The sequence below is a fragment of the Mixophyes fleayi genome, chromosome 2 (assembly GCF_038048845.1).
Source record: "Mixophyes fleayi isolate aMixFle1 chromosome 2, aMixFle1.hap1, whole genome shotgun sequence".
NCBI lineage: Eukaryota > Metazoa > Chordata > Amphibia > Anura > Limnodynastidae > Mixophyes > Mixophyes fleayi.
This window is the reverse complement of record NC_134403.1, coordinates 9984593-10128771: the sequence shown is the minus strand read 5'-3', so window position 1 is coordinate 10128771 and position 144179 is coordinate 9984593. Positions and strand designations below refer to the sequence as shown.

Sequence of the window (144179 nt, the reverse complement as noted above, 5' to 3'; positions counted from 1 at the left end):
CCTGTGACCTCAAATCTGAAAGGAAGGAGAGGAACTAAATAAAGAACTGAATAATCTATCTAAGGGAACATTGACGCAGAAGATCGCTGGTGAATGGTGACAGCAATTTAATGATGGATCATTGAGTATTTCATGTCATCACATCAATTGTTCATTTTAATTAAATTTGTCCTAATTTTTTAATCAACTTGGGTGTTAATTGCTGAACATATGCTTTTTTTTCAACCTAAATATTAAGTCCAGATATTAGGTGAGATATACTACAGTTCACTGACACTGTGCTGCTCCTGCATTGTGTACAGTTAGAAATACAAAATGGACAGAAATAAGTTTGAAAAACTTTGACCTATCAAAGCGACTTACCCGTGACATATAAGGTATCAAGCAGTACACGTGAATGCTGGTACTTGTATTTCCACAGGTGTGCAAAATAAATGGTGCACCAATTACAAAATGATAAGTGTTGCCCCATCATAAATATCCATTCCCCTATTTGCATTTAAATATTATTACCCCTTAATATCCCAAGAGATTTCACACCGCACTGGGGAAAACCAATAAACCCCTCTATTTCTTCTGTTTAGTATAAAATTATTATATGTACCTAATTATGAAAATACTATAGATTGGTTGATTGATTGGTAAAGTGTGCTATACCAATCAATAGTATTTTCATAATTCTTTATTTTAATATTTCACTGGTTTAGAAAATGTGTGGGGAATTAAATTGTTGATAATTCTCCATTTTAATGTATACCAATATAGCAGAAATGCATATTTTAGATTAATTGATGTAAATAGAGTAAGCCATTATCAGTTAATAAGCCATTGAGTGCCCTGAATACACACAGTTCCCGTCTTCCTCTGTCTATTGCCCCTTAATATCATTATATTTTCATATTGCCCCATAATATAAAAAAACAATAATATTGCCCCTTACTAAATGAACTATAAAAATTCCCCCAATAAGTTAATTATAAATTAATTTTGCCTTTATAATTATTAAATAATGATTGTCACAGTGATTGCTGAATCATTATGTTATGTATGGGAAGGTAGCTCAAACAGCTTCAGAATACAGTCTTAAAATAATCTTTTCTGCCAGTTTTGACTAAATCACCGTTAGTTTTACATTCAACCCTCAAACCTCCCTTTAGTAAATATGACAGCTTGGAGCACTAAACGGGAAATTGATGGCAATGTGCGGTGGATTATAGCCACAGAACAAAGCACCGTTGATACATTTACCCCATAGTATATGAAATAACAGTTCTCACATTTGTTGTGTATTGATATAAACAGCTCCATCTAGTGGAGATTGTGGTAAATCTCGTTACTCATGGATCTAATATAGATCCAACTGTTTTTAACTAGTTTTAAATCCATTAAAATGGCCATAAATCTCCCCCAAACTTGAATTCATTGTTCATTGAAAGCTGCCTAAAAAGTGTTTTTCTTAAGAAATCAAGCAAATTGTGTCCATATTGATTGATTTCAGGCAAAAATATATATATATATTTACTATCTAATCGCAGTTTATCACGTTCATTTCAAAGGCCCATTCCATTGAGTTGTGAGCTATATGTTTGAAATGAATGGGCCAACTGAAAATTACAGAGGTCCACTGCATTGTTATTTTTCACCACAGCAAGAGAAACTGAATTAGTCTTCAGGAAAGCTCTCAACGCCAGCCAAAGACAATGGACCTTAGTACAATCCACATGTGACCGGCTGGCCGTGATTGGGGGAGTCCATGATCATTTAGCGATGGGCAGTGCAATAGTGAGTGGGTGGGTTGCATAGTTCTGGCCCCTCCACCATTGGACCACAAGACTAAAGAAAGAAGAAAAGCATTTTACTGCCATTACCTACGGAAAATCAAGAAAGAAGAGAAGAGAAAATTAATATGTTATTTTATATTTAATAAGGTGCTAAATGGGAGTTTGTGGAGTGTTTTACTCGGCCCCTCCTCTTTATAGAAGCACTAGCTGTGTGCTGACATTCATCATGACAGGGGGACTCTACGCTCTTTGAGCTTTTTTTTCATATTTATTTATGGGCAGAGCCTCTCACATTCATTTCAATGGTCCATTCATTTTAGGTCAGATTCCAGACTGTGCATGTAGAAACACCATTGAAATGAATGAGCCAAAATCTAGTGTCTGAAGTTAGCGAGTTCACTTTTGGACATTTCAATGGCTTTTTACTAAAATAATGTTTAATAGCTTCCTCCTGGTCTATACTTAACTTTGAAGAAACTGGTGACCAGTGATATCTGGTTATTTTCCTTTTGTAGATCAAGGCATTGGCAACCTCCATGTAAATGGCTATGAAAATGCAAGGGCATGTGTTACATCATATAGCATATTGATCCAGCTAGTAAGCAAAGGTAAAAGTATTGAGTGGACTGTGTGTGCAGTAATGTTGGTCAGAGGGTTGTTGTCTTGTGTTAGCTGTGTAGAGGGTGGTAATAGGGTAACCTAGGGAGATTAAGATGATGGTTGAGGAATATAATAAGCTTGTCTGTAGAGGTGGGTTTTCAGAGAACGCTTGAAGGTTTGAAGACTAGAGGAAATTTTTACTGTGCAAGGGAGGGAATTCCACAAAGTGAGTGCAGCACGAAAAAAGTCCTATAACCGAGAATGGGAGGATGTGATGAGAGTGGAGGAGAGACGTAGATCTTGTGCAGAATGGAGGTGTCGAGTAGGGAGATATTTTGAGACAAGTGAGGAAATGTATGTCGGTGCAATTTTGTTGACGGCCTTGTAGGTTAGTAGAAGAATTTTATATTGGATTTGTTGAAATACAGGAAAGCAATGTAGAGACTGACAGAGTGGCTCAGCAGAGGAAGAACGGTTTGTAAGGAAAATCAATCTAGCCGCTGCGGGCAAAATAGATTGTGAGGGTTCAAGTCTGATTTTGGGAAGACCAGTAAGGAGGGAATTGCAATAGTCGATGCGGGAGATGATGAGTGCATGAATTAAGGTTTTTGTACACTCTTGTAACTGGCTTGGTTCCTTCTCTCTGGGTCTGTGTCCTTCTTGTCACCAGTGGTATCAACAGATAGCACAGGCTTATGGCAGATCCTAAGTTGGTTTCTAATGACGATGTCACCTCCTAGGTCCCAGATGGTACGAGCCCAGATTCTTTGCTGGATAATTCTGTACCGTGATATATAATGATTGCATTTCATTACCTATTTCCTCAACTAACAATGCTTTAAAGAATACATTTAATTGTATCTTAACTGATGGATAGACAATATAGAGGGAAATGGGTCAAGTATCTGTGGGCATGGGCTGAACAATGTGTCACAGCAAACTTTGGGTAGGACCTGTTAGGAACTCCCAAGCCAGTACAGTGAAACTCGGGGTCTACTCTGAAGGCCCGGTGTTCGCTGGAGCCCCTAGTGGTGGGGACAGACTGGGCTGCGGGCCGACCGAGGGTCGAGTAACGTATACTGACTTAAAGGAGTACCCAGGAGTGGAGTGATTGGCGGGCTGTAGTTAAGAAGTATCCTAGGTCAAAGGTCACAAGCACAGATGCAATATCCAGAGACAAGCGAAGGCAGAGAAGCAAAATCCAGAATCCAGGCAAAAAGGTCGAGGTCAGAAGAGAAGGGTCACAGGTCCAAGAACAAGCAGGGGTCAAAACACGGGTAGTCAATCCAAGGTAGCAAGAACCAAACAGATAGCACAAGCAGGCAGCAGGACTGAGGACAGAACGCTATAACCGGCAGTGAGGCTAAGTCCTCACTGCCTTAAATAGTACTGATGGCCAATCAGGACACAGTCCAGAATGTGTCCTCAGCTGCAGCATAATAAAAATGAAATGCAGATCCTGCAGCCAATGGAAAAGGCAGAGTACCAGCGGCAAACTAAGTCCTTAATCAGCCCTGATTGACTGATCTACTACAGCCTTGCACGGCTGACTCAATCTCTCCCTATGCGCACGCGCCCGGCTGTTTGACAGCTGGCCGGGCGCGGCGCCAGAAGCTCCCCTGCGTCCCGGTTGTTGCCCAGGCAACCGGGACGCTGAAACCGGAAGTGACACCCCGGTTGCCGTAGCAACAGACGGGGCGTCCCCAGAGAACCCGGAAGAGTCGCGGCGGCTCCCGCGGCCGCCGTGATCCCTAACAGGACCCAGCGAAGCAGCTCTAGTATCCCAGGCTCCCTGCTATCCTATGAAAAGAGCAGGGGCCCCTTCTGAGCACGCGCCATCCGGGAGCAGCGTTATACATCTTATTGTATATTAACAGAATATTATAATAGCCACAAGCGCATGGGTGAATCGTGAGTACAATGAGAGGAGAACAGTGGTCACAGGGAGGAAATAGAGGACTCAAAGAGGAGTAGGGGTGACCTGGTAATTCTGGGGCCCTCAGCGATAAAAGTCCTCAGTGTATAAGTCCAGCACGATTCATTTTAGTTAGTTATTTTGAGCTTAATCATTATTGATAGACAAACAACATTATCTACGTCAGATATGAGGACCAGCCGAGAGGCTGCAGAAGACATTGACCTTTTTAGAGGTGGCTTATTTATTGATTCTAACAGGTTACAGTAAATAAAAATCTCAAGATGTGGCCCCCAGGGCTCTAGGACTAGACCTACAATGAATAACGATATCCAGCTGCCCGAGGCTCCATCTACCGTACAATCTGTAGAGCGTTACAGGGAAGCTACATGAGAAAGGACGGGATCATTGACCACTCCAAGTTACTTGAAGCTTCATGGGGTAGATGGGACCTTTGGGGGTTATCTTCAACGTGATGGTACAAAAATGTGATATACAGTAAAAGAGAGGCAAAATGTGTCACATAATCAAAATATATATCAATAAATAACACCCATATATTATACTATACGCTAATCTGTTACTTTGGAGAATCTCTTCTGATGACCGGCTCCACTGCAAAACTCAAATGGTGCATAACTCCACCAGATCTTCACCTATCCCCAAAGCACAGTGAAGCAGAATCTAATTGTGAACTTGCAGCAAAATCTGGCGTTAATTGGGTTCCATGCAACACCACTCCTCACCGTGGGCCTGGTTCATGCTCGGACGTTGGTCCATTTGCGTAGCGTATCTTGTGTGAAATAGGGCTGCACATGCCCAGGAATGGAGATTACGCCAACAACTGCATGCAATACATGTCTTAATGCAAATGAAATTAAGACTCCCTACGTCTTGAGTGATGGAATAGGTGAGGAAAGTACAGTTAGGACTTTCCGATACGGATGCGGCTGACTCAAGTCCTGTGTTTGTCGTACGTACGACCTTTTTCACCCACTACAGGTCAGATGTAAATGCTGACTGATATGATGACCAGAGGCAAACGCAGGATTTGTAGTGAGGGGCTACCATGCCACACCACCAGTGGGCGTGGCCAGCATGCTTCAGGGCGTGGCTATAATATTAGACAGTGCTTGGCTGCTCTCCAACTCTTCCTATTCCCATCATATACACGGGCAATGCTGCCTGCACTACTGTTAGGTGCACACAGCTCTCCCTTTTCGAGCAGAGCCGTGTGAAGCAGGACATACCTCCCAACTGTCCCTACAGTCAGGACAAAGTCCTGACTGAATGTGTCAGAACAGTCCTGCTCTCTCTTACCTGTTCTTGCTGCTTTCAATACTTGTTGGGGAGAGATGGCTGTGAACAGTGCAGACAGTAATGATCTGCACACAAGCTACAAATTGACTGGTCCTGGGACAAGGTCCGGCCAGCTCAAGCATACTGTACCCCAGGCTGGGAGGGGGATTTCCAGGCACTAGAAAACCTCCCATCGGTTTGCCCATGACGACTGACACGTCATCCTCTTTCAAAGAAAAATTACATGTATGCGTGCACTGAACAACTGTTATATACTGTACTAGAGATGGTCACTGACCCCGGTGTTTTGGTTTTGGATTCGGTTTTGGATCTGGATTACCGTCGTGTTTTGGTTTTGGTTTTGGTTTTGCAAAACTGCCATTGCGTGTTTTGGTTTTGGTTTTGGTTTTGTTTGGTTTTGTTTTGCTATTTTTTTGGAAAATCCATGTTTTTGGGCCTAAATTAACCCAATTTAGTGCTCCAACTGTTTTAGAGACAAGTAATTTAATTGTTGAGGTAATAAATCATCCAAAAAAACTGTTTAATTCTTCGTTGGTAGGCCTATTCTACACACAAAACAGATTGTCTTCCTCTCCATCTATGCATATTGGCAATGCAGCCATCGTCTTTGAATGTATATTACACCCTACACTTATAGTTAAATATGTAAAGAAATGGAAAAAGCCAGTTTGGTTTCTGTCTCTCAAGGCCCCCCTCCACTTGTATAAAATACCAAAAAATTCAGCCATTATAGACTGTACAATATTAATTGACATGGAGAAAGCCAGTTTGGTTTCTGTCTCTCTAGGCCCCCCTCCACTTGTATAAAATACTAAAAAATTCAGCCACTATAGACTGTACAATATTAATTGACATGGAGAAAGACAGTTTGGTTTCTGTCTCTCTAGGCCCCCCTCCACTTGTATAAAATACAAAAAAATCCAGCCGTTATAGACTGTACAATATTAATTGACATGGAGAAAGCCAGTTTGGTTTCTGTCTCTCTAGGCCCCCCTCCACTTGTATAAAATACTAATAAATTCAGCCGTTATATACTGTACAATATAAATTGAAATAGACAAAGGCAGTTTGGTATCTGTCTGCACCAGATCCTCTCTCCACTAGGAGTAAAATAGAAAACTATTCAGCCGTTATATAATCTAGAATATAAATAGAAATTGAGAAAGGCAATTTGGTATCTGTCTGCATCATAATCATCAACATCATCATTAGCGCCCTCGTCGCCTACACAAATCTCCCCCTCATCCTCTTCTAATTCCAAAGTGGCATCCTCAATTTGGGTATCACCGGCTACACTCGGGCTATTAAGGCACACATCAGCAGAATGCTCACGATTAGACATCCCACTGTTGGATGGACTCTCCACAGGGATTGTTGTCATTTGTGAATCAGAGCAAATATTCTCCTGTAATGCCTCACTGTTATCTTGCAGCTCGGCTTTGACGCGTAACAGTAGTTGTGCACCAATTGTAGGCTGGGTAACTTTTTGGGATCTGCCACTAATAGCCAAAGGTGAAGGCCTCATTCTCTCTTTGCCACTGCGTGTGTAGAATGGCATGCTTGCAATTTTTTTTTTATCGTCACTTAACTTTTGCTCAGTTACACTTCTTTTTCGCTTCAATACAGTAAATTTTTTTTGGGTTTTTGTTTTTTGCACTAATTTGAAAACACTCTGTTGTTTGACATCGCCTTGGCCAGATGACGTACTGGGAACACTAACATCAGGACTGGTGACAGAACCTGGTTGCTCATTCAGATCATATGTGGACTGCTTTGAATCAATTCTGAGCGCAAACCACTGGGGAGTGCTAAAAATTATTTAGTAGATACTGCTGACAGATATGACTTTTGACAGCCAGAAATATTAATGCACAATTAGGGAGGACACCCCAAAAGCACTGAGGAGTGCTCAAAATTATTTAGTAGATACTGCTGACAGATATGACTTTTGACAGCCAGAAATATTAATGCACAATTAGGGGGGACACCCCAAGAGCACTGAGGAGTGCTAAAAATTATTTAGTAGATACTGCTGACAGATATGACTTTTGACAGCCAGAAATATTTATGCACAATTATGGGGGACACCCCAAAAGCGCTGGGGAGTGCCAAATATGAAGAAAAAATAATAAACCTCTATCCTCCTCTCTGCACTAGCGATTTTGGTTAGAGCAATTGCAAGAACAATATTGTATTCTCTGTCCCTGCTCTAATTAGCCTATGACTACACCCTGCTCTCTCCCTCTGTCAAATGGCGATGGATTGCTGTGGAGGCGTGTATTTATAAAGTTGAAGTATCGCGAGAACCGAGCCCCGAGATCCGACGACGTCACAATGACGTTCGGCCTCGATTTGGATTCGGAATGGGCGGGAGAGTACCGAGCTGCTCAGCTCGGTACTCGGATACCCAAAGTTCGGGTGGGTTCGGTTCTCGGAGAACCGGACCCGCCCATCTCTATACTGTACACACATTATATATAGAGTACACAATCAGCTTTATGTTAATAATGTAAAAAAAAAGTTATTAAAAATTGATATTTCAAAATAAATATTTATATAAATGATTGTACTGTTAAGAGTTGTTTTATTTCATGGTACAATCTTGTTCTTATTCATTCTGGTGCAACCTTATAATTTACATACACTTGTGCATGTACTGCAGTCTGCTGTGTGTAACTACATACTGCAGGTAGGTGCGTACACCCAGATTGCAATCATAACTTATCTTGACATCCGCTTGGAACGACGGGCAACTACAGTCTGAACTACACACGTGATCCGAGCTCTTTCTATAAATGCAACTTACGTGTAGGTCTTGTTCAGACACGAATCAGGCCCTGTATGTGTAGATTTGTGTCTTGTGTCATTTATAGTTTATGACTAGAGCTACGATGATGGGGTCTGGTCATTCTGATGTGGGAGAGATTGGGGAACAATTAAAAAGCAAATTATGTTAGTGAAACCTGCAAAACTCCACAGCAAGATGCAGAACAAGGCAAATATTTCTCAGAAGTGCTGACTTGGACATAAACTTACCCTGTGTGTGCTCCAAATGGGTAACCGGCCGTCCCTTTTGTTCCTGTAATGGGGCCAGTAAATTTACTGACAGCTAGTAAGACAACAGTTGAAGTTAGTAATGCTCCACCCTAACAGTACAATAATACACAAAGTTTCACACCAATTACAGTCCCTGACCCCTTTTGTTGATGTTACTCAGCTTTCAGTTTTGGACACATATTAGTTTGATATAATATGTCAGTAAAATACTACAAGCTAGAAAATATTTTACAAATCAACAGTATAATATATATTTAAGCACTGGCAGCGCTGCCAGTGATGTCTGGAATTCACCAGCGTTGGTTAAACCTTTGCTGATCCTTACACATCATTATTACATATTATAAGTGCAAGCTCACAGGGCAAATCCTCAGATCTCAGGGTATTCAGATTTTGCAGATCTCATTGAAAGTCCTCAAAATCCTTATGAGAGAAAAAAACCCACATGCAGTGACCTCCCTGCTGCCCCGTTATATGGAGGATGTTATACATGGCAGTCAGTGAGCAGTGAGAATAATCAGATCTAGAAATAGTGCTGAGGAGCGGAGGGGGCGAGGGCAGTGCCAGCTGCTATTATTCTGCCTGTTTATATAACATATCACAATGTTCCACAAGCTGACACTATTCCCAGCACTGCATCTCCTGCACACTGGTTAGCAACCTCCTGCTGGGCGCCTTAACCTGATCACTGCCACTGAGCGCCTTAACCTGCTGTCAGCCACTCTACACTTAACCTGTTCACTGCCACTGAGCGCTTCAACCTGCTGTCAGTCACTCTACACTTAACCTGATCACTGCCACTGAGCGCCTCAACCTGATCCCGGTCACTCTACACCTCAACCTGCTGTCAGCCACTCTACACTTAACCTGATTACTGCCACTGAGCGCTTCAACCTGATCACTGCCACTGAGCGCCTTAACCTGTTCACTGCCACTGAGCGCTTCAACCTGCTGTTAGTCACTCTACACTTAACCTGTTCATTGCCACTGAGCGCTTCAACCTGCTGTCATTCACTCTACCCTTAACCTGTTCACTGCCACTGGGCGCCTTAACCTGTTCACTGCCACTGAGCGCCTTAACCTGTTCACTGCCACTGAGCGCTTCAACCTGCTGTCAGCCACTCTACACTTAACCTGTTCACTGCCACTGAGCACTTCAAACTGCTGTCAGTCACTCTGCATTCTAAACTGCTCACTGACACTCTATATTTAACCGATTCATTGCCGGTGAGCGCTTCAACCTGATCCCTCTCACTCTGCATCTCAACCTGCTGTCAGTCACTCTGTATTCTAACCTGTTCACTGACACTCTACACTTAACCTGTCCACTGCCACTGAGCGCCTCAACCTGCTGTCAGTCGCGCTACATCCTAACCTGTTTACTCCACTCTATGTTTAACCTGTTCATTGCCACTATGCACCTCAACCTGATCCCGGTCACCTACATTAAAACCTGTTCACTCTATACTTAACCTGTTCATTGCCACTCTGCCCCTTAACTTTGCATTCTAACCTGTTAGGTACAATCTACACTTAACCTGTTCGCTGAAGCTCTGCACTCTAACAAGCTTACTCCACTCTACACTTAACCTGATCACTGCCACTGAGCGCCTCAACCTGATCCCGGTCACTCTACACCTCAACCTGCTGTCAGCCACTCTACACTTAACCTGATTACTGCCACTGAGCACTTCAACCTGATCACTGCCACTGAGCGCCTTAACCTGTTCACTGCCACTGAGCGCTTCAACCTGCTGTCAGCCACTCCATACTTAACCTGTTCACTGCCACTGAGCGCTTCAACCTGCTGTCAGTCACTCTACACTTAACCTGATCACTGCCACTGAGCGCCTCAACCTGATTCCGGTCACTCTACACCTCAACCTGCTGTCAGTCACTCTACCCTTAACCTGATCACTGCCACTGAGCACTTCAAACTGCTGTCAGTCACTCTGCATTCTAAACTGTTCACTGACACTCTATATTTAACCTATTCATTTCCAGTGAGCGCTTCAACCTGATCCCGGTCACTCTGCATCTCAACCTGCTGTCAGTCACTCTGTATTCTAACCTGTTCACTGACACTCTACACTTAACCTGTCCACTGCCACTGAGCGCCTCAACCTGCTGTCAGTCACGCTACATCCTAACCTGTTTACTCCACTCTATGTTTAACCTGTTCATTGCCATTATGCACCTTAACCTGATCCCGGTCACCCTACATTAAAACCTGTTCACTCTACACTTAACCTGTTCATTGCCACTCTGCCCCTTAACTTTGCATTCTAACCTGTTGAGTACAATCTACACTTAACCTGTTCACTGAAGCTCTGCACTCTAACAAGCTTACTCCACTCTACACTTAACCTTTTCACTGCCAATATACACCATCACCTACTCACTGCCACTATACCCTTCACCTGTTCACTGTCACTCTACACTTAACTTCTTCAATGCCAATTAATACCTTATCTAGTTTACAGACACTTTATGCTTAACCTTTTCACTACCAATCTACCCCTTCACTTGCTCACTCCCACTTTACACTAAACCACTTTACTGTCACTCTACACCTTAACCTGCTCGCTGCCAATTAACCCCTTAACCTGTTCACTCCCATTCTGTACCTTTAACCCCTTAACTACATTCTGTATCCTAACCATTTCATTGCCATTCTGTTAATCTTTCCACTGCGTCTTGCAGATTAACCCTTTCACTGGCACTCTGCACTTTAACCCTTTCACTGCAAAGAAGAAAAAGTAGTGTAGCGGTTTCACTGCCGTCTGCGCTCTAACTGTGTCTGTGCCATTCTGCACCTTAACCTGCTCACTATCATTCTGTACATTAACCCTTTCACTGTCGCTCTAATAACTAACCCTCTCATTGCCGCTATGAACCTTAACCCTCTCAACACACCCAGAATCTTATCACTTTTTCTGCTACTCTTAACCCATTTAGTGCCACAAAGCCGCTCTGTACTTTAACCTGTTACGTGCCAGTCTGTTGCTTGGCCCTTTTACTACATATGTGACCAATTCAGTACCACTGTAAACGATACATTGTCTGTTCAAGAAGTTTCAAGATTGTGATAGAATTAGTATTTTAAACTATTTTAAAATCTTTATATAATAGAAAATAATTTTAATATTGTGTTAACTTTCAACAGTGAACAATACTGTGCTCAAAGTTACGTTTTGCATTCGCAATTTGCGTTTGAGGTTCGCTTTTCGCCAAGTTTCACCAGTTTTTTCTTCCAATCCGATGAATCGGTTCAATCGTGCGGTAGGTTGATCGTTTCTATATTTCTGTGGCACTCAACACCTTAACCCATTCACTGCTGTTCTGCAGTCTAACCCATTGAGTGCTGCTAAGCCCCTTCACAGTACCATAACTTATAAAGGGCTCACTGTGTATGTTCCCACAAACTTCACATCAACCTTAAACTTTAAACATTTGCATGCAAATAAAGACGCGTAGACCTGGATAAGTTATCAAAAAAGGGCAGAAATTTTATTGTAAGGATTTTATATTAACTATTGTGGCGGAGAAAGGGCACTGCGGAACAGCTCACGAGCTGATCACACAAGATCACTTAGTGGACTGGCGCAAACCGCCGTAAGTCCGTAAACCACGGGGAACAAATCCCTACATACTTAGCTCTGAGTTGGCGTCAGAGTGACTGCCCCTTACAACTCACACTGCCCTTCCTCACCGAGCCGGACAGGGACCCTCCTCACCGAAGGACCAAAAGGAGTTACTGATGCTTCAAAGGGGGCAGTGACCTACGACCAACTACCTGTGCGCCCATTAATCAGCCTCTGAACGCAGTGCCTTCCTACCCCACTTTGAAAACCCAAATAAATTGAGGGATGGGAGGGTGGGATCTCGTGTTGCAAGTGAAGCCAAGCAGGAAGTACAGCCTGCTATATTCTATCAAGGTCCCTCCGACGTGAGCCACCATTGGTCGGTACCCACCCCATGTTAAACCACACAAGGTAATTATTCAGCTTGTTACAAACCCTGTCGCCCTTTAAGTGCGTTTGTCCTAAAAGCTTCACTTGTCATTCTGTGTTACTCTGCACCTTACCAGGTTCAATGCCAATTAATACTGTAATTCATTTACAGCCACGCACCTGCGCATTAACCCATGCAGTGCTGTTCTACACTTGGACAATTCAATGTCACTCAGCACCAAAACATTCACTCCATAGCTGTTATGAGCCGCGGCTCGCGCTGTATCTCGGCTCGCTGCGTCCTGGCTGTCATGACAACAGCTGGGACGTCACTTCCCTCTTTTCAGTTCCGTCCATCACCAGGGCAACAGCCGGGATGCTTCTCTAATCAGCCCCGCATCCCGGCAACTGTGAGCAGCCGGACCCCATTTCCCCGTGAGACACCCCCCCCCCTGTGAGTCCCTTCACCCTGTTATCCCCCCAGCGCTTACCTCCTCCTGTCACTGTTGTCCTTCCGTGGCGAGCTGTAAGCTTCTTACTGAGGAGATCTCGTGACATTCTCACGAGATCTCCTCAGTATGGAGATTAATGAGCACCGCGGAAGGACAAACTGTGACAGGCTTAGCAGCTTTGAATGGGCCGATCAATAATGCTGCTGAGCTCTGTCAAGGACCCCCTGGATGCCTGAGGCTCCTGGGCTGTAGACCTCGGGTTAACCCGGCCCAGGTTGTGACCTTTGGCTTGATTCTCGACCCTGCTTGTGCGCTGATTGCCCTGACCTCTGCCTGTCCCCCGGTTACCCTGTTCGCTACTGACCCACAAGCTTTGCACTGTCTCTGGCATCTGTCTCCTGTCGTCCGGTTAGTCTCCATCCTGCGCTACAGTTACACTTGATAAACATTTACTACTCTAGAGTGAAATCCTGGAGGCATCTGAGTACCTCCGAACATAATCAGTTCTATGGGAAATGCGGCTGCTATAGGTAAAGAGCTTTATCCTGACCCGTTCTAAAAGTTTATCTAAGTAGCCATTAGCCCTAACAATCGCACATAATTATTATTATTATTATTATTATTATTATTATTATTATCCTTTATTAATAGAGAGCTAACACATTCCCCAGCACTTTACAATAAATGAGAAGAAAATGGAAAATGAGAGGACCCCGTTAGTTAGAGCTTACAATCTAAAGGCAATTAAGAATAATTAGACATAAGTTAGAAGTGCAGTCACATGTGATCACAGAGGGAAATAATGCTGCATGCACTGGTAGCTATTTTCTATGAAAGCACCAGCAAAATGCATTGAGAAGTAGAAACACAAGCAGGAGGGTGCAGTGTATTCTGAGTATAGGTGCAGCACAGGAGAGTTCTACAGGTGGGAGAAGAAGGTGGTGATAAGGGAGAATGACAGGCACAGGGCAGGAAGGTACAAAGGAGGTTGCACTATCTGGGTGGAATTGTATGTCCTTCCTGAGTAGATGTGAATTTACTCCTCTAATGTGCATGTGTGTGCATGTATATGAACATGCCTTGCACGAGGAAATTAGATTGTAAGTTACTGGGTCAGGAACTAATGTGTAGTGCTGCTGAATATGTTGACGCTTTATAAATAAGGAATAATAATAATAATAATAATAATAATAATAATACAGATAATATAATTAGGTTTGAAGGATACCTGGGGCTGAGATGAAGAATGTGAAGATATTTTATATTAATTTCATAGCAGAAAGCCCCCGGTGGAATTTATAAACTAAGAGATTTCAGGCCCCAAGGTGTAGCGTTGAACTCCTGGGCATCGCTTGCTCCTTAACTAATTCTCCATGTATCTCTTATTCTTATCAGGGCTCTACTCTTAACGATGTTCTCAATTATATCCTAAATTGTAGCCTGTGGTGCAGTCTAAAGATTTTACGTAATATGTAACTCGTTAAAATTATTCAAAAGTTACTTTTAAGTTAAGAAGTAACTTTCCTCTTTGGAGATAGGTGGTCATATCCGGCTCATCTGAAGGGTTAGGAAGTGAGGCTCCGAATTACACCCAGGAACACACAATACCCACATGTCTCTGGCCGAATCCTGCTTCTAAGATGGGTGATGGTATAGTTCTGCTGAAGACCCACCATACGGAGCTGGCCATGGTCCTGTATCTAGTGCTGTATTTACACTTAATAACAACAAAGTAAACTCTTGGGGCAAAAATGGGTGGGGGACAGAAACTACTGCACGGGGTCTGCGTCCCCGTCACATCAAGTGGTACAACAAACAAGCAAAAATGCAGTAGATTTACTTAGTCCTCCATAAATCAGTGAATGCAATGTGGATGCTATAGAACTTTAATAAACAATATAAAATGCATAAACTGCATAAAATACATAAAACACAAGGATATTCATAAATACATGCAGAAATAAGTTCTTAATTCAGACCAGAGAAAACTCATACATTAGGTGCACCTATGTAGAATCAATGATTCCCCAATCTATATCAATTATATATGGTCATAGACCAAAAAATTGTTCATATGGGCTCCCAAAATTTTGGTCACACTCGAGTTATAATAAACTCAGATTAGAAATGTACTGGATACACGTGGATTTCATAACGCTTTTATAGTCACACGCTTGAAATCCTCAATTAGGGTATATACCGTCCTGATCCAATCTGGTTAGTCTTCCGTGTGTTGTATGAAAAGTATAACCTCACTCAACACAGTCATTTTAATACCACAAGAAAGACAGATATCATCCGTAGTGTAGAGAACATGAGCTTACCCGATACCGAGCGAGTAATAACTCACTCAGTCAGCGCTGTCCTTGCCATTATCAGCGTATCGCTGGTGTGTTGCAATCGGAGTCCTCCCCTCGCCCTATAGACCAGGATCCTGGTTCCTACACATATACATGTAGCGGGAGTCTTCGTTCCGTTCTTTAAGAGTAGGTATGTGATCAATGATGATAGAGGTCTCTTGCGGTGTTATTGGCATAAGCAGTCCCCGCTCCAAGATCCTTAAAAAACCTTTAGTGCAGAGTTAAAATTCCAGTACTGTCTCAAAATCTAGTAAGCTCCATATGCCCGTTCTGCATGTAAATAGCGGTCACTCCAAATGCTGAGTATCTACCTTACGCGTTTCGTTGTATGAATACAACTTCCTCAGAGATAGTATTCTCATTATCCCTTCCTGTTTATATAGTCTGAGTACAGATAATTAGAAATAATTAAAAAACATTACATCACATTCACCTGACATCAATCAGTAATCCACATTGCAAAGACCAATCTCAATCCACTGTGTTTTATGTATTTTATGCAATTTATGCATTTTATATTGTTTATTAAAGTTCTAGAGCATCCACACTGTATTTACATTTGGTGCTTCCCTGGACTTTGAGAGTGAATACACTCTATTATAACACTTGTGACCCCCTATGATCATGCCCACAACCCAGCACCAATTCCTCCGAAATTATTACAGGGTTAAATAGGTTGATGCTAAAGGTCAAGAATATTAAAAAGAGGAGACATATATAACATTAATATTAACAGATTTCTGTTCTGCCCACTAACCTGTACTGCCACATACAGATTCCTATATTGCCCGTATAGTGAGTAGGTTGTATTTACTGATAGACATGTAAGGTAATGTAGGATATCAAACTAGTGTGAAATGTGTTATAATAAATGTAGCAGGAAAATAGCAATACGATTTCTCTACTGTAATTGTGCAGTTTTATTGCATATTATGATCTGGTGAATTTCCCTTGGTATTATTAATTTTTATTAATGTTTAATTATAGGGCGCCACTAGGTGTCCGTAGCGCCGTACAGGGACAAACGAAATTACAATACGAGGTGAGACAGCACAGTACAGTAAACAATAAGCACAGTAACTCAGTGAGCTCAAAGCACAGCTAGAGAGGGCGGGGGAGGGGAGAGGGGAAGGTCCGCCAACGACGGAGTCCAAGAGGGAAGGCACGGATGACAGGGAGACCCCCAAGGGGAGAGGAGGGAGCAAGAGGGGACGGGGAAGAGGGTCCTCAAGGAGGAGGGCTAAGTAGCTGGAGAGCAGAGTTAACAGTGGTGAAGACAGGAGGAGAGAATACCCTGCTCAAAGGAGCGTACAATCTAAGGGTAATACTGAGATATCAATGTAAGAACTGGAATTATTTGGGGAGGGGGTTATATTGGGCAGGCTGCGGTATGTGGCACCTAAGGGAAACATGAAGCCCTTCACGGACCACAATAACTGTGGTGTTAGTCTCCTGGTTTCCAAACATCTGAGGTCCTCAGAGAAACTCTCTGGTGATAAATGACTATAAATGATCTCCTCGCTCCTCTCAGTTTCACCACTACAGATAAAGCTAAAGTGAGATCTGAGGAGAAATCTGGTTTCTGTTTGACCCCAGCTGCCCAGAGACGGGTGAACTGTGATATTCCAGTTATTGCTATAGTACATATTGTACATACCATGATGTCCAGCTCGGGGCGACATCAGTGGTGTTGTAGTTCAGGAACAGTTTGCATTGATTGGCACTTAAGCATACTTGCCATCTATTGAATGTTGCCCTCTGGGGATGTGGGCGTGTGTGATGGAGGGGACGGGGCTCAGCGAATCGCATCATTATGACCCCACCCCCATTGATTCAATGGCGCAAACGCTTTATTTTACCCCACTCTGTGGAGGGGGCAAAATGACGTTATTTCCGGAGAATCGCATCATGGAGGCTCCAAATCCTGCCCACTTCACTAGAAGGTAGGTAGTTGCAGGAGAATGGCCTGCCCTCCGGGGAGACCTGCCCAGATTTCAGGAGTCCCCTGGATTTTCCGGTAGAGTGGGCAAGAATGCATTTAAGTGACCCTATCGTACATGGCACAGCCTGTTCCAGCCTTTCTTTATTATTACTGTTCTGCAAGATATTCACATTTGGCAGCCAAAGCATTAACAGTCCTCACCCAATCCCACCACACAGCAGAATGAATTGACCATTGCTGCCGCAGCTCTATTTATGCCAAAAATTGTGAATTTATAAATACAATCCAAAAGAGTAAAGCAAGAGAGTAACAGGACGGCTGCGAATCGGTCGTGTCTTATTATAAGATATATAAACACCAGTAACATAGGAACCATCATTTCTCAGATGTATGTTGGGTCAGACACATTTTGTCACTTTTATTTAAGTACAAGAGAGTCCCCTATAGACGAACGAAATTAAATAGTGACAGTGTTGCATTCGTGCTTGCACTTACCTGAAAGAGTTAACGTGTGGGTTGGACCTGACCAATGATGTTGAGGGGAGGGTCTTGTGGCTTTGTATAGTTAATGCATTTCCTGGTCTGAGTCACTCGGCTGGCAAAATCCCGCTCACCCACTCCATTTTTTAAGTAAGCTTTAAAGATTAATGGTTGTTTGTCACAAAAGCCTGTTACGTAGTGTTATAGGTAATGGTGGGGGAGGAAGGCACTGCGATCAGCTTCTTATATATACGGCTCTATAGTGATTGGTCGCAGGTATCTGTCCCCTTACAAGGCAATCGGTTACTCTTGTCCCTTCCGTGGGGAGGGGCCTCGCCCGGCTTAGTGAGGGAGGGGGAGTGAGTAGTGAGGTGAGTGCAGTTTACTCTGATGCCAGGTTAGGGCCGGCCAAGCAGTTGGGGTTATGAGAGAAGTGGGTGGACTTAAGGCTATATTGCCATGTCCACGCTTGGTTGGGTATCGCTGGAGCTGATCCTCAGTGCCCTTTCTCCGCCACCCGGTTTAATTAGGTTATAATAAAATACTTTAGTGCCAATTTACTCAAGTTTCTGTGTCTTTATTTTATATAAGTTGGTTATGTTATTTAAAGGTGTGGTGTAGGACGAAGGGCATACACAGTGAACTATTTACTATATTTTATTATGTTTCCTGACTACATTAACGAATACACATGTAGTCATGTCCATAACGTTACCCAGCTCAGATTATTTACTTATCCATAAATTAACAGAACCTAAACACTTCTGGTAATTGCGACTTTCAGCTAATGTGTCTGATGCCAAGTGATAATAAGTTATTAATTATAGAGTGAATCGTGAATCGGCAAATGAAGAAAACAGCAAGAAGTGATCTTACCTGAGATCATTAATAAGGGACGCTGTTTATCCCACAGGGAAATGAGCAAAGTTAATGGTTTGTTGGACAGATTGTCCCCTGCAGTGTCTGGAACCCCCCTCATCCCCAGTACCGATGTTCCACATTTCGAAGGGAGATGTGGGGTGAGTAATGAGTGAGTCTATTAAAAGATAACCACAGGACACTGTGATTGTCTACACCTCCAGTCTGTGCAGATCCCACGATGTCATCTCAGAGCATGATTAGATCATTTCAATCCTAATTAGAGAGAAGGAGAACTTAGAAAAGTACAGAATTGTGTGTCAGAAAATTATATTCTGTGGCATCAGGCAGTTATTTGGGGCATCAAGATGGCGGCATCCGTAGGGGGCGGTGCTGGGCAAAACAGAGGACTCCAACGCTTCAGTATAGTACTTTTACTCATGATGTCCCTGTGGAAAGTGCTATACTGAACCGCTGGAATGGATTAAATACACCCTTTAGATACAAACTACAATTGGTCTTAAATCTTTGAGTGCCGCCTCACCTGGAATACATATATATATATATATATATATATATATATATATATATATATATATATATGTAAAAAGGTAAATAGTTTGAAAAATGCTATTATAAGTACTAAAAAATAATACTAAATAAATATGTAAGTATTATGCCCAGAGCATACTTTTGTGATGTAAATTTCTATTTATTTCTATTAAATTTTGTATTTTTCTTATTGCTGGTGCTGGTGCTGGTCTGTTCGTTTGTTGAACAACTATGGATCCTATATACATATATAGATATATATACACCGATCAGCCACAACTTTAAAACCACCTGCCTAATATAGTGTAGGTTCCGCTCGTGCTGTTAAAGCAGCTCCGTCCCTTCAAGGCATGGACTCCACTAGACCCCTGAAGGTGTCCTGTGGTATCTGGCACTAAGACAATAGCAGCAGATCCTTTAAGTCCTGTAAGTTGTGAGGTGGGTCCTCCATGGCTCCGACTTGGTTTTCCAGCACATCCCACAGATGGTCGATCGGATTGAGATCTGGGGAATTTGGAGGCCAAGTCAACACCTTGAACTCTTTGTCATGTTCCTCAAACCATTCCTGAACATTTTTTGCAGTGTGGCAGGGTACATTATCCTGCTGAAAGAGGCCACTGCCATCAGGGAATACCGTGGCCATGAAGCGGTGTGCTTGATATGCAACAATGTTTAGGTACATGGTACGTGTCAAAATAGCATCCACATGAATGAAAGGGTCCAAGGTTTCCCTGCAGAACATTGCCCAGAGCATCACACAGCCTCCGCTGGCTTGTCTTCTTCCCATAGTGCATCCTGATGCCCCAGGTAAACGTCACACACGCATTAACCGTACACATGATGTAAAAGAAAATGTGATTCATCAGACCAGGCCACCTTCTGCCAATGATCCATGGTCCAGTTCTGGTGCTCATGTGCCCATTGTAAGGGCTTTTGGTGGTGGCCAGGGGTCAGCATGGGCACTATGACCAATCTACACCTACGCAGCGTAATACGCAGCAAAGTGCGATGTACTGTGTGTTATGACACCTTTCTATCATAACAGCGTTAGCTTTCTCAGCAATTTGTGCTAAAGCAGCTCTTATGTGGGATTGGACCAGACAGGCTAGCCTTCGCTCCCCACGCACATCATTGAGCCTTGGGCGCCAATGACCCTGATGCTGGTGCACCGGTGGCCTTTCCTTGGGCCATTTTTGGTTGATACTAACCACTGCATACCAGGAACACCCAAAAAGACCTCCCGTTTGCTGTTTTTGCAGATGCTCTGACCCAGTCGTCCAGCCATCACAATTTGGCTTTTGTCAAAGTCACTCAGATGCTTACGCTTGTCCATTTTTCCTGCTTACAACACATCAACTTCAAGAACTGACTGTTCAGTTACTTCCCAATATATCCCACCCCTTGACAAATGCAATTGTAATGAATTAATCAATGTTATATGTATAAAGAGGGAGAGAGTCTTATATTATCTGCACAATTACTACAGAACTGGACCATACGCCACAGAATGCAGCCACGTTTAGTTAAACTTCAAGCACAGGGGACACTTATGACAGCCTTCGATTTCAAGGGGGAATGGGGTGGGAAAGGGGCGTATGCACGTAGTCAATGTACAGTAAGGGCGCGCCACTCTAAAGCGTGCGCAGCAACATCCGATTCAACCTATGGGCATCTCTCACATACTTGTTTTTCAGCCTTATCACTTGCACCAGCTACAGGTTGGGTGTAAGCACCAGATGACAGTGATGACGGCTATGTATGCAGCTAGAACATGTGTTTGCATGTGTACAACCGACATTAATAACATCCTAATAAATGTATTTCACGTAAGCAATTTTACATAAAAAAAACAAAACTTTTTTTTTTATGTGACATTAATTGAATTTTCTTTTTTCTGTGTGCTCCGTTGTGACGTTATTTTCCACGTAGGTATAAGTCGTATTCTGCGGTGTCTTGTCTAGCAGAGCAGGGTGGGCCTGTACTCGTATTCATCACCACACATATCGTCAGATCCATTGTTTGCTGGATTCGGACTTGTGTATACCCAATTTACGCACATTCGGTTCAGAATGCGACCATTAATGAGCCAGGCACCCATTACACTGTCATTATTCTGTTATCTGTACATAAGTACTCATGTAAAACAATAAATAATCAACAATCCAAAATCAATACTTTGATGATTGGACATAATCACACAACACAGATTGTGAGTGCCATCTGTATGCTCAGCACTGATATATACTGCAGCAGAGCCGTCTCCGTAGTACATTGGTCACAGAGCGATCACCAGTCCTGTAATAAGATTTTTTATAAATTAGCTTTTTCCCACTCATTAATTGAATTAACTTTTATCCCAATTACACACTCCAACAATTTTCAATTAAGAATCACTGGAAATATGATAGGAAACCTCTCAATGAATCAACAAGTCATCCATATAATACTGTGTGATGGATAATCTCCGGAGGAGCTCACAGGCTCTTCATAAAATGAGATTTATATGTAACCATGCATAAACACAGCAGCCTGGCATCGCTCCTTAAGAACAACAGTGGAGACAAGTGTCATTTTATAACCTTTCACTAAATAGTCACCCTGCTCCGCGTTTAGCCACAAAATTGTGCAATTTCAACCGTGGAATTTCTGCTTCAGTATTCCCAGTTCTGTCACAACTAGATTACACAGCAGAAGGAACTGGCTATAAATTCCGCAAAATATGACATAAAAATGTCTCTGCGCCGCACGCTGAACATAAAGATTGTATCACCAGAGCTTCGCACCTCAGCTAGACAGAGAGTTACAGCGCAAAACTCAATTCACGTGAAATTTCACAGCAACATCACTCATTTCTAATCAGCAGCAATTGTCTGAATGTCCATTACAGAGGCCTGAGCCCATGTCACTTGTCCAAATACAACACTGAGCCCCACATACCAACATTGTAACCCTCTATTTATTCTACCAATTTTTCTTGTTGCTTATCCACCAGAATAATCTCTCTGGTTTATCTCTTACACAGAGTTTTCATAGTTGACAACAGTTTCAATTATTTTCCAAGAGACACTTTGCTGCTGAGCTGGTGATCTATGCAGGTGACGCATCATACATAGGTAAGGCGTCATACATAGGTAACTCGGGATACATAGGTCACACGGGATACACAGGTAACGCGGGATACACAGGTAACATGGGATACATAGGTGGCACGGGATACACAGGTAACGCGGGATACATAGGTTACACGGGATACATAGGTCACACGGGATACATAGGTAAAGCATCATACATAGATAACACGGGTTATATAGGTAAGACGTCATACATAGGTAGCACATCATACATAGGTAACATATCATAAATAGGTAATGCATTATACCTAAATAACCCATCATGCATAAATGACACATCATACATAGGTAACTCAGCCCCTTTATCACACTGCACCCCCTCCTTCATCACACTGTGCCCCCTCCTTTATCACACTATGCCCCCTCCTTCATCACACTATGCCCCCTCCTTCATCACACTGTGCCCCCTCCTTCATCACACTGTGCCCCCTCCTTTATCACACTATGCCCCCTCCTTCATCACACTGTGCCCCCTCCTTCATCACACTGTGCCCCCTCCTTTATCACACTGTGCCTCCTCCTTCATCACACCGTGCCCCCTCCTTCATCACACTATGCACCCTCATTATCATACTGTGCTTCCTCCTTCATCACACTATGCACCCTCCTTCATCACACTGCACCCCCTCCTTCATCACACTGTGCCCCCTCCTTTATCACACTGTGCCCCCTCCTTTATCACACTGTGCCCCCTCCTTTATCACACTGCACCCCCTCCTTTATCACACTGTGCCCCCTCCTTTATCACACTGTGCCTCCTCCTTCATCACACTGTGCCCCCTCCTTTATCACACTGTGCCTCCTCCTTCATCACACTATGCACCCTCATCATCATACTGTGCCCCCTCCTTCATCACATTGTGCCCCCTTCTTTATCACACTGTGCCCCCTCCTTTATCACACTGCGCCCCCTACTTTATCACACTGTGCACCCTCCTTCATCACACTGTGCCCCCTCCTTCATCAAACTATGCACCCTCCTTTATCACACTGCGCCCACTCCTTTATCACACTGTGCACCCTCCTTCATCACACTGTGCCCACTCCTTCATCACAGTGTGCCACCTCCTTTATCACACTGTGCCTCCTCCTTCATCAAACTATGCACCCTCACCATCATACTGTGCCCCTTCCTTTATCACACTGCGCCCCCTCCTTCATCCCACTGTGAACCCTCCTTCATCACACTGTGCCCCCTCCTTTATCACACTGTGCTCCCTCCTTCATCACACTATGCCCCCTCCTTCATCACACTGTGCCCCCTCCTTCATCACACTGTGCCCCCTTCTTTATCACACTGTGCCTCCTCCTTCATCAAACTATGCACCCTCATTATCATACTGTGCCTCCTCCTTCATCACACTGTGCCCCCTCCTTTATCACACTGTGCCCCCTCCTTTATCACACTGCACCCCCTCCTTTATCACACTGTGCACCATCCTTCATCACACTGTGCCCACTCCTTCATCACACTGTGCCCCCTCCTTTATCACACTGTGCCCCCTCCTTCATCACACTATGCACCCTCATCATCATCCTGTGCCCCCTCCTTCATCACACTGTGCCCCCTCCTTTATCACACTGCGCCCCCTCCTTTATCACACTGTGCACCCTCCTTCATCACACTGTGCCCCCTCCTTCATCACACTGTGCCCCCTCCTTTATCACACTGTGCCTCCTCCTTCATCACACTATGCCCCCTCCTTCATCAAACTATGCCCCCTCCTTCATCAAACTGTGCCCCCTCCTTCATCACACTGTGCACCCTCCTTCATCACACTGTGCACCCTCCTTCATCACACTGTGCCCCCTCCTTCATCACACTGTGCCCCCTCCTTCATCACACTGTGCCCCCTCCTTTATCACACTGTGCCCTCTCCTTTATCACACTGTGCCCCCTCCATCATCACACTGTGCCCCCGCCCTCCCCCACCTGGAGGAGGGGGAGGGAGCTATCACCATATACAGCACAAACTATTATTTTACAGGGCCGGTGGTGGAAGGAAGTGGGGAGAAGAAGAGACTGTATGTGATACTGGCACATACCACCCCACTTCAGTATCGCATCATACATAGGTAACACATTACACAAAGGTAACACATCATACATAGGTAACGCTTCATGATGTATTGAAGTAGAAGAAACACTGGACATTACATTAATAGGTGTAAGAGAAGGAGTGAGGTGGAAGAAGCACCTGTGTTACGTTCATGGGGAATTTCTATCAGTCAGAGTTAGTGCAGGCCTTCTCAAGGCTAACGAACTCCCTGGTCTGGAGTCAAGAGCCGCCGCAAGGCAGGATGGAATTTACTGCTGAATGTTCATAGGTTGGCCCTCTGACATGATGGATGGATGGAAGGAGACCTAGGGCTGGATCAAGGAAAGCAGACTCTGGCGGTAGAGATGTACAGCAAGGCAAGTAGGATTAATTAGCTGAAGATACAGCACAGAAGAATCCTAGGCTGTAATCAGTGGAACACTGGGTCAGATACACTGAAGAGATGCCGCACAAAGGAGAGTCTGAAATGGTAATCAAAGATACGCTGGGTCGGATACACTGGAGCATAGACAATAGAGTGGTCAGTATGGATGGCCGGGTTAGATACACAGGAGCACAAACAGCAGCATGGTCAGTATGGCTATCCAGGTCGGATACACAAGAGCACAGACAGCTGAATGGATGTCCAGACACAGAGGTCTAATAAGTAATATGTCATACACAGCGAAACACCAAAATGTAGCACAAGGGTACACAGGGAGAGCCAGACAATAAGTGGTAACTTGTTGCTCTGACACAGCTGCAGTGAGCTTTATATACTCTGCAGGTTGAATGTGCCTCCTCCCAGCGATGATCATGTGGCCTCCCAAACCAGGAGGTGCTGAGATGTACACAGAGGCAGAGGCATCAGCAGCACAGGAGTGTGGAGCAACTAAGTTTTGTGACAAACTGATATTACCTCAATAGGTTGAAGTTGTAGCTGTATGCTATATGTGTTTGATGGAAGTGACATCACTGCCATCCAGTTGCCAACCAGGAAGTGCTGGCTGACAGGAAATACCTGGCAGCTATTTTTCAGTTCTCAGTATATACTACATAGTAAAGACACGTTTTCACAGATCTCCACCCTCTTCTTCTTGATTTGAACTCAGACAGTTTTACAGAAGTCATGGAGTGATGTGGAAGGAGCACCTGACATTACGTCAGTATGTTGAAGAGATGTAATTATGTTGAAGAAGCACCTGACATTACATAAGTAGGTGTAAGTGATGGTGTGAGGTGGAAGGGGCATCTGACATTACGTAAGTAGGTGTAAGTGATGGTGTGAGGTGGAAGGAGCACCTGACATTACATAAGTAGGTGTAAGTGATGGTGTGAGGTGGAAGGAGCACCTGACATTACATAAGTAGGTGTAAGTGATGGTGTGAGGTGGAAGGGGCATCTGACATTACGTAAGTAGGTGTAAGTGATGGTGTGAGGTGGAAGGAGCACCTGACATTACATAAGTAGGTGTAAGTGATGGTGTGAGGTGGAAGGAGCACCTGACATTACATAAGTAGGTGTAAGTGATGGTGTGAGGTGGAAGGATCACCTGACATTACATAAGTACGTGTAAGTGATGGAGTGAGGTGGAAGGAGCACCTGACATTACATAAGTAGGTGTAAGTGATGGTGTGAGGTGGAAGGATCACCTGACATTACATAAGTACGTGTAAGTGATGGAGTGAGGTGGAAGGAGCACCTGACATTACATAAGTAGGTGTAAGTGATGGTGTGAGGTGGAAGGGGCATCTGACATTACGTAAGTAGGTGTAAGTGATGGAGTGAGGTGGAAGGAGCACCTGACATTACATAAGTAGGTGTAAGTGATGGTGTGAGGTGGAAGGGGCATCTGACATTACGTAAGTAGGTGTAAGTGATGGAGTGAGGTGGAAGGATCACCTGACATTACATAAGTAGGTGTAAGTGATGGTGTGAGGTGGAAGGAGCACCTGACATTACATAAGTAGGTGTAAGTGATGGAGTGAGGTGGAAGGATCACCTGACATTACATAAGTACGTGTAAGTGATGGAGTGAGGTGGAAGGAGCACCTGACATTACATAAGTAGGTGTAAGTGATGGTGTGAGGTGGAAGGGGCATCTGACATTACGTAAGTAGGTGTAAGTGATGGAGTGAGGTGGAAGGAGCACCTGACATTACATAAGTAGGTGTAAGTGATGGTGTGAGGTGGAAGGGGCATCTGACATTACATAAGTAGGTGTAAGTGATGGTGTGAGGTGGAAGGGGCATCTGACATTACGTAAGTAGGTGTAAGTGATGGTGTGAGGTGGAAGGGGCATCTGACATTACGTAAGTAGGTGTAAGTGATGGTGTGAGGTGGAAGGAGCACCTGACATTACATAAGTAGGTGTAAGTGATGGTGTGAGGTGGAAGGGGCATCTGACATTACGTAAGTACGTGTAAGTGATGGAGTGAGGTGGAAGGAGCACCTGACATTACATAAGTAGGTGTAAGTGATGGAGTGAGGTGGAAGGATCACCTGACATTACATAAGTACGTGTAAGTGATGGAGTGAGGTGGAAGGAGCACCTGACATTACATAAGTAGGTGTAAGTGATGGTGTGAGGTGGAAGGGGCATCTGACATTACGTAAGTAGGTGTAAGTGATGGAGTGAGGTGGAAGGGGCATCTGACATTACGTAAGTAGGTGTAAGTGATGGAGTGAGGTGGAAGGAGCACCTGACATTACATAAGTAGGTGTAAGTGATGGTGTGAGGTGGAAGGGGCATCTGACATTACATAAGTACGTGTAAGTGATGGAGTGAGGTGGAAGGAGCACCTGACATTACATAAGTAGGTGTAAGTGATGGTGTGAGGTGGAAGGGGCATCTGACATTACGTAAGTAGGTGTAAGTGATGGAGTGAGGTGGAAGGAGCACCTGACATTACATAAGTAGGTGTAAGTGATGGTGTGAGGTGGAAGGGGCATCTGACATTACATAAGTAGGTGTAAGTGATGGTGTGAGGTGGAAGGGGCATCTGACATTACGTAAGTAGGTGTAAGTGATGGTGTGAGGTGGAAGGGGCATCTGACATTACGTAAGTACGTGTAAGTGATGGAGTGAGGTGGAAGGGGTACCTGACCTTATGTCAGTAGGTTGAAGAATTGAGGATGAGCAATGAGCAGCCGACATTACACTCTGTGGCAATCTCTGCCTTTCAGATCCAGCTTTGTAGAGACCAAACTTCATAAAAGATCATATAAGTGGAGAGTAAGTGCATCACAGGGAAGCGACCAAACTATTCAGTGAAGGGGGCAGGAAATTCATTTTCTAATTTTTTTAACAAAGGGTATTTATCCTTTAAATTTGAAGTGACCCCCTTTAACGAGATTTCTTGGTTAGATATGAAGAGTGAGTCTTCAAACATTAAAATGGCTATTGGTTGATGTTCTCGCATAACAATAAGTTCCCTTTTTTATACCCCTTCCTACCAATCACCAACCTACCAACCAGCAAAACCTCCCCTGAGTGCTGTGCCTGTACCGAAACCAAAGCCTGACTCTTCAAAAGGAGGTAGGTTCTATCATTACATAAATAAATGTAATGTGCGCCCACCAAACAAAGACCAACCATCTGGTGTTGGCACCCAAAGCACCAGCCAAAAATCCCACAGGGTGTAAACATAGCACAATTCAGCTAAGCCAAAAGGGTAATGGAACCCAAACCCGAAACCTCTCCAACAGGGGTACTAATAAACACTGCTCTGGCATGTGTTGGCACCCAACGCACCTGCAAAGAAGCTCAAAAACTAGGGAGGGCCTAAGTGACCTGCAACATGGAGGTACCCAAGGCTTCCGCCTGCCCACTTTGAACTCCTTTAAAGAGGGGACAAATAAAGTAATGAACACACCTCAGCTTTTAAATATCCTCCAGCGTAATCATACCTCAGTTATAATAAAACACATTCCTTCATACCAATCTACTAGTAAATAAAGGACACAAAACCAGATCTTGGCAAATAAATGGAGTTTATTTAAATACAAACATTGTATGATGAAGGAGTAAACTTTAAGCAGATTGGTTAAAACCAAAGCTTCTAGTATCACAGTGAGGATAATTTACCCTCTGGATATTAATACATTTCACCCGGGCGCAACCTTATCTTTAAACTTGGGTATCCCTTATCCCAAGCATCTGAGAACCCCTTTTGGGCTGACAGAAGGCAACCAACAAACCCGCCCCTGAGAGCAGTGCCTGTACCAAAACCAAAGTCTGACTCTTGGAAGACATAAATGAATGTAATGTGCCCACCAAGCATAGGCCGCCAACTGGCTACATCAAGAACTAAGGCCTGCTACCATACCTACCAAACAAAACACGCTAGACTCCCATTAATCTGGCCAATGAACAAACCAATACCATCCCCCTTCAAGTGATCTTCATCTGACACCTGAGATGGATTACCAAAATATTGAGCACCCACATTACAACCTCCCTCGACAAGTGTGCTCTAAAACGTGCCCAGTGCATACTCTGATGACCCAACCAGGAAACAACTATAGGAGGAAATGTCCTCCGATTGGTGTAAAGCAGCCCAGTGAAAAAAAAAGTGGCCAACTACCCAGATCCACAGAGGTCTCCGATGAGTTGTAAGTCACGAGAAAAACCTTAATGTCAATCACAATGAAATGCACAGTATAGAAAACAAAACAGCTGGCAAAAGAGGCAGCAGAAAAAATAAACCATGGAAGCCAAACCAGCAAGGCCAGAGCAGAAAACAAGTAAAACAAGTAAGAAGACACTAGAAACAAAACACAAAGGAGTAGGAGAAATGCCATAAAAAATCTTGTGCAGCCAACAGCCAATCAGGCCCACTTTAGGAGAAAAATCAGGTGCAAAACCAAGCAACCCAAGCCCTATGTCACCTACAGGCAGAAAGGTTAAAAAGAAATCAGAACAGACAATTCAGGGCAACAGAGAAGGCTGCACATACCTTCATTCAACTTCCAATGCCCCAACTGATGTATGAATTGTTCTGACGCGCCATCTGCAGCCGCAGATGTGGCTGCCACAGATCCGAATTGAATGTGTGCCAAACAACCCACTGTCCAACCACATTAAGTTTAACATCTGCTTAAAAAACACCACAAAATGGTATTTTGCCATAGGAGTCCAATTTTCTCTGAGCAGACCAAATGACTTTCCCTGGGAGACAGTAACCCATCTCGCCTTGCTCAGTGGATCAGTCTTGGACTTGCACATTTTGCAGATCATGAAGGTAGCAGCAATAATAACGTGCTTGACTAAGATGTGACCTGTGGATGGAAGAGGCTATGAATTTGCTCACTCAGCAGGCATCTAAAAACAACATAACAAACGTATGAAACAACAAACATTCAAAGGTATCATGCATAACCCCCTCAACTACCACCAATATGTCCCCTAATATCGCAGGGCTCATGGGCCTCCCCTGATCAGGCTGGACCGGTTGCTCCCATCACCCACCTCTTAAGGTTATGCTGATGAAAAAGCTCTGAAACACATCAACCTTCCCGTGGAGTTTATCAAAGAAGGAGATACCTGCCAAGGAGGTGGACATTGTCTCCTTGGACTTCCCACTCTTGTAGTTAGCCCATATGAAAGGAAGCATTCACTGATGCAACCTTCTGAAACTCAACCCACTTCCATCAGGCCGATACTTTTTCAGGGTGCTAGGGGCAAGCGATAGTTCCACCAAACCTTCTATGCCGGCTTGACAATCTGCCAAACATAAGCAGGACAAGAAAAACCAATGAGGGCCCCATCAGGCGCCTGAGCCCTAAACTTATCCCACAAATAATGCATCAAGTCATTCGGCAACCCGCTATCAACACCAAGAACGTATCTGGCCTGGGAAACTAATGTCAAAAAGCAGGCAACGCAAAAGTAGCCTACTTAGCAAACATAGAGAACACGTGTTTTGTTTATAAATGGCCTGTACAACACCTAGGTCATCCCACCAGAAGATTATCTGCTTGCCCTGAAACCTAGGTGCTCACAAATCATATCAATTGTAAACAACTCGGAAAGGGAAATACGGCAACGTGCTCTGGTAAAACCCGCAGTCGCCTGTTCAAACTTACGGCAAAAAATCCTACCCATAGGGATAATCTTACAGGGAAAAAATTGAAAAGACCCAAAATAGATTACGCCTACTTCAATACAACCCTTTGGGACACCCTAATTTCCAACATTGAGTGCAGTTTACAGACCTTATCTGTGGGTAGTCGAATAATAATCAGGAAAGGGGCACAGTGTGCTTTAAATGAAGATTCGCAGGATCCTAGAAAATAACTACCAGCAATCATAGGTTGATTAGATAAATCTAAATATTTATACTCCTACAAGTGAATAAAGGACTCGATGAGGCTAATAATTGTCCTGCAAATATGAGAAAAACTTTTCACCAACTAAATACATTTTTAGTCTAAACAAAGAGAGGAGCGGGCACTGATATGAGTCATTATCTACACAATACAAATACAGAAAAGACTTCTACTACGTGCAGAAATATGCTCTTGACATATTTAATCAGATCTTCAGCACACAAGGTCGTATTTGTCATTTATATATTTATAAGTTTTAATCACAGCTATAAACATATATAAAAGTTCCCTCTCTGATCAAAGGACACATATTAAATTATTTCATTTTTATTTATTTAGACATATACAGAGCTCTACACTCCATCCAAACAACATGATCTTGGAGATTGGGGTAACAGAAACATAAATTTATGATCAGATCACAGAGATTTCTTTAGACACATTCTATGCTTACAATGATCTCATATATAATAACCTCATATACAATAACATCATATACAATAACATAATACACAATAATCTCATATACAATATATGACCTTCCTATATAACTCATGGATATATACTAAAAACATTCTCTTGTGTTTGCAGATGTCTCTGCGCTCTCTGAGCTATTCCGGCTGCTGGACAGTTCCCCGACTTTGCTCAGTTATACTGTTCTCCTAGGGGTGTATCAAGCTGAGAGTGTTCCAGGGGGGAAAAGCCAATCAGATTATAGTTATCATTTATTTAGTACATTCTACAAAATGATAGCTAGAATCTGATTGGTTGCTATAGGCAACATCTCCACTTTTCAAACATGCCAGAAACCTCTCAGCTTGATACATTTACCCTCTGATGTTCTATCATGTTCTAGCTCCACCCTCTGACTTCCTAAATAAGCCTTGCCAGTTCCTGTCTCCATGCCAGATTATTGTGCTCCTGCCCGTAATCCAGTACCTGTTGCTGCATCCTTCCTCCAATAATCCATCATTTGTGAACTGATATTGTCTATGCCTCTTCCCGAACCCTTGGCCTTGTTTGTTTCACCATGTACCAAACCCGGCAACCATTGACAATTCTTATTATAACTAACCTTAGTGCTTTCCTTCTTGCCAACGGAATCAAATCCAGTTTCTAAACCGTTACAATGGACCTCCGCAGTGTCGGACTGTGGCATAAAGGGCCCATAGGGGAATGCACTGCTGAAGACCCACCAGAGGGGGTGTGGCCAGCTACCAGAGATGTTTGACTAGTCATTAGAGGGGGCGTGGTCAGCTCATGGAGGACATACATGGCTAGCTTCATAGTGTAATATATAAGGAATGCATTGTATAAAAAGAGTTTACAGTCTGAGCCTCACCCCTACATCAGGACAAGGTCATCCAAAACTGGGATTGATCAATCAGAATCAGAACAGTTGTCAGACTGTCCTGTTCTCTTCTACCTGTTCTTGCAGTTTTCAGTACATGTTGCTGCTGGTGTTTTACACCCAGTAGCTTTTTGTCTGGTTCTTCGAATGTTGGGTCCCTGTTTGGAAAAAGGATAGGTACATGAAATTTAGAAAGTCAAGCAATGGGTGAACCCTCAAAATCAATAGCATCCACATTTAATAATATGGGCTTCCTCCCTGTAACCAGCCCAGACATTAAATTAATTCACACTTAATAAATACACCTATTTCCCCCAAACCAGCCCTGACATCAAGCTAATAGTCTTTACATTTAATAAATAGCCCTCATTTTCCCAAACTCAGACCCACATTAATTTATTAGCCCCCAAACTACTCCAGCATTAAAAAGTCCCATAACCCCACTTTAAATTAGTAGCCCCCACCAATAAATTAATATATACCACCCACTATTAAATTGTTACCCTCCACCCTCAGCATTAAGTTAACAGCCCATAGTCTCATTTTCTCATAATCTCCTCGAAAGACCCTCAGTCTTTTCCATGTGTACTAACCCTATCAATATGATTTGCCCTAGTGGCAGAATTGTCATTCAGTGCGAATATCCAAAAATTATACACCTACATTATAATACCCCTTCTCCCCACCGTCTTCCATTGTGCACTGCAGAGGCAGAGTCTTCCATTGTCTTTTGCAGCTTGCACTGTGGGACGGCGCATGTGTTATATGTAGGGATGTGCACCGGCCACTTTTGGTGTCTCGTGTTTTGTGTTTTGGATTCGGATTTGCTTGAGGTTTTGGGTTCGGATTTGTGTCGCAAAACGCCTGATGAAAGGTTTTGGCTCGGATTTAAGGTTTTGGATTCGGATTTATTTTGAAAAAAACATAAAAAGTGTTAAAATCAAGTTTTTGGGTTTAATTTCACTCCTACGCTATTATTAACCTCAATAACATTCAATAACAATCATTTCCACTAATTCCCAGTCTATTCTGAACACCTTACACCTCACAATATTGTTTTTAGTCCAAAACATTTCACCGAGGTAGCTTTCTGGACTGCATAGTGGTCCCGGTACACAATTTGGTACCGGGGCCACAATACCTCCACCTTCAAATGGTCTGAATTCCACTGCACAGCTGCCTGCTCCTACATCCTCTGCAGCATATACAGGGTGTAGTTCGAGCGTGTCAATACCTCTTGTTTTTGACGATGACAGGTCATTTTCATTAATTTATGATTTGGCAGCAACAGTCAACGTCGTTTAATATCTGATACGCCTCTATCTGGACTGCATAGTGGAGTAACCCCGGTACCCAATTTGGTACCGGGGCCACAATACCTCCTACTTTCAAGTGTAGTGTTTATAATTTATAAAAACTACAGTAGTTATAGCACGTCAATAACTCTTGTTTTAGACGACCATGGTACAGAGCATTCATCATTGAGATCCCATCAAATATGTGAAAGACAGACAGCGTCAAAGTGTTATTTGTTGACTTTGTTAACCAAAAAATTGTCCCTGTTGCAAATATTCGTGCAATGAAGAGTGACTTTTTCATTTAAAGGCTCAGGCTTTCAAGTGTAGTGTTTATAACTTATAAACACTACAGTAGTTCAAGCACGTCAATACCTCTTGTTTTTGATTATGACAGGGCATTTTACTTTTGGTTTAATTTGTTGAATTTGTTTTAATTTTGTTTTACTTTGTGCTCATGGCAAATGACTGTTGAATGGTCACATAATGGCAAAAAAAGAGTTGCAAGATGGAATTGTCCTTGGGCCCTCCCACCCACCCTTATGTTGTTGAAATAGGACATGCACACTTTAACAAACCAATCATTTCAGCGACAGGGCCTACCAAACAACTGTGGCTGAAATGATTGGTTTGTTTGGGCACCCACACCAAAAAAGCTATTCATCTCTCCCTGTACAAAATAAACAGGCTCTACTGAGGCAAGATGTCGTCCTCATCCTCAACCTCTGATTCCTCTCCCCCTTCAGTGTGTACTTCCTCATCCTCACACATTATCAATTCGTCCCCGCTGGACTCCACAACCACAGGTCCCTCTGTACTATCTGGAGGGCAGTGCTGTACTTCATTGAGGAATTGATAATTCATTTTTATGAACATCATTTTTTCAACGTTCTGAGGAAGCAACCTGCTTCGCCGCTCACTGACCAGGTTCCCCGCTGCACTAAAAACTCTTTCCGAGTACACACTGGAGGGGGGACAACTCAGGTAAAATAGAGCCAGTTTGTACAGGGGCTTCCAAACTGCCTTTTTTTCCTGCCAGTAACATAGCAGTACCACTGGACTTATACTGCTGAATCAGTGAACTTTGTAATATAGCAGTACCACTGGACTTATACTGCAGAATCAGTGAAATTTGTAATATGGCAGTAACAACAATGGACTTATACTGCAGAATGAGTGAACTTTGTAATATTGCAGTACCACTGGACTTATACTGCAGAATGAGTGAACTTTGTAATATTGCAGTACCAATGGACTTATACTGCAGAATGAGTGAACTTTGTAATATTGCAGTACCACTGGACTTATACTGCAGAATGAGTGAACTTTGTAATATTGCAGTACCAATGGACTTATACTGCAGAATGAGTGAACTTTGTAATATAGCAGTACCAATGGACTTATACTGCAAAATCAGTGAACTTTGTAATATAGCAGTACCACTAGACTTATACTGCTGAATCAGTGAACTTTGTAATATAGCAGTACCAATGGACTTATACTGCAGGATTGTTTTGGGATTTTATTTTTTTTTTATAATTACTTTTTTTGTTATTTTTTTTATAACTTTTTTTGAAATTTTTTATAATTTGGGAATAATGGGGAAATAACAATGCCCTTAGAAGGACAGAGCACAGGACACAGCACCACTGGACTGAACAGGACACAGCACAGGACCCAGCAGCACCACTGAACTCAGAAGGACAGAGCACAGTACACAGCACCACTGGACTGAACAGGACACAGCACAGGACCCAGCAGCACCACTGAACTCAGAAGGACAGAGCACAGGACACAGCACCACTGGACTGAACAGGACACAGCACAGGACCCAGCAGCACCACTGAACTCAGAAGAACAGAGCACAGGACACAGCACCACTGGACTGAGCAGAACACAGAGCACAGCACAGCACAGAACTGAACAGCACGAGATATAGCAGGACAGAGGACCACCTAACACACCCTCCCTCTACCCTGATCAATGCCCGAGTGAAGATGGCGGCGACTAGCGGGGAATTTATAGGATCCGAGTATCGCAAGATCCGACAGCGGGATTATGACTCAGAGCCTCGGTTTCAGTTTTGCAATTGGCGGGAATACCCGGATCTGTCTCGGATCCGGCTCGGATCCGCAATGTTCGGGTGGGCTCGGATTTCAGAAATCCAAGTGCACTCATCTCTAGTTATATGGCGTTAGGAACAGATCATTATGACTCACAGCTGCAAATGATAGGACCTGGTCCCAGGGGAGGGACCCACCTGTTAATCAACCCTAAGGTAGTGGACGGGGCCATCAGTCAGTGGGGCCCACCTGGGATTTTGTCCTGCAAAACTAAACCCAGCATTTACATGTGGACACAAAATGGGTTCTCAAATGTACACAGCGCACATTTCTCAAGAAACGCTGCAAACCACCAAGCTTCTCCCATTAGGTAATCTAAAATTACAGCACTGGGAATTGAAAACACCACTATCCTCAAATGAATCTGTGAAACTATATAAAGTGGACAACAAACTTTTATGACAAGTGAGGCTTTTAGGATGAACGCACTTAAAGGGTGACTGTGTTTGTAGCAAGCTGAACACTTACCTGAAGGGGTTAACATGGGGCTGGGCCCGACCAATCCTAGCTCCTGTGGGAGGGACCTTGATTGAATATAGAAGGCTGTACTTCCTGGTTTGCCTCACTCTGCTGCACGAGATCCCACCCACCCACTCCTCAGCTTATGTACTTGATGGGTTAACGTTTACGGTAGGAAGGCCCTGCGTTCAGCGGCTGATTAGTGGGCGCACAGGTAGTTGGCCGCAGGTCACTGTCCCCTTACTGGCACCAGTAACTCCTTTTCGGTCCTTCGGTGAGGAGGGTCCCTGTCCGGCTCGGTGAGGGAGGGCAGCGTGAGTTTGTAAGGGGCAGTCACTCTGACGCCAATTCAGCGCAAGTTATGATGGGATTTGTTCCCCCCCTTGGTTTGTGGACTTACGGCGGTTTGCGCCAGTCCCCATGTGATATTGTGTTATTAGCTTCAGAGCTGTTTCGTAGTGCCCTTTCTCCGCCACCATAGGTTTAGCTTAATATATAAAATCATAATAAAAGTTCTGCCATTCTTTAATAACTTATTCATGTCTCTGTGTGTTTATTTGCATGCAATGTTTAGAGTTTTTAAGGTGATGTGACGTTTATGGGAACATACACGGTGAGCCCTTTATTGCACAAATTTATAAAACATAACAAGCGCTACAAAAAACAGATGGACATAACCTCTTCTCAGTGCACTGATCTAGACACTACTAACCCTGTTTAAATATTGTTGCAATAAATAAAATATATAAATATATAAAAAAAATATTTGGTAAGATTCAATTTATGACTGAGGAATAATGCTTTTCAAGTCCCACAATATTTGTATTTTTGCCCTCCTCAAAATTTGAGAAATTATGTCATAAAAAATTACTGCATCATCTATCCAATGTAATGATCATTCCATCGTGTTGTAATGCACTCTTGAATGCATATGATGATGCTTATGTGCAATCATCCTACTGGGTATTTAGCCGAAACACAACTGCACTAAATGTTTGATCGCATATGTATATTGTTATTTTCACAGCAGACTGTCAGCGTGTATTTGGGACACAGTGATAAATATACATTAATAATAAAATTGATTTACATTTTAATTAGTTACACATGGTGTAGTCATCAATGGGAAACTCTCCCTAGCTGTACACTCGGTCCCTTTAGACACTGACTAACAAAGAATATATAGAAGACACCTCATCTACCATTTACTAGTCAGTGAGCGTAGGGACTATTACTAGTCAGTGAGCGTAGGGACTATTACTAGTCAGTGAGCGTAGGGACTATTACTAGTCAGTGAGCGTAGGGACTATTGCTAGTCAGTGAGCGTAGGGACTATTACTAGTCAGTGAGCGTAGGGACTATTACTAGTCAGTGAGCGTAGGGACTATTACTAGTCAGTGAGCGTAGGGACTATTACTAGTCAGTGAGCGTAGGGACTATTACTAGTCAGTGAGCGTAGGGACTATTACTAGTCAGTGAGCGTAGGGACTATTACTAGTCAGTGAACGTAGGGACTATTCCAGAAGGTCACAAACTGTTAAAATCACCATTTTCATTGCCTGGAGAAGTGCATTGTGTCCAGTGAAAAGATGATAATCTGTATTGGTGCATGCTGTGCATTTTATAGTAATAATCTCTACAACTCTTTACAATTTGTGTTTGATAAAAGGTATAAATGTTATTTTAATGTCTCCTCCTGGGAGCCTGACCCCGGGGTGCTGGGGGCACTTTCTCTGGCACTGACGCCATGTTTCACAGTTACTGGAGCACCAGAGGGAACCTGATCTATGTAAACAGGAGTGTGTCACAATATACTGGTCAGTGTACATGTGTGCACTATTACCATAATCATACATCCTGTAACCCTATAGACTGCTCATACATAATACAATGTGTCCTAACGTGTAAACAGCGTGTAATCCCTGACTGTAAAGCAGAGAAAAGATCATACAGTCATTTTCCAGGCAGAGATTTCCATATTGAGCATTTAAAAATTTTAAAACTGATAAACAAAAAGAGAGCAAATAAGAATAACGCAGCGACCACTGAAGAACGGAGCGACGGCATTAACCCCTGTGCTACGTGTGTGCAGGATTTCACAGCTTGCTGTATCATTGTTCTTTATTATCCATTAATATTCCCCAATTATGCACCAACTGTGTGTTATATAAGACTGAGCCCTGTGATACTCCAACTGACAAAGGAAGCTGAGTGGAGGTTGTTCCAGAGAAATTAACACTGAAAGAGCGATTAGATAGGTAGGATGAGAACCAGGATAGGACAGTGTCCTGAAGACCTAGGGACTGTCGCGTCTGTATGAGGAGAGTGGTCAACAGTGTCAAATGCTGCAGAGAGATCCAGGAGAATTATAAGAGAGTAATCACCTTTAGTTATAGCTGTGATCAGATCATTGACAACCTTGGTCAGCGCAGTCTCTGTGGAGTGTTGAGAGCGAAAGTCTGATTGAAGAGGATCTAATAGGTTATTTGCAGAAAGGTTACATGTGAGGCGAGTGTAGGCAATTCGCTCAAGATCTTTGGAGGGGCACCTGAGCTAAGAGATGGGGCGGTAATTTGAGAGAAATCTTGGGTCAGAATTTTGTTTTTTTTAGAATAGGCTTAATCACTGCAAGTTTGAATAGTGATGAAAAGATACCAGTAGAGAGCAAGAGATTACAGATATCATTAGAGGTATAATCCGATCTGGAGACACTGATTCACCAATTTGGACAGTATATGGACTACCGCTGACCAGAGGGTAATGTCAGTAGGACAAGACCAAAAGATGTGGTGATAGCGTAGCACAGCAACCCCTCACCGCAGTACTTGGGTGAAGTTGGTGTAGATTTCGTGTGGGTGGTCAAGTGTAAAAGAACACTTGGACAGCAGCCTATAGAGGGATTTGAGGTGAGTAGCATCATAAGAGAATGGCCACAACTGAGCATACAGGCTTGGCCAGACCTCTGTGCTAAAACTGTATTCCATATCCAGGTCATGTTTTTTATAAAGAAAACAGCAGAAAATAAATAATTGCCCCCACTGCTGCCCCTAGAATATATTGTCTAAGGGCCCCTACTAAGTATCAAAGTAAGTTTGGTATTTTCTTTGTAGAAGAAAAGATGAAGGTGCTTTTTGTTTCCCCAAACAGTCTCAGTCTCTTCAACGCATCTCTTTGTGCCAGAGACTCCCCAGTCCGTCTCCTTTTCCCAGTATCTAAAGTGGTCCAGTCAGTATTCCTATCCTAACTTCCTCTCAGTGCTGGTGTCTAACAGATATTTTCCCTGTCCCAGCCTCCTCAGTGCTCTTAGACTCAGGATACCTGTGATTACTAATTAGATCTCCCCGTCTAGACATTCTCAGTGTTTCTCTCTCTGTCCATGCCTCCTCAACCAGTCTCCCTGACACAGACTAATCATTGCTCCTCTCTGTGCCAGAGCCTTACCAGGTCTTCCTTCCCCAACATCTAAAGTCCATCTATCTTTTCTAGTCCTCCCAGACAGGGTCCTTTGACAGCCCCAACATTGGTCACTTTCACATCCCACGATGCGACTAGTGACGGATGGAGAATGGATCCTGATAACTTTTCCAGTGCAGGCTGAGAGAGGAAATGACGCTGCAGGACATTGTGTTCCCCCTTGTGGAAAGGCATATTGTGACGAAAAGAGTTTGATAATACTGTAATCATCCTGTCCCTCGTTTCTCACAAAATGTGGATTATGACATGCACTTTTATAGCCCTTGTTTTTGTTCCCCAGCTAAACAGAGTACAACTGCAGTGTCTAATTACATGTGGATAAGTGGACATTGTAACCATGCATGGATCAGAGAATTCCATGTTACCCATTGTAAAAACATATTGGTTGTTAATTCAGTGATGCTGTTATACATTGTTCTCAAATTGAAGCCAGGTCGGTTATGGCTAAAGATCAGGTGGTGTCCAGAATACAGGTGAGGGGGCTGGAGCTGCATTAATTCCCCCCCCCCATCCTTTCTCTACAGGGAGCATGAAACAACTGGGGACCATGTAACATTACAAAGTAGTGTAAGGGGTTCATTTTAGGAGGGGCTGACTGCTACCCTAACTTTGGAAGTGGGGGAGGCCAATTAATATCCATTGTTCTCCATAGGACTAGTCCAAATGTTTTGTCTGGATCCCAGCAGGGGGCTTCTATGAAGCACAACTTATCTCCACTCCCCTCTCCATCCTCTCCAATCTTCCAAGTTCAGCACTCACTAATGGTTAAGATGGAGAGACCCAGGGGTTTGCCCAGGAAGGGGATAAGACTGTGAAAAATTGATCTTAGATATAAGGAGCCACTCCAGGGGAAGAAGTGATATTCATTCAGGGATTTGATTCATGGAAGGTGCAGTGTAGCTGGTTTTGAGATTTTGTTCACTACCAATGGACTACAGCTGCAGATAAGAGAAGAACTCCATGGGCCTTTAAATCAGGACATCCAGGTGACTGTAGCTCCTTAAGCTAGTGAGGTAAGGGACAGATAATGTGGTAAACCTGCCTGACATTTATTTACTGTGTGTACATAACAATCTAGTGATTGTTTCTATTGCAATAAATGTATTGCTTTACTTTCTAACTGCATTTGCCTGAGTGACTGATAAGAACCTTAGAGGGTACTGGGTAGGCTTCCCTGGCCTAGGAAGAATTGGGCCAGAAAACCCAGTATCTTCACACATATGAAGATTGCCCGTGTTCCCTCGCTCTGAATGTACTAATCACCACTTGTTTCTGGAGCCTTATTGTTTTCCTGCTTTTTGGGTAATTTTTTATTTCTATATATATAACATTTTTCTACTGTTGTCTACGTCCATTGCCTTGATACCTCCTAAAATCCACTGTATTTTGATAGCAAATTTTAAATACCTGCCCAGCGGACTGACTAAAGTAACAGTTATTCTGCTTCTGCTTTTCACTCTTGTTGTCCAACTGCAGTCACCTGAGTCAAATTAAATATCTGCTTTTAAGGGCATTTTTTTTTAACATCAATTAACACATTTAACTCAGGTTTGGCATTGGAAATTAGTATACAAAGCAGAAACATAGTAAACACGAGTCATGTGTCAGGTATGCTTATATACAGATAGAGCGTGTGGGAGGGGTGTCGCTGGTGTCTGTGGTTAGGGTATGCACATTCTTCCTAAGTGGCGGAAGAGCCCCGATTTGAAACAAACAAGAACATATGAATACTCTGTTAATGTTCCCAGTTCACCCAATGTTATTGGGCAGAGTCTTAGACTTGCTGGTAAGTAATGTATAGAGTGCCAATGTAATTAATGCAGAATGTTTATTTTCCTAGAGTCATCAACATCAACATTTATTTATATAGCGTCACCAAATTCCGTACAGCTTTACAATTGGGAACAAACATTAATAAAACAATACTGAGTAATACATACAGAGAGGTGAGAGAACCCTGCTCGCAAGCTTACCATCTATGGGACAATGGGAGTTTGAAACACAAGGGCACATGCTACATCATATTGCACAATGGACGAGCTAGAATGCAAAGGTAAAAAGTATTGAGTGGGCTGTGTGATCAGTCACACAGCAATGGGGTCACATAGTTGTTGTCTTATGTTAGCTGTGTAGAGGGTGGTAATAGGGTAACCTAGGGAGATTAAGATGGTGGTTGAGGAATATCATAAGCTTGCCTGAAGAGGTTGGTTTTCAGAGCACGCTTGAAGGTTTGAAGACTAGAGGAAAGTCTTACTGTGCGAGGGAGGGAATTCCACAAAGTGGGTGCAGCCGGAAAAAGTCCTGTAACCGGGAATGGGAGTATGTGATGCGAGTGGAAGAGAGGCGCAGGTCTTGTGCAGTACGGAGGTGTCAGAGTATCATCTGTATTAGTGGTAATTACTTAATATAATTACTGCATGTAGCACCTAAAAAGAGGGATGGGGCAGCTTTTATGCACTGAGTGAACCTCATGGATGTCTCAGATTTTTGATTCACAATTATGAGATTTCTAAGTAACTGTCAACCACTTGCATCTTGTATAAAATTGACGGCCATGGGCACTAGGTTGGCCCCGACATTAGCTAATCTATATATAGTCCTATTTGAGTTTATTTGAAACGGTCCTTACGGGGCACACCTAGTGGTGTATGGCCGATATATAGATGACCTTTTTATTGTTTGGGATGGGAATTTACATTCAGCTTAGAATTTTGTTTTATTTTTGAACAACAATGATTATAATTTGAAGTTTACTTACAAATGTATTAATTTTGGTGTTAATTTTCTGGACCTCACTCTCTCAGTTTAGAGCACTGAGCTAACCTCTAAAAATTATAAAAAAAACAGTGGATAACTGGGATTATCTCCACTTTAAAAGCAGCCGACATAGACCGTGGAAACATCATATTCCAAAAGGACAATTTAATCGCCTTAAAAGAAACCGTACTAAAGATTCAGATTTCCTAGACCAGTTGAATATGATTCTCTTCTTGATGAAGCTTTAATCTTAGCTAGTAATATGAAAAGAGATGATTTGCTTATGCCCAAATTAAAGGATCCCTCGATCTCTGATGGACATAGTAGTAATATAACTAAGGGAAATAGTTGGGTCCCCTTTATATAAAAATTTAATGGGTTGGTTACAGTATGGTGAGCAGCTGAGCATTTAAACAAAAAAACTGTTACATAGTTTATGGTGAACATATGACTTCTATTTCGTTAAAACACAAAGTATTGGTGTTATAAAGAAAAATGTCTCTATTTTCGGTGGTGTAGAGACTGATTGCATCAGGAAGAAGACCACTCACAGTTTAGGATTACAATCTGATTGTGCAACCAAAGATTCTATCCCAAGCAGATTCGGATTTAGCACTCATGGGGCCCTAGGCAGGATACTGGTTTGGGGCCCCCTCCCTGAAACAATCCATAGCACTACATTTTTTGTAACATACCATATACCCCTATAGTTAAGCAGATGTGAAAGTATGTGCCACTGCGCGCGACGGTACGCCGCCAAAGGAGTTGTGGCCATGACATTGGGGGCATTAACATGTGAAAAGATCTAGGCCACCCTCCTACAGAAAAAGGCACCCCTAAATAATTACCGAGCTGTCCTGTTTTTTAAGTAGTTGGGTCAAAGCAACTTAATTAATATTTAAGTCAGGGCAGAAATACTTATTAAGTTGTTTGCAAAAATAATGCGCATAAATCTAAGTATGTGCTCTTGTCACTTTTGTGCCTCTATCATCACACTGTGCCCCTTCATTGCCACTTTTGCCCCTTCACAATATCACATGTGCCCCATCACATCACCTCTGTGCCCCTTCACATTACCTCTGTGCCCATTTACATCACCTCTGTTCCCCTTCATCATCACCTCTGTGCCCCTTCATCATCACTTCTGTGCCCCTTCATCATCACCTCTGTGCCTCCGTTGTTTTACTTACCTTTCTATTGACTTTTTCTCTTTTGTATTCCTCTTTTCTGGTCTTCTTGTCTTCCTGTCTTCTTTTCTTCTCCGGCGCGCTGCTCCTCTCTGCTCCTCGGTTAGTCCTCACTGTGGCCGGAAACAGATAAAAAAAACAGTTACGTGATCGCGCGGCTCCCGGCAGTCTCTCCTCCTCTCTGTTACCAGTGGTAGCAGAGAGGAGGAGAGACTGCAGGGGGTCGCCACGCGATCACGTGATTGTTTGTTTTTTTTCTTTTTTTGTTTTAATCTGTTCCCGGCCACAATTTGTTTTATTATGCCGGAGGACAGAGGGGGATGGCAGGCGTGCCTTGCCTACCCCGCTCTCCGCCGGCCCTGGGAGGGCCCTCTGGGCCCTAAGCAGTTGCCTGGGTTGCATAGCGGTAAATCCAGCCCTGATCCCAAGTCTTGGGTAATTGAAAAAGAACTATTGGTGTGTAGTTAGAACCTTTCTCCTATGAGCGCAGTTTATGATTTTTTTTTTATACAGAGATATTTAGAGAGGATTTAGTAGAAGTGAATGAAAATGTTAATTGATTATTAATGTGTTTTAGATATTGTTTTTATGTAGTTATGTTTCTATTATGCTTTTGTATATGATTTTTATATTAAGCATTATATGTTACTATATGTGTTGTTTTCTGCCCTCTGTGTTTTATTAGACTTGTGAGAGTGCTGTTTTGATTTGTTTTGTAGTTCTAAAACTGACAGTCTTCATAGTACATCTGAAGATGGTTGTATCTGAAGAGATACGTGGTGTTTACAATTTCCTTCTCTGCACATCCAACATCAAAGTTTCCAAAATAATACGCTACCAATGTGCTTATACAAATGCAATAAAGTGACCTCACAGAAACCAGAATACCCCAAATCTGTGTCCAGGGACCTGCTTGTTTGTTTACTTTGTGCTTGTTATTCAGTGAGTCCGACATCTGTGGACCATCTGTCTCCTGCTCTCGTCTTCTGAATACAGATCACCAGCTCAGTCGAGTCAGGAGAAGACATTTGATGCAGTTCACTGATGACAACAACACTCATACAGAACATCCATGTTTAATAGACATTTACCTTGTTTTGTTCATATTGTTCTGTTCTACCCTTAAACACAACATGTTTCATGCCCAAAATGGTTAATATCAATAATCATCACATATTGGATGTCATTGTATCCATTCATTCATGAAGAGTTCATGTATAATCATTCATCCGTGATAATATATAGCTCTAACCAATCTGACGTACATGGAAACTCCACTTAAATGTTGTTTTGTTATTAGCTCTCCTGCCCTAGCTCGTAGAACTACAGGTCATCCATTGACTCCTGCTACTTGGGAGATGACACCTCCAACCCTTCTGCCCGAGGTTTCTTCATTGCTAGTTGTTAGGAGAATGTTTAGTGTCAACAAGGTGAGCAGTGGAAGGTTGTCACTGCGGCTGATTGGACACTCAAATAAGTCATCCAATCAGATGTAGCGAATACCGTCCACTGCTCTAATGTAAAATTTGTCTCTATTTCCGCTCCTATATTCTAGGCCTCCATAACCTGCTCTAGTGGAACACTAGTCTCTGTTCTGGATCCTATACTCTGGGACTCTATCACCTGTTCTCTGGTTAATAAGCTCTAGCATAACACTGGTCTCTATTCTGGCTTATACACTCTGGGACTCTATAACCTGCCCTATGGTTAATGAGCTCTAGTATAACACTAGTCTCTATTACTTCTCATACACTCTAGGACTTTGTCACCTGTTCTCTGGTTAATATGCTCTAGTATAACACTAGTCTCTATTCTGGCTCATACACGCTGGGACTCTATAACCTACACTATGGCTAGCGTAACAATAGTCTCTATTCTGGCTTCTGCACTCTGGTACCTGTGACTATATTTCACTCTATGGAAAAACAGCTTGCTATAGGTGAATACCTAATTATTTTTCCAGTTCTGGTTCTAGGGATTCATCCAGTGTCATAACACTAAGCCTCTAAACCTGAGCTATGGTTAATAGGCTCTCACTAGATTTGAGTCCTGCTTTTATAATATAGGCCTGTAGCCTGTTCTCTGGCTAGTGTACAGTATGTCTCCAGGCTCCAGGCTCCAGGCATGTACTGCCTAACTCAGAATACAGCACACACTACTGTAGTATGTGCCTGGCATTTTGATATCATCAGTAACACAGCTGCAGAAGTGTATAGCACCTACCTAGAACTCTAAGCTACGACTCCTATCTCAGGACCCCAGCCTCAGTATCTTCTGTGCCAAAACACAGATGGCCCATCAACCAATCATTATCTGATTAACTACCTCTATGTACAGGGTATGAAAAAGAATCAAGGGTGATATCATTAGACATACAATCTATGTCATATGACGGTCTCTCTTCATCATACATGACCAAGAACTGCATTGCATGAACAGAGCTAAAGGCTATGACACTGGCGGGAACAACACTATGAGGTGTGTGGATGGCATCACTTGATATACTGGATATTCTATTTAGTAAGATGTGGAACTGGTTTGTGGTCTTCAATAATGGATCTGAGGTCCAACATATAGGGGTAGATTTAGCAAACTTTCTAATTGTTTGGAAGTGACATCTGTGCCTTTGGTGCATTTGTTTCTCACTATGATTATTACTTCCTTATGTTTTTTGTATTTGATAACTGGTTAAGAAGAACACCTGGGGGTAAATGTATCAAGCTGCGTGTCTCCGGACGGCTTGAAAAGTGGAGATTAAACTAATGAGAGATGGTCCAGTTGGAACCCAGACAAATTTTAAGGGGTTAAGGACCCAGTCGGACCCTTTGTTTATGAATACTGGCCAGAACTTTGACCCATGGAGCCTGTTCTGAGCCTTCCACTCGATGGATATGGACAAATATTCCAAAAGACTTTTAACATTGGATCCCAGAAGATATACTAGGAGGTGCAGGTCTCAGTCGGACCACCCGTTGGGGTACGCTGGCCAGAACTTTGACCCATGGAGCCTGTTCTGGGCCTTCCACTGGATGTTTACCCTCATTAAACCTCGCTGTTTGTATTTTCTTTATTGTCCTCCATTTGTGATTGGCCACATATGTGATTACAGTTCATCATTCTAGTTTAATTCATTCAGTTTAGAAATGTTCTCATCGTATGGAACGAGCTACTCCCACATGGTTGATAACATACTGTAATAATCAGTCATATGCATAGATGTCTTTATAGTGTCTACTTTATATTTTTATTTCTATTCACTGTTTAGCTGAACAATTTATAGAAGTTATTTCATATATTTAAATGTTAAATTCTGATCCAGATGTCAGCACACTTATGATGGTAATGATGGTAGATCACTAAAAAAGAAGTGCAAATAATTAGTTTCATGTCACCTCCACTAGTCAAACCTGAATAGCTTTGATTGGACATTATCTCTTTAAATATCTTATGACTGATGACTCTCTAACACCTCTGATGAAACTTCTAACCCTATCGGAGAAACGTGTAAGGAAACTATAAGTCATCTAAGAAATCATTAGAGCAATTATTTGGAATTAGAACATAATGGTAAACTGTTCTTCTACCATTTATATATGACCCGGATCTCTCTGCAATGGAACTAAACAGCACATATCCAACTAACCGGGGTGTAAATACTTTTTTGTTTATGTGTGATCAATAAAGCGCTTATAATTTCAACCAGAGGGATCGCTAAATACTAACTCCTAGAGGTAAAAACTAAAGTCTTTTATGTGCCATTACCACAGCACAATGGTCAAAAGGATCCTTTTTCTTGAATCTGCCTAGCTTAGCGCCACCTACGGGAAGGTGCAGAGTCTAACGAGATGAAAGGTGTTCACCAGGGACCACCGCAAGGGGATATGGACTTAGCCGCCCTCGTCTCGCAGGTTGCAGTTCTCCCAGCCGGTACTAAGCAAGATCCAGGGGAAAGAGAGAGGTAGAGATAGAGACAGGGTGCGATGGTCTGCGGCTGATAGTTGCTGAGGTCCCGACGTGCTGACGGCAGAGGAACTGAATGAGGATATAGCTATGACAGCGGCAGTCCTAGTAGTGCTTGGAGGCACAGTAACAGGAGAGTCATGGTGGTCTGCGGATAATTATTGCTGAGGTCCACAAGCGCTGTCAGCAGAAGGACTGGATGAGAGAATAGCAGCAGGCAATGCAGGGAGTCAGGAAATCATGTCTGCACAAGTTGAGAGTCACAAGAGAACTGACAATCCAATGAATGTATTGACTGCTTTAAATACTGTGGCCACTAGAGGGCGCCGACCAATGACAGGGAATAAGAGATACGCAGACCCGAATCCAACATGGTGCCGGGGACAGCGGCGCACGGAGGATTGTCGGGGGGGGGGGGTTTCCCCCCGCCAACCCAAAAAAAAAAAGCAGCTCCTTTTCGCCAGCGCTGTGCTATACAGCAGCCGCGGCGCTGTCTAAGAAGCGTCTGCGGCGGTGCTGTATACAATACAGCACTGCCGCGGACGCTTCTTTGACAGCGCCGCGGCTGCTGTATAGGACAGTGGCCACTTAGTTAGCGCAGGGGGGGGGGCGGTTTCTAGAGACTCAGAAACCCCCCCTGCGTGCGCCACTGGGGGAGCAGCGGTGAAGTGGAAACAGGTAAGCCGGGACCCAACCATAAGGACGGCGGGCCCGTTGTGTGATAGTCATAGACTGCTTTGGAATAAATATAACCTCTGAAAGATATATATTGGACATTTACACAGAATTTTTTTTTCATTTGAATTAATCTAAGTTCCAAATTGAGTCTTTAGGAGTGACATCTGTGCCTTAGGAGCGTTTATCTCACACCATGATTATTACTTGTTTCTGGTTTTTGGATTTGATAAACTGATAAACTCCTGGGGGTATATTTACAAAACTGTGGGTTTGAAAAAGTGGAGATGTTGCCTATAGCAACCAATCAGATTCTAGCTATCATTTGTTTAGTACATTCTACAAAATAACAGCTAGAATCAAATTGGTCGCTATAGGCAACATCTCCACTTTTTCAAACCCGCAGTTTAGTAAATCTACCCCCTGGAATCTACGGGTTCTACGCAAACAACACAGAACAGTTATTTTATATGTGAAGTTACATTTGTGAATGCTCTAGGTCTTATCATTCCTATGCTAGTTGTTTAGTAATTATTTTTTTTTCAGGTGGCCCAATTTTATGTGTTTGTTTTTTAGAGTGGTATTTATTAAATAATTATTTTATATGTTGACGTGGTGACATTTGGATGTTTAATAAGTTAAATCTTGAGAGGATAAGCGCTCCTACACCTTTTTTTCTTATTTTATATACTGTATGTATATAAGTGGTTTACACGGTATCCCCAATTAGAAGTTGGTTTCATGTTTTTCCATTAGAGTTCCTATTTTTAAGGACAAAATGTGTGTTTGTGTCTAGTTGAGCGTATCAGTGTTTTTATTTTAGTTGGTGTTATATAATTAAATAGTAAACAAAAATATGACAACAGCGCACCAGCCCCGTAGCCAACAGCCGACTGGTGTGCCGCTAATAGTGGAGAATCCCAACCTCCTAGGAATCACATAACAATTGTTGTTGTTATATAACTAAATAGCCTACTGTTTCAGCAAATGTGCTGGCATTTGTTTGTGAACAGTATTAGAGCACCAATCCCACATAAAATATTTACTTTTCTTTTACTAGTAAGTTAACTTCCCTAACATACACACACAGACACAGAGCGAGAGATAGAGAGATGTTCCCCGTGACTGTGGTTGCCATGGTATTTCAGAATCATAAATCATCAATAGCAGCCTGTTTTTTTAACACCATAATTCGTGTTAAAAAAAATCCACCTGATTTTTTTCTTAGGAACAGCACAAACTGAACTTACACTGAAATTCTTAGAATTTCTCACCTTCAGAAATAATGAGTCTCCAAAGAGTGATCCAAGTGCTACTGTTTAACGTCAGCAAACACCGGAACAAGATTACATTGGATAACCATGTCTCATGTAAATTGTTCCAACATTCCTTACAAGGTCAACGTTCCCTGGAATGTTGTAACTAAAAACTACGTAAACCGATATGGTCACTGCTAAACCTGACGTTATCTCCAGATGACTAATCTGGCCCACATCCACAAGTGCCGAAGAAGCATTCACAAGGACCTTTTCACACAAAACATCCTAGAACATTGGTTACTCTACACATATAGTCACCATTACTGTCAAATACTCCTTGATCAGCTGACATAAGCATCTGACCTCACCATAACCGTCTGGTGTAACCATCTAATGTCACCATCTAGCATAACCATCTGACGTCACCATCTAATGTCACCAGCTAACATAACCATCTGACGTCACCATCTAATGTCACCTGCTAACATAACCAACTAACATCACTATCTAATATCACCATCTAACATAACCATCTAATGTTACTATCTGACGTCACCATCTGACGTCACCATCTAACATAACCATCTGACGTCACCATCTAATGTCAACATCTAACATAACCATCTGGTGTAACCATCTAACATAACCATCTGACGTCACCATCTGACCTCACTATCTAACATAACCATTTGACGTCACCATCTAATGTCACCATCTAACATAACCATCTGACGTCACCATCTAATGTCAACATCTAACATAACCATCTGACGTCACCATCTAATATCACCATCTAACATAACCATCTGGTGTTACTATCTGATGTCACCATCTAACGTAACCAACTGACATCACCATCTAATGTCACCATCTAACATAACCATCTGGTGTAACCATCTGAACTCACCATCTAACATAACCATCTGACGTCACCATCTAATGTCACCATCTAACATAACCATCTGACGTCACCATCTAATGTCAACATCTAACATAACCATCTGACGTCACCATCTAGTGTCACCATCTAGCATAACCATCTGAGGTCACCATCTAATGTCACCAGCTAACATAACCATCTGACGTCACCATTTAATGTCACCAGCTAACATAACCATCTGACGTCACCATCTAAAGTCAACATCTAACATAACCATCTGACGTCACCATCTAATGTCACCAGCTAACATAACCATCTGACGTCACCATCTAATATCACCATCTAACATAACCATCTTGTGTTACTATCTGATGTCACCATCTAACGTAACCAACTGACATCACCATCTAATGTCACCATCTAACATAACCATCTGGTGTAACCATCTGACCTCACTATCTAACATAACCATCTGACGTCACCATCTAATGTCACCATCTAACATAACCATCTGACGTCACCATCTAATGTCAACATCTAACATAACCATCTGACGTCACCATCTAGTGTCACCATCTAGCATAACCATCTGAGGTCACCATCTAATGTCACCAGCTAACATAACCATCTGACGTCACCATTTAATGTCACCAGCTAACATAACCATCTGACGTCACCATCTAATGTCAACATCTAACATAACCATCTGGTGTAACCATCTAACATAACCATCTGACGTCACCATCTGACCTCACTATCTAACATAACCATTTGACGTCACCATCTAATGTCACCATCTAACATAACCATCTGATGTCACCATCTAATGTCAACATCTAACATAACCATCTGACGTCACCATCTAATATCACCATCTAACATAACCATCTGGTGTTACTATCTGATGTCACCATCTAACGTAACCAACTGACATCACCATCTAATGTCACCATCTAACATAACCATCTGGTGTAACCATCTGAACTCACCATCTAACATAACCATCTGACGTCACCATCTAATGTCACCATCTAACATAACCATCTGACGTCACCATCTAATGTCAACATCTAACATAACCATCTGACGTCACCATCTAGTGTCACCATCTAGCATAACCATCTGAGGTCACCATCTAATGTCACCAGCTAACATAACCATCTGACGTCACCATCTAATGTCACCATCTAACATAACCATCTGGTGTAACCATCTGACCTCACTATCTAACATAACCATCTGACGTCACCATCTAATGTCACCATTTAAAATAACCATCTGACGTCACCATTTAATGTCAACATCTAACATAACCATCTGACGTCACCATCTAGTGTCACCATCTAGCATAACCATCTGAGGTCACCATCTAGTGTCACCATCTAGCATAACCATCTGAGGTCACCATCTAATGTCACCAGCTAACATAACCATCTGACGTCACCATTTAATGTCACCAGCTAACATAACCATCTGACGTCACCATCTAAAGTCAACATCTAACATAACCATCTGACGTCACCATCTAATGTCACCAGCTAACATAACCATCTGACGTCACCATCTAATATCACCATCTAACATAATCATCTTGTGTTACTATCTGATGTCACCATCTAACGTAACCAACTGACATCACCATCTAATGTCACCATCTAACATAACCATCTGGTGTAACCATCTGACCTCACTATCTAACATAACCATCTGACGTCACCATCTAATGTCACCATTTAAAATAACCATCTGACGTCACCATCTAATGTCAACATCTAACATAACCATCTGACGTCACCATCTAGTGTCACCATCTAGCATAACCATCTGAGGTCACCATCTAATGTCACCAGCTAACATAACCATCTGACGTCACCATTTAATGTCACCAGCTAACATAACCATCTGACGTCACCATCTAATGTCAACATCTAACATAACCATCTGACGTCACCATCTAACATAACCATCTGACGTCACCATCTAATGTCACCATCTAACATAACCATCTGACGTCACCATCTAATGTCACCAGCTAACATAACCAACTGACATCACCATCTAACATAACCATCTGACGTCACCGTCTAACATAACCATCTGACGTCACCATCTAATGTCACCATCTAACATAACCAACTGACATCACCATCTAATGTCACCATCTAACATAACCATCTGGTGTAACCATCTAATGTCACCATCTAACATAGCCATCTGTCGTCACCATCTAGTGTCACCAGCTAACATAACCATCTGACGTCACCATCTAGAGTCACCAGCTAACATAACCATCTGACGTCACCATCTAATGTCACCATCTAACATAACCATGTGGTGTAACCATCTAATGTCACCATCTAACATAACCATCTGGTGTTACTATCTGATGTCACCATCTAACGTAACCAACTGACATCACCATCTAATGTCACCATCTAACATAACCATCTGGTGTAACCATCTGAACTCACCATCTAACATAACCATCTGACGTCACCATCTAATGTCACCATCTAACATAACCATCTGACGTCACCATCTAATGTCAACATCTAACATAACCATCTGACGTCACCATCTAGTGTCACCATCTAGCATAACCATCTGAGGTCACCATCTAATGTCACCAGCTAACATAACCATCTGACGTCACCATTTAATGTCACCAGCTAACATAACCATCTGACGTCACCATCTAAAGTCAACATCTAACATAACCATCTGACGTCACCATCTAATGTCACCAGCTAACATAACCATCTGACGTCACCATCTAATATCACCATCTAACATAACCATCTTGTGTTACTATCTGATGTCACCATCTAACGTAACCAACTGACATCACCATCTAATGTCACCATCTAACATAACCATCTGGTGTTACTATCTGATGTCACCATCTAACGTAACCAACTGACATCACCATCTAATGTCACCATCTAACATAACCATCTGGTGTAACCATCTGAACTCACCATCTAACATAACCATCTGACGTCACCATCTAATGTCACCATCTAACATAACCATCTGACGTCACCATCTAATGTCAACATCTAACATAACCATCTGACGTCACCATCTAGTGTCACCATCTAGCATAACCATCTGAGGTCACCATCTAATGTCACCAGCTAACATAACCATCTGACGTCACCATTTAATGTCACCAGCTAACATAACCATCTGACGTCACCATCTAAAGTCAACATCTAACATAACCATCTGACGTCACCATCTAATGTCACCAGCTAACATAACCATCTGACGTCACCATCTAATATCACCATCTAACATAACCATCTTGTGTTACTATCTGATGTCACCATCTAACGTAACCAACTGACATCACCATCTAATGTCACCATCTAACATAACCATCTGGTGTAACCATCTGACCTCACTATCTAACATAACCATCTGACGTCACCATCTAATGTCACCATCTAACATAACCATCTGACGTCACCATCTAATGTCAACATCTAACATAACCATCTGACGTCACCATCTAGTGTCACCATCTAGCATAACCATCTGAGGTCACCATCTAATGTCACCAGCTAACATAACCATCTGACGTCACCATTTAATGTCACCAGCTAACATAACCATCTGACGTCACCATCTAAAGTCAACATCTAACATAACCATCTGACGTCACCATCTAATGTCACCAGCTAACATAACCATCTGACGTCACCATCTAATATCACCATCTAACATAACCATCTTGTGTTACTATCTGATGTCACCATCTAACGTAACCAACTGACATCACCATCTAATGTCACCATCTAACATAACCATCTGGTGTTACTATCTGATGTCACCATCTAACGTAACCAACTGACATCACCATCTAATGTCACCATCTAACATAACCATCTGGTGTAACCATCTGAACTCACCATCTAACATAACCATCTGACGTCACCATCTAATGTCACCATCTAACATAACCATCTGACGTCACCATCTAATGTCAACATCTAACATAACCATCTGACGTCACCATCTAGTGTCACCATCTAGCATAACCATCTGAGGTCACCATCTAATGTCACCAGCTAACATAACCATCTGACGTCACCATTTAATGTCACCAGCTAACATAACCATCTGACGTCACCATCTAAAGTCAACATCTAACATAACCATCTGACGTCACCATCTAATGTCACCAGCTAACATAACCATCTGACGTCACCATCTAATATCACCATCTAACATAACCATCTTGTGTTACTATCTGATGTCACCATCTAACGTAACCAACTGACATCACCATCTAATGTCACCATCTAACATAACCATCTGGTGTAACCATCTGACCTCACTATCTAACATAACCATCTGACGTCACCATCTAATGTCACCATCTAACATAACCATCTGACGTCACCATCTAATGTCAACATCTAACATAACCATCTGACGTCACCATCTAGTGTCACCATCTAGCATAACCATCTGAGGTCACCATCTAATGTCACCAGCTAACATAACCATCTGACGTCACCATTTAATGTCACCAGCTAACATAACCATCTGACGTCACCATCTAATGTCAACATCTAACATAACCATCTGACGTCACCATCTAACATAACCATCTGACGTCACCATCTAATGTCACCATCTAACATAACCATCTGACGTCACCATCTAATGTCACCAGCTAACATAACCAACTGACATCACCATCTAACATAACCATCTGACGTCACCGTCTAACATAACCATCTGACGTCACCATCTAATGTCACCATCTAACATAACCAACTGACATCACCATCTAATGTCACCATCTAACATAACCATCTGGTGTAACCATCTAATGTCACCATCTAACATAGCCATCTGACGTCACCATCTAGTGTCACCAGCTAACATAACCATCTGACGTCACCATCTAGAGTCACCAGCTAACATAACCATCTGACGTCACCATCTAATGTCACCATCTAACATAACCATGTGGTGTAACCATCTAATGTCACCATCTAACATAACCATCTGACGTCACCATTTAATGTCACCATCTAACATAACCATCTGATGTCACCATGTAACATAACCATCTGACGTCACCATCTAACATAACCATCTGATGTCACCATGTAACATAACCATCTGACGTCACCATCTAATGTCACCATCTAACATAACCATCTGACGTCACCATCTAATGTCACCATCTAACATAACCATCTGACGTCACCATCTAATGTCACCATCTAACATAACCATCTGACGTCACCATCTAATGTCACCATCTAACATAACCATCTGACGTCACAATCTAATGTCACCATCTAACATAACCATCTGACGTCACCATGTAACATAATCATACGGATGTAGGTACGCTCTGCTTATATGGCCCTGGCCGTATTGAGACACACACAACACAGTGCAGGATACAATACATATGTGCAATATAAATTCCCAGTAGAAGGCACAGATAATAATAATAATTTTTTCTGTGCCTTCTGCTAGGAATTTATATTGCACATATGTATTGTATCCTGCACTGTGTTGTGTGTGTCTTAATACGGCCAGGGCCGTATAAGCAGAGCGTACCTACATCCGTATTGCCCAAGAGATGTTTCTTCAGATCCGCTTATAGCTGAATACGGACATTACATTCGTTTTGCACGCCTTCAAGAATCAGGTCTTTTATGAGAAAAATATAAATGTGTATGGAGTGGGAATCAAGTGGAAGGAGGTGGACTTTCATGGGATTTACCCTTTGGCACAGTGCAAATCTAAAGATCCTCCCCAAAGATCTAGACGCATTTCTAGATTGCAAAGGTGCCTCCCAAGAGTGCAGAGCAGACGTGCTCCTTTATGCTTTCAAGGTTGATTATCTGGCAGCATTAGTGAAGAAACCAAGTCATTGCGTATTGCGCAACAAATGTGTGTCCTATATTAGCTCCACAGAGAATTTCGTCTTTCATTGCAAAGACCTTTACTTTCTGGCATCAACACTTCTACAAACTTTACACATCTGTCTATGATGGGACATAGTCATCAGTGAGGCACATGTCAGATAAAATCCCCATGTTTATAGACAATCAACATCCCCTAAAAAAGTAGGCAGAGCCAGCAGAAGACCTGTGCATGTGACCTGTCATCGGATTGTGGCGCCCACCACTGCAGGTTCTTACCTTAGCAGGCGGGAGATGAGGGCAGCATCTTCTGCTCCTCAGACGAGGAGTTTAGCACTGGGCTGTGGCATAATTGCCCAGCATCACACTCCTAACATGATATTGAGGAGCAGCAGCCGACAGCTCAACAGGTAAGAAGTTGCCGGCTGCAGGGGATGAGTGATATTATGTCACCCGCTATGTGTTTTAGGTGCCCCGTATCCATTGACGATGTGGACATCCACTTAGGTTTGCCTAATGGCAGAACCAGCCCTGCACCCAAGTAGACCACCTGTCGTTTGTAGGAGAAAGCTGAACTAATTGAAGCATGATAAGGAATACATTTCAGTGTTTTTAATTATTTTTCATAATGGCACATTCATCAATGGATTAGAATTGCTTTAATGACACGAAAATCAAATTTGAAAAGAGGCCTTTGAGAATGACCGTGATTACTGTTCAAATGAACAAATGTTTAACTAATATATCGACTGTCTGGTTATATCTCATTTATTGTTTCATTCACAGAGGTGAGAAATAAAATAACTCCAGCTGCTGGGGCCAGTTGTGTCCCCCGGTATCTTAGCTGACGCGCGAGCAGAGACGACAGACGAGACAGCAAGCCTGTTGTACGCTCCCCACTGATTCTTGCAATCATCAGCCAAACGCACGCTTAGTAAACACATTTACGGGCCTAATGGACAAATTGGCACCTGCTACAGCTCCGTAATCCCAGCTCTTATCTTTCTCATTATGGTCTCTAGCTGGGACTACAAAAGCTTTTTATTTAATCATTCCAGCCTCAGTGATTTGTGTGTGCCGCTCCCCGGCTGTGCGAAGACCCTCTCACCCCCCGTTGATGACACACTCTCTTGGTTGGAATAGATTGTCCTGCCAATTGATTTTTGATAAGGAATTAGCAAGTCCTTTATCTGCAATTACCCATGAAATTGATAGACTCTGAGTATCTGAGAGCGATTGCTCCCTTCTTACCAGACGACAAGTCCTCCGATTCCTGAGCCAGTTTCGCTATGACGAAACATCAGCTGCGCGCGTACGTCCAGGGGATTTATACTATACTGTTCTCGGCTGAATGTAATCAGACATTCCACTTGTTGTTGGATAAAAGTTCTGCAGAAATCCCTAAAGATACAGGGACTCATTCATTAACGTGATTTTTTTTAAAAAAACGCAGATAAATCAGGTAGACACACACCCAAAGCAAGTAAAGTAACGCTCCTTGGCGAATACGGTAGTAAAGTCACTTATATTACATAAAAAACGTCGCACATAACAATGCGTATTTCTTTGACCCTTTAGCTAATTCACAGCAGACGTACGTGTGAGAACAATAAGCATTTGTATTGCTGGTTGGTAATGTTAGTAAACCTTACACTCACGTCTTATCATAGTAGTTATTATCATAAATTCATACTAGCCCTGCTCATTAACCACTTCTATGATGCTGTATGTATGTGCCTGGTATGACACTGCATGAACTGAAAAATCATATATGATGACAGTGATATATGTATAATATATATTAATATCTATCTATCTATCTATCTATCTATATGTTTGTATATGTGTATGTATATGTAAATACATATATGTATATATATATATATATATATATATATATATATATATATATATATATATATATGTCAGATAATGTGTAGATAAGTGAACTATTATCATGCAGACAAGCAGCCTCTTGTTTGTCACACTACTAGGGGATAAGTCACTATACTTTTATCCCAAATGTGCTATAGTTAACACCCAGTCAGGAGCGATGCATGTACATGACTACACATGTCCCTTACCCATGAAAACACACACACACCAATATGTTTTAAACTAATAACTTTTTTGTAAATTAAATGTTGCCGAAATATATAAGCACAAATAAATATAAACATTTAAATATAAATTTAAATTAATATTTTTTTAACAGTTATATATATATATTTTTAATTTGTTAATTTGCTTTCCTTAGATTTTTGTATTTTTGGGGAATAAAACAGACGGGGGGTTATAGCAATGTGGGCGGTGTCAAGGAGAAGATAGTAACCTGCATGGTTGCAAGTGAATGGGACTTTTCAACATTCTCATCACTGATTGGTTCTCAGGCCATGTATGGGCGTAGGTATATCAGTCACGGATCTGAGCTGTCAATTTATCATAATAATCATCAGTGTTCAGGAAATTAGGGCCGTGACATCTCCTCGCCATTCAAACACTGGCAATTGCAGAAGCATATCCTATGTATAAGCTGGAGTGGCAATCATTCAGACCTGCCATTCTGTGAGTTAGCACTTCAGCGTACAGATGAGCTAAATTATTGGCAGTGATTTTCATCCACGACTTGGATTTCTTCTTGTGTTATATTGGTGAGTACAAGGTCATATGTGAGACAGCTAGCTGAGCCATAAACACACTACTATCCCCCCAAACCACACCAGTATCCCCCTAACCACACAACTAGTCCACCTAACCACACAACTATCCCCCTAACCACACCACTATCCCCCTCTAACCACACCACTATCCCCCTCTAACCACACCACTATCCCCCCCTAACCACACCCCTATCCCAACCATAAACACACCACTATCCCCCCTAACCACACCACTATACCCCTAACCACACAACTAGTCCCCCTAACCACACCACTATACCCTCTAACCACACCACTATACCCCTAACCCCACAACTAGTCCCCTTAACCACACCACTATACCCTCTAACCACACCACTACCCCCCCCTAATCACACCCCTATCCCAACCATAAACACACCACTATCCCCCCTAACCACACCAGTATCCCCCTATCCACACAACTATCCCCTCTAACCACACCACTATACCCCTAACCACACCACTATACCCTCTAACCACACAACTATCCCCCCTAACCACACAACTATCCCCTCTAACCACACCACCAGTCCCCCTAACCACACCACTATACCCCCCATAACCACACCACTATCTCCCAACTAACCACACCACTACCCCCCTAACCACACCACTACCCCTCCCATAACCACATCACTACCCTCCCTAACCACACCCCTAACCACACCATTATCCCACTCCTGATAACAAACCACTATTCCGCCCTAACCACATCACTATTCCCCCCCATAAACACACCACTATCTCCCCCCTAATCCACACCACTATCCCCAAAAGGTACATTTCAGATCACAATACATGCGTAAAAATTACTAAAAACTAATATTTTGTTTACAGAAATCAGAACGCACCCAACAACAAAGGCTGTGAAGCACAAATCGACAATTCATATTTTAGTACTTACCAATTTGAATGCTAATAAAACTCCTAATTCCTCGACACTTATGCTGCAACCTAGACAGCCTATGGTAGAATCTGCCCATGGTCTTCAAGATTACTGAGTATTTTCAGAGATCACTTAGAGATTTCGAAAGGATGCCTATGTAACATTCCACTCAAGACACAAATATGATGATAGTTCAATTTATACGTTACCAGACTTTTATTTTTCATTCTTTTAAAAAAGATGACCCCCCCATATCCACAAAGATTTACATTTAAACAAAATCAAAATAAAAAATGTTATAAAATGTACTAATATGATACAAAATCGTGGATGTTAGTGAGTCCAACATTGATGTTTATATTTCCTTTTTTCCTCTTACGCTATGTTAGGTGATGATGTAGATATAGAGGAAGGTGACCCGTGATGTGTAAGAGCCTTAGATGGAAGCCGAAGCAGGTGGCAGTGGGCAGTCTTTACACATACCCCCTAACCCACATCCTTCACACTCTCCAAAATAGTGACACTACCCTGACCCATATTCTTCACCCATTTTCAAACATATTGACCCATCTCACCGACCTCTCTGCAAAATATGTCACCATTAACCCTCCTGCCCCAATGCAATATGTTTCTCCTCCTGCCCCTATGCCATATGCTGCCATTCTGTCCCCTTTAACACATGTTTCCTCTCCTTTCCCTCGGCAAACAAATTTCCCTTCTTATCCCTCCATGTTTACCCTCCTTATCTTACCCAATATTATCCCATTGTCCCACTGGTTTTTGGTTAGCCTACTGCCATCTAAAGCCCCACTGCTCTCTGTTGCCCCACTGCCCTCTGCTGCCCTACTGCCATATTTAGCCCCACCACCCTCTGCTACCCCACTGTCACCTCCAGCCCCACTGCCCTCTGCCGCCCCACTGTCCTTTGTTGCATCTCTACCTTCTGCTGCCTGCTGTCTTCTGCTTCTGCCGCACTGTTGCCAACCACATCCCAAGTAACCAGAAGTCAGGTCAAGCCCAAAACCACGTCTAATGATGGTCCAGGTGGCAAACGGGCCCAGAAAAAGTAGTGCAATATTTATTATTATTATTTGCTCTCATGGTTTGGATTTACAAATGTTGCTGTGTAATACACAATTTTGAACAAAAAAAAGGTTTTGTCCATTTACTTTAAGAACTATATTTGAAGCAACGCACAAAAGGTTCTTACATGTAAAGTATGAAGATCTCCCATATTCTTTATAGCCGGCATAGTCTTGGGAATCCTATAAAGAGAAACGAGAAAGAAAAAATGTAATTATTAGTAATTAGTAACTAAACATAGCAACAATTAGGGAGATCACTTAACATGATGTGGTGCTATTGTAGTGGTACAATATTTGACAATTGATTCTACAAGTACAACATGATGGACAGAGTGTTAATATTTTGCCATGGTGATAGACCAAGCGTTTATGAGTACAGTGCATACCAATGTATTTAAGATAAGAAAGGGTTACTTCTAAATAATGATCTGATTTAAAATAGCACCTAACAGCCACGTGTCACCATGTGGCCTGGCACCTCCTCTGTTACATTATACAATATATACATACCGACAACTAGCATAGACCTATTCATGCTCATCCCCAAATTTCTGAAAAATAGTCCAAAAGAATAATAAGCAACCAGGACATGACATATGACAATTCAAATAAATTATTACAAAAAAAAAATGTACTACGTAGGCATACATAGCACACTCTGGCAGTCTTGATGAGCATGTGCAGATGCATTCTCCAATTAGATGACGAGGTTGTGAAGCTATGATCTGTCATCACTATCACTTAGACGTGACAACGAGCAGGTGCAATACTTACATCTAAAAAGCATCGCACTTCTGCCTGCGTAGGGGTTTTAATCAGCTGCATCTTGCGGGGAAGCCTTAACTGTACAAGCTCACTCCTAGTTATCAAACGTACGTCCTGGCCAAGTGCACCAGGAAAGGGTCTACATTATAGAGGGTTTCATAGTTCAGTGACTGGAAAAATACATTAACCTAGTTTACAGAGAGCCTTAGTTAGCGACAGGAATTATACGCAGAGAGCTGATAGTAATAGACTTGATTGAAAAAATTGATACATTCTGTACTGCAAAGGGCCTAAGGTTCATGTCCGTGTTAAAGCATCTGTTCGTTAGCGGTAAGAAATATTTTGAAGAAACTCTGGAATAAGATTAGGAACATTTGTCCTTTTAAAAAGTGATTTATGCAGCCAAATTGAAAGCAAGATATATCTTAAAAAAAATATAGAGACTATCCCGCAAATTATTAGAGGAATTAATAGTGGCAACACAAGTAACAGTTCGCCTCTTTTCATAATGCAATTCTTGTAGGAAAACATCAAAACTCAGGGTGAATTGGTTGTTGCATGAAACTACATATGCAATAATACTACGCAGTATCTGTGTTACCCTACGACACCAACGTCAAGTCATCTGTAGCGTGGGTAGAAAAGCTCACGTTTGAGACCTAAAACGAAATAGCAATGCCTGTCACCCTGTATCTTCTAAACTAAAGACCATATTGGCCATATTTCTTTAGCTAATATCTATGTTTGGGTCTAATAAATATAATTGAACGAACTTGTCTAAAGTGGAAATGTCTTTTACGTTGACTTTTTTGTCCTTTTGAGCAGTAAACCATTCAGCAGTCAGTCTGCGCCCAGAGATCTGTCAGCCTCCATCTTTCCACATCTATTTCTCTTTGTGTTCTCCAAAATAACGAAAGCCCCAGTCATCCATTTCTATCCACTTAAAAGATAACTGCCGGCTCCATCGCACGTTCTTATTCCCGCTGGACGGAGCTGACACTACAAAGATGTCTACTCCAGGGACCTCCATTCCTGGCCGTGTGGCTGGAACAGTTCCCAAGGGATTTCACACAGCCCTGGAGTCTTGTCATTTATTTTGAACATTCACTTCGAAAATAGTTTGATACAAAGTCAAAAAAATGATCTTGCCAATTCCCATAGAAAGACATAATTCCTACCAGCTATAAACAGAGCTAACATACAGCTGTTTTTCTCTTTTCATCTTTAGAATGTCTGTAATTATTTCTGTAATTACAGAATATATCGGAATGAGTCTTCCATCATCTGATTTGTTCCGTCTCTTCCTGGGAATTTACGGAGGTCACAACTTGGATACGTTTTGTATGAGTAGCTATTAAAGTGTTTGCATTTTATAATCTAATTTCTTTTTTTAAATGCAACATTGGCATCAATGATGGAGAAAGTTTCAAAACTACAGAGCGAAGTGATCATCTCACCCTGAAATTAGGAGAAGCATAATCAACAGAAGGTGTTGAGTCTTCGATCTGGACCTGACTCACCCACCAGCGTTATCTGTAGTCTAATAGTCCAGTTTCTGACAGGCCAGAAGTGAAAATTACAGTTCTTTGAGGGAATTTCTGATATATGGGGCCCTTATGAGAAGAAAACCCCAAGCAGCAAAGAACAAAGGTTTCAAGATCAGCAGAATGGACAGTGACTAAAGGAATATAGGAGCCAATTTATCAAAGGCCAAAAAGTCCTATTGTTACTGAAAACAGGTGATTTCACCCTATATATTAAGAGGGTTATCAATGGTGATAGCCCCACAGGTATTAAGTATCACCGGCTCTTGCTTTTTGTACAGGTAGCTTATTTTTCTATTATTCTGCCACAATCACTGCTCTGTTAAGTGCACTGTCAGGATGAACAATGACAAATTACAAATCTATTAAATTAACTGTTTTTTCAGTGCTGATCTATTAAATATGGTTAGGGCTATTGTCCTGCCCCCAGACCATGCATTGCAGACCAGTCAGAGTGCACATGCTGACCCCTGTCCACTGTCGAAAGTGCCCTCAATGGGCACATGACTGTCAGAACTGGACCATGGAGCAACATAAGAAAGTGGCCTGGTCTAATGAATCACATTTTGTTTTACATCCTGAGGATGGCCAGGTGCATGTGCGCCATTTACCTGTGGAAAAGATGGTACCAAGATGCACTATGGGAAGAAGGCAGCTGGCGGAGGCAGTTTGATGCCCTGGGCAATGTTCTGCTGGGAAGTCTTTGGTCCTGGTAATCATGTGGATGTTTCTTTGACATGTACAACCTACCTAAACATTGCTACAGACCAATTACACCCCTTCATGGCAGCGGAATTTCCTGATGGCAGTGGCCTCTTTCAGCAGGATAATGCGCCCTGACACACTGCAAAAAATGTTCAGGAATGGTTTCAGGACCATGACAAAGATCAAGGTGTTGACTTGGCCTCCAAATTCCCCAGATCTCTATCAATGGAGCATCTGTGGGATGTGCTGGAAAAACAAGTTTGAGTCATGGAGGCCCCACCTCACTACTTACAGGACTTAAAGGATCTGCTGCTAACATCTTGAGGCCAGATACCACAGGACACCTTCAGGGGTTTTATGGAGTCCATACCTTGACGGTTCAGGGCTGTTTTGGCGGCACAAGGGGGACCTACACAATATTAGGCAGGTGGTTTTATTGTTGTGGCTGATGGGATGTCTACCATTAACAGTGTTTTTTATGTATCAGCCTCCTGCTCCCCAGACAGCCAGCTCCCTCCTTCTATCACTTCCCTGCATCTCCCAAGTGGTTCCTTTGCTGATCCTCAGTCCTGGCTCACGTGAAGGGAAATCACAGACCATGATCTTCTCAGGATAAATGCTAGATGTAGCTGCATCTGGAGATGTCATCAGGGCAGGTCCTAGATCAGGGTTCAGTCTGATACACTTTCATTAACCTCATATGCAGAGAGTGGACAACATGTGACATTGTGGTAGAATCAGTACAGCAGTTGTATTTCTGTACCTGAACATTATTAAGGTACAAATAGGAAATTGTACTGTTAATATACAACATGATACACAATCAACCCTCCTCTTTGTATAAGTCCACTGAGATCCACAAGGCTCCTGCTGGCCTTATGTCTAACGATCTGTAAATATAAAATAGAATTTCTGTAATTGCTTGCCAGTCTAGGATGTCCCTTTTGCAACTAACAAAGAGGCACATTATAGTGCTAGAAATAGAGCTGGAAATGGGCATCGTTGGGCCCAATAGCAATGTTTGGTTAGGGGCCCGGTGATGCCACTTTGTCATCCTGGGCTCCTCTGCTCAAAGCAGAGCTGTAGCTCCAGGGTTGATGTTGTGGGCCCAGGGGTGCAGGGACCTTGGAGGCATGGGGCACTGGCATTGCTGACCCCCTTCTACTCCGTAGCTCCAGGGTTGATGTGGGGGCCCAGGGGTGCAGGGACCTTGGAGGCATGGGGCACTGGCATTGCTAGCCTCCCTCTATTCCGCAGCTTCAGGGTTGATGTGGGAGCCCAAAGGTGCAGGGACCTTGTAGGCATGGGGCAGTGGCATTGCTGACCTCCCTCTACTCTGTAGCTCCAGGGTTGATGTGGGGGCCCAGGGGTGCAGGGACCTTGGAGGCATGGGGCACTGGCATTGCTGGCCTCCCTCTACTCTGTAGCTTCAGGGTTGATGTGGGAGCCCAAAGGTGCAGGGACCTTGTAGGCATGGGGCACTGGCATTGCTGGCCTCCCTCTACTCCGTAGCTCCAGGGTTGATGTGGGGGCCCAGGGGTGCAGGGACCTTGTAGGCATGGGGCACTGGCATTGCTGGCCTCCCTCTACTCCGGGACTCATAGCGGGCGCACCCCATGCAATCTGCCACTGGCTAGACTTACCATGTTACTATTGAGGAGTGAAGCCATCGTTACCAGTAGGAGGATAGATGGGGCATTGTAAGAAGACTGTAACTGATAGTTGTCCTCTCATCTCTAGGAAGAGTATTCCAGGAGAAACTTCAGGACTGTGTAATATTGATATTCCTCCTAGGCATGGCCTAAAGTTACAACTGATGGGTGTCCTTAGTAACGTGGGTCCTTGTCACTGTTTATGTAGTTTATTAATGAGATATATACATATTGGATGTTCTAGTAAAGTCTGCCACTAAAGCTGCTGTTTTATTATATTCTGTTGGCTGTGATTACTCTTATGAACATGTATTGTTGTTCCACTTTGGAAAGCTTTATGAGGTAGAGGTGTGAGGTGCAACAGATTAGCCTGAGCTCTGATCTAACATGAACTGGTGACTCATGGCTTGTTATGCAGATGAAGGTCCACCCCTGACTCTCACATACACAGTGAGGCACTAACAGTCCAAACCAATGAGCATTGACAAATATCACAGGTACGTCTCCTAATTGCAGCTATAACGATAATTCTTATTTTTTTTGTATTGCCAAAAAATCAGTTATTTAACAAAGAAATATTGCCAGGACAACAGCCCCGGTGATCTTGGACCAGAGCGGTAAAGGTTAACTTACCACTTTGCCGGCCAATCTTCGTGGATGTGCACATGCGTGAGGCCACTTTACTTTAATGTTTGAAATATCGGGTGAAGCAAATAACAGATCCTGTCACTTTTGGCCTTTGGATAAATTTGCTTCATAGATGCTTATTCAATAAGGACTGGAGATCGCGTTTATGCTCCGTCGAAGGTACAAGGTGATACATAGGGTTGTAACGGGAAATTCACTTTGTTGCGGTACCATAATACCTTACGTAATACGCATCCGCTGCGCAACCTCAGACCTTATTGAATATGCCCCTATGGGCTATTGTGCGGTGGCTTCGCATTACATAAAGTAGTAAGGTACCGCAAAAACGCGTATTTACCTTCGCAACCCTATGGGGGAGAAGGGAAATTGGCATTGTTGAGGTGCTGCGCGGTACCTTCGTTGGCCATTCCGGAGCATATCCGCCATCTCCAGACCTAACTGAATATGCCCCATAGTGTTTTATCTGCATTGTGGCTCGAACCATAGAAATTTGCATGGTAGTTCAATGATTACCGACGATGAGGGAATTGTTTTTCCCTGTGTAGCGTATGCTTCGAGTAAATTATCTGTGTATATGTTCTCAGTAGCTCCGGCCAGCATTTGCACATCGGAAAGTTTTTCCTATCGGAACATGAGATCTCAGAGATTGGGCAGAGAACAGTGCTTGCGAGATGAGAGAGATCTGGTGCCTGAAGATATCATAACAACTCTACCCGGCTGCCCTTATATGTAAACAAAATCCACAATGAAATGTACAGTGCACTCCAGATCAGTTTCAGCACAGAATATACATTGGAATCCATCACTGACCATTGCGGGTTTAACTACAGTCAATTTACTTTTTCCACTCTCCTGGTTAGCCAGAGACGTTCTTAATGAGCCAGAGCCATAAATCAGCATTTCAAAGGTCACAGATTTAAAAGTAACAAATAACACTAGTTACTTGTTTGGCTACAAGGACTGGAGCCCTATATGATCAATTCTCAGCCTTTTGGTTATCAAAGCACTAAAATGTTATTTTAATTAAAAATCAAAAATGCAAAAGTATTCTAAACAACACAAAGTAATGCAGAAAGCAAAGCAGTATATTCTGCACAGCAATGAATTTATATAACTTACTGGCAGCATAAAATACAAATCACAATTAAATAAAGCAAAGATGACTCTACGGACTAGAGCTCAATTAAGTGACCAACATACAATACAAAGCCCATTCTAGTAATTAATTATTATTATTATTATTAGTACCATTTATTTATCTAGCGCCACTAATTCCTATACAATACAAAGCCCATTCTAGTGACTGATATACAATACAAAGCCCATTCTAGTCCATTTTAGGGGTATAGATGCAAGGGAAGACAGTGTCATTTTGCCACTGTATAAACCATTGGTAAGAGCTGTCAAGGACTTTGCCCGGGCTGCTTCCCTGCTGTTGAATGATCTTCCACGTTCCATAAGGTTAGCATCTACTCTCAAAGGCTACAAGCGTGCCCTTAAGACTCACTTCCTTATTCAAGTCTATCAGTCCTCCAAACTCCCTTGTCCCGGCTCTCTCCCCCAGTTAGTACCACCCTATTTGTGTCTCCCCCTTTCCTTTAGGATGTAAGCTCTCAGGAGCAGGTCCCTCTTTCCTTGTGTGCTCCTTCTACTATTCCATCACCCTCTGTACCTCTTGGCCGGCTTCCCTAGCCCTGTTTTCTATAACTTTGGCCTACTTCTCGCTGATTTCTACCATCATTTTCACTAACTGTCCCAGAAATAATTTGATTTGCACCCTGTCACCTGTGTTTGTATACATTTTTGTTCTTATTGTATCATGTTGTGTCTTGGGTCTCTGTTTTATGTATATGTAATGTACGGTGCTGCAGACCCTTTGTGGCGCCTTATAAGTTAAAGATAATAATAATAATAATAATAACTAGAAAGGGTTCATAGAAGGGTGAGAAAATTGATAAAGTGTATGTATGGAGTCATTAAGTTATAATAAATCGTTAGCCAGTTTAGGCATGTTCACTTTAGAAGCGTCTAAGAGGAGATATGATTATTATTACAAATACATTAAGGGTCAATACAGAGAACTTTCATGGGAACTTTTTACTCCAAGAACTATACACAGGACACACGGTCACCCCCTAAGGTTAGAGGAGATGAAGTTTCACATCCAGCAAAGGAAGGGGTTCTTTACAGTAAGGGCAGTTCAAGATGTGGGTATTTAACTTATGTGCAAAATAATAATAAACAAATTTGCACCCCTTGTATTGTAACATGGTTTGTCCTGGAGAACATTTACTCCTTTTTTTTGCCTTATTTTCCTTAATGACTCAGGCCCATGGAATTCACTGCCTGGGAAGGTTGCGATGGCAGATTCAATTGATTGATGTTTAAGAAAGGGTTAAACAAATTTTTAGCGGAAAAGGGTGGGGTTACGATCGTTAATTAAAGTGAAGAACAGTAATGGATCCAGGGGGAAATAGAACTGCAATATTGGGTGAAGAGGGATTTTACCTGAGAGAATCTTTATTTGGATCAACTTCAAATATGAGAGGGATCACAGGAGATCCAAAATAGGTTGATCATGATGGACTGGTGTCTTTTTTCAACCTTATCAACATTGTTACTATGTTACTAATCTAGTGATTAATATACAATACAAAGCCCATTCTAGTGATTCATGTACAGAGCTCACTATATTGATCAATATTCACCGCAGTTTCCATTTTGGTGCCCAATATATGATGAAAGCTTTATTCTTATCACTTACATATAATATAGACTTCCACGCTTATAGCCATTAACTTCAGAACCCTTTCTTCTAATTTTCTGCATTACTTGCTTATCCTCTAGGTGACTCCAAATGGAATTCAGGGAAGATCTTCTCTTTATCTATGAACCTGTTTCTGTCTTAACTCATCTCTTCTAATCTTCTTCCATTCCATCGACTTCATTTACGAACTGTGCTTTCCCCTCCTCTCTCCCAGAGATGTAAACCTTGAAATCATTTCATTGTTCGTCAAGTTCTAACCTATAGTCAAAAATGTAGTTTTGACATGAATCCATTAATCAAAAAATATACAGTAGATCTGTCTCAAGTTTCAATTGTACATCAAGTATCCTGAATTCAATCCTTGCCCAATTGTTATAGAGTAAGTGTAAATCTGTAGCTCTGTAGTTCTGATCATACATTTAAATTCTCGAAAAATGCATAGTACCCAAAAAAGGTCAATTTTTCTATGGTGACGCTAGTGTCGTAAGGTCGTCAAACCCTGGTCTACATCTGCGAATGACTTGGAAAATCATTACATTCAGCAGGAACTTAGCAAAGGCTTCTTGTCACCTTCGGGTGATGGAGTTGGTATATTCACATGGACACAAGCAGTTTTCTTTTAGGATTAATTTTATTCTGCCACAATGGACACATTATCAGTTAAATATCACATTATCGACATTATCATTTCCTCTCATTTACAATTCTGCCAGGGCCTGGTGACATATTAATCCAGTATTTATTCTTAGAGCAATTGGTGTATGACCAACACCTCTACCAATATCAATATCTCATTACTTGTTCAATTGATTGCTTTGGAAGTGTGGTCGAAGCAAGATTTTAAATTAGCACAGAAAATAGAATGTACAGTATTTAATTTTAACAATATATTTGTCAGTAGCAAATTAGTATTTGTGACCTCCAGTGCTTAGTGTAATAAAAATAAAGTTTTAGTGAGAATGGCACAGTCACATTACATATATCAGTCATGTCCTCGTGGAGAACGAGATGACGTCCTTCTTCGCTGTCGCTGGTTGGTTAGGAATTGTAACATTCTAATAATATAAAATATTCAAAGAGGGAGCCTAATACTGTAATATTGTCAAAAAACACCAGCATATGTAAGAGTATAGAAGGTGATACTAAATACAGAACATTCATAAAGATGATCTTGTAAACACTCAAATAAATCCACATTTAGTGCAGTAAAACCTGCGTTAAACCATATATGACTTTCTTAGAACCAGATAGATCCTGTCAGGCGCCGTCCCACGGTCTCTCCGGGACGGCTGCCTGTACTGTCCCTTGGCACTTCCGGCTGCCCGGCCCGGCCGTCCACACACGCGCCTGTTGCTAGGCAACGGGAACCTACTCTTAATTCTCGGCGGCAGCTGATGACACCGCCGCTGCCCACTACCTCCCCATTGGCTGCACCAGCTTTATAAGGCACTTTCTGGCTACCCCTCAGTGCCAGAGTATCAGGTCCACTTACCTGCCTCCAGCGTTCCTGTATCCAGTATTCTTGCCTTGTATTTGACTCTTCTACCTGCCTGTGACCCTTTGACCCTGACCGTTTGACCACCACTTTTAGATTTCCCTGCTGTACTGCATCACCAGAATATTACCGACCCGGCTTGTCTCAGTATCCCTCTGAATACTCCTTGTGTACTTCTATTGCCAGCACCGTTACCGACCTGGCTTGTCTGATCATTCTTCTCTCGTGCCTCGATATCCGACTTGGGGAAGGACCGCGACCTGCATGTCTCCTGCGGCGGAGTCCATACCTCCTTGCGGGGGTCCCTGGTGAATACCAGGGGCACATTAGATTCCGCACCTTCCTCCAAGTAGTGCCAATGCTAGCAGGTACGCAACATATAGTTGTGACAGATCCTTGCAATAGTCCTAAAATAAACCCAACACATTTCATCTCTTATGTAGACTTTGTCAGGGGGTTCGGTAGGATATTCTCTTGATCCTAATGTTTAAAAGCTCTGGTTTTACTGCACTATATAGCATTTTTTTCTCTCCACTGATCCATGTGTGTTTACTATCCATGTTTCCACTCAAAAAGAAGGAGGTGACCAAAGTGAATGGACCGGGAGTATTAGGAGAACATCTTTATGAATACTCTATATTTGGGATGCACCTGCTCTACTCTTGCACATTTTGGTGTTTTTTTTAGGAACATATTACACTATTAGGCGCCATCTTTGCATATTATTTCTTTTTATACATTTATCAGCGCTATAGGTGCAATGATGTACCCGGGCCGCCTTTAAATAATGGTCTCTCCACCTCACCAGTGAAAGCCAACTTAAGCATTACTTTTGCGCTTTTTATGACAAAAAGAAACCCATCTCATTAATTACCAAATAATCAGATGGATCGTATTGATAAATAATGGATTGTAATCATGTAATACCATTTGTCCATGTTGGAGAAATTGTGGGCTAATACAGTACATTAGAATACTACAACCACTGGCATTAGATGCTTGGCAGGAGTATCATACGCAATGAGCAGATGCTAAATAGCAATGGATGAGAATAGAATGTCGCCTGGCGTAATAAGATGCATTTTTCAGGAAGATGTGAAAGTCTATAATAAATAAGCTTCTGCGCAGATTATTCTCAACAGTTTCATCTTCATTTTAACTTGAACAGTGTTTTGTTTTAAAAAAGACAAATATACAGAACCCGGATGGTACGTCTCATAGTCTAGCTGAGACTGTATGGTACGTCTCATAGTCCACCTGAGACTGTATGGTACGTCTCATAGTCCAGCTGAGACTGTATGGTACGTCTCATAGTCCAGCTGAGACTGTATGGTACGTCTCATAGTACAGCTGAGACTGTATGGTATGTCTCAAAGTACAGCTGAGACTGTATGGTATGTCTCATAGTACAGCTGAGACTGTATGGTATGTCTCAAAGTACAGCTGAGACTGTATGGTATGTCTCAAAGTACAGCTGAGACTGTATGGTACAGCTAGCCCTGGAGCAGTCACAAGACATCCTATGTGATTGTTGTTCATGGATGGTGCAGGAGAAGGTGATGTGACTGGATATTGCCATTGATTACTGTGTATTTTGATTAGGGGGTAATAGTCTCAACCTCAACTAATTAGAGATTCAGATCGATAGAGAACATTTAATGATGTGGCCCCATAAAAGTGCACAACTTAGGGCCAATTGAGTATTAATCTTTGCTATTTTAGTTCACTAAACTGCATGGGAGAGGAGAAAGTGGAAACATTCATATAAGGACCCCTTTAATGGTAAAAACTTTTGGCTATTTATGCGGTATCTACACATCTAGGAAGCAGATAGCTGACTGATATATTGGCTCCTAAAATATGCTTGGTTTGGTCCATAGGTTACCATATAGACTAATGTAAGACGACACATTATGAGGTGCAGTGAGAGCGCATTAAATAGAAATCATCATTCCCAACCATAACCCCCAGCTCCCAATCCCCACCAGCAAATCTCCATCTTTCATCACTGCTATCATATCCCCAACTCTCATTCCCCACCAGCACCCCCAGCTCTCATTCCCTACTTAACCCCCAGCTCTCATTCCCTACACAAACCCCAGTTCTCATTCCTCACCAGCACCCCCAGCTCTCATTCCCTACACAACCCCCAGCTCTCATTCCCTACACAACCCCCAGCTCTCATTCCCTACACAATCCCCAACTCTCATTCCCTACACAACCCCAGCTTTCATTCCCCACCAGCACCCCCAGCTCTCATTCCCTACACAACTCCCAGCTCTCATTCCCTACACAACCCCAGCTCTCATTCCTTACACAACTCACAACTCTCATTGCCTACACAACCCAAGCTCTCGTTCCTCACCAGCACCCCCATCTCTCATTCCTTACACAACCCCCAGCTATCATTCCCCCATCAGCACCCCCAGCACTAACTCCCTACACAACCCCCAGCTCTCATTCCCCACCAGCACCCCCATCTCTCATTCCATATACATCCCTCAGCTCTCATTCCTCACCAGCACCACCAGCTCTCATTCCCTATACATCCCTATACATCCCCCAGCTCTCATTCTCCCATCAGCACCCCCAGCTCTCATTCCCCCATCAGCACACCCAGCACTCACTTCCTAACATAACTCCCAGCTTTCATTCCCTATCATAACACATCAGCTTCCCCAGCTCTCATTTATTACACATCTCCTAGCTTTCATTCTCCCATCAGCACCCCCAGCACTCACATCCTACCATAACTCCCTGCTCTCACTCCCTACACAACACCAAGCTCTCATTCCCTACCAGCTTTCCTCAGTTCTCATTACTGCTACATATTCCCAGCTCTGATTCCCCACCATCAACCCCGGCTCTCATTCTCCATCATTACACCCAGCTCTCACTCCCTACCAGCATCCACCCAACTCCCATTCCTTAGCTCTCATTCCCCACCACCAAATCTCATGCTGTCATCAATGCTTCCCATTCCTCCAAAATCAATCCCAAGCTCTCATCCCCCACTTCACTTCTACCATATCCCCAATTCTCATTCCCATTTTTTCTCCTGCATTAATACCCTTCCAGCATTCACCCATCTCCAATTCACCACCACCATATCCCCATAGTAAATCATATCATACCCACTATCTCCCAAGCTCATTCTCCACCATGACCCCCAGCTCCCATTCCCTACCAGCTTTCCTTAGCTCTCATGCTCCATAACCCAAATCCCAAGTTCTCTTGACTGCTACCATATTCCCAAATCTCATTCCTCATCAACCCCTGCTCTCATTCCTTACCAGTATTGACCCGTCTTCCATTCCTTACCAGTATTGACCCGTCTTCCATTCCTTACCAGCATTTCCCAGATTTCATTTCCCACCACCAAATTCCAAGCTGTCCTCACTTCTTACATATCCCCAGTTCTCATTTCCATTATTTCCCCAGCTCGCATGCTACAGCTCTCCTGCCCCCTCCCAAATCCCCAGCTCTCATTCCACTTTATCTCCCCAGCTCTCATTCCCCACATCACAGCAGCCTCATTTCCTACCAGCATTCACCAGCTCTCATTCCACCACCACCATACCCCCAGCTCACATTCCCCACATCACAGCAGCCTCATTTCCTACCAGCATTCACCAGCTCCCATTCCACCACCACCACCATACCCCCAGCTCACATTCCCCATCAAGCTCAGCTATCATCACTGCTACCATATCTCCAGCTCTCATTATTTCCCCAGATCCCCAGATCTTATTCTCATTCACTCCCAGGTCTCATTTCCTACCATCATCCACACATCTCCCATTCCCCACCACCATATCCCCATCTTACATCACTGCTACTATATCTCTAGCCCTTATCCCTCATTATATCCCCATTATCTTCCCAGTTCTGATTCCCCACCAGGTCAACTTCCCAACACACCACATGGACATAAAGCTATTTACTTTAAATATTGTGGTCAGTTTTACAACTCTAATGCAAGTGTACTGTCATTAGGGCGCTCGTTGTGCGGTGAAGGCCTTTTGGCTGTGTTCCAGGAGGGGGCATGTGGGGGGGGGAGGGGGGAGCTTATTAATATCCAGCAGCCCCAGTAAAGATAAGAGAGATAAACAGCCTTATTTAAATGACTTCCTAATTCACAATTAGTTGATTTACAAACATTTTATTCATTACTCTGTTGCATATAACATTTACACTCATCTGCTCCCCTGTAGCACTAAGGGTTAACTGCTTTAAAGAGAGCGACAATATTTTTACAATAATGTAACAAAACAGTAACAGTCTGAGCTGGCCCCCAACTTTTATCTAATGATCAGGGAGGGGGGCTCAGACTATTGTCTTCACACATGTTGGCTGAAACAAGTAGATAGATTAGAAATAATTGTAATATAACCTTATACATAACATTGAAGAAAGAATTTACAATTCTGTGTTATTAAAATTAAGTATATACAGAGTATGTATAGCATTGGAGGAGACGGTATATTCCTGTGTTAGTGCTGCAGTTTGACTAGTAAATGTTCTGTGAATATCGGTCTTTTCCATTGTGTCCGTTCTGCTGTATCCTGGAATAAAGAGAGTGTAAGAGGAGCCTTTCCTGCAAGGTCACAGCACACAGGACATATCCAGTAAGACCTCGGAGCGCGCCGTGGGTGTTATAGAACCATGTGGAGCCGGGATATCAGCAACCTCAGTGTTTAATCTATTCGCTGCCTGATTAACAAGGACGACTTGGGGCAGCGGCAATCTCTGCTTCAGTCTGATGTGGATTCATTTGGACAGATACACAACATACATTTTCCCAGAAAAGTCAATATTATATTTAGGTAGCGCCTGACGTTTATTTATTCTTACTGTACTCACGATTCTAGTATCCCACAATCCAAACATTTCTCCCTTCAATCTCTACCTTCTCAGCAAATGCTTGAGAGCAAAAATAAAGTGATTTTAACCACATGTAAAATATCAATACACAAAATGTGAGAAGAACTAGACAAACACTTGTCTAAAACAATGATTGGAATTACATTTTACAGGCACATAGGTAACAGGACAATCCGTAACATTCCATCCTGCTACAGCTCAGGAAAACACCACCATCCCCCACCAGAGGGCTCCACTACACAGGATGCTCATGGACCTCTCGCTGCTGACACCCTGCTGCTTTTATCCGACTCATCACACTGGGCACTGTCACAAACAGACAAATGGTCCCTAAGGACAGCAACGCATTTCAGCTGGAATCCACCCATTGTCTTTCACGTACAAATATCCTAGTCACTAATTTGTAGACTCCTCTGTGTAACCACACCTACTGCAAAATATAGATCATTGCAATCCCCTCATATGGGGCCAGTCGTGTGGGGCTGATTTAGGTCGGTCATTACCTTAGAGGGCTTTATACCCATTTTATTTTTGACCGGGGTTGGTTGTTGGTGGAAAACTACTAGTGATAGCTGTAAATGGGGCATTCAAGTGTCGTCAGCCACTGTAGTTACTCTGTGCAGGATTGTCTTTGCGATTTCCCAGGCAGACTATTGGATGCGTCACATGCTGTATTTCCACCATAGTGACCAGGACAAGTGTAGTGCACTACAGACAGCAAACACAGGTGTGAACCTTGTGTCACTTAGAAGAGCGTTTTCACCACAATCTGCCTGTATCATTCTGACAAGGGCCTCATATCGCTGCTCCGAGCTGTTCCTACCTGCAGAGTACAAACCTATTCAATTCTCCTACCAGCTGTTAACAAGACTTCTCTCCTGTGCTTCGTTTTCCATAAATGCACAAAGTAGCTGCTGTAATCCTCGTTAACAGCAACCAAACATCAGAAACTATTTAAATATTTGGTCTAATATTAACCCTTCAGTAATAACAAAATAAATCATTACCCCAAATCATGTCTCAATGTGCAATTAATTTGTAAGAGCTAACCTTTATCAAGCTGGGAGAACCCTTAGAGTGTAAGCTCTCTGGATCACTGACACACACACACGTGGCTGTACGCAATGTTACATGTGTCTCCCGCTTGCATATTATTAAGAGACTCCTCTAAAACCACTGTGAAAAGAATTAATGTATTTGTAGATCTATCTAGTCAGGCGTGTGACACGTCTCAGTTCCTGCCCAGAATTCTGATATCAGGGGGATATTGTTAGTATAAAATATGAGCATATTCAGTGATAAATAATTCATTACGGCTATTGAAATATTTATTGCTGATGTTAGCGGTGAATAAGGAATAACCCAGAATTCAGGTCTTTGGCTACAGACGCTCAGTGAACCAAACTCTCACTAACAGAACAGGACAAAGAGTCAATAATCCAACCACAAAACTGTATAAACACAACACTTAATACACAGCTTCTATACAGCTGACAGCGGCACATTAACTCCTATTAGTCAGCGACTGATTCCAGACGCACCTGTCAGAATTGCGCTGATCGATGGCATTTTACTTCCTATTGGATTAGTCAAAAGTAACGTTTAAAGGACCAAAGGAAAAGAGCAGAACACACAATAACATGGGCAATATACTGCAGACCCAGGCACAGTTTTGTTTGTCCTATGGAAATGGAATTGATTCTTTTTATATATTTATAAAAAGGCTCCCTACATTTCCCAGACGAGGCCTGATTTTTACATGGTTCTCAGGTAAGTCTGTAATTTAACTTCCTATTTTCCCATAATTCAAATTCCTGATGTACCCAGATGTATACTTAAAGCTTGCTATAAATAATTAACTGAATTTGGCACCCAAGGAAGAGAGGGACGTATTATATTTTAGAATTGCGCTATATCCTGTTTCATATCCTATGGCTGTGTCTCCAGTGTCTATATAACATTATATTACAACATTGAGAGGTATCGAAGTAACTGATTTAGAGATGTGTTGAATCCTTAGTGATTGTCGCTGACTCTGCTGTGATTTTAGGTGGTGAAACCTGGCCCCAATGGAACAGAATGAACATTTCATCAATCAGTGCTGCTCTATAAGGCTTTCAGTGCACTCTGAGTTATGGAGATATGTTTTTATGGTCCACAAAGCTCTGAAAGCCAAACAAGGTGTCCTATAACTCAATAATTCAAAGTCTCCATGATGACACCACAAAGGCCGAATCTGTTCATATAGTTTGTCAGTCCTTAGCGCAGATGCACAGTCCCTTCATTTTAGAGCAATACTCAGGGGGGACCTAAGCTGCTGACCGTAGTGTAGCTGAATTTGGAAAGAGAAGCTCCAGTAGCCCCTATATCCTCCTCTGGCTCACGAAAACGCCGACAAGGCTTGATGCAAAAGGCAAAGGTTCCCAGAAATGCTTTGCGGAAACGCTTGTTCATGAAGCAATAGATAATAGGGTTGACACAAGCAGATGTGTAAGACAGCAGGTGAATAAAGGAAATTGGGGCTCCCGACAGAATGTTGTAGGCGGACACCTCATCAAAGGCCTTCCAGGTGTTAGCGACGTAGACAGGCATCCAACAAATGAAGAACATGGCCACGATGACGATGAGCATGCGAATGACTCGTTTTTTGGCCATGAGCTTGGTTTCTGAGTTGTTGATGCGTGCGCGGTCGATCTTGCTGCAACCGCCGGGGGTCAGTGTAGACATCTCCATGGTGTTACGTCGTTTATTGACTTGAATATAGCAGCCGTCACCCTCATCGCAGTTGGAGGTAGGCATGGTTGCATTCACTCCATTTTTATGAGCTGTAGGAGACAAACGATAATGGATAATGATTATTTGTCTTATTTTCTACTCATGTGTACAACTAAGGAATGGGGGCGGTAGAAGAGGCAGCTGCTTTGGGTGCAGGAGTACAGGGCGGAACAAACTCAACATTAAAGATGTCTCCTGGTCCTCTCAAATTCCTTTACAGACTGGTAAAATGGGGATACACAACATTCGTACTCAGCCATACCATACTGGGGGAAAGCAGAAGCATAACACATTTCAACTGGATATGAGGAGCATTGCCTAAGCACTAAAAACAGGGAGCCCCATTTGCTTATTTCTATTCACACATATTTGCAGATTTTCTATAACTCAAAATTTCTATATAAAACAAAATATGTACTTTGAAGCAGCTGCTAAAAATGAACAGGAAAAATGGACATGAAAGACCAAGAACCTTCTCCTCTAGGTATCCCAGAGCTGCCGGACAACTGTTCAAGCAGGAGATGGAAGAGCAGCCATGGCTGTATCTAACCAATAGGCAAACTAGGTTTGTCCCTCGGACACGGGAACTGCATCAGAATGGTTTTATATTAAACTGGATTTGCTTTTTTACCTTTTTAATTTCTTCTTTTTGCTACGAGGCCTTTACCAACCATCCAGGAAAGATAGCAAAGTGCCTATCGGCTGCAACCTGTCCATTCAAATATGTATTTCCAGGCATAAATTAACATTAACATAATTATTTCTAGTATCAAACTATGCACCAGACAGACGAGTAGTATGGACCTGTCCCTCAATATCTGACTTCTAAGGTCATCTATGTCTAAAACAACTGATATAACTCACTTTATAACGTATAATAGTCCGCCCTGTACATTTACATTTATTTGAATACCTTTTGCTTCTTTGTTTAAGTCCATTTCGAACTGAATCCCCCGGTAGAGCTCATGGGAGATCAGTCCATAGGCCACAATCATCACCACCCCAGGAATGAAGAAGAGCATGGTAAGGAGGATGACGTACCTGGACATTGGAGAGAGACAGAAGTACATACGGCCATTGTTTTATTCTGCAGGAGCGCTAACTAACACTATAAGATACATATGTGAACAGACACCGTCAATGTTACATTTTTCACAGTTATAACTGTACAGATAAAATATAACAGCTGGAATATGAGGCAAGAAATCTGGCATGGGGGGTAAATAGGAAGCACAGGATAAAGAGAGGTCGCTCATCCTAAAAGGTTACATTAATAATGTGATAAGTAGGAAATCACTGATACAGGGGTTAAGTTATTATTACTGCACTGTGATAGATTTAGGTCTCCACAATCTCCATGTGTGTGATGAACCAGATGAGCAGACTCATGGGCTGCCCCCAACTGCTTCCAGTTTAGCTATCAGACAGCGGACAGAATGCGATTTGCTGGTTTGAACGAGTGTTTGTCTCTTGAATTGGATTAGCACCAGCTTGGCAGAGGCCTAACATAAATACTCTGAGCAGCTGCTAACATCGCAGTGGTCTGATTGGCTACGGGTTGTTAGAGCTTCACCCGCTTTATCCCGTCCTCACCTGTGTGTAGCCAGCAATGAAGAGTGAATACTCAGACCCTTATCAAACGCACATAACAATAGATTCTGTCTGTCTTAGAGGCACAGCCTTATCTTTTTATACCATAGAATAATTAGAGACATCTCTTTAAAGGAACGTCATGTTCAAAGTGCACTTATTGTAAATGAACTTATTCTCCAAGCTGAATAAAACAGGGTCCTTACTTCACCCGACCGGTCAGTGCCAGATTCCCAGTCTAGGACGGCTGTGGCACAATCTTCAAAAAAGCAGGTGGCATCACTACAACCCCCAAATGTACCCCAGAGAGACAACTTTCTTACATTTGCCCGTATGTTCCAAGTAAAATAAATGAATCTTTATTTTAAAACAATATAAAAAAACACATTATAATATGAAACCAGTATAAAATTCCGACACATAAGATTTGCTACATAATAAATGTCTCTTATGGCACCAACTGGGGGCAGAAATGGTGAGAGGAACGAGAATGTTCTTGAGAGAGGTAATTGGTGACTGTATTTCCCTCAGCTTCACATATTTATTGATATTAAGCAGCTGAGACTCGAATAATGAAACACATAACTCCCTGATCCTGATAACAACACAAGTTACCTGACCCTGACCGACACCCAACATCCCAAACACTCACACAAGACCTCTGACATCCACACAGTAGGCTCCCTGATATACACACAACAAGACCTCTGACATCCACACAACAAGACCTCTGACATCCAGACAGTAGGCTCCCTGATATACACACAACAAGCTCCCTGATATACACACAACAAGCTCCCTGATATACACACAACAAGACCTCTGACATCCACACAACAAGACCTCTGACATCCACACAATAAGCTCCCTGATATACACACAACAAGACCTCTGACATCCACACAATAAGCTCCCTGATATACACACAACAAGCTCCCTGATATCCACACAACAAGACCTCTGACATCCACACAATAAGCTCCCTGATATACACACAATAAGCTCCCTGATATACACACAACAAGCTCCCTGATATACACACAACAAGACCTCTGACATCCACACAATAAGCTCCCTGATATACACACAACAAGCTCCCTGATATCCACACAACAAGACCTCTGACATCCACACAATAAGCTCCCTGATATACACACAACAAGACCTCTGACATCCACACAATAAGCTCCCTGATATACACACAACAAGCTCCCTGACATTCACACAACAAGACCTCTGACATCCACACAATAAGCTCCCTGATATACACACAAAAAGCTCCCTGATATCCACACAACAAGACCTCTGACATCCACACAATAAGCTCCCTGATATACACACAACAAGCTCCCTGACATTCACACAACAAGACCTCTGACATCCACACAATAAGCTCCCTGATATACACACAACAAGCTCCCTGACATTCACACAACAAGACCTCTGACATCCACACAATAAGCTCCCTGATATACACACAACAAGCTCCCTGACATTCACACAACAAGACCTCTGACATCCACACAATAAGCTCCCTGATATACACACAACAAGCTCCCTGATATCCACACAAGACCTCTGACATCCACACAATAAGCTCCCTGATATACACACAACAAGCTCCCTGATATTCACACAAGACCTCTGACATCCACACAATAAGCTCCCTGATATACACACAACAAGCTCCCTGACATTCACACAACAAGACCTCTGACATCCACACAATAAGCTCCCTGATATACACACAACAGGACCTCTGACATCCACACAACAAGACCTCTGACATCCACACAATAAGCTCCCTGATATACACACAACAAGCTCCCTGATATCCACACAAGACCTCTGACATCCACACAATAAGCTCCCTGATATACACACAACAAGCTCCCTGACATTCACACAACAAGACCTCTGACATCCACACAATAAGCTCCCTGATATACACACAACAAGCTCCCTGATATCCACACAACAAGACCTCTGACATCCACACAATAAGCTCCCTGATAAACACACAACAAGCTCCCTGACATTCACACAACAAGACCTCTGACATCCACACAATAAGCTCCCTGATATACACACAACAAGCTCCCTGCCATCCACACAACAAGACCTCTGACATCCACACAATAAGCTCCCTGCCATCCACACAACAAGACCTCTGACATCCACACAAGCTCCCTAATATCCACACGCCAAGCTCCCTGATATAAACACAACAAGCTCCTCGAAATTCACACAACAAACTCCCTGACATCCACACAACAAGACCTCTGACATCCACACAACAATCCAACTGACATCCACACAACAAGCTCCATTACTGCCACACAACAGGCTCCCTGACACTAAGACAAGTTCATCAACATCTGCACAACAAGCTTCCTGTGGTCCACAAAACAAGCTCCTCGACATCCACACAACAAGACCTCTGACATCCACACAACAAGCTCCCTGATATACACATAACAAGCTCCCTGATATCCACACAACAAGCTCCCTGATATCCACACAATAAGACCTCTGACATCCACACAAGACCTCTGACATCCACACAATCTCCCTGAGATCCACACAACAATCTCCCCGACATCCACACAAGCTTCCTGACATCCACACAACAATCTCTCCGACATCCACACAACAAGCTTCCTGACAACCACATAACAAGCTTCCCGTCATCCACACAAAATCTCCCCGACATTCAGACAACAAGCCCCCTGATATCCACGCAACAATCTCCCTGACATCCACACAAAAACCTCGCTGACATCCACACAACAAGGTCCCTGACATTCACACGACAAGCTCTCTGATATCCACACAACAAAACCTCTGACAACCACACAACAAGCTTCACGACATCCACACAACAATCTCCCCGACATCCACGCAACAAGCTCCCTGATATCCACAGAACAATCTCCATGACATCCACACAACAATCTCCCCGACATCAAGACAATAAGCACTCTGATATTCGCACAACAAGCCCTCTAACATCCACACAAAAAGCTCCCTGACATCCACATAACAAGCTCTCTGATATTCAAACAACAAGCTCCTTGACATCCACACAACAAGATCCCTGATATCTTCACAACAATCCCCCAACATCCACACAACAAGCTTCCCGACATCCACACAACAATCTTCCCAACATCCACACAACAAGCTTCCTGACATCCACACAACAATCTCCCCGACATCCACACAATAAGCTCCCTGATATCCGCACAACAAGCCCTCTGACATCCACACAATAAACCCACTGACACCCACACAATAAGCTCCCTGATATCCGCACAACAAGCCCTCTCACATCCACACAACAAGCTCCATTACAGCCAAACAAGCTCCCTGACACTAACACAAGTTCATCAACATCCGCACAACAATCTCCCTGACATCCACACAAGTCCACTGACATCCACACAACAATCTCCATTACAGCCACACAACAAGCTCCCTGTGGTCCACACAACAAGCTCCCCGACATCCATACAACAAACTCTCCGACATCCACACAACAAGCTCCCTGATATCCAAGGAACAATCTCCCTGACATCCACACGACAAGCTCCCTGATATACACATAACAAGCTCCCGGATATCCACATGACAAGCTTTCTAAAATCCACACAAGACCTCTGACAACCACACAACAAGCTTCCTGACAACCACACAACAATCTCCCCGATATCCACACAACAAACTTACGACATCCACACAACAATCTCCCCGACATCCACGCAACAAGCTCCCTGATATCCACTGAACAATCTCCCTGTAATCAACACAACAAGCTTCCCGACATCCACACAACAATCTCCCCGACATCGACAATAAGCACTCTGATATCCGCACAAGCCCTCTAACATCCACACAAGCTCCCTGACATCCACATAACAAGCTCTCTGATATTCAAACAACAGGCTCCTCGACATCCACACAACAAGACCTCTGACATCCACACAAGACCTCTGACATCCACACAATCTCCCTGAGATCCACACAACAATCTCCCCGACATCCACACAACAAGCTTCCTGACAACCACATAACAAGCTCCTTTACATCCACACAATGTTAGGAACCCCTCCAGCCGGCACAACACAACCCGGAGTCTACTCTGCCAGTCAGGTGTTCACTGGAGCCCCTGATGGTGGAAACAGACTGGGCTGCAGACTGACAGAGGGTCGTGAAGTGTGTACCGGCTGGGGAGAACCCAGGCAAGAAGAGTCAGGTCCACGCAGAGGTCAAAGGTCGGCAGCAGGTAACAGTAACAATGAACAAGCTGAGGTCAGAGGTCACAGGCAAAGTAGCAGAACGAGTAAACGCGCCAAGGATCAGGGTCACAGGAAACACAAGCGAAGTCAAATACGAAGCCAAGGGTCATACACGGGAAGTCAAAACGTAGATACAGGAAACAGGAACTGGAACAAGCAGGTCAGCAGACTGGAGCACAGAAGCTATAACCGGCAATGAGGCAGCAGACCTCATTGCCTTAAATACAACCCACAACCAATCAGAACCTGCCCCTAGACAAGGCCACACTTGTAGGCTAATTGCCAGCACCTAGCAAGACCAATCAGGGCTTAGCCCTGAAATCCACACCTGCAGGCTAATGCCTGCTAATTCAGCCACAGGCTAAATCTGCCTGATTGTCCCTAGAGCGCATGCGCGCCTGGCTGCCAGGACACGGCGCTGAGGAAGCGTCCGACCGTGGCAACGGTCGGGAGTTGGAAGGAAATGACGTCCTGGTCGTCATGGTGATGGCCGGGACGTTGGGACAGACAGGAAGCGAGCCACGGCGGCTGTGAGTACCGCCGCGGCTCGTGACAGTACCCCCCCCTTGAGGAGGGGTTAAGGAACCCCGACATCCCGGTTTCCTTGGAAATTTTTTAAAGAACTCCTTCAACTGTTTAGGAGCATCGAGTTGTCTCCGTGGGATCCAAGACCGTTCTTCTAACCCTCGATTCCTCCACTGCACTAGGAAGTGCACCTGACCTTGCACTTTTTTGGAATCCAAGATCTTCTGAACAACGTATCTTGGTGATCTGTTTGATTTTCTCTCAGGCAAATTTGAAGACTGGATTTGAGTAGGATATAATACCGGCTTCAACAGAGAACAGTGAAATGTGTTGGGAATTCTCAACGAGCCTGGAATTCTTAACCTAAATGCGACAGAATTAACCTGCTTGAAGGAACGGGCCGATGAACTTGGGACCCAACTTTTTGCAAGGCTGTCTGAGTTTAATGTTTTTTGTAGACAGCCACACTCTCTGGCCCACCTTGAAGGAGCAGATAGTACGGTGGCGATCCGAAACAATTTTTGCGACAATTGAAGCTTGTTTCAGAGATGTCTGTACTTTCCTCCAGATAACTCTGAGATCTCTTGCAGTGGAACGGATCTCCTGGACACCAACTGGGTTAAGCGAATACAGGGAGTTAGATCTGGGGTGAAAACCATAATTGCAGAAAAACGGAGAAGTTTTAGTAGATGAATGACAGGAATTGTTACAGGCAAATTCCGCCCAGGGTAACAAGGAAGACCAATTATCATGGAACTCTGACGTGTAGCATCGCAAAAACTTTTACAAGGACTGGTTAACTCTTTCGGTCTGCCCATTAGACTGAGGGTGATATGCGGATGATAAACTAACCTTGATTCCGAGAAGGGTACAGAAAGATCTCCAGAATTGCGCTATGAACTGAGAACCCCGATCGGAAACTATGTCAGTAGGGAGTCCATGGAGCCGGAAAATATGTTGAATGAATAAGACGGCCAAATCCCGAGCTGTAGGCAGTCTGGGTAAGGGAACGAAGTGGGACATCTTGCTGAACCGTTCTACCACGACCCAAATGGTATTGTGTCCTGCAGAAGGTGGTAGATCCACTATAAAGTCCATGGACAAGTGGGTCCATGGTTTTGCAGGTGGTGCCAAAGGAACTAACTGGCCTATTGGGCGGATCCTAGGAACTTTGTTTCTGGCACAAACCTCACATGAGAGGACATGACTCCTGACGTCAGCAGACATAGATGGCCACCAGACTGTACGGGAAAGGATTTCTAACGTCTTGAAGATTCCAGGATGCCCTGCAACCCTACTGTTATGCGCCTCCTCAATAACCGCCTTCCTTAGATGGACTGGAACAAAGAGACGTCGCTCCGGAGTAGTATCAGGGGCTAATTTCTGGAATCTCTGAAGTGTGATACTCAGATCTTGGGTCAACCCGGCATGGATTACAGAAGGAGGAATAATCGGCTCTGGGATAGTGACTGGAATGTGGTGTGCCGAGAAACTTCTGGAAAGGGCATCTGCCCGGACATTTTTGGAGCCTGGTCGGTAGGTGATCAGGAAGTTAAACCGGGTAAAGAATAACGCCCATCTGGCCTGTCTGGGATTTAAACGTTTGGCTGACTGTATATATTGTAAATTCTTGTGATCGGTAATGACAGAGATCTGATGTGAAGCACCCTCCAACCAATGCCGCCACTCCTCGAAGGCCCATTTGATTGCCAATAGTTCTCTATTACCGACATCATAGTTGGCCTCCGCTGAAGAGAACTGACGGGAGAAATAAGCACATGGGTGCAGACGATTAGTATGAGGATCCTTCTGCGATAGGATGGCACCGGCACCGATGTCAGAGGCGTCGACCTCAAGAATAAATGTCCTAGCTGGATCCGGATGTCTAAGGACCTGAGCGGAGACAAAGGCCTTTTTCAGGCTTTCGAATGAGGCTACTGCTTGGGACGACCAATTGGTTGGATCCATTCCTTTACGGGTCAGAGCGACAATGGGAGCCACAATGTCGGCAAAGTTGTGAATGAATCTCCTATAATAATTGGAGAAGCCCAGGAACCTCTGCACCGCCTTAAGATTGTTGGGTTGCACCCAATCCAAAATAGCCTGGACCTTAGCTGAATCCATGGAGAATCCCTCAGAAGAGATTACATAGCCTAAAAAGGATACCCTCTGCACCTCGAACTCACACTTTTCCAGCTTAGCGTACAGGTGGTTCTCTCGTAATTTCTGTAGAACTTGTTTGACGTGAGTCTGATGGGCGGGCAAAGATCTGGAATAGATGAGGATATCATCTAAATAGACGACCACGAAACAACCAAGGAATTCCCGAAGAACTTCATTGATCAAGTCCTGGAACACTGCAGGTGCATTGCTAAGGCCAAACGGCATGACCAGATACTCGTAGTGGCCAGAGTGCGAATTGAATGCCGTCTTCCACTCATCTCCTTCCTTGATACGGATGAGATTATACGCTCCACGAAGGTCGATTTTTGTGAAGACCGTAGCCCCTCTCAATTGATCAAAAAGTACGGAAATGAGCGGGAGAGGATAGGTGTTCTTAATTGTGATAAGATTCAATCCCCGATAATCTATACAGGGTCTTAGCCCTCCATCCTTTTTGGATACAAAGAAGCATCCTGCTCCTACGGGAGATTTAGATGGCCTGATAAAGCATTTCTCCAGATTTTCATCGATGTATTCCTGCATGGATTTGGTCTCGGGAACAGAGAGAGAGTACAGGCGACCCTTAGGCAACTTGGAACCAGGAATAAGCTCGATGGCACAGTCGAAGTCACGGTGAGGTGGTAAGGTGTCAGCAGCTTTCTTGGAGAACACATCCCAGAACTCATGATATTGTGAGGGAAGCTGCTCCGGAATAGACTGAATCACCCGCAGGGGCAGTGACAAGCAGGACTGTGTACAATAAGAGCTCCACTGGACAATTTCTCCTTTTACCCAGTCCATGACAGGGTTATGACGGGAAAGCCATGGGTGGCCCAAGATCAAGGGAACTGAGGAACAATCGATAAGGAGGAAGGTTATTGACTCTGAATGGAGAGCTCCGATTTTTAATTGTAGTGGCGAGGTCTCCCAGGAAATCTTGCCACCAGGCAACGGACCTCCATCTAAGCCACAGACAGTAATAGCGGACTTGAGTTCTACCATCGGAATTTTAGTAGCGCGTGCGAACCCGATGTCCAGGAAGTTGCCTGCAGCTCCACTATCAACGAAGGCGGACAGGTCCATTGAACGAGCACTAAACAAGAGTTGTGCAGGGATCAATAAGGCGTTTTTTGGGGAGACAATCTGTAGACCTAGGTGAACTTTCACCTCGTTCCCTAGGCATGCTCTTTTCCCGGCTTATTCGGGCAGGTGGCCTTTTGTGCCGCAATAGAGACATAAGCCCTATGATCTTCTCTTGTCTCTTTCCTCAGGGGAGAGACGATACGCTCCCAATTGCATGGGTTCCTCACCATCCGTGGGAACAGGAATGAAGCCGGATAGATGTGATGATGTCTCCTTTTCGGTTTTCCGCTCTTTAAATCTCCTATCGATTTTAATGGAGAGGTGCATCAGATCCTCCAGAGAGGTAGGAGATGGGTACTGCACCAAAGAGTCTTTGACCTGTTCCGACAGGCCAAGACAGAACTGACTCCGCAAGGCAGGATCATTCCATCCACTATCAGGTGACCATCTACGGAATTCAGCGCAGTATTCCTCTGCCGAGCGCCGGCCTTGTTTCAAGGCCCGTAGATGAGCTTCAGCGGAGGCAATACGGTCCGGGTCGTCATATAATAGACCTAATGCCTCGAAGAAAGCGTCTACTGACTGCATGGCAGGACTGGTCTGCGGCAAGGAAAACGCCCAGGACTGGGGGTCACCCTGTAGAAGGGAAATGATAATCCCGACTCTTTGATGCTCTGACCCAGAGGAGCGGGGTCTCAATCGGAAATAGAGCTTGCAGCTCTCCCTGAAATTCCGAAACAGGGACCTATTTCCAGAGAAGCGATCCGGCAAGTTCATCTTAGGTTCACAGATGGAACTTGAAGTGGGTTGTGACACTTTTGCGGCTTCTTCTTGAACAGACAGACGCTCAGCCAGTCCCTGGATCATCTGATATAAGGACTCAACATGGGCTGCTAGGGCTTGTGCCGGAGACGATCCACTTGCATCCATTCCCACCTCGTCTCCGTGAGTGGGCCGGTTATAATGTTAGGAACCCCTCCAGCCGGCACAACACAACCCGGAGTCTACTCTGCCAGTCAGGTGTTCACTGGAGCCCCTGATGGTGGGGACAGACTGGGCTGCAGACTGATAGAAGGTCGTGAAGTGTGTACCGGCTGGGGAGAACCCAGGCAAGAAGAGTCAGGTCCACGCAGAGGTCAAAGGTCGGCAGCAGGTAACAGTAACAATGAACAAGCTGAGGTCAGAGGTCACAGGCAAAGTAGCAGAACGAGTAAACGCGCCAAGGATCAGGGTCACAGGAAACACAAGCGAAGTCAAATACGAAGCCAAGGGTCATACACGGGAAGTCAAAACGTAGATACAGGAAACAGGAACTGGAACAAGCAGGTCAGCAGACTGGAGCACAGAAGCTATAACCGGCAATGAGGCAGCAGACCTCATTGCCTTAAATACAACCCACAACCAATCAGAACCTGCCCCTAGACAAGGCCACACTTGTAGGCTAATTGCCAGCACCTAGCAAGACCAATCAGGGCTTAGCCCTGAAATCCACACCTGCAGGCTAATGCCTGCTAATTCAGCCACAGGCTAAATCTGCCTGATTGTCCCTAGAGCGCATGCGCGCCTGGCTGCCAGGACACGGCGCTGAGGAAGCGTCCGACCGTTGCCTTGGCAACGGTCGGGAGTTGGAAGGAAATGACGTCCCGGTCGTCATGGTGACGGCCGGGACGTTGGGACCGACAGGAAGCGAGCCGCGGCGGCTGTGAGTACCGCCGCGGCTCGTGACACACAAGCCATCTGACATCTACACAACAAGCTCCCCGATATCCACACAAAAAGCTTCCCGTCATCCACACAAAAATCTCCCTGACATTCAGACAACAAGCCCCCTGATATCCACGCAACAATCTCCCTAACATCCACACAATAAGCTCTCTGACATCCACACAACAAGCTCCCTGACATCCACACAACAAGCTCTCTGACATCTACACAACAAGCTCACTGACAACAACACAAAAAGCTCCCTGATATTTACACAACAAGCTCCCTGACAGCCACACAACAAGCTCCCTAATATCTTCACAACAATCCCCCGACATCCACACAACAAGCTTCCCGACATCCACACAACAATCTTCCCGACATCCACACAACAATCTTCCCGACATCCACACAACAAACTCCTGGACATCCACACAACAATCTCCCTGACATCCACACAATAAGCTCCCTGATATCCGCACAACAAGCCCTCTGACATCCACACAACAAGCCCACTGACCCCCATACAATAAGCTCCCTGATATCCGCACAACAAGCTCCCTGACATCCACACAAGTCCACTGACATCCACACAACAATCTCCATTACAGCCACACAACAAGCTCCCTGACACTAACAGAAGTTCATCAACATCCACACAACAAGCTCCCTGTGGTCCACACAACAAGCTCTCTGATATCCACACAACCAGCTCTCTGACATCCACACAACAAGCTCTCGGATATCCACACAACAAACTCCTCGACATCCACACAACAAGACCTCTGACATCCACACAACAAGCTCCCTGATATACACATAACAATCTCCCTGATATCAACACAACAAGCTCTCTGATATCCACACAACAAGCTCCCTGATATACACATAACAAGCTCCCTGACATCCACACAACAAGCTCCCTGATATCAACACAACAAACTCCCTGATATCCACACAACAAGCTCCTTGATATCAACACAACAAGCTCTCTGATATCCACACAAGCTCTCTGATATCCACACAACAATCTCCTCAACATTCACACAACAAAACCTCTGACATCCACACAACAAGCTCCCTGATATACACACAACAAGCTCCCTGACATCCACACAAGAAGACCTCTGACATCTGCACAAGCTCCCTAATATACACACAAAAAGCTCCCTAACATCCACACAACAATCTACCCGACATCCACACAACAATCTCCCCGACATCCACACAACAAGCTCTCTGATATCCGCACAAGTTCCTCGACATCCACACAAGACCTCTGACATCCATACAACAAGCCCACTGACATCCACACAACAAGCCCACTGACATCCACACAACAAGCTCCATTACTGAAACACAACAGGCTCCCTGACTCTAACACAAGTTCATCAACATCCAAACAACAAGCTCCCTGATATCAACACAACAAGCTCTCTGATATCCACACAACAAGCTCCCTGATATCCACACAACAGGACCTCTGATATCCACAAAACAAGCTCTCTGATATCCACACAACAAGACCTCTGATATCCACACAACAAGCTCCCTGATATACACACAACAAGCTCCCTGACATCCACACAAGAAGACCTCTGACATCTGCACAAGCTACCTAATATACACACAAAAAGCTCCCTGACATCCACACAACAATCTACCAGACATCCACACAACAAACTCCCCGACATCCACACAACAAGCTCTCTGATATCCGCACAACAAGCTCCCTGACATCCACACAACAAGACCTCTGACATCCACACAACAAGCCCACTGACATCCACACAACAAGCTCCATTACTGAAACACAACAGGCTCCCTGACACTAACACAAGTTCATCAACATCCACACAACAAGCTCCCTGATATCAATACAACAAGCTCTCTGATATCCACACAACAAGCTCCCTGATATCCACACAACAAGACCTCTGATATCCACAAAACAAGCTCTCTGATATCCACACAACAAGACCTCTGATATCCACACAACAAGCTCCCCGACATCCATACAACAAACTGATATACACACAACAAGCTCTCTAAAATCCACACAACAAGCTCCCTGATATCTACAGAACAAGCTCCTCGACATATACACAACAAGCTCCCTGATATACACATAACAAGCTCCCTGATATCCACACAAGCTCCTCGACATCCACACAACAAGCTCCCTGACATCCACACAACAAGCTCTCTGACATCCACACAACAAGCTCCCTGACATTCACACAACAATCTCCCCGATATCCACACAACAAGCTTCCCGTCATCCACACAAAAATCTCGCCGACATTCAGACAACAAGCTCCCTGATATCCACACAATCTCCCTGATATCCACACAACAGGCTCCCTAATATCAACACAACAAGACCTCTGATATCCACACAACAAGCTCTCTGATATCCACACAAGTTCCTCGACATTCACACAACAAGACATCTGTCATCCACACAACAAGCTCCCTGATATACACATAACAAGCTCCCTGACATCCACACAACAAGCTCCCTGACATCCACACAACAAGACCTCTGACATCCACACAAGCTCCCTAATATCCACACAACAAGCTCCCTGATATACACACAACAAGCTCCCTGACATCTACACAACAAGCTCCCTGATATCCACAGAACAAGCTCCCTGATATCCACACAACAAGCTCCCTGACATCTACACAACAAGCTCCCTAATATCCACACAACAAGCTCCCTGATATACACACAACAAGCTCCCTGATATACACACAACAAGCTCCCTGACATCTACACAACAAGCTCCCTGATATCCACACAACAAGCTCCCTGATATCCACAGAACAAGCTCCCTGATATCCACACAACAAGCTCCCTGACATCCACACAACAAGCTCCCTGACATCCACACAACAAGACCTCTGACATCCACACAAGCTCCCTAATATCCACACAACAAGCTCCCTGATATACACACAACAAGCTCCCTGACATCTACATAACAAGCTCCCTGACATCCACACAACAAGCTCCCTGACATCCACACAACAAGACCTCTGACATCCACACAAGCTCCCTGATATACACACAACAAGCTCTCTAAAATCCACACAACTAGCTCCCTGATATCCACACAACAAGCTCCCTGACATCTACACAACAAGCTCCCTGAGATCCACACAATAATCTCCCCAACATCCACACAACAAGCTCCCTGATATATACACACAAGAAACTCCCTAATTTACACACAAAAAGCTCCCTGATTTACACACACAAGCACTCTGACATCCACACAACAAGCTCCCTGATATACACACAACAAGCTCCCTGAGATACACACAAGAAGCTCTCTGACATCCACACAACAAGCTCCCTGATATACACACAACAAGCTCCCTGAGATACACACAACAATCTCCCCAACATCCACACAACAAGCCCTCTGACATCCATACAACAAGCTCCCTGATATACACACAAGAAACTCCCTGATTTACACACAAGCTACCTGATATACACACAACAAGCTCCCTGAGATACACACAACAAGCTCCCTTACATCCACACAAGCTCTCTGACCTTGATACCCATGCAAGGTCCTTGATATCAGCACTACAAGCTACCCTGCAGTACATTCACCCACATAGCCCAGCTGTTCAGACTCTGCCCCTTTATCTTAGATTCTGACCTTCTCTCCTGTTACTCAGAGGTCAAACACAACACGGAAGTCAGTAGAATAACTCCCTCATCAGAAATCCCAGAGGAAAGCCTTCTATCTTGGCTATCAGCTTGTTGTGCTTTGTGGCTGTCAGTAACATTGCTGTCATTCCTCACTGCATTGACTAAGAGCTCATAATCTGGAAGTAAATATGAGATTTGATGCCCTTGTAGAGTTATAGAAATTTCTTCAATGCTCGGTTATCTGCTGAAAATGAAAATGACATGAAAAATAAGCAGCTAGCGTGTAGGGTAAGAGAACAGTAGTGTTCATTTTTCTTAATCTCTATATACTCTCTAGAAACTGGTTAAATTCAGGGTCTTATAAATCTTGGACAGAATCAATTTTCAATTTATACTAATTAGTATATTCACCTCTATTCAGTAGATATCTGCAGAGCATTGTCATACTGTCATACTGTAATTTGTCTTATCTCTGATTGATGCACAGCAGAGAGTATTACAATAATAAACCAGGAACAGACAAAAATTAGATTGTACTATTTGTTTTGCCCAAACATCTGCAGTTCTAACTGAAGACCTTCTACCAGGAAGTCAAAGAGCAGAGACAAACAGTTGACCAGAACAGGAATGAGTAAGCTCACCAGCCTGACTATCACTCTATGAGTCATACTATCTCCAGGGCGAACTGATTAGTGACGATAATCTTTTTCTTCATGTTATGTTTCACTAAAACTCCCAAGTCCCCGGGCCCTTTTTTTTTTATAGAACTCTGTCTTTGAAATGATTTATTACAGGTTCATAGCAGCTGAACTCTTCCATTGAAGGGGGGGGGGGGGGGGACTAAGGACACAAAACAATGCAAACGAGAGACATTGACGGGATGATCGAACATGCAGAGAAGTTAACAGGTAATGCAGATATTCCATGAATTCCCAGGAGAAAAAAACTGTCATGATAATGGGATCATTTACAGAAATGTACAAGAGTGATAGAATATAACTGAACTTAATATATAGACCAATTGCAAGGAATCATTTCTCTATACCCACATTCAATACCCCTGATGGGCACACATGCTGTGAAGGATTTGATGCTCTTTGTTGAGCAGTACATATCATCTGGATTTACGTGGAAGAATATCGGATGGTAAGGGGACTAGGTCACTTATCCAGATCTGTCCTCTCACAGCAAGGATGTATGAACAATGCTGAAGGCAAGCCCATCTCTGCTTTTTCGTGTTTCTGTAGTATTATAAAGGCACCAGTCTATTTTGGTTTAAAAAGATGGAAGACAAAGAACGAAAGAGATGATGATGGATGAAGGGGAAATTATAGGTGATCTTTCAAATAACACAGAAGAGCAAAGATTGTGAATAAGATGGATAGTCTGGGAATGTGACATACGGCAACAGATATTCCCATACAGAAAGAAAATAGGAAGCTTCTCACCATGCCTGGTGCACCTGACTATTGGGCCACTTGAGTCGGCACTGGTAGCCCTTTCTGTTTTCTGTTTTCATGTTGAACACCACCAATTTGCTGTAAACAAGGTAAGGGATCATTATTACAATGGATAAGATCCAGGTGGCAGCGATGACCTTGTAGGCATGAGACCGGGTCTGCCAGACACGAGATTTCAAGGGATTGCAGATGGCGCTGTAGCGTTCAATGGCGATGGCCACCAGATTGAAGGTGGAGACACTGACAGAGATACCTATAAAAGGATGACACCAGAAACAGTGGTTTAGTGCTTAAGGGTGGTTGGACTTACCAGATCAGAAAATCATCCAAGCGGTATTTGTACAGGAGAAGTGATTTCAAGGAAGAGCGTCAGTAAGGGAAACTTCATAAAAATGTGGTTCCTGAGATTGTTACACCCCTCCAATTACTACTCTAATGAATCATCTTCTCAATCATTTCAAGTCACAATATACTAACTGTCAGAGTAAAGGCAATAGGGGTAGGTTTATCAAACCTTCTTAAAATGGGGGGTGTTGCCCATAGCAACCAATCAGATTCTAGCAATGATTTATCTAGATCATTCTATGAAATGTACTACAATCTGATTGGTCAACACCTCCATTTTTCCTTTTTGGAAGGTTTGATAAAGCTCAGCCATAATGTTGCAAAAGCAAAGGAATGATAAGATAAATTAAAGTTCAAATAATTCTACTGTTAGTTCAACGGCACAATTTAGATCAAGTGACCAATGCTTGTTTCACCCACAGGAACTGCTCCTATCATGTCCAGGGACATTTCTTTCAAACTTCTATTTCATTGAGTCACTGGTACTAAATGGTCTATGAGGGAAACAAGAGGTATATGGGGGTAAAGGACACTGGGATCCTCACCCATAAAGTAACCAGCGGTCTTGCAGATGACTTCTCCAAAGATGAAGTTTTCCATGAGATTGGGGATGAGGGTAAAAGGCATGCAAAAGAGAGCCAGCATGATGTCGCTGATGGCCAGGGAGAGTAGAAAGGAGTTGGTGATGGTACGGAGTCGTTTGTTCATCACTAGTACGATGATTATAAGCGTGTTGCCAAAGACACTGAGAAGGAAGATTATACAGTAGAGCAGGATCCTCACCCAGTTAAGGTCTGAAAAGAGAAGATAATCTGTCAGTCCCGAAGGTCAAACAACACCCTGTTACTTTCTCCAAGACCTTTCTGGTTCTGCTACTTCAACATCACTAGATCACAAAATATAAAAGGACATTTCTGAAAAGTGGTGCACAGGTGGTTATGAGTTACAAGACCCTCGTCGGGTGCACCAGTTTCCAGAAATGTCCCCTAATATTATTGTGGTAAAAACTCTGAAATATATAAATCTTTTAAATCATAAAATAAAGCAACCAGAAAAAACAAACCTATATTTTTATCCATACAACCATTGTTATAAAGAATGTATTTATGGCTTGCTAACAATGACCAGATAGCTCTTTGTATCCCAATTTATTTATGTCTGGCCTCATACGAGCTTCCACATTCCAGAGGACATTTATGAATTGCCAAACATCCAAAATGCATGGGACAAAACAGATTATAGATATAGCTAAGTAAAAACCTCCATCCCCTCACACTGTAAAACAAAACACACACACACAAATTATGGGGACTGTAAGGTGCAGACTAGACTATTTTCTTTATTCACTTCGATGATCCTATATAAAAATCAGTATAAATAAATGATGCTTTTTAGACACTATCTGATCTCTTAGGAGAAAAATAATTTGCCGTGTGTTGGGCTCCAAAGCACAAAGATATAGAACCTTTAACCACAGAGGTGAAATGTGAATGAATAAAATGCAGATGTTTGCAGAGGTGAACGTGCTAAGTACTGTAATGATTCAGAAACTAACTGAGGGGTTAATCCATCTCTGGATCCACTTCCTGAATAGAGACACATGTAAAGCTCCAAAATTACACCAATATATATACCTGTTGTACAGAGAGAATACATATGCTGTGGTCAAAAGGCAAAAAATTGACAGAAGCGGGATTTGCCTTGGACAAACCAGGACTCGGGTCCACCTGGGAAAAAAACATTGATGGAAAAACATCTTTCTGCATCACAAGAGCACCTAGGGCGGGGGTCGGCAACCTGCGGCTCTTTCAGCCATCTGCTGTGGCCCTGAAGTCCGGGTGTCAGTGGCAAAGGGGGTGACAGAGCGCCTCACTAATTGCGATTGAAAAATATAAAAAACTAATGGGAGCCGGCAGAGGAGTTAACTGCTGGCTGAATGATGCTGACGTGACCCTAAGGTCGCGTCAGCAACATTCAGTTGACAGAGAGTGCGCCAAGGAGGAGCAGAGAAGATCAGATAAGAGAAGAGAAGGTAAGTAAATAGTAAAAAGAAACATTTTTTGTTGGGGCAGAATAATAAAAAAAGGACCTACATGAGGGGACTGCATAATAAAAATGGACGAAACTAAATTGCGCTGCTGGGGAAGAAAATGCATTCAATTGCGTTCATTCATTTAAGAAATGCAACACACTATAGTTTTTTCATACATAGCATAAATGTAAAAAAACTATATATGCAGTGTTATTGTCATTTTAGATGTCAAAAGGGTTTGGTGGCTCCCAATGTTTTTTTTCTCTGGAAAACGTGTCCAAATGGCTCTTTGAGTGTTTAAGGTTGCCTACCCCTGACCTAGGGGGTCTTCATTCAAACCAATTGTTACTTAATCAAAGTGATTTTAAAATTTGAGATGTCAAATGGAATCAGTCTGTATACCTCAGACAAATCTCATCATTTATCACAAACAGCCAGGAGGCTCAGCAAATTTGACTGATATTTCAACTGGATATGAGCGAAGCCAGCTCCCAACACTCTAGTAGGTGGCCACCGCTATCCACTACCTCGATGGAAGCTCCTGACAAGCTAATTGATGATTGGCCACAATTATCTACCAATCAGAATGCTAGGAGCAGTTTACTGAGTATAACAGTTTCCATTGGACATTAAGTTTGGCCGTGCCAGTAAGCCGGACAACTCCCAGCACTCAGTTGGACAGAACCAGCTATTCACCAATCAGAGTGTCAAGACATATATGTGGGTCAACCAGGTAATATTTTAGGAGAAAAGGTAAAAGTTAATGAATTAAGAGGGGGGTGGTCCATGTAAGACAGTAGGCTGTACAGACACTTTGCTAAGAACAAACACTATACAAAGCCTCTGCAAACCATCAAGAAATAGAACAGGCATCTGGTTGTATATTTGTCTGCATTGTAACGATACCCCCTGGATGCACATAACTATTAAAGGACATTACAGCAGACGGTATTAGAAAGTGCCTACTGTCAGGAGAGGAATTATTAAGATGCATTAATTGAATATCTTGTACTCCAGGAGGATCATTTATCAGAAATGTTTACACCAAGTCAGACAGTAGCTGCTGCCACGGGGCTACTGTATCAGTTTCATCCATTTACAATCGTTTTTCTTAGTCACTTTCCTCTGACGCCCAAATGCCATAAATAAACCCAGCACACGGAGACAGGTCCGTAAAAGAGCTTTGCTCCTACACAACTATAGCATGTTCAGGCAACCTCTGGTGCTGTAGATGAATTAGAACTACAAGTTTCAGCATGCCCAAAGTCAAGAGGTTGCCCTGGCAGTGGTGGGTCAGGGCAGAATGAAGTACAGATTCCTACCGCATTTACCTACATTCCCATCACTTATCTTATGCAACTGAAATACAAGAGAGAAAGAGAAACAGAAAGAGAGAGACGAGAACTAAAGAAAAAGCAAGAAAGAGAAAGATAAAGACATAAATAGATAGAAATAGAATGAGAACAAGAGATAGAGACATAAAAAGACAAATAGAGAGATAAAGAGAGAGACAGAAAGAGAGAGGAAGAGAGAGAGATAGAAAGAGAGAGAGAGAGAAAGAGGGAGAGGGAGAGAGAGACAGAAAGAGAGAGGAAGAGAGAAATCAAAAAAAGAGAGAAAATAGGAAGAGAGAAATAGAGAATGAGAGAGACATAGGGAAATAAAGAGTGAGGGAGATATAGAGAGAGAGGGGTAGAGAAAGAAATAAAACAATAGAGGAAGAAAGAGAGAGAGAGAGAAAGAGAGAGGGAGAGGGAGGGAGTGAGAGAGAAAGAGAGAGAGAGAAAAAGGAAGAGAGGGAGAGAAAAAGAGAGTGAGAGGGCGAAAGAGAGAGGGGGAGAAAGAGAGAGAGGGAGAGAGATAGAAAGAGAGAGAGAAAGAGAGAGAGGGAGAAAGAGAGAGGGGGAGAAAGAGAGAGAGGGAGAGAGAGATAGAAAGAGAGAGAGAAAGAGAGAGGGGGAGAAAGAGAGAGAGGGAGAGAGAGATAGAAAGAGAGAGAGAAAGAGAGAGAGGGAGAGAGAGAGAGAGAGAGAGAGAGAGAGAGAGAGAGAGAGAGAGAGAGAGGGAGAGAGAGGGAGAAAGAGAGAGGGGGAGAAAGAGAGAGAGGGAGAGAGAGATAGAAAGAGAGAGAGGGAGAAAGAGAGAGAGGGAGAGAAAGAGAGGGGGAGAAAGAGAGAGAGGGAGAGAGAGATAGAAAGAGAGAGAGAAAGAGAGAGGGGGAGAAAGAGAGAGAGGGAGAGAGAGATAGAAAGAGAGATAGAAAGAGAGAGAGAAAGAGAGAGAGAGAGAGAGGGAGAGAGAGGGAGAAAGAGAGAGGGGGAGAAAGAGAGAGAGGGAGAGAGAGATAGAAAGAGAGAGAGGGAGAAAGAGAGAGAGGGAGAGAGAAAAAGAGAGGGAGAGAGCGAAAGAGAGAGGGGGAGAAAGAGAGAGAGAAATAGAGAGGGGAGAAAGAGAGAGAGAGAGAAAGAGAGAGGGAGAGAGAGATAGAAAGAGAGAGAGAAAGAGAGAGAGAGAAAGAGAGAGGGAGAAAGAGAGAGAGGGAGAGATAGAGAGAGAAAGAGAGAGAGGGAGAAAGAGAGGGGGAGAAAGAGAGAGGGAGAGAGAGATAGAAAGAGAGAGAGGGAGAAAGAGAGAGAGAAAGAGAGAGAGAAAGAGAGAGAGAGGGAGACAGAGAGAGAGAGAGAGAGAATACATGATTACTTCATGTGGGACATTTAGGAAACTGCCTCTTTCCCCTGAGCCCTGCTCACTTCTCTCTGCAGTGGGCACTGAGGCCTTACATATGGTTTTGCAGAATTGGATTTGAATGTAAGGAATTAATTTGTGAAAACAGCAATCATTGTTCAACCAAAAAAGTTCAGATGGTTTTTAGTTGTTGTTTATGTTCAGCCAGAAAGTGTCACTGAACCAACGCCTGAGAAATGTTATTCCCTAAAGAAAACTTGTTCACAAAATACGCCATTCTACCTAAGAGCGCTCTGAATAATAATTAGTGGGATTAGCACCTGTGCCTCGCAACACTGGGGTCATGAGTTCAATTCCCGACCATGGCCTTATCTTGCGGAGTTTGTATGTTCTCTCCGTGTTTGTGTGGGTTTCCCCCGTGTGCTCCAGTTTCCTCCCACACTCCAAAAACATACTGGTAGGTTATTTGGCTGCTATTAAATTGACCCTAGTCTGTGTCTCTCTGTCTGTGTGTGTGTTAGGGGATCAGACTGTAAGCTCCAATGGAGCAGGGACTGATGTGACTGACAAATATCCTCTGTACAGCGCTGCGGAATTAGCGACACTATAAAAATAAATGCTAAGGATGAGCTTAAAGATGAAAAAGTTGTTTTAAAATACGAAGAATGACAGAAAACACAGTAATGACAGGCCCTGGAGTAGATGTAGTAATGATGGGCCCTGGAGTACATGTATTAATGACAGGCCGTGGAGTATATGTAGTAATGACGGTCCCTGGAGTACATATATTAATGACGGGCCCTGGAGTAGATGTAGTAATGATGGGCCCTGGAGTACATGTATTAATGACGGGCCGTGGAGTAGATGTAGTAATGATGGGCCCTGGAGTACATATATTAATGACGGGCCCTGGAGTAGATGTAGTAGTGGCGGCCCCTGGAGTAGATATATTGATGATGGTACCTGGAGTAGATGTTTTGATGACGGTCCCTGGAGTTGATGTAATAGTGACAGTCCCTGGAGTAGATGTAGTAATGACGGTCCCTGGAGTACATATATTAATGACGAGCCCTGGAGTAGATGTAGTAATGATGGGCCCTGGAGTACATATATTAATGACGGGCCCTGGAGTAGATGTAGTAGTGGCGGCCCCTGGAGTAGATATATTGATGATGGTACCTGGAGTAGATGTTTTGATGACGGTCCCTGGAGTTGATGTAATAGTGACAGTCCCTGGAGTAGATGTATTGATGACGGTCCCTGGAGTAGATGTAGTAGTGATGGTTTCTGGAGTAGATGTATTGATGACGGTCCCTGGAGTAGATGTATTGATGATGGTTCCTGGAGTTGATGTAGTAGTGATGGTCCTTGGCACAGATGTATTGATGACGGTCCCTGGAGCAGATGTAGTAGTGACGGTCCCTGGAGTTGTTGTAGTAGTGACAGTCCCTGGAATAGATGTATTGATGACGGTCCCTGGAGTAGATGTATTGATGACGGTCCCTGGAGTTGATGTAGTAGTGATGGTCCTTGGAACAGATGTATTGATGACGGTCCCTGGAGTAGATGTAGTAGTGACGGTCCCTGGAGTAGATGTAGTAGTGATGGTTTCTGGAGTAGATGTATTGATGACGGTCTCTGGAGTAGATGTATTGATGATGGTCCCTGGAGTAGATGTAGTAGTGATAGTCCCTGGAGTAGATGTTTTGATGACGGTCCCTGGAGTAGATGTAATAGTGACAGTCCCTGGAGTAGATGTATTGATGACGGTCCCTGGAGTAGATGTAGTAGTGATGGTTTCTGGAGTAGATGTATTGATGACGGTCCCTGGAGTAGATGTATTGATGATGGTTCCTGGAGTTGATGTAGTAGTGATGGTCCTTGGCACAGATGTATTGATGACGGTCCCTGGAGCAGATGTAGTAGTGACGGTCCCTGGAGTTGTTGTAGTAGTGACAGTCCCTGGAATAGATGTATTGATGACGGTCCCTGGAGTAGATGTATTGATGACGGTCCCTGGAGTTGATGTAGTAGTGATGGTCCTTGGAACAGATGTATTGATGACGGTCCCTGGAGTAGATGTAGTAGTGACGGTCCCTGGAGTAGATGTAGTAGTGATGGTTTCTGGAGTAGATGTATTGATGACGGTCTCTGGAGTAGATGTATTGATGATGGTCCCTGGAGTAGATGTAGTAGTGATGGTTTCTGGAGTAGATGTATTGATGACGGTCCCTGGAGTAGATGTATTGATGATGGTCCCTGGAGTTGATGTAGTAGTGATGGTCCTTGGAGTAGATGTAATAGTGACGGTCCCTGAAGTAGATGTTTTGATGACGGTCCCTGGAGTAGATGTAGTAGTGACGGCCCCTGGAGTAGATGTTTTGGTGACGGTCCCTGGAGTTTATGTAGTAGTGACGGTCCCTGGAGTAGATGTAGTAGTGATGGTTTCTGGAGTAGATGTATTGATGACGGTCCCTGGAGTAGATGTATTGATGACTGTCCCTGGAGTAGATGTATTGATGACGGTCCCTGGAGTTGATGTAGTAGTGATGGTTAGTGGAGTAGATGTATTGATGACTGTCCCTGGAGTAGATGTATTGATGACGGGCCCTGGAGTTGATGTAGTAGTGATGGTCCTTGGAGCAGATGTATTGATGACGGTCCCTGGAGTAGATGTATTGATGACGGCCCCTGGAGTAGATGTAGTAGTGATGGTCCTTGGAGCAGATGTATTGATGATGGTCCCAGCTCAGTTACAGTCAGAATATGTGAGCCTCAAACAGCTGCAATATATTTGTCACGGTTGTTTTTCCAGTCGGGATAAAACGTGAGTCCATGTATATTATCACAGATCTCCAGAATCTGAAGTAATCTGTGAGGCCCTCAGACTCCCCCTGCTGGGGACAAATAGAAATACCTGGGCCCGTATCTAGTGATTTTTGGTCCAAGAATAAACTAGTAACATAAACTTCTCAGGTAATATCATATTAACAAATACTAGGCCTCATTTAGACTTGGAAGTAGAGATGGGCGGGTCCGAGAACCGAACCCACCCGAACTTTGGGTATCAGAGTACCGAGCTGAGCAGGTATTCTCCCGTCCGTTCCGAATCCAAATCGAGGCCGAACGTCATCGTGACGTCGTCGGATCTCGGGGCTCGGTTCTCGCGATACTTCAACTTTATAAATACACGCCTCCACAGCAATCCATCGCCATTTGACAGAGGGAGAGAGCAGGGTGTAGTCATAGGCTAATTAGAGCAGGGACAGAGAATACAATATTGTTCTTGCAATTGCTCTAACCAAAATCGCTAGTGCAGAGAGGAGGATAGAGGTTTATTATTTTTTCTTAATATTTGGCACACCCCAGTGCTTTTGGGGTGTCCCCCATAATTGTGCATAAATATTTCTGGCTGTCAAAAGTCATATCTGTCAGCAGTATCTACCAAATAATTTTTAGCACTCCTCAGTGCTTTTGGGGTGTCCTCCCTAATTGTGCATTAATATTTCTGGCTGTCAAGTCATAACTGTCAGCAGTATCTACTAAATAATTTTTAGCACTCCTTAGTGCTTTTGGGGTGTCCTCCCTAATTGTGCATTAATATTTCTGGCTGTCAAAAGTCATATCTGTCAGCAGTATCTACCAAATAATTTTTAGCACTCCCCAGTGGTTTGCGCTCAGAATGGATTCAAAGCAGTCCACATATGATCTGAATGAGAAACCAGGTTCTGTCACCAGTCCTGATGTTAGTGTTCCCAGTACGTCATCTGGCCAAGGCGATGTCAAACAACAGAGTGTTTCCAAATTAGTGCAAAAAACAAAAACCCAAAAAAAATTTACTGTATTGAAGCGAAAAAGAAGTGTAACTGAGCAAAAGTTAAGTGACGATAAAAAAAAAAATTGCAAGCATGCCATTCTACACACGCAGTGGCAAAGAGAGAATGAGGCCTTTACCTTTGGGTATTAGTGGCAGATCCAAAAAAGTTACCCAGCCTACAATTGGTGCACAACTACTGTTACGCGTCAAAGCCGAGCTGCAAGATAACAGTGAGGCATTACAGGAGAATATTTGCTCTGATTCACAAATGACAACAATCCCTGTGGAGAGTCCATCCAACAGTGGGATGTCTAATCGTGAGCATTCTGCTGATGTGTGCCTTAATAGCCCGAGTGTAGCCGGTGATACCCAAATTAAGGATGCCACTTTGGAATTAAAAGAGGATGAGGGGGAGATTTGTGTAGGCGACGAGGGCGCTAATGATGATGTTGATGATTATGATGCAGACAAATACCAAATTGCCTTTCTCAATTTCTATTTATATTCTAGATTATATAACGGCTGAATAGTTTTCTATTTTACTCCTAGTGGAGAGAGGATCTGATGCGGACAAATACCAAACTGCCTTTGTCCATTTCAATTTATATTGTACAGTATATAATGGCTGAATTTATTAGTATTTTATACAAGTGGAGGGGGGCCTAGAGAGACAGAAACCAAACTGGCTTTCTCCATGTCAATTAATATTGTACAGTCTATAATGGCTGAATTTTTTGTTTTTTTAAAAAAGTGGAGGGGGGCCTATAGAGACAGAAAGCAAACTGTCTTTTTCCATTTCTTTACATATTTAACTATAAGTGTAGGGTGTAATATACATCCAAAGACGATGGCTGCATTGCCAATATGCATAGATGGAGAGGAAGACAATCTGTTTTGTGTGTAGAATAAATGAAGGCCTACCAATGAAGAATTAAACAGTTTTTTTGGATGATTTATTACCTCAACAATTTAGATTACTTATCTCTAAAACAGTTGGAGCACTAAATTGGGTTATTTTAGGCACAAAAACATGTATTTTCCAACAAAATAGCAAAACAAAACCAAACAAAACCAAAACCAAAACCAAAACACGCAATGGCGGTTTTGCAAAACCAAAACCAAAACCAAAACACGACGGTAATCCAGATCCAAAACCGAATCCAAAACCAAAACACGGGGGTCAGTGACCATCTCTACTTGGAAGTAAACCCAGCTAGAGAGGGCTATTTTGCAAAACCATATTGCACTAATGGGGGAGGGGAGGTGCAAATTGAATCTGTGGGGACAGATTTAGTTAGGAGGGGGTGCATCCTAGTATCCATATATATGCAAAAGCAGCCAGTATATTCCTTGCGAGAAAAAACAAATTATATCACAACACTGTTTGTCCTCCTTCAGCTGGATGAGCTCCATAATGAGACCATTCCTCTTTTTCTGCAAGTTAGTTATAACTATTTATAAGTTGTTATTTACAAAAAGAGTATTTTATATGTAAAAAGTACATTATTATTACATTCTTTAATATGACATGATGGGAACTGCCGTTTTCCAAGATCAGTCGGGACAATATTCTGTGTACAGTCCACATCCGCCATGACAGTATCCTGCATCTATGCTTCAAGTTCCGCCACCACAGTACCCTGAATGTACACTCCAAAATCTATCAGGACAGATGTGCTCTATGATCTTCCAGGACACTATCCTGCATGCATGCTCCAAGACCTGGGGACAGTATCCTGTGTGTATGCTCCAAGATCTGCTTGGACACTAGCTTGCATGTATGCTCTATTATCAGCCAGGACACTATCATACTATCATACGTGTATACTCCAAGATTCACCAGGACAGTATCCTGTGTGTACACTCCCAGATCTGCCGGGACAGTGTCCTGTGTGTACGTTCCATGACCTGCCAGGATAGTTCCTGTGCGTATGTTCCGAGATCTACCGAGACAGTATCTTGTATGTACGCTCCAAAATCTGCCGGGACAGTATCCCATGTGTATGCTCCAAGATCTGCTTGGACACTAGCCTGCATATATGCTCTATTATCAGCCAGGACACTATCATATGTGTATACTCCAAGATTCACCAGGACAGTATGCTGTGTGTACACTCCAAGATCTGCCGGGACAGTGTCCTGTGTGTACGCTCCATGACCTGCCAGGATAGTTCCTGTGCGTACGTTCCGAGATCTACCGAGACAGTATCTTGTATGTACGCTCTAAAATCTGCCGGGACAGTATCCCGTGTGTATGCTCCATCGCCTGCCAGGATAGTATTCTGTGTGTACACTCCAAGACCTGCCGGGACAGTATCATGTCTGTATGCTCCAAGATTTGCTGGGACAGTGTCCTGTGTGTATGTTGCAAGGTCTACTGGGGACAGTATCCGGCGTGTACATTCCAAGATCTGCTGGGACACTAGCCTGCATGTATATTCTATTATCAGCCAGAACACTATATTACGTGTATGCCCCAAGATTCGCCAGGACAGTATCATGTGTGCACACTCCAAGATCTGCTGGAGCACTATTCTGAGTGTATGCTGTATGATATGTTGGGCAGCAGAATTTCTGGAAACATAATCCTGTACTTCTTAGGGGCCTATTTACAAATATGCAATGAGCTATACAAACGGAGAAAACAGCAGTTTTCTCTGTAAAACGACCATCACATCATCATCATCACCATCACCATTTATTTATATAGCGCCACTAATTCCGCAGCGCTGTACAGAGAACTCACTCACATCAGTCCCTGCCCCATTAGGGCTTACAGTCTAAATTCCCTAACACAGACACAGACAGACAGAGACACACAGACACACAGACACACAGACACACACACCCACAGACTAGGGTCAATTTGTTAGCAGCCAATTAACCTACCAGTATGTTTTTTTTTTGGAGTGTGGGAGGAAACCGGAGCACCCGGAGGAATCACATGCAAACACGGGGAGAACATACAAACTCCTCACAGATAGGGCCATGGTCGGGAATTGATCTCATGACCCCAGTGCTGTAAGGCAGAAGTGCTAACCACTACGCCACCATGATGCCCATCTCATTGCATTATTTGTTCAACAGAAGAGAAATCATAGATTTAACAAGAGGACTGTGTGGCTATACAATTCATAAAACTAAGCTGAGCTTAAAATCTTAACGCCATCTCAATATGGAATTAGGAACACGTTCATGCAGAGACCCCCATACTACTTATACAGCTGGAGCTTTTCGCATACATGAACTGCGCAGTTTAACAGTAAGAGGAAAGAAGAACCATTGCATAGGACCAATGTGATGCCGCATCGTCAATCGTAGAGCGGGAGGGTTTGGCATTGCATCCCAAACAAGGTAAATGTTGGTAAACACCTGCGATGCATCATTATGCATTGCATGCGATATATATTACCTATCGCAGTCCACTACCAATAGTAAATGTGACAAGATGGGCCAGACAGACCTCATCTTTCCATCGGTCACCCTGAAGCATTCAAACTGGAGTATATATTTATGGACTCTTATCTTTGCTAGGGTGTACCCTTTCTTTTGCTATGACACATACCTAAAACCCACCTGAATCCTGATTTCCCCTTTGGAGTACAAAATGGTGTATGGGATATCCATCCGCCTCTCTTAAACGCACAAGAAGTTAGCACCTCCTTCAACATAACAAATGCTTGGAAGGGGATAATTGGAGGAGTTGCTCTTGAAATGGGACTAGGAATATTATTTAGTGTTGACCTATATTGCTCTCCTCTGGACTCTAGTAGATTTGGAGGCACCAGCTCAGCAGGGGAGAACCACACATGGGGAGAATCCTAATCAGTGCCTTCACCAACACATCTTTTCACCCCACCCAATCCTAGTCCCAATTGATTTATGACTACACTTTCAAGGTGGGATTTCCACCATGAGAACGTTGGACACTTTATAAGAGCCTGCAGGGCGGATTAGCATTTGTTCAAAGATTTCCACCGTTTGGTGTAGTGTCGTCTCTCACCAGGGATTCCTGCAACTACTTCCTCTATCTTTCTGCCCAGGAACTCTGCTCCATCCAGAGTTGCTCATAGATCTGTTTAACGGCTCAGAACCCTATCACCTGATGGAGAACATTGGCCAAGCAGCTCGGGAACGTCAAGAGCTTGAGTAGTACCCTAAAAATATTTACAATAGTTTGAACAAGAGATTTGCCTTTACCGCCGCATTAGTGTACAACATGGTCGGCAGTTTACTGGTTGGAGGGATCTGCAAGATCCGAAGTCTCTTTACTCCCTCAGGACCACCCATTCAGTTTCCGCCTGTCCGGAGTGTGACACTTTACACTGACATATTTCACTTACCGCATGTTTGGAAATTTGAAACTTTACGAGGAGATATTCAAACCTCTGCTGGACCACAGAACTTTATTAGTCCTTTCTGGCCTGCCTAAAACCAAAGGACTGGTCCGTTTTTTGTATCATTATTCTGTTACTTTCACTGGGGGGTTTTGGGGTATGATTTGGAGTGTGGCGAGCAATTGGGATTAGTTTTAAAGTATATATAGATGTCAGTGGCAATTGTTTGCATTAGATGTTCATCATTTGTAATAAAGATACTATTATATCCACTTTCTCTATTTAATTGTGTGATACTGACCCCTAGGTTCATGAACCTCTAACCTAACGTCCTGGTATCATCACAGTAAATAAACCCCTTAGTTCCAGCTCCATGAGGCTGATGTAAGTAGTCAGAATGTATGGTATCTCCTGTACAGTACAAGTAAATATTAGTGGGTCATGTGTCAGCTTACTGTATGACTACTGTAACACACGGCTTGTTTATAGCTGTCAGTGACCTAAGTAGGGGGAGCTGCTCCTGTGTGTTCTCCACAGTACAGGAATGTGCAATGAGTGAACATGTATCTCTGCTTGTGCTCTACATGTTCTCTGTCTGTGCTTCACATGTATTCTGCTTGTACCTATATGTATTATACATTGAGTGCACTCTACATGTATTGTGTATGTGCTTTACATGTGTTCTGTATGTGACATTTCAGCTTTGCACACTGAACGTGTTCTCCATGTGTAGTGTTAGTGTGGCGTGTGTTACTCTGGGTCAGCATGGTATCTTTTATTAATCCTGAAATGGAAATAAATCCTTTGTCTATACAGCGTGTGGCCATGCAGTGTAATCCCTTATTATCCCTGCTATTCATTGCCGTCATATTATAGCGCTATAATACATACAGCTCTCTACCCAGACACATCATGTACAGTAAACAAACAGAAATATATCACAACAATCTGTACCGTGGGGTTCTGGATTCACTAATCCCCTCCATCTGCAACATAATCCGTAGGGTACAGGACTGTTCACCCTGTGAAGGGTTTCTCCCATGGTGTATGGGGAGCTTAAAGAATGAGCAGATATTTTTAACAGGTATCTTATTATCTTATAATTATGCCACAGTCTGCTGTGACCACCTTACATATCTTCTACTATAATAATAATAATAATAATAATAATAATAATATCATTAATATGTATTTCTATAACACCAGCATACTCTGTACATTTTACAAGTGGGAACACTGTAGTAAAACGTGACTGATATTAGCAGACAAAGAGTTAAGGGGATGCTACTCGAAAGCTTAAAATCTATGGCGTTAGATACAAGAGGGTAAAAGCCACATATTGGTCCAGCATGATTGCAATGCGAAAAGTGTTAGTGGGTTATATGATTCAATCACAGAGAAATGATATTCTGGGGGTCAGAGGGATGTTTGACTATAGAAGTAAAATAAATGTAAGGTTTGTGTGAACTGCGTAGAGGTGGGTAATCTGGTAGAAAATCCTAGGGAGGGTAAGAGGGTAGTTCAGGAATTTGATAAACTGCTTAATTATCATCATCATCTATTTATATAGCGCCACTGATTCCGCAGCGCTGTACAGAGAACTCACTCACATCAGTCCCTGCCCCATTGGAGCTTACAGTCTAAATTCCCTAACATACACAGACAGACTAGGGTTAATTTTGATAGCAACCAATTAACCTACTAGTATGTTTTGGAGTGTGGGAGGAAACCGGAGCACCCGGAGAAAACCCACGCAAACACAGGGAGAACATACAAACTCCACACAGATAAGGCCATGGTCGGGAATTGAACTCATGACCCTAGTGCTGTGAGGCAGAAGTGCTAACCACTGAGCCACCGTGCTGGCTAAGTGGTTTTCAGAGAATGCTTGAAGATTTGGAGCTGGGGAAAGTCTTGTAGTACAAGGGCAGGAAATCCACAGAGTGAATGCAGTCTGAAAAAAGTCATGCAACCGGTACTGGGAGCATGTAATGAGTGTGGATGAAAGAAGAAGATCTTGGGCAGAGAGGATGGGTCTAGTTGGGAGATAGGTGAAGAGAAGTATGATGGTGCAGTGTTATTTAGGACCCTGTATTTCAATAGAAGCATTTTACATTGTATTCTGTAAAATACAGACAACAAACATAGTGACTGGCAGATAGGAGCAACTGCAGAAAAACATTTTGCAAGAAAATTCATCTAACCACCGGATGCAAAATAGATTGTAGGGCTGAGAGTTTGGATAGGGAAAGGCCACTAAGGAAGGAATTGCAATAGTCAATGTGGAAGATAAGTGAATGAATTAAAGATTTTACAGTGTCTTATGTGTAATACGAACATATTCTCTAAATGTTTTTTAGATGTATGGACGGACATTCAGTAACACAGGCTAAAACAGTTGGTAAGAGATCCAGAGAGGATGGATACGATTGGGTATCATACACAGATGACACTAAAGTCCTACGTAGCTTATTTGTTTTCCAAGAGAATTTGTATAGATAGAGAAGAGCAAAGGACCTAGGAATTAACCATGTGTTACTCCAACTGATAGAGGAACTGGATCCAGAAAAACAAACACTGAAAGAGATTGATAAGCAGGATAGTACAGTATCCTATGGAAGGTAGCATCTGTATTAGAAGTGAATGGTCAACAGTGTCACCTGCAGCAGGAAGGTCTAGTAGAATTATAAGTAAAAAGTCGCCTTTAGATTTAGCTGTGATGAAATCATTGACCCCATAGTCAGTGCTGTCTCTGAGGAGTGTTGGGAATGAAAGTCTGACTGAAAAGGATCCAATAGGTTGTGTCAAGAGGAAAGTGTAGGCAAGAAGCTTGCAAGGCGAGGGAGCTGAGAAATAGGACAGTAACCTGCAAGAGGTTTTCTATCAGAATAGGAGTAATTACTGAAGGCCTGAAAATAAGGATGGCAAGATACAAATGAAGAAAAAGAGACTGCAGATGTTAAAGCTAGGATGAGCACAGGAAGCATCTGATTTGTGAGGTGATAGGGTCCTGTGGACAAGTAGCAGAGTGGAAGAAGGTTTGTGGGATTAAATGAAGAGGAAATAACTGGGGGGTGCAGGGAAGGAACTGAGCAAGTTGTTATTCAGGGAAGAGGAGAAAATTTCATGTCAGATCTTGGCCTTAAACTAGGAAGCCAAATAGATATTGGGCATTGATGGTAGTCAGAAAGTTTGGTGTGGGAGGCTTAAGAAGAGATTTAAAGGTATTAAAAAGCAGTTTGAAGCGAGAAGTTTGAGCTGTTATGAGAGAATATAAGTGTGTTTGTTTGGCACTGTCCAGAGCATTTTAACATGAGTGCTAGATCGCAGTATATTTAAGGAGGTCATTAGAAGTGCAAGACTATCGGCAATGTTTGCGAGAGTTTTTGAAAGCAATTTGTTTCTTAGGTGTGCCAGGGCTGGAGAAGCTGGAGCTGCAGCTGATGAAAGGTTATTGGTTAAGGAGAGGAGAATGCAGAGATTGGGAAGGTAAAGCTGTTGCAGAAAGGAAAGTTGTTGTAAATTAATAGAACTGAGAACTGTGAAGGGATGAAGAGGCCTGGTAGAGAAATCAGGAACTGAACATAATCTACAGAAAACAAGATCAAGGCAGTGACCATCATTAGGAGTAAAAGAGATAGTCCACTGGACAAGGCCTAGAGAGGAGGTTAGAGGTAGAAGTTTGGAGACTTAAGGGGATTATCAAAGGGGATGTGCAGTGTTTGTCTAAGCCTTGTGTGACAGGATGGACCGCCTATGCCACCCTGTCTGTTGTTGCTGGGAACCGGCTGGGCTTACTTTGCCACCATTCCCTTTCATTATCCTAAATGCGCCCTCTAGCCGCCAGTAGGAGGGGCTTACACGAACCACTGGACTCCTTACCGGCATCCAGTATCGGGTTTCTTCTGGGTAAATGACGCTGCTAGTGTATCTCGTTGCTGGTGTACCTGGGCTGGTAACTCCGGACTGTTGTGAATGGATCCCCCTCTGGCCTATCACATTGACCGGGGCTGCTGGGTAGCAGGCAGAGCGGTGGTACTGGAAACGCTTGGATCCAAACCTCAGAGACAGCCAGAGAACGGATTAGATTTAGGGTCTAATCTGCAGATCACAGGAATACAGCAATATTGAAGATGTTTCCAAGCAGGTCTTTGAAGCAAGATGGTTTATTTGCTGAGGTACCAGTGATCAAGTCAGATGTTGAAATCAGAAGAACACTTACATGCTCACACAGCTCATCTTTTATACAGTTCCGAAATAGTCTATTTTTAGAATCAGGATGTACTCTATTTACACAAACATGAATTTACTTGCATTGCAAAGCTACTAATATTTATACTTTGCTATAAAATTCTTAAAAACCTTGCTGTGATTTCCTGGATCTTATTTCAGAGGCAGGAGACTCACTAACAAGTCAAAAGGTCTGACTGGCATGAATACTTCAGACAGTTGCCGAATACACATTTCCACAGAACAACAAAAAAACCCCAAAACAAACCAGTTCCCCACATCACAATACACCAAAGGCTTGGTAAACACAGGCTCTGTTACGAGCCGCGGCGGTGCCCAGCCGCCGCGACTCACTCACTTGCGTCCCGGCCGTCGCTATGGCGACCGGGACGTCACTTCCGGCCCTGACCCGGCCGTTGCCGGGGCAACTAGAAGACGCTTCAGCGCTGCGTCCCGGCAATGAGAGGAAGCCGGGCGCAGCGCTCACCATATGTTCTAGCCTGTGGGCTAATTAATGCAGCCTATTAATTATGCTGGGGGCTGTGTCTAATTCAGAGCTAGGCTCTGATTGGTGGCCATTGGTATTTAAGGCAATGAGGTCTGCTGCCTCATTGCCGGTTATAGCTCCTGTGTTCCAGTCTGCTAACCTGCTAGTTCCTGTCCTGTATCCTGATATCTCTATTTGACTCCCCGTGTATGACCCTTGGCTTTGATTTGGACCTTGCTCGTGTTTCCTGTGACCCTGATCTTTGGCCTGTTTACCCGTTCTGCTATTTGCCTGTGACCCTTGACCTCAGCTTGTTCATTGATACTGTTGTCTGCTGCCGGCCCTTGACCTCTGCGTGGACCTGACTCCTCTTGCCTGGGTTCTCCCCAGCTGGTACGCTCTTCACGACCCTCTGTCAGTCTGCGGCCCAGTCTGTCCCCACCATCAGGGGCTCCAGTGAACACCTGACTGGCAGAGTAGATTCCGGGTTGTGTTGTGCCGGCTGGAGGGGTTCCTAACATTATAACCGGCCCACTCACGGAGACGAGGTTGGAATGGATGCAAGTGGATCCTCACCGTCTCCGGCACAAGCCCTAGCAGCCCATGTTGAGTCCTTATATCAGATGATCCAGGGATTGGCTGATCGTCTGTCTGTTCAAGAAGAAGCCGCAAAAGTGTCACAACCCACTCCAAGTTCCGTCTGTGAACCTAAGATGAACTTGCCGGATCGCTTCTCTGGAAATAGGTCCCTGTTTCGGAATTTCAGGGAGAGCTGCAAGCTCTATTTCCGATTGAGACCCCGCTCCTCCGGGTCAGAGCATCAAAGAGTCAGGATTATTATTTCCCTTCTACAGGGTGACCCCCAGTCCTGGGCGTTTTCCTTGCTGCAGACCAGTCCTGCCATGCAGTCAGTAGACGCTTTCTTCAAGGCGTTAGGTCTACTATATGACGACCCGGACCGTACTGCCTCCGCTGAAACTCATCTACGGGCCTTGAAACAAGACCGGTGCTCGGCAGAGGAATACTGCGCTGAATTCCGTAGATGGTCACCTGATAGTGGATGGAATGATCCTGCCTTGCGGAGTCAGTTCCGTCTTGGCCTGTCGGAACAGGTCAAAGACTCTTTGGTGCAGTACCCATCTCCTACCTCTCTGGAGGATCTGATGCACCTCTCCATTAAAATCGACAGGAGATTTAAAGAGCGGAAAATCGAAAAGCAGACATCATCACCTCTATCCGGCTTCATTCCTGTTCCCACGGATGGTGAGGAACCCCAGCAATTGGGGGCGTATCGTCTCTCCCCTGAGGAAAGAGACAAGAGAAGATCACAGGGCCTATGTCTCTATTGCGGCACAAAAGGCCACTTCTCCCGTTCCTGCCCGAATAAGCCGGGAAAAGAGCATGCCTAGGGAACGAGGGGAAAGTTCACCTAGGTCTGCAGATTGTCTCCCCGAAAAACGCCGTATTGATCCCTGCACAGCTCATGTTTAGTGCTTGTTCAATGGACCTGTCCGCCTTCGTTGATAGTGGAGCTGCAGGCAACTTCCTGGACATCGGGTTCGCCTGCGCTGCTAAAATTCCGATGGTAAAACTCAAGTCCGCTATTACTGTCTGTGGATTAGATGGAGGTCCGTTGCCTGGTGGCAAGATTTCCTGGGAGACCTCGCCACTACAATTAAAAATCGGAGCTCTCCATTCAGAGTCAATAACCTTCCTTCTTATCGATTGTTCATCAGTTCCCTTGATCTTGGGCCACCCATGGCTTTCCCGTCATAACCCTGTCATGGACTGGGTAAAAGGAGAAATTGTCCAGTGGAGCTCTTACTGTACACAGTCCTGCTTGTCACTGCCCCTGCGGGTGATTCAGTCTATTCCGGAGCAGCTTCCCTCACAATATCATGAGTTCTGGGATGTGTTCTCCAAGAAAGCTGCTGACACCTTACCACCTCACCGTGACTTTGACTGTGCCATCGAGCTTATTCCTGGTTCCAAGTTGCCTAAGGGTCGCCTGTACTCTCTCTCTGGTCCGGAGACCAAGTCCATGCAGGAATACATTGAAGAAAATCTGGAGAAGGGCTTCATCAGGCCGTCTAAATCTCCCGTAGGAGCAGGATGCTTCTTTGTATCCAAAAAGGACGGAGGACTAAGACCCTGTATTGATTACCGGGGATTGAATCTTATTACAATCAAGAATACCTATCCCCTTCCGCTCATCTCCGTATTATTTGATCAGCTGAGAGGTGCTACTGTCTTCTCAAAAATCGATCTTCGTGGAGCGTATAACCTCATCCGTATCAAGGAGGGAGACGAGTGGAAGACGGCATTCAATACGCACTCTGGCCATTATGAATACTTGGTTATGCCGTTCGGTCTTAGCAATGCACCTGCAGTATTCCAGGACTTAATCAATGAGGTTCTTCGGGACTTTCTTGGTAGTTTCGTGGTCATCTATTTAGATGATATCCTCATCTATTCCAGATCTCTGTCTGTACATCAGAATCACGTTAAACAAGTTCTACGAAGACTGCGAGAGAACCACCTTTACGCCAAACTAGAAAAGTGTGAGTTCGAGGTGCAGAAAGTATCCTTTTTAGGTTACATAATCTCTTCTGAGGGATTCTCCATGGATCCAACTAAGGTTCAGGCTATTCTAGATTGGGTGCAACCAAACAACCTTAAGGCGGTGCAGAGGTTTCTGGGCTTCTCCAATTATTATAGAAGGTTCATTCCAGGTTTTGCGGACATCGTGGCTCCCATTGTCGCCCTAACCCATAAAGGAATGGATCCAACTAATTGGTCGCCTCAAGCAGTAGCCTCATTCGAAAGCCTGAAAAAAGCCTTTGTCTCCGCTCAGGTCCTTAGACACCCGGATCCAGCTAAATCATTTGTTCTTGAGGTCGACGCCTCTGACGTCGGTGCTGGGGCTATACTATCACAGAAGGACCCTCATACTAATCGTCTACACCCGTGTGCCTATTTCTCCCGCCAGTTCTCTTCAGCAGAAGCCAACTATGATGTCGGGAATAGGGAACTGTTGGCAATCAAATGGGCCTTCGAGGAGTGGCGACATTGGCTGGAGGTTGCTCCACATCAGATCTCTGTCATTACCGACCACAAGAACTTGCAATATATACAATCGGCCAAACGTCTAAATCCCAGACAGGCCCGTTGGTCGTTATTCTTTACCCGGTTCAATTTCCTGATCACCTATCGACCGGGTTCCAAAAATGTCCGGGCAGATGCTCTGTCCAGAAGTTTCTTGGCACACCACGTTCCAGTTTCGAACCCAGAGCCTATTATTCCTCCTTCCATAATCCATGTTGGATTAACCCAAGATCTGAGTATCACACTTCAGAGATTCCAGAAATTAGCCCCTGATACTACTCCGGAACAACGTCTTTTTGTTCCAGTCCATCTAAGGAAGGCGGTTCTTGCAGAGGAGCATAATAGTAGGTCTGCTGGACACCCTGGAGTTTATAAGACGCTGGAGATCCTTTCCCGTACGGTCTGGTGGCCATCCTTGTCCGCTGAGGTCAAGAGTCATGTCCTCTCGTGTGAAATTTGTGCCAGGAACAAAGTCCCCAGGACTCGCCCGGTGGGTCAATTGCTTCCATTGCCCATTCCTGCAAAATCTTGGACACATTTGTCCATGGATTTTATTGTTGATTTGCCACCTTCTGCAGGACATAATACTATTTGGGTTGTGGTGGACCGTTTCAGTAAAATGGCACATTTCATCCCATTAACCAGGCTTCCTACAGCTCGAGATCTGGCCATTCTCTTCATACAACATGTTTTCCGGCTCCATGGACTTCCTTCCGATATTGTTTCTGATCGTGGTTCACAATTCATAGCACAATTCTGGAAATCCTTCTGCACCCTCCTCGGAATCCGGATCAGTCTGTCATCTGCATACCACCCTCAGTCTAACGGGCAAACTGAAAGGGTTAACCAAGCACTTGAACAGTTCCTCCGATGTTATTCCTCAGAATTCCATGACAACTGGTCATCTTCACTGCCTTGGGCAGAGTTTGCCTACAATAACTCATCTCACTCGTCTACTCAAACTTCCCCGTTCTACTGTAACTTCGGTTTCCATCCCAGGTCTAATTCTCTGTACTCTCTCAAATCTGCTGGTATTCCGGAGATTCATTCCACAGCTGCTGATCTGAAAGTAATTTGGGGGAAAGTTCAGTCCGCCTAGAAAAAATCCTCATTGTCGGCCAAAAATTTTTCGGATCGCCACCGTACCACCTGCCCATTCAAAGTGGGCCAGAAAGTATGGCTATCAACTAGAAATCTTAGGCTCAGACAGCCTTGTAAAAAACTAGGGCCTAAATTTATTGGGCCGTTCATGATTACCAAACAGATCAATCCGGTAGCTTTTAGATTGAAGATTTCTAGTTCACTAAAAATTCCGAACACATTTCATTGTTCATTGTTGAAGCCGGTATTGTATCCTAGCCAATCCTCAACTGTGCCTGGGGGAAGTTCGAGTAAGCCACTAAGATATGTGGTTCAAAGGATTTTAGATTCCAAAAAAGTGCAAGGACAGGAGCACTTCCTGGTGCAGTGGAGGAACCGCGGGTTAGAAGAGCGATCTTGGGTTCCGCGAAGACAACTCCATGCCCCTAAACAATTGAAGGAATTCTTCAGGAGGTTCCCAAGAAAACCTGGATGTCGGGGTCCCTCGACCCCTCCTCAAGGGGGGGGTACTGTTACGAGCCGCGGCGGTGCCCAGCCGCGACTCACTCACCTGCGTCCCGGCCGTCGCTATGGCGACCGGGACGTCACTTCCGGTCCTGACCCGGCCGTTGCCGGGGCAATGAGAAGACGCTTCGGCGCTGCGTCCCGGCAATGAGAGGAAGCCGGGCGCAGCGCTCACCATGTTCTAGCCTGTGGGCTAATTAATGCAGCCTATTAATTATGCTGGGGGCTGTGTCTAATTCAGAGCTAGGCTCTGATTGGTGGCCACTGGTATTTAAGGCAATGAGGTCTGCTGCCTCATTGCCGGTTATAGCTCCTGTGTTCCAGTCTGCTAACCTGCTAGTTCCTGTCCTGTATCCTGATATCTCTATTTGACTCCCCGTGTATGGCCCTTGGCTTTGATTTGGACCTTGCTCGTGTTTCCTGTGACCCTGATCTTTGGCCTGTTTACCCGTTCTGCTATTTGCCTGTGACCCCTGACCTCAGCTTGTTCATCGATACTGTTGTCTGCTGCCGGCCCTTGACCTCTGCGTGGACCTGACTCCTCTTGCCTGGGTTCTCCCCAGCTGGTACGCACTTCACGACCCTCTGTCAGTCTGCGGCCCAGTCTGTCCCCACCATCAGGGGCTCCAGTGAACACCTGACTGGCAGAGTAGATTCCGGGTTGTGTTGTGCCGGCTGGAGGGGTTCCTAACAGGCTCAGAAATAACGATTTCCTATCTCAGAATATATATAATATTAAAAATTAGTGCATTGGCAACTTATATAAATCAGCGCCCTGCGCTATTTCCCTTCAATAAATTGATACCATAAGTTATTTATGAGTGATCCAGTCACACCTTGCTTCTGATATTGCCAAAAGGTTGAGGTTGTTTGAGAGGAAGAAGTCAAGGTGGGCTTGATTCATCAAGGGACGCATATTGAGTGCACCATGTATTTTTTAAATTGCATGTAAATCGTGAATCCGTGCACCATTATTCAAAAAGGAGTGGATGTGAAGATACGTGGGGTGATGAATTTGGGTGTAGGTCCACTCTGCTCTACTACACCAATAAGTACAGGATACGTCCAATGTATACGAGGAAAATAAATAATCATAAGAACGCATAGAAATTAGAAAAAAATTCATGTCACCTGTTAATAGAGATGGGCGGGTCCGGTTCCCTGAGAACCGAACCCACCCGAACTTTGGGTATCCGAGTACCGAGCTGAGCAGCTCGGTACTCTCCCGCCCGTTCCAAATCCAAATCGAGACCGCACGTCATTGTGACGTCGTCGGATCTCGGTTCTCGCGATACTTCAACTTTATAAATACACGCCTCCACAGCAATCCATCGCCATTTGACAGAGGGAGAGAGCAGGGTGTAGTCACAGGCTGATTAGAGCAGGGACAGATAATCCAATATTCTTATTGCAATTGCTGTAACAAAAATCGCTAGAGAAGAGAGGAGGATAGAGGTTTATTATTTTTTGTTAATATTTGGCACTCCCCAGTGCTTTTGGGGTGTCCCCCATAATTGTGCATAAATATTTCTGGCTGTCAAAAGTCATATCTGTCAGCAGTATCTACCAACTAATTTTTAGCACTCCTCGGTGCTTTTGGGGTGTCCCCCATAATTGTGCATAAATATTTCTGGCTGTCAAAAGTCATATCTGTCAGCAGTATCTACCAATTAATTTTTAGCACTCCCCAGTGGTTTGCGCTCAGAATGGATTCAAAGCAGTCCACATATGATCAGAATGAGCAACCAGGTTCTGTCACCAGTCCTGATGTTAGTGTTCCCAGTACGTCATCTGGCCAAGGCGATGTCAAACAACAGAGTGTTTCCAAATTAGTGCAAAAAACAAAACCCCCAAAAAAATTTACTCTATTGAAACGAAAAAGAAGTGTAACTGAGCAAAAGTTAAGTGACGATAAAAAAAAAAATTGCAAGCATGCCATTCTACACACGCATTGGCAAATAGAGAATGAGGCCTTCACCTTTGGCTATTAGTGGCAGATCCCAAAAAGTTACCCAGCCTACAATTGGTGCACAACTACTGTTACGCGTCAAAGCCGAGCTGCAAGATAACAGTGAGGCATTAGAGGAGAATGTTTGCTCTGATTCACAAATGACAACAATCCCTGTGGTGAGTCCATCCAACAGTGGGATGTCTAATCGTGAGCATTCTGCTGATGTGTGCCTTAATAGCCCGAGTGTAGCCGGTGATACCCAAATTGAGGATGCCACTTTGGAATTAGAAGAGGATGAGGGGGAGATTTGTGTAGGCGACGAGGGCGCTAATGAGGATGTTGGTGAGGATGAGGTTGTTTGTGTAAGTCCTGCACCAGTGGCAGCAGTTCTGGCACGTGACAAGAAAAAGGCCATTGTCATGCCTGGGCATAAAACAAAAAAATCCACTTCTTATGTGTGGAATTATTTCTACCCAAATCCAGACAACAATTGTATAGCCATTTGTAGTGTATGTCAAGCCACAGTCAGTCGAGGGAGGGACCTTAACCATCTTGGAACCTCATCTATGTTACGCCATTTAACGAAAAGTTCATGGCAAAGTGTTGGGAAAAGCTGAAAGTTCTTCCCAAAAAAATTCAAGCACTCCCTCATCAGCTAAGACCCTCCGCTCACCGACATCCCGATGGCTACAAAATACACCCACCACACCATCCTCATCAATATCCTCAGTAGCGCTCGGAGTTAGCCCGGCATCCCACTTAAGGCTGGATGACTCCTGCACTATTATTGATTCATCTGAAGAAAGCGTTAGTCCCACTGCTGCTGCTGTTGCTGCTGCTGGGGGTGAATCGTCATCCCAGAGGCAGGTCAAGCAATTTCTCCTTAAGGGTAGGGTGTCATAGACAGAGTGACCCCAAACTGACTTTGTCCATTTCTCATAATATTGTACAGTCTATAACGGCTGAATTTTTTGGTATTTTATACAAGTGGAGGGGGGCCTAGAGAGACAGAAACCAAACTGGCTTTCTCCATGTCAATTAATATTGTACAGTCTATAACGGCTGAATTTTTTTGTATTTTTGACAAGTGGAGGGGGGCCTATAGAGGCAGAAACCAAACGGGCTTTGTCCATTTCAATTAATATTGTACAGTCTATAACGGCTGAATTTTTTGTTTTTTTAAACAAGTGGAGGGGGGCCTATAGAGACAGAAAGCAAACTGCCTTTTTCCATTTCTTTACATATTTAACTATAAGTGTAGGGTGTAATGTACATCCAAAGACGATGGCTGCATTGCCAATATGCATAGATGGAGAGGAAGACAATCTGTTTTGTGTGTAGAATAAATGAAGGCCTACCAACGAAGAATTAAACTGTTTTTTTGGATGATTTATTACCTCAACAATTAGATTACTTATCTCTAAAACAGTTGGAGCACTAAATTGGGTTATTTTAGGCCCAAAAACATGGATTTTCCAATAAAATAGCAAAACAAAACCAAACAAAACCAAAAAAAACATCAAAACACACAATGGCGGTTTTGCAAAACCAAAACCAAAACACGACGTTAATCCAGATCCAAAACCGAATCCAAAACCAAAACACAGGGGTCAGTGACCATCTCTACCTGTTAATAAGATTTAATAACAAAACATAAAATGTTTCATTCAATGAAATACATTTATTAGGACGTTATGGGGGGAATTCAATTGACCGCAGGTTTTGTTTTTACATTTTAACGCGGTTTTCACTCATTTTAGAGTGGATTAACTTTACTCGATATTCAATAAAAAATTTAACGCACCTTTGTTTTGCACAAACAGTCCTATCGCAGACAAGTAGAAGATTCATTGAAAGTATAGGGAGGGAGGGAGGGAGAAGCGTTAAAAGCTATTCAATCGTTTTTAACGCAGCACGGTAAACTGTCAAATCTCCAGTTTTATTTCGCACCTCTCGTGGCTGTGCAAAAAAATTAAAAACATAAGAAAACTATTTGAAATCATGTAATAATGTAAAAAAAAAAGAAAAAAATATGTTTATCAGTAATGCATAACATGAAAAAGGTGATTTTCTTTTACAAAAAACATGTAAATAATTTTTTTTATAAAAATAATAAACACTAATTAATATATTTATGTATGTTATATGTTCTAATATGTATGTAGGAATGTGCTTTGTCATGGTAAATATTGTGTTATAGTAAAAAAAGTAAAATAAAAAAATATAGTAAAAAAAAAAAGTACTGTATGTAGATATTATAAAATAGAAAGGTTGTGTAATGCAATAGAAATGAATGCTGATGCAAAACACACAAGCAGCAATGATTAACGTGCGTGGGCTGGCTTACCTGTTTTAGAATTGAATTGCATGATTTTTTACGCGTAGGGATTTTTTTTAACTCGGCGGAACAATTGAATCCCCCCCTTTGAATGTCTACTGTACATAAAATATTTTCATAATTGCTCCTGAGTGCAAACACATCTATTTACATACATACTTAGTCATCTTCACTTGCAATCGGCACTTAGACCAGACATGTAGCTGGAGCAAGAGATACAGTTGAAAAACAAGTAACTTTCCCAGAGTATGAACCGGACAATGCTGCGTGTGCTCGTGATTGGCACGCCTTTATTGTACATTGACTATGGGCAAACGCCCCTTCCCTGCCCCATTCCCTCCCTCAAATCACAGTCTGCAGTGAGTGTCCTTTGTGTTCGAAGATTAATTGTACGCGGCTTCGTTCTGTGGCGTATGGTACGGTTCTGGGCATGCGCAGAGTGATTTTGCGGATAATATGCACAAAGTCGCCGTTTACATCCATTGATGAATCAGACCAGGAGTGTACATACCATAGGACACACGTAAGAAAGATGTTATAGGATAGTGCCATTAAAGTATAGTATTGTTTAAAAAAATGTGTTAAACATTAATGGATTTGAGAATAAGTGACAGGAGACGAATACAAATTAACGGAGAGATAAATATAAATACAATTAACAAGTCCCAGACGATTCTACTCATCATATTGGAACAGACATCTCCATTTAATGACGCTTCACTACAAAATACATTTCCTGGTCCACAGCTTCACATTTATTCATTTATCTCAGTGGTAAATGTCACCTCTGCTCAGCCAATGAGCCCGGGGTGTCATCTCCCTTAAAACATTTTAACAACAGTGAATTGATAGAGAAGTGTAGATTGTAAGCTCTTGGGAACAGGGTCCCCAGTATATGCTGTATGCATTATAAACGCTTGAACATAGTGCACTTAATGCGTGACAGGACAGATGTTTCAGATAGGCTGTTTTACTCTGCACATATTCCACCGTCTCATAATTCTTCTATAATAAACAGACCCAATTTATTTCAATATAATTGACTCCACATATTAAATAAGTAATATTTCAATTTGCCAAATAATTATTTCTCAAATATAATAATGACACAGTGGAATATTTGAATAATTGTTTATATACATTACACACACACATAACTTTGTCATTTGTTCTTTAATCAAAATTTCGCTACTTTCTAAATACAACCAGGAGGATTTATCTATTTTTAATGTATACCAATAAAAATTTGGACATATTTTAAACTTTATTACACCCCGGAGTGCCCCAATATACACTTCCTTTCTTTCTGTTTTGGTCTTTTGCAAATTCTGAGTACCACTGGTCTCGTCCTGGTGATAAATCAGTGTCCACTTCAATAAAGTGTCCCAATAAATTATGATTATTTGTTGCAACCATTAACAATAAATGCTCCAATAATAAATACCCAACATTTTCATTCCGTCTTGGTCCGACGTAATCTAATTGTAAAATGAATAATCTATTTGGGTAACAAAAAAGCCCACATGCAAGGACCGCTCCCGAGAAGCACCAGGCGCTCAATGAGTTAAGCTCTGGTAAGCCCGGCTAGTAACTAGCTGGGCAGCCAATTATCATGCCCAACTCTTCCCCATTGCCTGTTCAAACCACTGCTCCCCCACGAATGTTACTTTGCAAACCTATATGCCCAGGCAGACATCAGGCCACTTGTGCAAATTGAAGCACTTAGTTTTCCAAAGTTGAATCTGTGCTGCAAAAGCTGCAGTTTTGCTCTTTGTTAAAGTCCTTTGGTGTAAAACATGACAAATCAATACGATTCTACACCTGCACCAGCTTCGTCCAGGAAGAAATCCATCCATCAAGAAAATAGCAATAAAATAATCTGTGGCTCTTTTGGATTTGGGTCCGTGTCTCAGTAGCTTTCGTATTATTGCAGTTTCTGGCATTATCCATGACAGACAGATGCTGTCACTTTGGTCAAACTTGAAACTTAAAACATAAAGGGCCTGATTCATTAAGGCACCTAAATCCTGATAGTGCTGTATTTTGCATAATATTGCTCAGCACATGCCCAAAAACAGCCTATACGCCAGTGAACGCAAGTGCAAGAGTGTAAGAGCCGCGTGAATGTGATGACGGTGGGGATGCATGCCACAACATGGGTTTGAAATGAAGAGCAATGGTAAAAATGCATGTTATGTACAGTAGGCATTAATACCATCCCGATGCATATATTTCATGGGGATTTTTTTTTTTGTAACTATTTTTTAAAAAACTGTTTTTATTAATGACTAGGGGCCTGATTCATTAAGGATCTTAACTTGAGAAACTTCTTATTTCAATCTCCTGGACAAAACCATGTTACAATGCAAGGAGTGCAAATTAGTATTGACATGATTTTGTCCAAGAGACTGAAATAAGAAGTTTCTCAAGTTAAGATCCTTAATGAATCAGGCCCTAGATTATTAATAGGCGCTAATGTCTTTAATATATTTTTTTTCTATCTGTACGTTCTGAGACTTTATATATACATATGCATTCTGCATATACCACAGTGTGTATGTCTGTATGGAGCAAGTGCTGTATTGGCAGAATGCACACCGACCCACATGCAACCAGAAGCGTTTCTTGAGATCCGCTTGAACTTGACTATGGTGTACCTGCAATTTCCACTCAATTTACAAAAAAATGCGCAATAGTGTTCATTTTCCGTTCCTTGCCAAATCAGGCCCAAAATATTTTCAAGCCTAATATATCCCTCTCAAAACAATTGCATAATGCATAAATAAACACATTATTTTCATTTAACACAATCGCTCAGAAAGTCTTTAACAGCAACTTACAAGAACTTTATTTGTTTCATTAGTTACAGAATGTATCATATAAAACTTGCACAGTGAATGTAAAGCAACAATCATATGAGCTGAGGTGCGACCCTCCAGCAAAGTGCATGGTCTCCAGTCATTCCTTACTGCAGCCACTAATCCATGTGCATATTGTTACGGCTCACGCCCCAGGCATCAGCTCCTGGAACCGCTCCAGAGGTCTTCGCCTACAGGAACCGCTTTTCCCGTAGAGCTAGATGAGCTCACAGGTACTCTGATGCCCCCAGGTCTTGTACTCTAGTAGTAGGAACTGATACCTGAGAACGTAGTGCTGGTGAAACACAGAGGTGGAGTGAAAGTTCCGGCAAGGTATATATGTAGCCGGCAACGACAGCGTCTAGGTCCAGGCTAGAGGTCTAAAGGGCACAGGAAAAGTAGCAGTGTCGAGGTCCAGGTTAAGGGGTCAGGGTCACAGGCAAATATGAAGTCAGAATCCGGGCAAGAGGTCAATGGTCACAGGCAATCCACAAAGTCAATATCCAGGTAAGGGTCAGTAACAGTAATCAAACGAGGAATCAGCGAGCGATGAGGTAGAATACAGCAGGGTATTATATATATTCCCTTTACAGTATGAAACGTCTCACAATATGCCTACTTTTACCTTGTCAGTTTTCTAGAGCAACTCTTTTGCATCTTTGCCAAGCTTACATATAACCTTTAGATAGAAGTGAGACACACAAGATTTTGCAATCTAAAAGTTATAATTTTAGTTTACTGACACATTCCTATGGTCTTAAAATATCCTCATCATCAGCCAAACTGCTGGAAAGGGGTTTATGTAGAAACATTAAACTAACAATTTCCTTATATTTCCATTCCTTATGCCAGTGATGAGCAACCCTCATTCTTCCAGGTCTGAATTTGTGACCCTCCAACCTTCAAATTGTAAATTGTAAGTACTGGGCTCCAAAGGGTTTATTTATTAAATGACAAAAAGACACATACATCAAGTGGTTACTGACGGCGATAGCAGTGGTATTACCGGTGGTAAGAATTACCGCCTTTCGTTGGCACAAGCTCCCCCTGTCTTGTATGGAGAAACCCTTCTAAACAAGGGTTGTAATGGTACATGTACCATCCCAATAATTGTTGTGTTAACACCATGTTAGGATATCAGAACAAGTTACAGTATTGATTTTTGCTTTTTTGCTTGCAGCTGACAGAGCTGCGAGCAAAAATCAGTGTTGAAATTACCGTACTAACAGTAACAATGCAAACTACTACCATAGTAGCAGTAAGAGGGCGCGGGTCGAGTTGTTGCCTATTGAATTCCTCCCAGAGACTGACTTATACTACACAAAAACAAAGGGATTAGATCTTAGGAAGGGTGACTTTGTAGAGATGGGAAAATGTGTAAGTGACTATTTGGCAGAGTGGAGGAAGTTGAAAGCAGTGCAGGAGAGGTGGGAGAAATGAAAAAGTGCAATACTAAAAGAAACAGTTATTAGTATCAAAAGCACAAGGAAAAGGAAGCCAGTGTGGTTTGCAAAAGAAGTAGCAAGTATTGTGAGAGCTAAAAAGATGGCCTTTAGGAAAGATAAGCAGGTGTATTGTAAGACAGAAGGAGGCTAAGAAGGTAATCAGATGTGCACAGGCACAAGCTGAAGAGAACATGGCCCAGTAAATAGGTAAAGGGGGCAAAACTTTTCTTTAGGTATATAAGTAAAAGGAGAAAAACAAAAGGAGGAATAATAAGACTAAAGACAGAGAGTGAGAGTCTTGTAGAGGGAGACAAGGAAATGGCAGATTATCTTAATAGTTATTTTTGCTTGGTTACATAGGGAGAGGAAGTAGTAGCAAAAAGAAAGAAGTAATAATATCACGGTATAGGGCATTGTTACAGCCTCATCTAGATACTGTGTTCAGTTCTGGAGGCCGTATCTCCAGAAGGATATAAATACATTACAGACTGTACAAAGAAGGGCACCCTAATATGAATAGCTTAGAGCAGAGAAGGGAAAGGGGGGACATGATAGAAACTTTCATATATATCTAGGGTTATAACAAGGTACAGGAGGGAAACATTCTACAAAGGAAGAGAAGTATTAGAACACGAGGACATGTACTGACACTGGGGGGGGAGTAGGTTCAGAGGAAAGGTGAGGAAAAAGGACTTCACAGAAAGGGTAGTGGATACGTGGAATAGCCTCCCATCAGAGGTGGTAGAGGGTAATACAGTAGAGCAGTTTAAACATGCTTGGGATAGACATAAGGATATCCTTAAAAATAAACATGGATTAAATAGAGTTGGAGGTTGGCATAGGTTAAAAAATGGGCAGACTAGATGGGCCAAGTGGTTCTTATCTGCTGTCAAATTCTGCTGTCAATGTTTCTATAAGTTAGCACTGAGTAGTACAGGCTAAGAGGAAACAGAGGAGGACAGGTTATGTCAATAAAAGTATTAGTATCAAGAGGAGGACAGGTTTCAGTAGGACAGAGTGGGGAAGTTTTAAGTAACATTGAACAGGACAGGTTTTTAGTGGCACAGAGCAAGGCAAGTTTCAGTAACACAAAGCCACAAAGGTTTAGTAGCACAAAACAGGATAGGTCTCAGTGGCACAGAACAGGGCAGGTCACATTAAGACAGACCAGAGATGTTAAAAGTACATGGAGCAGGATGGGTCACAGTATCACAGTTATCAGGAAATGTTTCAGTAGAACAGAACAAGACAGATTACAGTGACAAAGAGAAAAACAGGTTTCGATGGCACAGAACACAGTCAGTATCAATTACACTGAATAGGGCAGGTTACAGTAGTACAGACTTGGATGGGTAAACAGGACACAAAGTACAGCTATCATTAAAGGTATCAGTGGCACAGAACGGGGCAGGTATCAGTGGCACGGAGCGGGGCAGGTATCAGTGGCACAGAACGGGGCAGGTATCAGTGGCACAGAACGGGGCAGGTATCAGTGGCACGGAGCGGGGCAGGTTTCAGTGGCACGGAGCGAGGCAGGTTTCAGTGGCACGGAGCGGGGCAGGTTTCAGTGGCACGGAGCAGGGTAGGTATCAGTGGCACGGAGCAGGACAGGTATCAGTAGCATCAGTGGCACTGAGCAGGGCAGGTATCAGTAGCATGGAGCAGGGCAGGTTTCAGTGGCACGGAGCGGGGCAGGTATCAGTGGCACAGAGCGGGGCAGGAATCGGTGGCACTGATCAGGGCAGGAATCAGTGGCACTGAGCAGGGCAGGAAACAGAGGCACTGAGCAGAGCAGGTATCAGTGGCACGGAGCAGGGCAGGTATCAGTGGCACGGAGCAGGGCAGGTATCAGTGGCACGGAGCACGGCAGGTTTCAGTGGCACGGAGCACGGCAGGTTTCAGTGGCACGGAGCAGGACAGGTATCAGTGGCACGGAGCAGGGCAGGTATCAGTGGCACGGAGCAGGGCAGGTATCAGTGGCACGGAGCAGGGCAGGTATCAGTGGCACGGAGCAGGGCAGGTATCAGTGGCATGGAGCAGGGCAGGTATCAGTGGCATGGAGCAGGGCAGGTATCAGTGGCACGGAGCACGGCAGGTTTCAGTGGCATTGAGCAGGGCAGGTATCAGTGGCACGGAGCAGGGCAGGTATCAGTGGCACAGAGCAGGGCAGGTTTTAGTGGCACGGAGCACGGCAGGTATCAGTGGCACGGAGCACGGCAGGTATCAGTGGCACGGAGCAGGGCAGGTATCAGTGGAACGGAGCACGGCAGGTATCAGTGGCACGGAGCACGGCAGGTTTCACAGGCAGACACAGGACAGGTTAAGGGGACAAAGAGAAGGATAAATTACAGTAGTACAGAGGAACACGGGTTTCTATAAAAGCAAGACAGATTGGACAGGATATACAGGAATATGAAACCTGATTATAGTAACATAAGGTGTGAAATTAGCGAACATACAAGTGGCCATTACCCACAATATACACGACCGTTAAGGACTTATTATATATGACTATATTAGTTGTATAGAAAATCAAACAGCAACAAATATAACCTGTAGCCGAGGACTCGGAAGAGACCTGTGTACTGCAGTCTCTGACCAAAGTTCCCCCAGTCTGATATTTTAATATATATATACACACACATACATACACACTTAACAAATATCCCTCTCCCTTCCTTACCTGTGGTGTTTTGGTTTTTCCTGGGCCACAGGGAGTCACAGCTGAGGTTTAAGCCATGGAGGCCACCTGTCAGATTCCCGGTGGTATTGGTGGTCAGGTTCTGCCAGCTGGATCCAGTGATCCTTTGGAGAAGGTGTTGCCTGCACAGAAGCTCCTGGTAACTGATGTTCCTGGGTAGTCGTAGGGTGTCCATCTTCGCACTTGAGTCTGGGGTCTCCACAAAGCTGTCACTCACCAATCCAGAGGAGCTGAAAAGACTTCCAGACTATATCTGTGCTCTCTGTATCATCTCCGAAGTCAGATTCACTCTGTAACCTGCACACAACTTATTCTTCTTGATCTGTGTGTGTTAGCATGGTGACTTTCCAGTCACTTAGTCTCTTTCCTGCCTGTTTCCATTCTTGTGGCTCCTGTGGAGCAGTAGCAGGTTGCTCCTGTGCTTGTAGTCAGAGACTGGGGTCCAGTCAGTGTGTGTGCTGTGGGTAATCTCATATTCCTTCGCATTTCCACATGCATAGAGCACAGTGCTTTCCTCGTGCTGTGGTGGAGCTCCCTCCTCTGGCTCACATGCTGAACTGCAACTATCTTCAGCTCTCATTAAACAAAATCTTTAATTGAGTTACGCAACAATAAAGCTAATTCAAAGAAACACCGATGGGATTTTAATATGTCATGTCAACTGCATTGGATGACAGATATGATTATATTACTTGGGTAAAGCATAAAAATTAAACTCTCTGTTGTTAGACAGCATGATGGGACGACTAAAGAATAGCGCAGATTATCATGGTCTCTCCCCTCAAGAAATTTTACTGGGAAGAATAGGTGGTTGATAGAGACACAGTATTCCTATTATAGTGTGACTTTTAATGTGTCTATTTAATGGCCCTGTGGAATCTGTTGGCACTATATAAATCAGACACAGCATGAAGCATATCATTTATTTATAAAGTATATGTCCAAACTTCTCTTGTAACTTCTATATTGTGACACCAAGGACTCCATACTTCTCCTCTAACCTCCAGAGTGTGACATCACGGAGTCAATATTCCTCCTGTAACTTTCACAATGTGCCACAAAGGATTCCATATGCCTATTGTAACCTCCACAGTGTGCTCTCAGGGACTCCATACTCCTACTTTAACCTTCATAGTGTGACATCAAGGAATCCATACTCCTCTATTAACCTCTATAGAGTGACACCAAGGAGTCCGTATTCCTTTTGTAGCCTACAACTCTGCTGCCCCCTGGGGAAGGAACCTTCATGACACCTACCACAGAATACATAACTAAAAATGTCAAAGTACAGTGTACTATGCTGCCCCCTGGAGACACCTCCCACAGAGTTTACAGATAACAGTGTACTGATGCACTGTACTATGCTGCCCTCCTGTGGACAGATCCACCAGCTGCCACAGAGTACATACTGTGAAGAACAGGTCCTGAGTCACTGTACTCTGCAACCTCCTGTGGGGAGATCCATCATGACACCTACCACAGAGGACATACTGTACAGAACAGGTCCTGAATCACTGTAATATACTGCAATATGTGGACGGATCCCCCATGATATCACCCAGAGTAGGTAGATAACGGGTCCTGAGACTGATGTGAGCGAGTTCTCTGTACAGGGCTGCGGAATTAGTGGTGCTATATAATAGCTGAGTAACTGTACTCCGCTGAACCCTGTTGACAGATCCGTGAGACTTCCCAGAGTACATATGTGGCCAGGGGAGCATTGAATGGGTTAAACCTCAGCACTAAAGGATTAAAGATGTATTAAAGGATATATTTATTAATTTAAATGTAAAAATTTAATGTAGCGGCACTGTGGTGCCGGTTAATAACTGGCCAGAAAGGGCTAAGTCCCTGCGCTTGTTAGACCAGTGCTCCAAACATAAGCTCTTAGAACAGGTATTAGAGGACTTCGTCTATAGCAGCCGTCTTTCCCGTAGAGCGAGTCTTGCTTACAGGTACTCAGATGCCCGCAGGTCTTTAACTCTTAGTAGTAGGAGCTTATGGTTGACAAGCGCAGTGCAGGTGGTAGGAGGAGACCTGAAGACAGAATGGAATCCCAGGTAATCCTGGGAGGCAGAAGACAAACAGAGTCCAGTAAACACACAAAAATCAGGGCAACAGACTGGCAAGCAGAGACCGGTACCCAGGAAGGTGACAGGGTCACTGGCGGAAAAAAGCAGTATCCAGAAGTCAGGCAGAGGTCAGGGTCACAAGTGAACAGGCAGAATCCAGTAATCAGGCTGAGGTTAGTACAACAGGCAAACAAGCAGAGTTCGGTAAACAGGCAAAGGGTGACAACGAGATATCAAAAGGCAGTGAACCAGTGTATCCACAGGAATATAGACAGGAACAAAAGTAGCAGGTAAGCAACAGACAGGAATCCACGCTATAACCGGCAGGGAGGGTAAACCTTATTATTAGGGAGTCAATGAGCAGAGGAAGCCACAGGGGTGGCAATCAGCCTCAGGAGGCTGTAATCAGCGACATTGAATGCGCACGTGCGCCCAGCTGTCAAACCAGGTGGGCCGCTGTGGTGGATGTCAGAAGTGTTCTGGCTGTTGCCCTGGTGACAGCCGGGGGCGCGTGGGAGTAAGTGACATACCTGTCATCATGACAATGGCCGGAACTCAAGACCCTAGCAGACAGTGAGCTGTCGTGGTTGTCATTGAAGCTTGTGACAGCGCTTGAAATATAAATGTATTTATTTTTATTATCATGTATTGATTTCTAAATGCAACAGCCTTGTGTGTGAAGGAAATTTATTTATTGCTGAGACAGGGCCAAAATTTGCTTTTGTTTTCTGTGACTGTCTGAAGGCAGATAATCTCATGGTAATTAGACTTTTTCATCTCAGTGGCCAACACGTCTGTTTAGCCTGTATACACAGCAGGGGGGGCGCCACCTTTTTTTGCTGTGTCAATCCGGCATCTCAAATCCTGTCCGAATAATGCAACCAGCAAGTTTTAGGATATAACAGATTAGTGTAAATTTCACCAACTATGCATTGCATTTAAATCCATGTTTGGGGGAGAATATCGCATAATAAATACCCAATACTAAAAATAACTCAGATGTTGCAGAATCATCTAGGATCAGGAATCATTGTTAACCCCTGCCAGGCTGTCTAAAACTGTATAAAAAAAAAAAAGCACTGTTTGACCATGTAATGTATCATTCCATCTGTAACTCTTGAAAGACCACTAGTACCACAAACTGGCGTTTAACTATCCTTATTAGGATACTTGAGCTAATAAAACATCATTGCTTCAAGATCCTGCTTTGACGACTACTTACTCCGCTGTAATATCTGTGGCCTGCAGATTAGACCAAATCTAATCCGGTCTCCAACTGTTCCGAGGTTGGAACCCAGCATTCCATTACCGACGCTTTGCCTACTACCTGCAGCTCTGGCCAGTTTGATAGGCCAGGGGTACCATCCACAGCAACCCTGATCTGAAGGCAAGAGGTCAGTGGTATAGGTGTACCAGCAAGGGTGTACACTAGCAGCGAAAGTTACCCAGAGGAACACAGTTCTGGATGCCGCTAAAAAGTCCAGTGGTGGCAGCAGCTTAAGCCTCTCCTACTACGGTTAGAGGGCACATTTGGGATAAAGAAAAGGGGGTGGTGGCAAGGCAAGCCCAACCGGTCCCCAGCAACACAACACACAGGGTGGCATAGGCGGTCCATCCTGTCACAACATAAATAACAGTATACTGAGTCACTGTACTCTACTGCATCCTGTGGACAGATGCACAATATTGCCACAAAGCATTTAGATAACAGTGTGCCAAGTCAGTGTACTCTGCTTCCTCATGTTGACAGATAATCCATGACACCTTTCACAAAGTACACAGATTACAGTGCAACAAGTCACTGTACTCTGCTGTCCCTTATGTACCAATCAACAATGATACCTCCCACAGAGTACACTGTACACTGCTAGCCCCCATGGAACATATGCTTTGTAACAGCTCCCACAAGGTACATACGTAACAGTGTAAAGAGTCACTGTACTCTGCTGTCTGCTGTGGATAGAACCATCATGACACCACCTACAGAATACATAGATAACACAATACTGAGTCACTATAATCTGCTGCCTCCTGTGGACAGATAGACCATGACACTTCTCACAGAGTACATATATAAGTTTCTGAGTCACTGTACTCTGCTGTCCACTGAAGACAGATCATTCATGACACCTCTGACAGAGTACATAGATAACAATATACTGAACCACTGAACTCGACTGTCCCCTGCAAACAGTTCCACCATGACACCTTCCACGGGGTACACATATAACAGTATACTGAGTCATTGCACTCGGCTGTCTCCTGTGGACAGATCCACTGACAGGTGGCAGGAGAAAACACGGGGAAGGGATGGGTGGAGAAAACGGAGGAGAGGCGGCTGGAGAAAATGGGGGGAGAGGGGTCTTGAGAGAGAGAACGAGGAAGGATAGGGGGCTGAAGAGGACGAGGGAGGGATAGGGGGCTGAAGAGAAGGGGGGTGGTACTGTATAGAACAATGGAGGATTCAGGGGGCTGGGGGGTTGGAGAGGAGTAGGGATATTCTTTGTGGTTTAAATACAGTCAAGTCCATACATATTGGGACATTGACACAATTCTCATATTTTGGGCTCTATACACCACCACAATGGATTTGAAATGAAACTAACAAGATGTGCTTTAACTGCAGACTTTCAGCTTTAATTTGAGTGTATTTACATCCAAATCAGGTGAACGGTGTAGGAATTACAACGGTTTCTATATGTGCCTCCCACTTTTTAAGGGACCAAAAGTAATAGGACAAACTAAACAATCCTACATCAAACTTTCACTTTTTAATACTTTGTTGCAAATCCTTTGCAGTCAATTACAGCCTGAAGTCTGGAAGGCATAGACATCACCAGACGCTGGGGTTTCATCCCTGGTGATGCTCTGCCAGGCCTCTACTGCAAATGTCTTCAGTTCCTGCTTGTTCTTGGGACATTTTCCCTTCAGCTTTGTCTTCATCAAGTGAAATGCATGCTTAATCGGATTCAGGTCAGGTGATTGACTTGGCCATTGCATAACATTCCACTTGTTAGCCTTAAAAAACTCTTTGATTGCTTTTGCAGTATGCTTCGGGTCATTGTCCATCTGCACTGTGAAGCGCCGTCCAATGAGTTCTAAAGCATTTGACTGAGTATGAGCAGATATTGCCAGAAACACTTCAGAATTCATCCTGCGGCTTTTGTCAGCAGTCACATCATCAATAAATACAAGGGAACCAGTTCCATTGGCAGCCATTCATGCCCACACCATGACAGTACCACCACCATGCTTAACTGATGAGGTGGTATGTTTTGGACCATGAATTCCTTTCCTTCTCCATACTCTTCTCTTCCCATCACTCTGGTACAAGTTGATCTTTGTCTCATCTGTCCATAGGATGTTGTTCCAGAACTGTAATGGCTTTTTTAGATGTTGTTTGCCAGATTCTAATCTGGTCTTCCAGTTTTTGTGGCTCACAACTTGTGGTGAACCCTCTATATTCACTGTTGTTAAGTCTTTTCTTGATTGTTGACTTTGACACATATACACCTACCTCCTGGAGAGTGTTCTTGATTTGGCCAACTGTTGTGAAGGGGTTTTTCTTCACCAGGGTAAAAATTCTTGTCATCCACCACAGTTTTCCATGGTCTTCTGGGTCTTTTAGTGTTGCTGAGCTCTCCGGTGCGTTCTTTCTTTTTAAGAGTGTTCCAAACAGTTGATTTGGCCACACCTAATGTTTTAGTTATCTCTCTGATAGGTTTGTTTTGATTTTTCAGCCTAATGATGGCTTGCTTCACTGATAGTGACAGCTCTTTGGATCTCATATTGAGAGACGACAGCAACAGATTTCAAATGCAAATGTCATAGCTAGAATCAACTCCAGACCTTTTACCTGCTTAATTGATGATGAAATAATAAGGGAATAACCCACACATGTCCATGAAATAGCTTTTGAGTCGATTGTCCCATTACTTTTGGTCCCTTAAAATGTGGGAGGCACATATAGAAACCGTTGTAATTCCTACACCGTTCACCCGATTTGGATGTAAATACACTCAAATTAAAGCTGAAAGTCTGCAGTTAAAGCACATCTTGTTAGTTTCATTTCAAATCCATTGTGGTGGTGTATAGAGCCCAAAATATGAGAACTGTGTCAATGTCCCAATATTTATTGACTTGACTGTATATGGTACATAAATACTATAAAACATAGTAATCAAATATAATTCAAAAAATTGGTAATATATTCAAAAGGTGGTGATGTATTTATTAACAATAATAGTCTCTATTAAATGTGGAAGAAATTTGTAAGATATTAATTTGTTTTTGTTGATTGGTGGGGAAAAAGACTATTTTACTAAATGGCAAAGTATTATTGTAATGTCAGGGCTGGCAGGGTTGACATGTCCGTTTATTACATGGGAATGTTATTAATTTACTATTAATAACTGCAGGAGACTGGGTTATAAATTAAATAAAAAGGAATGCTTTTAATATAATGTCAGGGTACATACTGTAAAGAACAGTTCGGAAGCCACTGTACTCTGCTTCCCCCTGGCGACAGACCCGCCATTCCACAGTGTACTCTGCTGCCCCCTGCCAACAGACCCAATAGGCCACAGTGTGCTAGGCTCCCACTTGGCGACAGACCCGCCATTCCAGTGTACTAGGCTGCCACCTGGCAACAAATCCGCCATGACACCTTCCAGTGTAAAAGACTGCTCCTTGTGGACAGATCTACCATGACACCTCCCACAGTGTACTAGGCTGCCCCCTGGCGACAGATCCATCATGACACCTTCCACAGTATACAGGCTGCTTCCTATGGACAGATCCACCATGACACCTTCCAGTGTAAAAGGCTGCTCCTTGTGGACAGATCTGCCATTACACCTTCCACAGTGTACAGGTTGCCCCCTAGTGACAGACCCTCTATTACAACTTACACAGTGTACAGACTGCGTCTGTGGACAGATCCGCCATTACACCTTCCACAGTGTACAGGCTGCCCCCTGTGGACAGATGCGCCATGACACCTCCCACAGTGTACTAGGCTGCCCCTTAATGACAGACCAGCCATTACACCTTCCAGTGTACAGGCTGCCCCCTATGGACAGACCCCCCATTACACCTTCCAGAGTACTAGGCTGCCCCCTATGGACAGACCCGCCATTACACCTTCCACAGAGTACTAGGCTGCCCCCTATGGACAGACCCGCCATTACACCTTCCACAGAGTACTAGGCTGCCCCCTATGGACAGACCCGCCATTACACCTTCCACAGAGTACTAGGCTGCCCCCTATGGACAGACCCTCCATTACACCTTCCACAGAGTACTAGGCTGCCACCTGTGGACAGACCCACCATTACACCTTCCAGCGTACAAGCTGCCCACTATGGATAGACCCACCATTACACCATCCACAGTGTACAGGCTGCCACCTGTGGACAGACCCACCATTACACCTTCCAGCGTACAAGCTGCCCACTATGGATAGACCCACCATTACACCATCCACAGTGTACAGGCTGCCACCTGTGGACAGACCCACCATTACCCCTTCCACAGTGTACAGGTTGCCCCCTAGTGACAGACCCTCTATTACAACTTACACAGTGTACAGGCTGCGTCTGTGGACAGACCCGCCATTACACCTTCCACAGATTACAGGCTGCCCCCTGTGGACAGACCCACCATTACACCTTCCACAGTGTACTAGGCTGCCCCCTGTGGACAGACCCACCATTACACCTTACACAGTGTACTAGGATGCCCCCTGTGGACAGACCCGCCATTACACCTTCCAGAGTACTAGGCTGCCCCCTGTGGACAGACCCACCATTACACCTTCCACAGTGTACTAGGCTGCCCCCTGTGGACAGACCCACCATTACACCTTACACAGTGTACTAGGATGCCCCCTGTGGACAGACCCACCATTACACCTTACACAGTGTACTAGGATGCCCCCTGTGGACAGACCCGCCATTACACCTTACACAGTGTACTAGGATGCCCCCTGTGGACAGACCCGCCATTACACCTTCCAGAGTACTAGGCTGCCCCCTGTGGACAGACCCGCCATTACACCTTCCACAGTGTACTAGGCTGCCCCCTGTGGACAGACCCACCATTACACCTTCCAGTGTACTAGGCTGCCCCCTGTGGACAGACCCACCATTACACCTTACACAGTGTACTAGGATGCCCCCTGTGGACAGACCCGCCATTACACCTTCCAGAGTACTAGGCTGCCCCCTGTGGACAGACCCGCCATTACACCTTCCACAGTGTACAGGCTGCCCCCTATGGACAGACCCGCCATTACACCTTCCACAGTGTACTAGGCTGCCCCCTGTGGACACACCCGCCATTACACCTTCCACAGTGTACTAGGCTGCCCCCTGTGGACAGACCCACCATTACACCTTCCAGTGTACTAGGCTGCCCCCTGTGGACAGACCCACCATTACACCTTACACAGTGTACTAGGCTGCCCCCTGTGGACAGACCCACCATTACACCTCCCACAGTGTACTAGGCTGCCCCCTGTGGACAGACCCACCATTACACCTTCCACAGAGTACTAGGCTGCCCCCTGTGGACACACCCACCATTACACCTTCCAGTGTACTAGGCTGCCCCCTGTGGACAGACCCACCATTACACCTTACACAGTGTACTAGGCTGCCCCCTGTGGACAGACCCACCATTACACCTCCCACAGTGTACAGGCTGCCACCTGTGGACAGACCCACCATTACCCCTTCCACAGTGTACAGGTTGCCCCCTAGTGACAGACCCTCTATTATAAACTTACACAGTGTACAGGCTGCGTCTGTGGACAGATCCGCCATTACACCTTCCACAGTGTACAGGCTGCCCCCTGTGGACAGATGCGCCATGACACCTCCCACAGTGTACTAGGCTGCCCCTTAATGACAGACCCGCCATTACACCTTCCACAGATTACAGGCTGCCCCCTGTGGACAGACCCACCATTACACCTTCCACAGTGTACTAGGCTGCCCCCTGTGGACAGACCCACCATTACACCTTACACAGTGTACTAGGATGCCCCCTGTGGACAGACCCGCCATTACACCTTCCAGAGTACTAGGCTGCCCCCTGTGGACAGACCCACCATTACACCTTCCACAGTGTACTAGGCTGCCCCCTGTGGACAGACCCACCATTACACCTTACACAGTGTACTAGGATGCCCCCTGTGGACAGACCCACCATTACACCTTACACAGTGTACTAGGATGCCCCCTGTGGACAGACCCGCCATTACACCTTCCAGAGTACTAGGCTGCCCCCTGTGGACAGACCCACCATTACACCTCCCACAGTGTACTAGGCTGCCCCCTGTGGACAGACCCACCATTACACCTTCCACAGAGTACTAGGCTGCCCCCTGTGGACACACCCACCATTACACCTTCCAGTGTACTAGGCTGCCCCCTGTGGACAGACCCACCATTACACCTTACACAGTGTACTAGGCTGCCCCCTGTGGACAGACCCACCATTACACCTCCCACAGTGTACAGGCTGCCACCTGTGGACAGACCCACCATTACCCCTTCCACAGTGTACAGGTTGCCCCCTAGTGACAGACCCTCTATTATAAACTTACACAGTGTACAGGCTGCGTCTGTGGACAGATCCGCCATTACACCTTCCACAGTGTACAGGCTGCCCCCTGTGGACAGATGCGCCATGACACCTCCCACAGTGTACTAGGCTGCCCCTTAATGACAGACCCGCCATTACACCTTCCACAGATTACAGGCTGCCCCCTGTGGACAGACCCACCATTACACCTTCCACAGTGTACTAGGCTGCCCCCTGTGGACAGACCCACCATTACACCTTACACAGTGTACTAGGATGCCCCCTGTGGACAGACCCGCCATTACACCTTCCAGAGTACTAGGCTGCCCCCTGTGGACAGACCCACCATTACACCTTCCACAGTGTACTAGGCTGCCCCCTGTGGACAGACCCACCATTACACCTTACACAGTGTACTAGGATGCCCCCTGTGGACAGACCCACCATTACACCTTACACAGTGTACTAGGATGCCCCCTGTGGACAGACCCGCCATTACACCTTCCAGAGTACTAGGCTGCCCCCTGTGGACAGACCCGCCATTACACCTTCCACAGTGTACTAGGCTGCCCCCTGTGGACAGACCCACCATTACACCTTCCACAGTGTACTAGGCTGCCCCCTGTGGACAGACCCACCATTACACCTTCCAGTGTACTAGGCTGCCCCCTGTGGACAGACCCACCATTACACCTTACACAGTGTACTAGGCTGCCCCCTGTGGACAGACCCGCCATTACACCTTCCACAGTGTACAGGCTGCCCCCTATGGACAGACCCGCCATTACACCTTCCACAGTGTACTAGGCTGCCCCCTGTGGACACACCCGCCATTACACCTTCCACAGTGTACTAGGCTGCCCCCTGTGGACAGACCCGTCATGACAGAAGACTGCAAACTAACGAGGTAAATGACTGTTAGAAGCGGCCGGGCCTCCTGTAATAACCTGTCCGTGAAGAGCCGGGATATCCCGGCCTGTCAGATATCAGACGAGAGGTTGTGTCAGAAGCGCGGGCAGCAGCCGCTCAGTAACGGTCATTGCGCGGCCCCGTGTAGACAGCTGCACATGCGTCGTATGACGACGGGAGCGCGCACGTCACCGCCGCGTCCAGTGAGGGCGCCGAGCAGAGAAGATGGCGGCGGTTTGAATATCGGCCGCGGTGACCGTTATAGCGATCCGTAATGGAGGCCGTGCCCGCTGACACCACACCCTGCTGGGAGAGCCCCGGAGTCTGGTCCGTCACTGAGGTACAGCGGGAGCTGGGCCAGGGAGACAGCCCGACCGCAGACAGACAGCAGCCTGAGGACCAGAGACACCATCTGCCCATGGACCAGGAGAGAGACAGTGTGTCTGCAGAGAGAGGTCAGCAGAGACACCTTATGCCCATTGATGGGGGTCACACCCAGGAGACAGACATCCTATCTGGTGAGAGACTTCACCCCTGGAGAGAGAACCAGAGAGAGCGCTCTTCCCCAGATAGACGTCACCCTGTGAGAGGTGATTTTCAGGGAGAGCTGCAGCCAATGGAGGGAGATCATACCCTGAACTATAAGAGAGATCCCTCCATGGAGAGACATCACCCTATGAGAGGTGGTTATCAGAGACAGTATCTGCCTATGGATGGGAATTACACCCTGGAGAGGGACAGTCTGTCCCCAGCGAGTGGTCAGCCTGGGAGAGGTAGTTATCATGGAGAGCGACAGCTCGTGGGTGGATATGACCGGCTGTCTGTGGACAGAGCTCACACCATGAAGGACTTTGAGAAGCAAATCACTGAGCTGAAGAAAGAGAACTTCAACCTGAAGTTGCGGATCTACTTCCTGGAGGAGCAGGTCCAGAAACGTTGTGACAACAGCAGCGAGGAGCTTCACCGTATGAACATTGAACTGAAGGTAGAGGTGGAAAGCTTAAAGCACGAATTCCAGGAGAAGCAGAAGCTGCTGGTCAGAGCTTCTAAAGCTATGGAGAGTCTGGCTGGAGAACACGGTTCTGCCGTCCAGCGGATGAGAGAAGAACATCTAAAACAGCTTCAAGATATGCAACAAGAACCCCTTAATAAGAATATCCATCTTTTACAAGAGGAACTTACACACACAAAAGCAGAGCTGGAGAAAATATGTTCCTTGCTCGATCAGGAACGTTTACAGAGGTTTAATGGGGAAGAAAGACTTTTAGCACTTAAAGAACAGTATACCAAGAGCGTGGGGATATTGGAAGAGAGAAACTGGATTATACAGTGTTTAAATGAAACTATGCGTTCAAAAGACACTTTAATTGCTCAGCTTGAGAAGCAAATTGCCACCGTTGTACCGCGGGAAACGTCCAGTGGAAAGGCTTCCAAAAGTCTTAGTAATTTGTTTCCAGAAAGTGTTGCCAGAGAAGATGCCTTAAGAGTATCAGATTCTTCTTGTAATGTGGATATTGCACTGAAAAGCTTGACGGCTAAAGAAGAGACTGGTAATGAATGGCAGAAAAAAATTAAAGAGATGGATAATCTTATAAATGAGCTCCAGCAAAAAGTAGAAGCCAACAAGACAGCATCTGCTATTGAAGAGAAGAATGCACTGAAGAGAGATAAAGCTATACAAGGCCTCACATTGGCTTTAAAGACAAAAAGTAAAGAAAATGACAAACTCTTAAATGAAATTGACAATCTTAATGCTGCTTTAGCTAAGGCAAGAGAATCTGCTCAATTCCGAGATATCAAAGAAAACATTGATCCTGAATATAGGAAACTCATTTTCACGCTTCAGTCTGAGCAAGAAATATACTCCAAGTTTCTCCAGTACGAGAGGGAATCGGGAGGCTTACAGAAAGAGCTTGATGCAATTACTATGTTGCGTAGCTGGCTGGAGGATAGTATTCAGGCTCACCAGGAGCTGCGAAAGATTATGGAAGCACAAATCATGGCAAAATGTAGAGAGAATGACACAATATCATTTATTGGAGATCAGACATCATATTTAAGTATTTGCCTTGATCACCTTGATCAAAATTATTACTATTTAGCGGAAGAGCAATATGGCAAGAAACAGAACTCAAGCATTGTGGAAAATGGCGAACCTTTTAGTCTGATTTTCATGGATGGAAGCAGAACACAAACTGATTGCCAAGTAACTGAAGGGCAGCATGTAGACTGTAAATTTGGACTGCCGGGCAACAAGAGCGAAAAAAGAGAAAAGCTTGAGAATACTGCCATGCAGCCCAAAAACGACAATCACAGGGAAAACACTGTGTCGTCGTCTTCTCAGACAGAGCTGAAATACTATGCTGATAAAAGCACTCTTGTTGATATTTCTACTCTTGGAAAAGAAAGTGCAGGAGGTATAGATAACTTGCAAGGTGGGAGAGAAAACAACATTTATTCTGAGTGTCACAAATTAACTTTGAAATCGGATATAAAGAATTGTGAAATTCAGAGAGATTTACAACAAAAACAGTGTGCGAATCAAGGCACAAAGAGATCTAGACTTCCAGTTCTGTTAAAATCTTCCTCAAATATAAAGCTCAAGACAGATAATCCATTGATACTTTCCAAAGTAGAAAATCACATCTGCCTTGAGGAAGAGCTGCAGATAGAAAACTGCAGGCTCTATGATCAGCTAAAATGTGCTGAAATGGAGATTGAGTCACTTAAAGCAAATGAAGCCTTGGTAAAACATATGGACAACCCTCCTAACCTGGAAAGCTCTAATAAAGTGGAGAGAGATTCACCAGAACATACTTTACAGCAAGAACTACAGTTAGAGAATTACAGACTCTCAGAACAATTAAAATATGCACAAATGGAGATTGAGAAACTTAAATCCGGTGGAATCATTGTAAAACCCATGGGCACTGTACCTGACTTGGAAAACACAAGTAAAGTGGATATAAATTCCTTAGAACAGTCTTTACAGATAGAAAATAACAGACTCTCTGAACAGTTGAAATCTGCACAAATGGAAATGGAGAAACTTCAAGCTGATATTGAAGATATTGACCGCAGTGACAAGTTGGATAACTCTGGTGCAGAGGATACATTTTATCCTGAACTATCCTTTTTAGATAAGACAATAACAAACTCTATAAATGCCATTGAAACCCATGATGAAAAATTAGAGTTTGAGGTAGACGTGTGCAGACGTATAGTGGATAGGCAGAATGAAGCAGAAATAAATTGCCTTCATGATCATTATTGTGTTGAATGTGCCAACGATAGAGAAACTCTTATACTGCAAACATCTAGTTCCAAGAAGGTATTGGCAATTCAAGAACAGTGCAATCTTCCCAAGCTGCCCAACTCTGGAAGGTCATTTGAAGATTCCACCTCTCTTTCCAAGTACGATTTGTTAGTACAAGCTCAGGCTCGAGAACTGTCACTCCAGCGACAGAAAATTAAGGAGAGTCACAACCTGAGCATCATATGTTCAAAGAATTTTTTTAACATTTTGAAAGCTTTTAAAGATCTGTTGCCAACCAGTGATTTGGATTCCAACAGAGCCCTGGGTTTTGAAGAGCAGCTGACCCAAACAGTAGAGTGGCTGAAAGATTTGGAATACAAACTTAGTGATGCCTTCTATGGTGAGGAGGACGCCTACAGTGACCATTCAGTGGACAGTTTATTGTACACCCCATCCCGCTTGGTTCCTGGACACAGAATGTGGGCAGATAAACGTGGCTGCCACGTGCTAGGATTAGTGGAAGACTACGATGCTTTACGTAAGCAGATCTTGGAAGCCAAAAATGTATTACAAGAGACTGAGGCCTTCGTTGACCACGGTGTGCAGTCAGCGCTTCTGAATATGACTGAACATTTCGGTGACATTTTTTTTGAGAAACTTAACAGAACAAAGCAGTCTTTGGAGGAGGCCAACTGCTTGCTGAAGCTCTTGTGGAGAGTGTCCCTACCCATACAGATCCACGGCTCCTATAACATTCACCAGGAGGAAGAGACAAACCGGGAAATCACTCGGCTCCGAAAAAGGGTTCTGGAGCAAGAGAAGTTGTTATCTGGAATGGTGAAAAGAGTCTACTCTGAGAACCAAATGAAAGAGGACGTTGAGAAATTCATTCTGGACCGGTTGGCTGTAACTCATGACATTTTAAAGAGAGCTAAAAGGAATCTAGAGGTTCAGGTAGTTGACAAGCATCACTAATGGTAACTTCCCATAATTCATACACAAACACATAGACTTGCAATATCGCATTTTTACATTGATGTATTTTTAATTTTAATTTTACCGACAGCTGCTTTGTAGGATACAGTATGTTTTTATAATTTTTTTTAGTATGTGCTGTTTATTTCCTGTTACATTTATAATTGGTATGTTTAACTTGTAAAGTTTTAAGTTATTGTACACTGTATTGAAAAGAGATATTGCTATTATACAATTCCCAAGCACTATATTGGTCTGGTGTCATTCTGCTAAGCTGTGATTCTGTTCTCAGCTGTGTTTATCTGTTGCCTCTGCACTGAAAGAATGTGAACCCTCCTGCTGTCCCTGGGGCCTCCAAACCAAACGCCATAGTTTATATTGGCCGTGTTCCCTATGTGCCCCACGGATAGTGTTACTGGATGGGTTGTAACACTAGTAGAAGCCTTGTTTACTTCTGCTTGTAACACGTCACCCTTGTATAATTCATTCCTATTGCTGGAATATACTTAAAGTATTTGTCACTTTACTGCACCAGTAGGGGTAATGTTGTGTACATTTTAAATATTTAAAAGACCATTCTGATGTTTGCAGGCTGAAGAGGTCTGGTATAACACCAGGGGGGGTTCACTGCAGCCAGCTTTGTGCATCATCTGCTCAGTGCAGCCAGCAGGATCTCCTGCCATTCTAGAGCTGAGATATGTGCTTAATCTGGTACTTCACCTTGTTTCATGTAACTGAAAGAGTAAACGGGGAAAATCGTTAAACATCAGGGTTCATTTTTGTCAAAAGCTGATTAACCTACCAGTATGTTTTTGGACAGAGAGGAGATAAAATAATTTTTATTACAAATTATATTGAATCTTATATTTGTTTATTTAAAGCAGAGGCCAAAGTTGTTTCATATGGTCTCTGTCCTAGGGGACAACTTATTCCTGGTAATATAAGACAGACATGTACTCTGCGTTCTATATCAC

General features: G+C 43.7%; 2 protein-coding genes across 2 annotated transcripts in view; one reads left to right on the top strand and one right to left on the bottom strand.

The window, feature by feature from the left end:
- Nucleotides 1-74461: 74461 nt before the first annotated feature.
- CCKBR (cholecystokinin B receptor) lies at nt 74462-128992 on the bottom strand. Its single transcript, XM_075198446.1, has 5 exons — nt 128389-128992; nt 95361-95609; nt 94459-94723; nt 78888-79015; nt 74462-78024 (listed from the first exon to the last, which is right to left on the bottom strand). Exons 1-5 carry the CDS (start codon nt 128579-128581, stop codon nt 77498-77500), a joined length of 1362 nt encoding a protein of 453 aa, XP_075054547.1. The 5' UTR covers nt 128582-128992; the 3' UTR covers nt 74462-77497.
- A 10192-nt stretch (nt 128993-139184) lies between these two features.
- LOC142140675 (uncharacterized) overlaps nt 139185-144179 on the top strand; it is an 8107-nt gene continuing 3112 nt past the window's right edge. The window contains exon 1 of the mRNA XM_075198445.1: nt 139185-144179. This exon is cut by the window's right edge and continues 3112 nt beyond it. Coding sequence (XP_075054546.1) covers nt 139249-143205 — 3957 coding nt within the window. The 5' untranslated portion in view covers nt 139185-139248 and the 3' untranslated portion in view covers nt 143206-144179.

What these genes read in the sequence shown, in the direction of transcription:
- CCKBR (XM_075198446.1), bottom strand. Translation starts at nt 128,581, where the DNA reads ATGGACACCCTACGACTACCCAGGAACATCAGTTACCAGGAGCTTCTG. An exon ending in GAAAAACCAAAACACCACAG is followed by an intron (nt 95,610 to 128,388) that starts GTAAGGAAGGGA and finishes TTCTCTTTTCAG; the next exon opens with ACCTTAACTGGGTGAGGATC. An exon ending in AGTCAGGTGCACCAGGCATG is followed by an intron (nt 79,016 to 94,458) that starts GTGAGAAGCTTC and finishes TCCAATGTCCAG; the next exon opens with GTACGTCATCCTCCTTACCA.